This window comes from Colletotrichum gloeosporioides (genome assembly GCF_011800055.1).
Source record: "Colletotrichum gloeosporioides strain Lc1 chromosome Unknown consensus_3, whole genome shotgun sequence".
In the NCBI taxonomy this organism is placed as follows: domain Eukaryota; kingdom Fungi; phylum Ascomycota; class Sordariomycetes; order Glomerellales; family Glomerellaceae; genus Colletotrichum; species Colletotrichum gloeosporioides.
The window spans coordinates 4,333-147,854 of NW_025544648.1; the positions used below are offsets into that span (position 1 = coordinate 4,333).

General features: G+C 46.2%; 19 protein-coding genes and 1 pseudogene across 20 annotated transcripts; 12 read left to right on the forward strand and 8 right to left on the reverse strand.

Annotated features, from left to right (window-relative positions):
• Nucleotides 1-28,337: 28,337 nt before the first annotated feature.
• GCG54_00015567 (uncharacterized protein) lies at nt 28,338-30,151 on the reverse strand (the record flags this gene model as incomplete). The annotated part of the gene is made up of 2 exons (XM_045415349.1): nt 28,338-28,534; nt 28,591-30,151. The coding sequence occupies 2 exons, from the start codon at nt 30,149-30,151 to the stop codon at nt 28,338-28,340; spliced, it is 1,758 nt and encodes a 585-aa protein (XP_045271177.1).
• A 12,089-nt stretch (nt 30,152-42,240) lies between these two features.
• GCG54_00015568 (uncharacterized protein) lies at nt 42,241-42,381 on the forward strand (the record flags this gene model as incomplete). Its single annotated transcript, XM_045415350.1, has 1 exon — nt 42,241-42,381. A coding segment is annotated over one exon (141 nt), but the record flags the coding sequence as incomplete, so codon positions are not given.
• Nucleotides 42,382-47,568: 5,187 nt separating this feature from the next.
• On the forward strand, nt 47,569-47,835 carry GCG54_00015569 (uncharacterized protein; the record flags this gene model as incomplete). Its single annotated transcript, XM_045415351.1, has 1 exon — nt 47,569-47,835. One exon carries the CDS (start codon nt 47,569-47,571, stop codon nt 47,833-47,835), a length of 267 nt encoding a protein of 88 aa, XP_045271179.1.
• A 1,091-nt stretch (nt 47,836-48,926) lies between these two features.
• On the forward strand, nt 48,927-49,266 carry GCG54_00015570 (uncharacterized protein; the record flags this gene model as incomplete). Its single annotated transcript, XM_045415352.1, has 2 exons — nt 48,927-48,984; nt 49,028-49,266. The coding sequence occupies 2 exons, from the start codon at nt 48,927-48,929 to the stop codon at nt 49,264-49,266; spliced, it is 297 nt and encodes a 98-aa protein (XP_045271180.1).
• A 40-nt stretch (nt 49,267-49,306) lies between these two features.
• On the forward strand, nt 49,307-49,620 carry GCG54_00015571 (uncharacterized protein; the record flags this gene model as incomplete). Its single annotated transcript, XM_045415353.1, is given in 2 exon segments — nt 49,307-49,450; nt 49,468-49,620. 2 exon segments carry the CDS (start codon nt 49,307-49,309, stop codon nt 49,618-49,620), a joined length of 297 nt encoding a protein of 98 aa, XP_045271181.1.
• A 414-nt stretch (nt 49,621-50,034) lies between these two features.
• GCG54_00015572 lies at nt 50,035-50,785 on the forward strand (annotated as a pseudogene). The gene is given in 2 exon segments: nt 50,035-50,400; nt 50,419-50,785. Coding segments are annotated over 2 exon segments (733 nt in total).
• A 159-nt stretch (nt 50,786-50,944) lies between these two features.
• On the forward strand, nt 50,945-51,282 carry GCG54_00015573 (uncharacterized protein; the record flags this gene model as incomplete). Its single annotated transcript, XM_045415354.1, is given in 2 exon segments — nt 50,945-51,096; nt 51,114-51,282. 2 exon segments carry the CDS (start codon nt 50,945-50,947, stop codon nt 51,280-51,282), a joined length of 321 nt encoding a protein of 106 aa, XP_045271182.1.
• A 685-nt stretch (nt 51,283-51,967) lies between these two features.
• GCG54_00015574 (uncharacterized protein) lies at nt 51,968-52,362 on the forward strand (the record flags this gene model as incomplete). Its single annotated transcript, XM_045415355.1, has 2 exons — nt 51,968-52,033; nt 52,054-52,362. The coding sequence occupies 2 exons, from the start codon at nt 51,968-51,970 to the stop codon at nt 52,360-52,362; spliced, it is 375 nt and encodes a 124-aa protein (XP_045271183.1).
• A 352-nt stretch (nt 52,363-52,714) lies between these two features.
• Nucleotides 52,715-54,271, reverse strand: GCG54_00015575 (uncharacterized protein; the record flags this gene model as incomplete). The annotated part of the gene is made up of 1 exon (XM_045415356.1): nt 52,715-54,271. The coding sequence occupies one exon, from the start codon at nt 54,269-54,271 to the stop codon at nt 52,715-52,717; it is 1,557 nt and encodes a 518-aa protein (XP_045271184.1).
• A 727-nt stretch (nt 54,272-54,998) lies between these two features.
• Nucleotides 54,999-56,644, forward strand: GCG54_00015576 (uncharacterized protein; the record flags this gene model as incomplete). The annotated part of the gene is made up of 3 exons (XM_045415357.1): nt 54,999-55,855; nt 55,907-56,366; nt 56,426-56,644. 3 exons carry the CDS (start codon nt 54,999-55,001, stop codon nt 56,642-56,644), a joined length of 1,536 nt encoding a protein of 511 aa, XP_045271185.1.
• A 17,782-nt stretch (nt 56,645-74,426) lies between these two features.
• On the reverse strand, nt 74,427-75,865 carry GCG54_00015577 (L-pipecolate oxidase; the record flags this gene model as incomplete). Its single annotated transcript, XM_045415358.1, has 2 exons — nt 74,427-75,344; nt 75,407-75,865. Coding segments are annotated over 2 exons (1,377 nt in total), but the record flags the coding sequence as incomplete, so codon positions are not given.
• A 764-nt stretch (nt 75,866-76,629) lies between these two features.
• On the reverse strand, nt 76,630-78,502 carry GCG54_00015578 (uncharacterized protein; the record flags this gene model as incomplete). Its single annotated transcript, XM_045415359.1, has 3 exons — nt 76,630-77,852; nt 77,909-78,343; nt 78,403-78,502. 3 exons carry the CDS (start codon nt 78,500-78,502, stop codon nt 76,630-76,632), a joined length of 1,758 nt encoding a protein of 585 aa, XP_045271187.1.
• Nucleotides 78,503-79,036: 534 nt separating this feature from the next.
• On the reverse strand, nt 79,037-80,800 carry GCG54_00015579 (putative transporter; the record flags this gene model as incomplete). Its single annotated transcript, XM_045415360.1, has 5 exons — nt 79,037-79,276; nt 79,337-80,303; nt 80,360-80,462; nt 80,535-80,599; nt 80,649-80,800. 5 exons carry the CDS (start codon nt 80,798-80,800, stop codon nt 79,037-79,039), a joined length of 1,527 nt encoding a protein of 508 aa, XP_045271188.1.
• An 828-nt stretch (nt 80,801-81,628) lies between these two features.
• GCG54_00015580 (D-amino-acid oxidase) lies at nt 81,629-82,770 on the forward strand (the record flags this gene model as incomplete). Its single annotated transcript, XM_045415361.1, has 3 exons — nt 81,629-81,657; nt 81,719-82,436; nt 82,489-82,770. 3 exons carry the CDS (start codon nt 81,629-81,631, stop codon nt 82,768-82,770), a joined length of 1,029 nt encoding a protein of 342 aa, XP_045271189.1.
• Nucleotides 82,771-91,659: 8,889 nt separating this feature from the next.
• Nucleotides 91,660-92,011, forward strand: GCG54_00015581 (uncharacterized protein; the record flags this gene model as incomplete). The annotated part of the gene is made up of 2 exons (XM_045415362.1): nt 91,660-91,790; nt 91,840-92,011. 2 exons carry the CDS (start codon nt 91,660-91,662, stop codon nt 92,009-92,011), a joined length of 303 nt encoding a protein of 100 aa, XP_045271190.1.
• Nucleotides 92,012-107,092: 15,081 nt separating this feature from the next.
• On the reverse strand, nt 107,093-107,927 carry GCG54_00015582 (uncharacterized protein; the record flags this gene model as incomplete). Its single annotated transcript, XM_045415363.1, has 2 exons — nt 107,093-107,641; nt 107,694-107,927. 2 exons carry the CDS (start codon nt 107,925-107,927, stop codon nt 107,093-107,095), a joined length of 783 nt encoding a protein of 260 aa, XP_045271191.1.
• Nucleotides 107,928-111,964: 4,037 nt separating this feature from the next.
• On the forward strand, nt 111,965-113,140 carry GCG54_00015583 (uncharacterized protein; the record flags this gene model as incomplete). Its single annotated transcript, XM_045415364.1, has 1 exon — nt 111,965-113,140. One exon carries the CDS (start codon nt 111,965-111,967, stop codon nt 113,138-113,140), a length of 1,176 nt encoding a protein of 391 aa, XP_045271192.1.
• A 9,216-nt stretch (nt 113,141-122,356) lies between these two features.
• GCG54_00015584 (uncharacterized protein) lies at nt 122,357-125,504 on the forward strand (the record flags this gene model as incomplete). Its single annotated transcript, XM_045415365.1, has 4 exons — nt 122,357-122,536; nt 122,627-122,905; nt 122,959-124,831; nt 125,110-125,504. The coding sequence occupies 4 exons, from the start codon at nt 122,357-122,359 to the stop codon at nt 125,502-125,504; spliced, it is 2,727 nt and encodes a 908-aa protein (XP_045271193.1).
• Nucleotides 125,505-128,669: 3,165 nt separating this feature from the next.
• On the reverse strand, nt 128,670-129,216 carry GCG54_00015585 (uncharacterized protein; the record flags this gene model as incomplete). The annotated part of the gene is made up of 2 exons (XM_045415366.1): nt 128,670-129,018; nt 129,104-129,216. 2 exons carry the CDS (start codon nt 129,214-129,216, stop codon nt 128,670-128,672), a joined length of 462 nt encoding a protein of 153 aa, XP_045271194.1.
• Nucleotides 129,217-136,346: 7,130 nt separating this feature from the next.
• Nucleotides 136,347-137,252, reverse strand: GCG54_00015586 (uncharacterized protein; the record flags this gene model as incomplete). Its single annotated transcript, XM_045415367.1, has 1 exon — nt 136,347-137,252. One exon carries the CDS (start codon nt 137,250-137,252, stop codon nt 136,347-136,349), a length of 906 nt encoding a protein of 301 aa, XP_045271195.1.
• Nucleotides 137,253-143,522: the final 6,270 nt, after the last annotated feature.

The window sequence follows — 143,522 nt, forward strand, 5'->3', positions numbered from 1 at the left end:
CCTCCCTATAATTAGCTAGCTAACGCCTTCTACCTCAACCTTATCACCCTACCTTGCTATCTAAGCTAAGCTAATAGCAGTAAGCCCTGCTCTTATCTTAAGTCTAGTAATATCACCTATAAGTATTACTCCTTACTAACTTAGCAATCTGCTAAGCTAACTCTTAACGCTTAATATATATTAAAAGGCCTAAATAGGAGAATAGTAGTAAGCTAAATCACTAGTTAAAGGCCTATTAGCTTAATTAGTTAAGTACTTCTCTAGCTAAAGAGAAGATCTAAGTTTAAGTCCTAAGTAGGCCTCTTTTTTACACCTTTTATTACTTATCTATTTCTTCCCTATTATGCTGCTATAAAGGTATAATAGTGCAGTAGCTAGTTATAATATTAGTTTAAGATACACCTATAGGCTACTACTAGGCTAAGTAGGTTTAATTTATATATATACCTAAAATAACTATTATACATATAAGACTATAGCTATATATACCTTAAAGGCGTAAAATATCACAGAGATATTACTAATTAGAATAAGAAGCCTACTAGCTTAATTAGTAAAGCTCCCCTCTAGCTAAAGGGAAGGTCTAAGTTTAAGTCTTAGGCAGGTTATAACTTTTACAGCTTTTTTCTATATAACCTTTTGCCCTAATCTTAAATATCTAGTCCGTTTTATTATAAGCCTCTCTATTAGTAATAAATATCTTATTTAGGTTTTATTTCATTTATATTCTCAGTTCTAAGCTATCAGAGTGTAATATTTTATATATACTTATAAATATATTAATAAAATTCCCTCTCCTATAAGGTACTACTTAGCCTCATATTATATACTATATCTAGGTCTCTTATATCTTTAATCCCTATTTATACTCTCCTTCCTTAGAATAATAGTCTTATTAGTAAGGTATATAACCTTTTAACATAACAGTTAATATATCCCTTATGTGATAGCTTAATAAGAGAGGCTAATAGAGAAATATATCACCTAGCTCCTATTAGATTCACCTGCTAAAATTAGAAAAGAAAAACTAAAAGTATCTATATCTCCTACTTAATTCCTATTATCTCTATTCCCTTATTTACCTATTTATTATATTTATATAACCTTATTAATCCTTAATAATACTTATATAATGCTCCATCTAGATACTATCCTAGCTGTTAAAGACTATACTGATAAAGTTATCTAGTTATTTTATAGCTAACTATAGCTCTTAGAGTGTCTAGAGGAGGTCCCCTTAAGGCTATAGCTATAGATCTATATTTTAGAGGCTATTATAGTTACTTTTTAAGGTAACCTAACTTAGCTTATATAACATCTAGTTACTACACCCTTTATACTCTATAGCGCTATTAGCATTATAAGCCTTATACTATCCCTACGTTATACTATACTAATCTTCTTTATTATCTTAGCTATATTATAAGCTATCCTACTTAAACCCTTCTTCTAGGGGAATAAGGTAGAGTAGAGGAACTATATTATCCTTATAACTATAATAAGGGCTAACTAAGCTAAGTCCTTTCTCTTAGCTACAGTCCTAAATTTATATAACTTAAGCGTAACTTCTAGCGTTTCTAATAAGGAGCAAATAGTTAATATAATTATCAGTATTAGGTAATAGAGGGGGTTATTAATATTACTAGAGAGGATGTTTATTATAAGCTAGTAGTAGTCTAAAACCTATATATCACCCTTACTAAAGAAGGTCGCTTTAGCTTAGAGGAACCTATCTATAATAAAGCAGGGGATATTAGTAAAGGGGAAGCTATTACTAAAGTTAATAGCTCTACGCTTCTAGCAGAGCGCCTAGTTATATAGCGTATTCTTATACCTAATCTACACCTCTTATATAGTATACTTTAGTAAGCTAAATAGGCTTATAACTACTGCGCATATATATCTCCTATATAGGTAGATAATAGTTATAAACGATAGGCAGCTCTTAATAGTATTAAGTGCCTACTTAACACTAGTAGTATATAGTTAGCTTATAAGCATAATAACCTACTTATCTTAGCTAAGCTTACTGCTAGCTATAGCTACCTATAGCTAATCTAGCTAAGTAGAGTAAACTAAAGTAACTATAGCCTACCTCTTCCTAATAGTAATAGAGCAGACTAGCTTAGCAGTATAGTTATATTTAGTGTATAGCTTTAACTTAGCTATCTTTAAGCATAAGCTACTTAGTATAAGAGCTTAAGTTAGCTCCTATAGTACCTTATTTATAAAGGCCTCTAGTATAGCTTCTTATATAGTAATAGCAGACTTATATACTACTATCTAGTTAGAGGTAATTAGTATACTTATAAGCTTAGCTACCTCCTATAGCTTATGCTATAGCTAGCTTACTATAAACAGCTTTATCTAAAGGATCTATATCTCACATAAAAGCTCTACTATAAAGCTTATTATATCTAAGAGGCTCCTAAAAGCATCCTCACCTAGCTAATTAAACTAGATATCTATCTCACAGCTAGTTACTATACTATCACTATAGTAGTAGTAAAGCTTATTAATATATAGTAGTATAAGCCTACCTATCTTAGCTAAGCATAACTATAGCTATATATTCATAACAGTACTACTACTAGCTAGGCTATCTAAACCTAAAACTATAAGGTTAATATAAGGCTACACACTAAACTAAAGGCTGTCCAGTATACTAAGTAGCTAGAGCACTATTATTAGGAGGTAGCGCTTATAGCTTATAAATATATACCCTCTTAGCTAGTTAAGGATTATAACAGCCTCACTATAAGCTAAGTTAAGGCTACACTCCCCCCTAGCTATATAGCACCACTCTATCTCGCTAAGTACTAGCTTAAATATATAAGAGTATATATATATCACCTTAAGGAAGACCTAAGGTGGGATAAAGCAGAAGAGGTAGATATATAACTTATACTTAGCGCAAAAGAAATATATAAGCTAGAAGATAGGATAGATTATAGTAGTAAATATCTACTCTACGCAGTATATATAATAGATATTTAGTGAGATAACCTACTCTATTTAGTATATAAACTCCTCTTAATAAATAGCAGTTTCTAGTTTTTATCTCTCACATATAAACAACTTAAACTATTCTAAGCTCCTTAGCGTTAATTAGCTATAGATATACTATAGTATAGCCTCCTACTTATCTCTTATATATAATAAGGTAGATATATAGGATATTAGCGCTATCAGCATAGCTATTATATATCCCTTTATTATAAGGAGGGCGTTTAGGCTATAGTATATACTTCGCTTAATATTAAAGTAACCCTAAAAGTAGCTAAATAAGAGCATATCAGCGCTATTATTATAGTTGCTTATATTACCCCTTATAGCTATATATAAGGGGTCTAAGAATATAAGCAGCTAGCTAGCTAAGAAGTTACTATACTTAAGATAGAAAGCCTAAGGGTAGAATATATAGTTACAGCTACTAAGGAACATCCAGGCCACTATATTCCAGTCTACTAGGAGGCATTATATCTAGCCCCTATCTAACTAGCTATAGATATAGACAGTAAGTATATAGGAGATAGCAGTAGTATTATCTAAGCTAAACCTAAAGCTAAGCTTAATAACTAGCTTATAAAGCTTATTACTCTCCCTAAATATCTACTAATATATCTAGTTATTAGCGTTATAAGGGTAGCTATCCTCCTCTTATATTATAAAGCTTATACTGCTCTTATTATTACTATTATTAAGGATAAAGCTATTTAGGCTAGCCTAAATATTATTCTCTACTATTATATCCTTATCCTCCTCATCTTAGCTTATATCTACCTTACTATCTAACTCCCTAAAGGTATATATCTCTTACAGTAAGTTAAAGATCTCCTCCCTAACTTTAATCTCTAGGTTTACACTATAGTTATATATATAAAAAGCTAACTTATAACGTCACTAGTATAATTTAGCATCTTACTTATTAGAGACTTATACTACCTATCTATTTATAAACTATATCTAGAAGATATACTACTATATAAAGCTTATATGCTAGCTATCCTTACTATTAAGCTGTTAGTATATATTAATACCCTCACTAAGCAACTATAATAACTAGAAGATACTTATAATATAGGATATAAATTTATAAACTAGTTTAATTAGCATTCTACTATATAACAAACTCTACTACTATACCTCCTGCTAGCTATAGCTTACTAATATTATTAACTAAGTAGTATTACTTACTAATAGGTATATAATAATAAACTAAACCTCTTATATACTAGCCTGCATAATCCTAAATATATATCCTATTATATTAAATAAGATGCTACCTATATACTTTATACTATAAGGTGCGCTATACCTCTAGAATAAGATAATAATATTATTGAGGAGCAGTATATTAGGTCTTATAATTAGGTAGCTTAGCTTACCTATAATACTAAAGAAGTTAAAGAAGAACTATAGGATAAAGGTGTCTATAACTTTAGCCTATATTACCCCTACTAATTAAGCCCTAAAATTAATTATATACTTCACCTAAAGTATATTAAAAGCGTTAGCTAGCTTAAAAGTATCTAATAACACCTTAGAGATAAACTATATTACTGTTCCTAAGTTATATTAGCTTCCCTACTACCTATATATACTATATACACTAGGTAGTCTTAATACTCACTATAAAGCTAATAGTAACTAGTAGAATACTTAACTACCTATCTTTGCAGTCTATTACGCATACTAAGCATATTAACCTCATCTTCATAGTTATAACCCTTATCATCTATTACTTCATTAAAGCCTACTTTATAGTAATTATCCTCCTCAACAGCTAAGCTATCTCTCTGCAACTTATAAGTAGGAGGTACTATAAAGTTAGTGCTAATAGATATATTAATAAGAGAGGCAGCATATAAGTCTTACTATAATTCTAGTGGTCTAATTTAACTATTTTAAGTAGGATTAGTTATAATATAGTCCTTAGTAGATACTACAGACTACTAGGTCTCTACCTTTTATCTAAGCCTAAGCGTAAAGAAGGCTATACTACTTTATTCTCAGTAAGGATATCACCTAGCTAATAGAATATAAACATAATATTAAAACATTCTAATATATCTCCTTATAATACCTTATCTCTTAGGAGTAGAATTTTATTTAATTTGTTTTGCTATAGAGAGGAAAAGCATAATATACCCCTAGCCTGAGGAAAAAGCCTATCCTAAATACTTATTATCTAGCATAATATAATAACTAGGAAAGTATAAGATAGTAATAAGATATTATATAGAGGCTGCTCTAAGATCTTAGAATATAAGGTGTTATATAACCTATACCTAAGGAATAGAGATAGGTGTATAGATATATAAGATAAAAAAAGCCCTAAGAGGCTTATTTGCAGTAGCAGAATAAGCAGATATAAAGCTTTAATCCAAAGTATAAGGCTAAGTAATCTTAAAAAGGGAGATAGAGAGAAAAGCCCCTTAAAGCTTCTTTATAGTAGCAGAATAAGCAGACACAAAGCTTTAATCTAGAGTGAAGAGCTATAGAGTCTTATAAGAGGAGAAAGGTAGAAGCCCCTTAAGGCTTATTTGCAGTAGTAAAATAAGCAGATATAAGGCTTTAATCTAAAGTGAAGGGCTATAGAGTTTTATAAGAGGAGAAAAGTAGAAGCCCCTTAAGGCTTATTTATAATAGTAGAATAAGCAGATATAAGGCTTTAATCCAAAATAAAGGGCTAAGTAGTCTTAGAAAGGGAGATAGAGAGAGAAGCCCCTAGAGGCTTTTTCTTTATATAAGTATTCTTATAGAAAAGGGAATATAAGCCTCAGAGCGTAAGGTTGTATTATAACTAAGTATAATAAATATCCACTTTACTCTTAGGTATAAAAGTAAGAGATCATAATATATAGGTATATAATAGATAGGTATAGTTATATTATTTAGTAGGATAAAACAGGAGGTATAAGTATTAAAAATAAAACGCACTTATAATATTATAGCTTAAAGGTAAAGTTCTTTCTAAGCATCCTTTTAGACCACCCCCCTATACCCTATCGCCTTCTCTCTCCCCTAATCCCTAGGTAGCTAGCTAGCTAGAAGAACCCCCCCTAAGCCTAATAAAGCTACTAATCTATTGCTTTCCTATCTTAAGACCTAATTTCTAAGCTATTATTATTATTCTACTAGAGGGGGTAGTAGCTAGTAATAAGAGCCTTATAGCTAGCAAAATAGTCTTTAACCTCTTTTGCTAGCTATTAAACAGCTAATAGGGGGAGATTAATAAGGCCTACCTTTTTATATCTAATAGTATATAGAGCGCCTCAGTATAGCTAAGGCTAGCCCTACAGCCTATTAGCTCATAACTACCTATATCCTCCTATGCTAATAGAGGTAAGACGTTAGCTGTTAAGCTTAAGCGTTTTTAATAGCACTATAAACTAGAGCTAACACTCTTATTAGTGCTATAATTATCCTTATTATTAGTAGTTATATTCTTAGCTATTAAGGCTAAACTAAAGAGGGGAAGCCTTAGAAGATCTATAAAGGAGATAAAGATCTCCTTAATTTTATATTATAACTTAAGAAGTCTAAGGTTGCTATTCTTAATAAGCTAGTTACTTATCTTAAAGAGGGTAGTATAGAAGGTGTTTATAAGTATATAAGCTTACATTTAGTAGAGGTCTCTATTAATATTAGCTAATATCCCCTACTTAGGCCTAAATATATCTATTACTATATCACTAGTATCTATAATACCCTAAATAATATAGAGGATATATACCTAGCTAATATAGCTAAAGCAGGCATTATAGTTAGACTTATTAATAAAAGTGATATTTTCTATAGTTAAAGCTTACACCTCTTATACCTAAAAGGTATCTATATTATATATCGCAAGATTAAATACATACTACTAAAGCTATACAGCTATATTCTTAATATAAGCAGTAGAGCCCCTATATATACTAAGATTATTAAAGGCAGCCTAAATATACTTAAGCAGTAGGAGCTTATTCTTAGACTTAAGGTTTATATCTATAAGTTTAGCTGCACTTCTGCTGTTAATCTAACTAATAACTTAGTACAGTATATAGACTGCAGTCTCTATCTCTAGCCTCTTAGGATGTAAGAAGCGCTTAAGGTTAATAAAAGAGAGGTTAGGCGCTACTAATATAGCAGTATAAACCCTCTTATAGGCTTTATCGTTTAATATCTTAAGGAGCCCTACTATACGTTAAGAGGTGGTGTTAATATTATTATAGCTATTAGTAGGGAAAAAGGTAGCCTTAATAACATCCTAAGCACAAGCTTCCCTATTACTATTACTAGTAAGTAAGGCTATAGACAGCATATTCTAATTGCCTAGCCCTATATCTTATATCATATTAAGAGGGAGGGCGTTAAGTATATTAAGCACTATCTTAAATATTATAAACTAATAGCTATTAACATAGAGGCTAGCTATCTACTTAAAGGTTAATATATTAAAGGTCTCTAGGCCTAAGTGCGTTTAGCACTAGCAGGTAGCTATATCCTACTACTACTTATAGTTCCATAATATAATAAGCTAGTAGGTTAGGAAGCCTTTCTCACTACTAAGCTATAGTCCTATTATAAGCTTATAATTAATAGTGATATATATACTAAGCTTAGCAGCATCTAATACTACTAACATAAGCTATTTCTAGATCTATCTATAGTTATTAAGCAGGCTTAAGTCTTAGTAGTTAACGCATAGTCTTATATTAAGGTCTAGAGGTAGCTTATCTATTATTATAGGTTAAGCTAGTGCTACCTTTACTTCTTAACGTATATATAAGAGGGTTCTATAACTTACTTTTATTATATAGCTTATATATCCACTAAGCATCTAACTCTATAGCACTTATTGTTTTTATATATTCTTAGAGGGTGTAGAGATAGTACTAGCTAGCTATAACCTTAACTTTAATCCTATTTATATCAGCCTATTAGAGCAATAGGTATTCCCTAGCGTCTTCTTTACTACTATCCTAGTTATCTTACCTATTTTTAAGAGCTTAATAGATATCCTTAGCGCTATATAAGATAAATATATAGTTTTTAGGTATACTACGCTTAAAGCTAACCTTCATAAAGATATCCTAAAGTTTACATATATAAGAGGGTTTAATTTAATAGTTACTACCCCTACTTTATGTTATATCTATAATATCAACATATAATCTTATAGTAGCTAAGAGGTAAGGCTTTATAAGTTCCTATACTAACTTTTAATCCTAGAAGGGCTTATCAGACGCTTATTATTTATAGCTATAGTATACAGGAGTTATATCCTCAGCACTACGCTTATATTTCATTATAGTAATAGTACTACTAAGCATAATAAGGTTTATAAATATTCTGCAGCATAAATAGGTAATATATCTATATATAGGAGGTTTTAATATGCTAATAAATAAGAAGAGAGCGTTATAATATATTCTTATTAGGCTTATATCTCTAGGCTAGCTTATAGTTAGCTATATTAAGGTTAGGCAGACTATATCGTTCTGCTACGCTCTTCTTTTATGCTCCTTTATAAGTCTTATAATAGATATAGTATCTAAGTAGCCTTTAATTAGAATTTCTATATAGCTAGTACTAGCTACTTAGGAATATTATATACCTCTCCCTCTCTCCTTCCCCCTCCCTTCCTTTCTATCTACTTTCTTATGCGCATTTAGCTTATATTTTACTTTAGGAATATATAAGAGTATTATTTCTATTTAGGATTTACTTCTATCTTTAGTTTCTCTACCCTTATTATATTATTACAGCTAAAGCTAGGTAATAATTATATATAGTCTATAGGGGAAGGAGTAGAAGTAATCTAAAGCTTAGATGTTTAGATTTACTAGTCTAAGTAGCTATAAAAGAAAGCTCTTAAAGGCTTTAGGTGAGGGGGGTATTATAATATAGAATATCTTTTACTTCTTAGAAGATCCTATATATAGTGAATTTCGCGCAGATAAGGCTTAAGGGAAACTCTAGTAAATAGATATACTTATAAGACACTTAGATATAAGCCTACTAACTATATCTATTAATATTATTTATTCTCAGCTTAGCGTGAGAAGAAAATATTATTATATCTATTATCTACTTTTAACCCCTTAGTATTTTTACCTCTATCCCTATCTACGCTTAGGCTAACCTTAGTTATTATCTAATAATATATACTAAATATCCCTAGTAGCTTATAGGATAATTATACAGTATTTAAGGTATAAAACTATTTAATCTATAATTTAGTCTATAGTATATATACTAATAAGTATCTTAGTAGAAGCTAGAATAGAGGGCTATACCTACTATAATTACTATATACCTATTTATATTAATAAGCTTCAAACTATATATACCTATAACCTCTCCCCTTCTAATATACTACGCTCTTTTAAGACGTTCTTATAGTTAGTTAGTACTTATATAAGTTATAATAAAAGTCTACGCTCTTTATAAATAGGCTGCATAACTTATCCAATAAGCTATAAGTACGCATTTTTCATCTTTAGTAAGATATAGATAAGAGGCTAGAAATAGAATTAGAGATATAATAAATACTCTCTCTCTCTATAGCTAATATCTTTCGTTAAAGATATCTAATAGAGGTCTAATAACATTCTTACCTATACTATCCTATTAGTTACTATATAACGCTAATATATATATATATTAGACATAGTGGATAAAATATTATTCTAGTTAATTAATAATTTTCTCTAGCAAATCATAAGATTTATTATAAGCTATAGGAATAGAGAGGGTATAGCTCCTTAATAAACTAGCGTTATATAGGACTTAATAGGTTATTTTAACCTATATATAACCACACCTATATATTAGGGGTTAGAAGGCACTACTAATCAGTTAGAATATAGTTTTAATCTATTTAAATTTATATAGTATACTATATTTAATCTCAGCCTAATAGGGATAATATAGCTAGTAGAGTAGTAGTTATAATAAGTAGGTATATATTTATAAAGAATATAGAATAATAGTATAATAAAGAAATCATAAAAGTTTATAGAGGTAGTAAGTAAGCTTATTTAAAATTAGGATTACTTCTTCTTAATATATATAAACTATCTATATTATTTCCTCCTATATTAAGATACCCCTTATAGAGCTATTCACTATTCACTTTATCTAAGCTATAAGTTTAGTGAGGTAATTAAGTATAGTAGTTAATAATAGATAAGCTATTATATAATCAGCTGTAGTATATTAAGTAATTATAGATAGAGTTAGTAATACCCTCAGTACACTAAATCATTTATTTATCCCTTTCCTTACATTACTTAATCTATCTATATATCCCTATATACTTTATTTCTGCTTAAGTCTGCTGCGCAAGAAAATATCAGAGTTACTTACTATTACGTTTTGTAGTATTTAATACTATCTACTACTATTAACTAGTTAAATAACATAGTTTATAATATAAGTAGCCCTCCCTCCTATCTTTCTTCTAGATTCAGCTAGCATTAACGCATTAGTTTCTCCCTAACTAACATAATATAATATCTAAGCCTACTTCTAGCTAAGTATAGATATACGCTCTAATCACCCTCCCTTCTAGATATCTAAATAGCTATATCTATCTGCTCTTACTACTAAGCTGCTTCTATATCTTCTTTCCCTACTTTATAAATACTATATATATTAGCTATTCTCTTATCTCCCTATTAGAGCTATATATACTACCTATAATAATTCGCATTAAATCTAAACTATTATCTAGTTTCCTATTTATTTACTGCTATCTATATACCTTTTTTTTAATAGAGGGGAGATATAGGGGAGCACCTACTAATTATACTCACTATATATAATATATAGAGTGAAGTAAAATACCTTACAGTTTACTTTAACTATCTAATTAGCTATATTTAAAAGCAAGAAGCTCTATAGAAGCTATAAGATTAACTAGCTATATATAAACCTAAGGATCTACCTAAGGTTAAGTGAAAAGATAAGTAAGTATATATATAAGATTTAAAGCGTTTCCTCCCTTAAGTAATTATTAAGAGAGTATTATAAATAGGTAGATTTTACCTTATCTAGTTTCCACTTAGGTTATAAAAGCTGTTAGAAGCTTCTAGCTAAGTTAGTTAGGTTATCTAGCCTTAACAGTTAAGTCCTAAAAGCTCTTAGAGGCTTCTAGCTGATTAAGTTAGGTTATCTAAATTCTACTACTAAGTTCTAGAAGCCTTTAAAAACTTATAGCTAATTGTAGTAGAGTATCTAAGATCTATAGTTAAGTCTAACTTCTAAGAAGCCTTAAGAGGCTTCTTACTAAATAAGCTAAGTTATCTAGAGGATAACTACTATAGTTAAGTATAGTTAAGTACTAAAAGCCCTAAGGGGCTTCTAGCTAATTAGGTTAGGTTATCTAAATTCTATAATTAGGTCCCTTAAAGCTTCTAATAGCTTCTAGCTAAATAAGCTAGGTTATCTAAAAGCTATAGTTAAGTCTAAGAAGCCTTAGGGGGCTTCTCACTAAATAGGTTAAGCTATCTAGAGGACTACTATAGTCTAAGTCCTAGAAGCCCTAAGGGGCTTCTAGCTATATATAATAAGTTATCTAGATTCAAATAGTTAGGTCTAAAAAGCCCTTAGAGGCTTTCTTCTAGCTATATATATTATTTAAACTCCATAGTTAAAGTCCTAGAAGCCCTCCCTACTAGTAGACTTATAGATACCTATGACTAGTCTGTTCTGGACGTAGAATCTGATATATATCGTCATCTAATATACTTTCCCTTCGCTAGCCCCCCAGTGCCCCCCTTCCGCATCACTCGTTCGTTAGCCCTGAAGAGGCCTCTTTCCAGCCTGAATCCTAGCCCTAACCTGACCCGTATTAACCGGTAAAACGGCACTACTGCGGCACTGGCCTCCGACGAAAGCTGTTGGCTTTGGTGGGTGTCGGGGATGCTGGCGAAGGACATGGCGGCGGAGGCCATACTGGCAGAGGACATGTCGTCGGGAGAGGGCGATACGGCGGTGGTGCCTGAAATCCCGAAGGAGGTTAGGAGGAACCAGTTTTTGTGGCAGGTTGACAGGTGCTCGGGCATAACGCACCTGTGGAAGCCATGAAGGCGGTTGCTTTTTGTCGTTGGAGGTGGCGACGTGGGAGGTGGGAGGTGGTTTGGTGGTCTGAAGCGGATGCAGGTGCAGTTGGAGGTGGTGGCGGAGGGATGGATGTGCAGTGCAGTTGCGCCTTGAAGGGGTCGTCCCTCTTTGCTGCGGAGGAGGCCTGCGTCCCAGAGGTGGGGATGACTAAGAAAGCTTTTCGTGGGAAAATGATTTTAAAATTGTCGGACCGTGCCACACAATGCCTCGCCATGCAACGACAACCACTGCAGCCAGACGCGTCGGGTCGATGGTGCTGGGACTTAGCGACGACACCTCTTCGTCTAGTATAGATCTCGATTGTATCGGTCAATTGAGTCGGGGTCGCTGCAATTGACGGAAGCGGGTTTATCGCAACGGAGTCTCTCCGATCGGATTGATGGATGGACGTTGGGTGCGTGGTGGATGTGAGGCCATGGGTGAACGACGTGCAGTCGACCTTGGATGGCGAAGTCGAGGGGTGCCACATCCTGCGCTGCCTTCCAGGTTGGCTTCGTACCTTACCTTCCATTTTCCATGCTTTGGAGCAAGAGCCAACACACTTCAAACAATACAGGAGCAGTCGGTACTTGTGAGGCAGCACTTGCGCGTGACTGACACCACCTGCACTTCCTGAGGCACTCACCCACCCACCTTTGCGAACAGTGCCACGTCGACTCCAATTACCACAAGCGAGTGCGTGATGATCTCCAGAAGTAATTCAAGAAGCACGTGAGGCCAACTGTCAGACATTATGCTCAGAAAGAATCCAAATTGCTGGACTACCAATATTCAGTGCTCGGGAGGGCCTGCTAGCCCATCCTCAGTGGCAATAAAGGTGGTGACGATTGGTCCGTCACCACACCAGTCCCTGTTGCCTTATCTAGATGCCCCACCCGATGCCCCACACTCAGCCAGCACGTCCAACGATTCCCAAACCTTATCGCACCTTATCTCACCTTATCTGTGGATAATCAACGTCACCCGGATGTTTTTGAGGTGCAGGCGCATGCGCTTGGGAAGGCACATCTCAACTGCACCCACTCAACCCCACCTGCCTTCTTTGGTTCCCTCGCACATTCTGATTTGTTCAGGAACCTGCGCATCCCATTCTCACTCCCGCCCCGACCACCCGCCCTCACGAACCTGAACCTACACACACCCGTTCGCCTCCACGTCCAGCCTGCCCACCACCGCAAGTACTGCAACAATCGTGAATCCTGTTCCATCTTTTGCGACCGACGGCAGCTCCATCGCCATCGCGACAACTTCTGTTCGCTCCTACCCCACGATCAAGCGTCGTTTCTCATCAACAAGCCAACAAACTCTGCGTCGCCGCCTGACACACCTTCCGCCAGCTCCGCGCCAACGATGGAGTCTCTCCCGCCCGAACTGCGATGCCAAATTGCCGACTGTCTGGACATCGCCAGCCTAGGCAGGCTTATTCGTGTCAGCAAAGATTGGAACGAGCGCTTTTTGTCAACGCTGTTCATGAGCGACCGACACGTGGGAAGATCCGTCCTTTGGGCCCTTGCTGTCAACAACAGGAAGCTGTTCAGGACTGCGATTGACCATGGCGTCTCCACCACCACCACCTGGCCACCATCTTGGCGAGGGAAACATGACCTCCACGGCTACACTGCCCTCCAGATCTGCATCGTCCGCGGTTACCAAGACTTGGCCCGTGATCTGCTGACCGCCAATCCGCATTCAGCCAAGGTGCCTGCCATATGCCGCCGGTGCAAGTCAGCACCACCCACAGATCGGTTCAAGCAATCTGCAAGAGGTTGGAGCCTACGGGAGCCTCTGCTTCACTTGGCCATATGCTACTCGCAATGGCCAATGGCCAAATTCCTGCTCCAATACGCTGCCGACACAGAAGACATGCCCCTACCTTCAGACTGGATCGAGAACACCACTCAATTTGACCTCGACCAGTGCTCTTGTCTGTTCGAGATATGCAGAATTTCTGGGGGGAAAGCAGCCTATGAATTCACCGAATGGCTATTCTCGACAGGCATCGCGCCCAAAAACCTGCCCTCCTTCATTACGTCCTCATTACCCAACGAATTCTCTTCCAACACGATCGAGCTAGCTTGCAGGTTTGGTCAATACCGACTTGCCTTGTTCTTTGTTCAGCTCTGCGTCCAAGTTGTCCCACCACCATTCTCAACAATCCTTGCGGACTCGTTGATCATTCTGGCTTTACAAAGATGTTTCGCCGAAGGGTCTGAAGTCATACCACGACCACCGGCAAACGAGTACAGGGTGTTCCTGAGTGCTCAGCGCGGGGACTTTCGTCATCTTAGTCTTTTGATCAAGATGCTGCTTGAACATGGCGTACCAGTGGAAGAAGTTGATCACCGGACCGGCCGAACGGCACTACATCTCGCCGCAATGATTGGCGACCTCGGCGTTCTCGAACCGATACTCGAAAGGTCAAATGTTTCCATGCTCAACCAGTCGGATCGGGAGGGTCTGACGCCTCTCTGCCTCTCCAAATGCCAAGCCCGTCGGCTTCCAGCTTTTGCATGGCCCGCATTCACGTTGAAGACCCTCCCACCACCACCACAAGTTGGAGACCTGTTGGTGCCGCCTTGGATACGGCCGCTTCTACAAACGCTCGTGCAGTCAATGTCTTTTGATTGCGATGATCTCGAATATGACGACGGCGCGCCCTTGCGAATCCAAAAGCTGCAAACACCGGTTTGTCAAGACCAGAGCAGTGGACAATATTGGACCATTGCCTATCGCGACGAGTGCATCCAGTTCCTGCACAGCAGTGGCCATGAAGCTCTCAACCTCAGTGGCAGAGACCTTTGCTTCGTCTTCTAGACACCGACGAAGTTAACGGCTCTGGTGCATAACAGTGAGTATGATTCGGGTTTTCGCCGCATGGAAACATCCGTCACCTTCAGTGACAGATCCTCCTTCCATCGATTTTTGCGTCTCTGTCTGCAGAGAGCGGCCGTCGTCAGCGATTGTATGTATGGATCTCTTCGCATCCATGGAATTAGTTGCTGACAATGAATCTTCAGACGAGAGCAGTGAAACGTGGGTGTGGTACTGAGAGAACGGGCACAAGCCACGCAACTCGGCTGATCGGTTGAGCTGCGACCTTGTGTTATTGGCAGCTTCATATCTGTTTCGGAGGGCAGGGTGACGGCCAAGGATTTGAAGCAGTAACATGTGTAGGGCCCTGGCTGAGAATGGTTGCGACGCTGAAGTCATGGTTCAGGAAACGGTCCTCGTTAGCTACAAATTCGGTACTTCAGACTAGGAAAATGGTAAGAGTGAAAGGATGGACGATGGAGTGATGGGATCAGGAGATTTGGGCTGCTTGGCTGTGCACCAGCCGTTGTTGCTAATGCTACCTAGCTTATTTTTGCCACAAGTGCTCCGTTTTAATGCGCTCTTACCCACGTGTAACGTGACATTCAGCCCATGGAATATTGATCAGCGGGTGATATGCAGAGGCAAACACCTTCGATTGCGTGCGTTCTAGAGTGGCAGACAAGTCGACACATCGGAGCGTATGTACTCAACGATCGTGCAGGGCATCAGTAACATGTGAATGCCCAGTCAAACGGCAGTCAAAAGAGCCCCTTCCAGGTAGCAAACTGCGAAGGAACAAAGTGGCAAGGAAGAAGGTTTCAGGTGAATGCCAGCGAAACGCAAGCCCAAATTTCCACGCCTTCTACTGAAACAGGACGACCTGGCCTTTGTGCCGACTACAAACAGTGGGAAGCTTAGCTCGGATGCCGGAGAGGGTGTCTCCTGCGAATAGAATCCCAGGCTGAGCTCGATTAAGTTCTTGTCATCCCAGTACTCATCCATGAAGCAGTTGTTGTGGAGACCTCATGTCACAGCGGAGTCTTCCAAGATTTCAGGCTTTGGCTTATCCAGGCATAACCTCGACAGCTTGAGGCAGAATCTATTCCCAGCCGCCAAGTGAGAGGCCATCCGACGCCGTGACTTCCGTGACGGCCTACGCGAACTATTCCTTCGCATCGCAGGGGATACGCCGTTTTGATAACCTCAGCCTTACATCTATCCATCAGCAGAAGCCCAGCGTTATGTAGAACGTCCAAATAGTTAGATTCTCCGCGATTCGCCATCCAGGAAGACGATGAAGCGGTACCGACATTCTGGCAGAAATCATTCATGGGAAACGAATCTTCATTAACCGCATGCAGTATGACAGCCGTTGAAAGTATCTCAGAAGTCTTTCCGGGACAGCGTCATCGTCAGCGGCAGGAGTAAAATCCTTCAGTGATACAACCCGAGTCACGTGGACCAGATGGGACTCTCACATGCCACCGAGCATGCGCATTAGAACTAGAATCCATGAAGATCCAGCGCAGCTTTCTGTAGGTGCGCAGATAGTGCGCATGCATCAAGACGGGCGAGAACGAGTTCGGCTAGAGACAGCTGTACTTGGAAGGCTGTCCGTTGTATGCTGTCGTCCATACAACAAGAGGATTGCTCGTGGGCCTGCGTCAAGGGAGGTTGGTCTTATTATCGAGCGACAGCAGCAGCTCATGTCTATGAAGCCTCTTTAGTTTCGGCTAGCAACCTAGTTGGCACCCTTTATGAGCGATCCAAGTAGACACGCAGGGGCTTGTGGTTATTGTGGAGTAGACGCGTTGTTTGGAAAACTTGGTAGGACTACCGGCGGGGACGTGTTGATTTTGCTCATGATGGCATGCTTCCGACTGGTGTGTATGGTTTTGGGATAACATTTGCTCATATTCTTGTAGACTCACAAACACATTGCCTTGGAAGAAAGGGTTTGCGGTGACCGTGAAATTTGTGCCAGCTTCTGAGATGGAACATACTGTCCGCGCTGAAATATCTGGGCTTCAACCCTTCGTGTTATTTCGAGCAGCGCGTGGAGAGTATACCGAGATAATCACATCCACCTGGGCAGCATTGGGGGGCCTTCGCATCGTTCATTTTGTGAAAGGAACCGTTTCTTCTTGGGCCTTCGGTTCGACCACGCAAAGAACATGACGGCTTGATATGGATGATGTGATACATTCGGCATTCCAGACGAATCGAGTTCCATTACTGAATAATACCAATTTTAATGAATTGTTTCAAGGCGCCAGTAGGGACTGCAAAATGCTGACAGTACGTACACGTACAAGTGCCATACATATATAACTAAATATCTACCACTAACTACTCCAAGCGCTCATTTGCAGAGGGAATATCAAAGAGATAGCGAAGATTTGCATATAACAACCTAATTAATAATTCATAAAACAGCGGATAGGTAAGATAGTTGCTACGATCATCGGGTTGTGGGAGCTGATACTGCTGTTAAGACAGCAGATTTACAGGAAGTACCCGATTAACTATTTGTTCTAGAAGAGCGTGTTGCATCGATAATTAATTATGACATAGATACCGTGGCCCTAGTGGATGCGTATAGACTTATTATACATTTCCCGGTCTGAGTGACTAGGATAGCACAGCAGCGCTACTAACTAATTAATTAAGTTAAATCGAGAGGTCTGATTTAGCTATTTAGCCTAAAATTCACAGCAGATTTAGCTATTTAGTTTGTTTGAACTTAAATTAATAGATTTAATCTAAAATTACTTATTTAGGAAGTTAGTGAGGCTATCGTAAAATCTCTAGGGGTTAGATATATATATAATATAGTGTTTTAAGGTTATCTTAACACTATTAGCCTCTATAGAGGTAGAGGTAGTTACTAATAGTAATACTACTACTTTAAACCTAATTCTAAAAGTACTAAGTCTTTTTAAGTAGATTTAGTATTATTAATAGCCTCTATAATATTAGTATAAGCTTAGTAAGGCTAAATACCCTCTTATAGTTTATTACTATTACTAGGATAGTAAAGATATTAAGGGTAAGCTTACTAAGGGTTAGGAAGGTTTAGTAATATAAAATTTATTAAGTAATAAGGTTATTAATAGGTTAAGTAATTAATAGATAATAATAGCGATCTAGTTTAGAGGCCCTATTAATAATAGCACTTTAGGATCTACTATTTAACTATTAGCTATATTTAGAGTTTTTAAACTTAGTAGAGGTTAAGATAGATATAAAAAAGCCCTCTAGAAGTATTAGCAAAGTAATACTATTAGGTAAGTTAGTATACTATAGTTCCTAATACTTATAAAAACTTTACTTAGTATTAGGAAGCTATATATCTATCTTAAGTATATCCTAACGTTTTTTAAGTTATTATACACCTCACCTAAGGTATAATATTATAGCTATAGTATATAGAGGTAACTTAGTAAGTTTAGCGTAGTATTTATGAAGTATTAACTAGCTATTAATAATAGAGATATATAAATAACTCTTTAAGTTAAAGTTAACGCTATAGTTAAGCTAATAATCCTAAGAAGTATATTTAGCGTAAGTATATATAGGGATACTATTAATTAATAAGGTTTATAAAGATACTACTACTTAGCGAGAAGATTACTATAATAACCTTATATACTAACTTAACTATATTAACTAACTTTAAGCTAATTATATAGCTATAGTTTTAATCTCTTTATTTATAAGGATATTATATAGCTTTCACTAGTCCTCTAACTTATCTAAGAGATATTCTATACTTATAAGAACTTCTTAGAGTTAACTATACCTATTACCTTTACCCTAGCCCTTATAATACTTTATCTATAAATAGAGAGGCTTAAGAATATCTCTAAGCTTAGTAAGTATATATTAATCCTTATTAGTAAGGTTATCCTTATTAGGTAGGTAATACTCTAGCTTTAGAATAAACTTATTATTAAGGATAAAGCTATTAATCTAGCTATATTTAAGTAGGGCCCTCTGAATTATTATATATATTAAGTTCTATCTTATTATATTATTTAGTATTAGTTTAAGCTTTTAGGTTAACTCTTCTTATAGAGTAAATATACTAAAGTTATCTTAGAACTTATTACTAATTTCTAAAAACTTCTTAGTATATTATAGTAATAACCTAATATACTTAACGACGTTATAAAGTTTACTAACTAGCCCCCTTAATCTCTAAAGTACTAGATCCTCTTAGATATTACTAGTTTTAATATAACGATTAAACTCTTACTCTAAAGTTACTTAATTAACACTATAGATAATAGCTTAACCTACTAGATTGAGGATATAACTATAGTATTAAATATATTATTATTCTACGTCTTTTTTAGTAAAATATAGTAAGATAGATAGATAGAGAGCTTTTAGATAGGTATTATTATTACTAGCGTTATTATATACTATTACACTAACTTAGTTAAGTATCCTAAAGTCACTAATAACTATATATATTATTAGAGTAATATTCTCGCTAATATAGGTATTAAGTTAATAGTAGAAGGCTAAGAGGTATTATATTTACTTACCTAACTTATTAATAAAGTAGCTAAAGATAGTAATAATAGTATAATAGTTAGGTAATATCTATAAATTAAATAATAAGTAGATCTAGCTAAGAGTATTAAGTATCTCTTTCTTAATCTATTCCTTCTTAGATATATATATATAATTAAAATAAGCTTTTATACTATCTCTTAACTAATAAATTTAATTACTAATATTATAATTAAATAAGTTAAAGATATACTAAATATATTAGTTACTGAAAGTTAAAAAGAGGTTATTAGTATTAACTAGGAAACTTATAACTAGATCTTTAATCTAAGTAACTCTTAACTTAGGTATAGCGATAGGGGTAGAGTAGTAGTGCTTTAGAGGTAGACTTAGGTTATTAGGGTTATTAATAAGTATAAGATCAGCTTAGGTAATATAGTATAAAGTCTTAAGATAGTTAATAGTAGAGCTTATAGCTGAGGTATTAAAAGGTTTATTAATATTACTAGCTTTATTATAGTAGTAGTAGACTTAGTATATACTACTTATATAGCTTATTAGTATAAAAAAGAGTAGACTAGATAGGTATTATACTTAGAGTATTATTAGGTAAGATCTTATATATAAAGAAGCCCTTATTTCTAATCTAAGAGGTATAGCTTTAAGACCCCTTCTTTAAGATTAGTTTAGCGTTAATAAAGGACCTATTCTTTTATATAGCATAAGGTAGGGCCCTTAGTAAGTCTCTTACGTTAAGGTTAGTACTTAACGCATTACTAGCTATTAATATAGCGTGTAGTTAAGTAGTAATACTATGAGGTGATAGTAAGGGTATAAAGCTAATAAAGCGATTAAGATGTTAGCTAGCGTTCAGTAGAGGTATTATGAGGGTAGGCAAGCTATTAAAGAAAGTATTAAAAGAGCGTATAAATAGGTAGGGCTTTAAGGGATTATTAGTAGCAGTAGTAGCAGCAATAGTAGTAGTAGTAGCATTAGTAGTGATATTAAAAAAGGGTTATTTTTAAGGGCTAATATAAGGATTAAAAATAAGCTTTTTTTAACCCCTAGTAAAGGGGCTAAAAATATATTAATTAAGTAGTATAGTAAAAAGTATATTTCTAGTACTTTTAGTACTTCCTAGTAGTAGGGCTAGTACTACTAGGAAGTGCCTAGCCCTATTTTAGTACCTATTAGCCTAAGGGTATCACTAAACTAATATTTATAACTACTTACCCTTTTTTTTTTANGGTATCACTAAACTAATATTTATAACTACTTACCCTTTTTTTTTTAGAGATATATTATAATAGGACTTAATAAGCTAGTAGTAAGTCTACTATATAGGGAATTATAGAGATATTAGTTTAAAACTAGCTTAGGTTATTAACTTTAGTATAAAAATTATAAGGGTTATAACCTTAAGTAGCTAGAAAAGGTAATATTAGGTTAACTTTTTTGTTTTTTTTAATTAAAAAAATAAATCTTTTAAAAATTGTAATTAGTCTAGAGGCTGGATTTTATTTCTTTTAGTTAACCTCCGACTTAATTAAATCGTCTAAATCCACAGCGATAATAACTTAATTATTTGCTTTACTGAATAGCCTCAATTTGATTAGCTGATTGATTAATTTGTTTAATTCGACTTGGTTGGTTAGTAGCGCTGTGGCATGGCAAAATAGGTACACAAAACGGCCTCTCTCCAGTCTTAGATTTAGAGATTTTAAAGTTGATGAGACCTCTCTTCTATATACCTTCTGCGATGGTCCCTGTCGGGCGTGCCTCGCGTCACATTTCAGGCGTCCTAGAGCTTGAGGATCTAGTCACAGCCCCGCGATTCTAGACTCCAGACGCTCGGGTGGCTTAGAAGGAGATGCTTAGGTCTGGGAGGAATTTTTTCATAGTGAGCTTCACTTCCAACAGTTCGGTTTCGGTAGGCGTAGCCGTGGGGTGGCTAAAGAAGACTCCTGGAATCTGTAGTCGGACAGCTGAAGCAGCACGAGACGAGCAATTGAAATATGCATCCGTACATCTTTTGCACCCACCAAGAGCCTTTCCCAAGACGCTGCAGAAAATCGAAGGAAATTTGATACGGATTAGCCTGTCAAACACATTGTCTTGATTGGTGAGGGCGGTCGGCCCAGCCAACGAAGAAAGCAGAATTGGGGAGTAAAATTTACACACTAAGGAAAATGGAAATTGTACGATGAGTGGTGTTAGCAGATGATGGACCATGAATGATGAACGGCATGGCAATTGGCTTTATGGAAGAAGCTAGTGTGACAATCTGGTCATGCAAGAAAACGAGCATCCCAAGTTGTTTGCACAACGCTCGAGATTGGTTCGATGCACATGAGTTCGGGAGTGTTTGAAAGCAGCAACTGCGCCATGGGCGCTCTGATACCCGACGACTGTTCCAAAGAGTTCCTGATCGCAGGTCAAAGCAGGCTAGCATACATGAACCCCACGTTCGGTTCTAACGCAATGGAAAGCCGGCGGGGCGCTCGGGGGAAGATGCATGCAGGCGTACCTCAATACTGAGACTCAATTATACATAGAGAGAGATTACGCAGAGATTTGACAGGGGACAGCAAAGGTCAATAGAATGATTAGTAAAGTCTATGGCTAAGGTGCAAATGTGGCCTTGTCAACCTGCCCCTTGGACATTCAAGTTGTGGTTCGTACCGCTTCAAATCCATCCTGGGAAATCGGCTGCGTCGTACGCTCACAAGACCGGTGCAGTCATGACCTCTGTTATGCCAGCGTTATATCTGACCCCCTTCCTGGAGCAGAATATCGCCTTCTAGCAACTGCGACGGATCGTTTGCTGTTCTCTTCAGCGTCAACTGCAAGGTTACTAGACACAGAGCAGGTTCCTTGATTTCTGCTTCGATGCCTTACGGAACTGTCTCTGACGCGTCTTGGGCAGGCTGTATACAATTGAGAAGCACCGCTGATGCCGCCTAGTATGGGAAGATGGGGATTCCCGCTTCCACCCCTGAATCCTGGGGGCCATACCAAATCATCTCCAAATGCGTCACAGCAGGGACCCAAAGCCACCGAAACAGTACACGCCGTCTTGCAACACGACTTCCAACGTGCATACCCCTTTTCTTTCTTCGCTCGGAACTTTAGGAACACCAGCCACTCGAACTCAGGTGTGGCCTCCATACTTCCAGCTTTTTCGCTGGGTGGAGTGACAAGGACCTATACAACGACACCATTCCCAAGCTTGCCTCTGCTGAAGAAGTACTCTGCTAGGTGCTGAGACATACTTCGAGTGGACTTGCGGGGTGGTTCTCGGAAGACAAAGAAGGTCACATCGGAGGATACGATTGAGGTTGAGGCGTGGAAACAGTCATGTCGCCTGCGTGTTGGCTCAAATCATCAGGTAGTGTGAGACCAACCGACAGTTTTGTGCAGCCATCTTTTGTGGCAAAATTAATGAAGCATCATCTAAAGTCTTTCTTTCACACGGTCAAGCAGATTTGCAACATGAGGTGAGAGTTCGAAGGGGTGAGTGCACCTTGAGCGTTCGAGGCTAGGACCACTGTAGGACGTCCTCACCCGCCTGTTTTCCATAATAACAGAATGAAGATATCATGTGTCGCAGGCTGTTTTGGTCTCCTGATTCATACAAGAGTCTGCAAGCCCCAGGCTATTTGCTTTTCTCGCGAGCTGATAACGGCGGCCGAATGTCTCAGGCCTGAAATCAACATTCCTATCCTTGTCTGAAGCCACCGCAGGGCATTCGCTTGGCTATCTTTGCGGAGTAAGGTTTGACTAAAGAAGATAGTGTCGTAGTGTTCACTACACGAAGCCTTGGAACTGGTCATTGCTTTCGTCTTGCTATCCGACGGCGTGCATATGGCTGTCAGAGCCCAAACGGGAACCCTCGTAATTGCCTGCACATGAACTTTGAAGGCAGTGTTATTGCTTGCGACTTGTATCTCCGACAAGGCCGTTGATAACAAAAGCGTTCTTAACGACGATGGTGAAAAGACGAGGATGTAGATGGTGACGGAAACGACCTGTCCAGCTGGAAGCACGCAAATGGAGTTCATTCGGTGAACGCCTCGCCGCTCATGCCAGGGCTGTCAAACATTCCCAGGGGCCCAAAGTCGGTTTGCCGCTTGATGGATGTGCATTGACAGTCACGGAATCTTCGGCTGGGAGAGGAAGAACGCACGGGATACTTGATTGCTTACCCATTGTCGATGATACCTTTGAGGCGGATGCGTTAGCCCAAGGTGTTGACGGACTCTGCAACATGAACATCGAGTCGGACGTCCAGGTGGTGATCGTTTAGTCGTCACAACCTGTCCCAGTTGGGAACCAGCCAAGTCCGCCGCCCGCCGTGAATGCCCGGCTCATCAAGGCCACGCTTCACGTATTTCCTGGTCCATCATAGTTTTATCCAGGATGTGCATCGTATGCCCCTTTCAATTTTGCGACATTGGATGGACGTGTACTTATGATTCACCTCTGACGACCCATCCTCACGAGATGCGCCGCGAGAATGAATCGGCTGGGGTCACCCACAAACTTCAATCGGTTTGCTGGCACTATGGTTTCCTGCTCCCATGGTATAGGCTCCCTCGTGCACATTGTCGTATGACGCACTTCGGCAGAAATGGCAACGCAACGCCTCGTGTAGAAATCCACGAAGTCGCCTCCGCTTGGTCCGCTTGGTAACATTGGCAATTGTCCCATCCATTTGTGTGATTGGCTGCTCAATTGAGATGTGGGGTTTTGGGTCGGAAGTTCCACTACCAAAAGCTTGGACCACCCTGGGAGTACGTACTTAAGGCTGCCCGGGTACCTTGCCCGAGGTATGACCAACAGCTGTGATCACGGACATATTCAGGAAGTCAGGCTGCTCCCATTAACCCATTCGGCGCATGCGCTGCAGATTCGGCATCTGCCCCACGGATCACCTGCCGATTCTACCGCCAAGATCGGCAGGAGGCCCCTGAAGCAAATCGGCAGTTGGTCCCTAAGGGGGAGAAGTGGTGACGGTCTAGCGTCACCACCTCATGTCTCCCCGTCCACGTGAGCTGAAGTGCCTTGTCCCTTGTAGGTGCTGAAGCCTTTTCTCTTGGAGGCTTGCTGCTAACGGCACGGGCCGTCCCGCTTGCCCATGGGGGGGCGCCCTCGCCCTGTCCTCTCGCAAGCCACTGAACTCGGGGGCCTCTGTTATGGCTTTGAACTTAAATCGAACGCCTGGCATGCCGCCGGTGAGCAATGAATGCACCAGGCAAGCCAACTGGGATGCCATGCAACACGTTGTTCCTTTCTACCAGATTATGTTTGATTGCTCATGCTGTCTGCGCACGACGGTTGGATGGCGGCTACGGCGTTCTCCCACGCCTGGTCAACTTCGCTCGAGTAAAAAGGGTCAACAGCATTGCCACACACTGCCACGAGGCGGCACTCGCTTCATACATCAAATTAGAAGTGAAAGGTCTAATTTGTTGACAGCAAGTCAGCTGTAGTGCCGATTGTCGCAAATCATCCCCGTGTTGCAGCCCAAGGTTCACGATGCGATGCGGCGGGAATAGGCCGGTCGATTAACACCATTTCAACACACCGCCGCTGAAATGGGTTGACAGTCGCTAAATCTTGTGGAATCGATTTCGTAAGCTGTTTGCCGGCCATTGCTGCATCGCTGTGAGGAGATCCATGAAACCCAGAGCGTGCCTTCTAGGTGATGTCATTGCCTCAATCGTAGACAACGGGGTGCTGAGAAGTTCCCCCACTTCCCAAAAAACGACAATACGCTTTTAACAAAAGGGGGGAGGCGCAAGTTCTAATGAATGGGGGTGCAGGAAAGCCCTGGGGAAAACACCCGGAAGTCGGGCCGTACTGTGCGCGTGACGTTTGCTTCCAGCTCCTGCTTGCCCTGGAGCGCAGCAAGCCCCGCCTCGTCCACATTGAGGAAGGAACCAGACTTAGAAAGCCCGAGGTGACAGGTCGGGAGGTTCTTGATTCATTCATTACGACCTGCCTCAGTATGTCTCGCTGTCACAGTGCTCTTTCCATACGTTCCCGCCACTTTCTCCACCCTTTCTCTGATAACAAAGCCTCATCGTCGTTCCTACTCTACCTACAAGGCGCACCTCCAACGCAACTACTCATGGCAGCCGACCGGCACCTTCGTATCCTCGTTACCTTCCCACTTTATCCCGCAGGTGCCTGTTGAGGCGCGAACCCGCTGCCTTTGAAAACCCCCCGTGTCCCGCCCACCATTCCCAACTTCTCTTCTTCTTCTTCATCCACGCTACACCAAACACCGTCGACAGTCCTATCCCCAAGACCATCGCTGCCGGCAGACACAGAACATCTGTTTGCACCTTGCCCCTTGGCAATGGGAGGGGGTCTGACACATGTGAGGATTCCTGCACATGATCACGTATCCTCCGCCGGCATTGATGCAGGGTGCGGACTCGAGACGGTGGGCGTGGATCAAACCTCAATCTTCAATCGGTGGGCGTGGGATCTTTACTTCTTTCATCGACCGCAATGCCTATCGACCAAGGTATGTCTTTTGCTGTCGTTCCCCTCCACATCATCTGCTTGTTGCTGACTCTGCATTCGTCGACAGCCATTTCCGAAGCAATACATCCCAACAAACCGATTCAATACCCTCGACAACTCCTCCTCCCGATAGAATACTTCCGACAAACCCTTCGTGTCGAGCACGGGTTGAGACCCTTCTCCCCTTCAAGAACACCGACAAACCTCTCGATTCAATACCCTCGACAACTCCTCCTCTCGATTGAATACTTCCGACAATTCCTCCTCTTCTCGATTCAATACCCTCGACAACTCCTCCTCTCGATTGAATACTTCCGACAATTCCTCCTCCTCTCGATCGAATACTTCCGACAGCTCCTCCTCCTCTCGATCGAATATTTCCGACAACTCCCCTCTCTATTCGAGCACAGGTTGAGATCCGTCTCCCTTCTAAGAAACTCGACAGCCCGATGCAATACTCTCGAAAGCCTTTTGGCTGAATACCCATCGAAGCGCCTCCAAGTCGAGCACAGGTTGATGAGCGTCTCCCCTTCAAGATCTAACTCGATTCCATATTTTTGATAACGGATGCAATAACTCAACACCCCTTCACTCGAACGAGTCAGATCAAGAGCTGATCCCTCCCTACTTGGAGTTCTCGCCCGCCGTTGTAAGTCTGTTTGGTTTCTGTCTTCTCCCATCATGTTGTTGCATTTTACCTGCCGAGGCCGCGCTTGACCTCCCGGCAACATGGACACATCAGGTCCCGGAACCATGAAGCCATTGGTCAAGCACGGCCATTATCATTCCCGATCCTCAGCATTGTCCTTCATCCGCGTTGCTTTGTCTTTTTCTACTATACCACTCGCCCTTCCCTGTCCCCGCGACCGTCCTTCGTCAACATCCATGACAGCTTCTCCTCATGAGGATCTGTCGTCACAAACCCATATCGCCTTGCTTCTGTCATGTTCCTCCATCATCCACCACCCGTCTACCATCATCCTCATCCGCCATCAATCATTGTCGTCTTTGACCACTGGCCCTGGGAGCTTGTGCTCTTGAAAAGCACTCAACATTCTGTCAAACGCAAGTCGCTCGCTACTCTGTTCCCACAAACTTTCACTGAACACCTCCCAAGATCTTCATTACCCTCTTTCTGCCACCGAATTTGTCATTCTCCCCGGAGCAATCATACCTCCGCTCCACCTGCGTCCTTCTCAGGCAAGTCATTTCTGGCGGGCCGTTTGCTGCCGTCCAAGTTGTTGTCGAACGCAATGTCACGATCAAGTAGCCGACTTCCCGCTATGGTCATTCGGTATCACGAATGGGTTATACTCGTGGTGGCCTGTGTTGGTGCGCGCAGGCATGCCATTCTCTGGGAGACCCGCCGTCCCCGGCATGCATGGAGCCATGGCGTTTGCAAATGATGCAGTCCGGCAGACATCGACTGTGCACTTAGCAACCAGCTCTTCTAAGAGCGCGTCGATGGACTCGTGCATGACGACAGGCACTGCTCGGGCAAAACCACTTCTGGCTTGACACCGTCATTGTCATTGAGCATGGTTGGGCCGTGGCACGGCACGTCATCTACATCGCCCGAGACCAGGTCATAATGTCAGGTCTGCCACGCCACTATTTGCACCCAGACAAACGTTGCTGCAGCTGCACAAGCCGCACGCTTTCTTACAGACTATTACAGCGATCGTTTTCCGTTGCAGGATGTGTCGTGAGTCTCTGGGCTTCTCCACCCCACATGTTACAATTTACTAATTTCTCGCCATTTATCAGGATACCCGTGGTCTTTCTCCGGCTCATTTGACTGAGGGATCCGTCTTCGGTTGTTGGTTATTTCCCGTCCTTGCTCGACTGTCGTCCTGTCCTGCCGACTCCCACCCTCGCCGGACCGGCGCTGTCCATCTCTCTCGCAGGCCGCAGGCCTTTTGCTTATCTTTGCAAACTGGACAGGGCTGGACGCAGCCAGCCTCTTCTACTGGCTAGGGAGCATATGGGCAGCGGTGTCCTTGGGAATAAGTTGGAAGGGGTCGCCCTCGTCTTGCAGCAATTGTTGAACTGTGCGCAAATGGTAGGCTGTGTACGTAGTCATCCGGCGAAGTCAGCTTTCCTGGCTTGCCGAAAATTGTCATAGCATTCGTTTCTGGATAAAAGGTATGCTGCACCTTTTCCTTATTACACACTTCTCTTCCTCTAGGAGATAAGCATCATGAGCCTTGCGTGATCTTGGCTGGCAGCATCTATGCGCGAGAACGTCGCCATCTCATGCAGCATTGACTGAGGTCAAGAATTTAGCACTTATTCACCTGCCTGAAGGTTGCCCATCTTCCCTTGCCTGTCGGTCCAGCTTTCGTGTCATCTCATTCTCGCCTCCGTATCCTGACACGATACGGCTCCGCGACTGTCTTCACACCGACCGAGCTCATCGCCTTTGGCTTCGGCCAATCCGTGTCATTGTTGTCCGGCAGCAAGTCATATACAGATATGATGCAGACCACGTAGGCCAGTGCCTCTCTAACCGCAAAGTTTCGACCTGGGCATATCGTAGGACCACCACCTATTGAACAGCAAGTTTCAGCCAAATGTTCAAGCTATATGAATTAGATATCTTACCATAAGGTCTCATGTTGCCCAAGCGAGCAACTGGCACTTTCCCTTCATCTCCCCTGTCATCAAGCACGATATGTCGTTGAGGCTTCCACCGTGTCGGCTCCGGAAATAGACTGGGATCCATGGAGATCAACTCCTCAGCCAAGTATGTGTACGCGCCTTGCGGGATTCGAAACCGTTCGTCCACCGTGCCTTTGCTCTCCCGTGCTGTCACTATGAAGCTCGACTTCGCCTTTTTGAAGGTCCACATGCTTGAGTCGATCCGCAGCGATTCGATGTAGGTCGCTTTGAGAAGGGGGCATTGGGACATGAGGCCTTCAATGCTGATGCTGGTGCTTTCAAACTGGGCGGGGCCATGATCAGGGGTTTTCGTTGGGAGGTCCACAAACTTTGCGACTTCGCATCGTATCTCCGCTTGAAGTGATGGGTCGGATGCTATTCGATAAAGCATCCAGAAGATGAGCATGTTTCCATTAATGTTCATGGCCCAAATCAATCCCAACTCATTTGACGCTCTTGCATCAATCGACCAGCCGCGATTGAGATAGAGAGGCATTCTGGCTCGGATGAGTTCGCTCACGCCGCCATTGCCGTTTTCATCGCCCCCAAGCCGTGTCCATCGTGGTCCCGGGTCCACTCCATGGAAGTAGTTGTCCAACGCGACATGGAACTCTCTCACGCTTTGGAGCATTTCCGACTGCGCACGCATCGCACGCGCAAGCTTCGGCCATATGTAGCCTACCCACGGCGGCAGCCCGAGTACGAGAAGCTGCCAGGTCTCATTGAACTCCCAAAGCTGGTCCCAAAAGCGGGGGAAATTTTCTATGAAGTCCGCGCCGACGAGGCTTTCGTTGGCGGTGTGGCTGACGAATAGGCGAACCAGGTCAGACAGGGAGGTTGAGACTGTAGGCGGATGTGAGCTGGAGAGAAGCCGTGTTCTGGCTGTCTGCTCCCATGGCGATTGCTCTGCTTCATCTGCATGAAATGTCACAAATCGATTGATGTTGGCAGTGAGGTTCTTCGACGTGCGTGAGACGAGTTGGTCAAGGCCAGAGCCTGAAACCAGTTTTGCAAAAATATCGTGCCATTCCGATGCCACCTCCAGGTAGTCTGGAAGTTCGGCCTGGGGATATTCGAACGCCTTTGACAAGATGCGAAGGCGCAGCCACTCGCCGCCGGCAATCGAGTCCGGCTTCGACAGGAGAGAGGTACCTAGGCCGTGGCGGAAGATGAAGACGTGCTTGGTGCCGAGGATCTTGATTGTGACGGCGCCCGACGGATACTTGTCCCGTAGGGATGGGAGGAACTTGCTGCCGGAAAGTATGAAGTTGGGGATGTGGCCCAAGTATGGGATCCAGTAAGGGACTGGTTCTGGATGGCGAGCGCCATCGGATTCCACGCGGTGGATGGCTGTCCTGTGGCTGGTATGGCCAGTGATGAGTCGGGTCGTGATGAGAAGGAGGATAACGGAGGTCAGCAGAGTAACTTTGAGAGAGCCAAAGTATTCTGTTATGGATGGAGAAACTAAAAATGACGACGTGCGGTTGTTTACTAATGCCTCCATGTTTTCTGGTGGAAAGTCGTGTGGAAGAAGGATGATGCTTGGAAGGATTTAGAAACAGCCCCATCGTACGCAGTAACTTATTGCGGGTGCGGGGTAAGCATTCAACCTCGACTTGGATTCAGGGTGGCAAAATTAGTACGTAGTATTTAGTATTTTTTTAGTTAGTATTAGTTTAGTATACTAAAGTACGGTTTTTTGCATACTAATTTAGTATTAGTATACTTTAGTATGATTTTTTTTTTGCTTAGTATACTAAACTAATACTAATACTAATTAAAATACTAAAAATACTAAAACTATATATATAAATCTATATTAATTTATATAGCTATTATATAACTTAATAACCTATTCAGGGGTACTTAATAGGTTAATTTGAGGGTACTTATAATATCTTAAGTATATAAATATAGTTAAAGATATTTAAAAAGAATTAATAAATACTATAAAAGACTATATCTCGCTATCTATAAGAGGTAAAAAAAAATAGAAAATATACTTAAATCCACCTAATTTTTTAGATATAGAAAGTATATACTTAAGACGTATAGACCCTTATAGGTCTAAGTGTATAGATCTTAAAATAAACTAAAAGATTTAAACTTCTTTACTATATATCTCTATAACTAGCCACACTAGTGCAAAAAGCTTTGAAGTTTTTATAGTCTAAGCGCCGTTAGTTATATAATCTGAGCGTTTTAGTTGCATTTCGGGCCTAAATTACCCCCTAAGACCCCAAGAGATTTATTTATAAAAGAAGAGCTTTCCCTCCTAAATATCTCTCTTATTCTTAACCTTTTATATATATATATATATATTAATCGATATCTATTTTTACCCCTCTATAAGAATATTATATTTAAAATGCAGAAAACTAACAAAGTTAACTTCTAGTACTATATTGCTCCTCCTTTTACTTTATATTATAGTGGGGCCTTTTCTATCGATTTACCTACCTACCTTTCAGTTATTATAAGCTATGATATAGCTAAAAAAACCCCTATAGGGGCCCCTAAAATAAGTAATATTTTATAAGTAACTATATATTACTATAAAAATACTTTTAAAAGGGAATTATACTTAATAACCTATACTGAAATCGAAATAATATCAGTAATAAATATATAGTTATATTAATAAAAGCTTATACGATAAGCTATATTAGAACAGCCTAAAGTGGATTTATCTTTTATTAAGTAAAGGTTTAAAGCTGAAAATATAGAGATATACTTAAGAAATAAGTATAAAGATATAGAGGATTATATATTTTAAATACCTAATTTAAATAACTAGTTTAAACTACTTAGGTATTTAAAAAGAGTTCCTAAGCCTATAATAATACCTATAAAAAGAACTATAGCTTAGGTTATAGAGTCTTTATCTAATAAGGGGTTATAATTAGTATTAGTTTAGTTAATATATTAAATTAAATATATTATTTTTAAATAATATTATTATTTATTTTAAAAATAAAGTTAGAGTTAAGTATAAGCTAAAACTAATATAAAATAGCTTTAAAATAAACTTTAAATTAAAGTTGTTTTAAATAAACTTACTTATTAAAGCATTATTATATAAGACTTCTTTTCTCTCTTTCTTAATAATATAAAGGACTAGACACCTAGCTAGAGGGCCTAGGGACAGCTTAGCTAGTAGAGGTTGAATAGATAGGAAGGTCTATAGGTCTAAGGTATAGAACCCTCTATAGTAAGGACTTAGTAAGTACTTACTAAAAACTAAAAAAGAAAGAACTTAAAAGAAGTAAGTAAAAATAGTATAGTAATACTATACCTACCTTTTAGGTACTTCTTCTATTAGTTTAACCTAATTATAGCTTATAGCCCCTAAATACCTTTATAATTCTTTTACTTCTATTTTACTTTAGGAAAGTTAGTAATAATAATAGTACTATATATCTAAGTAATACCTACTAATTAGGTTAAAGAAGTTATACCTAGTATTTACTAAGTACTAAGTGAAATAGCTTATATAAGCTTATATAGGGAAGATAACCTTAGCGAACGATTAGAGGATAATATAAGTTAATAAGGGGAGGTAAGAAGTTATACTTTAAGTAAGGCTAAGGGCCTTAAAGAGGATAGGCTACCTATACTGAATACTTATTAACTAGGCGGTAAGTATATATAGGAGAATAGGGAATATAAGACCCCTCCCTATAGATTAGATAGGCTATAGAGCTAGACGTTTATAGCTATAGCTAATAGGTTAGCTTAAACTAGAGGGCTAAATAAAGTAACTAACTAAGTGCTAATATAATAGATTATAACTATAATAGCTAACTAGAATAAGCTAATTACTATTACGTTAAGTAACTAAGTACCTACTAAATAATTACTTAAGGTTTATGAGAAACCTTTAAACTATAATATAGCTTACTTTATTAGTAAATCTATTAGTATAGAAAGGGAAGATTAGCTTATTATAGTAGAGGAGGCTTATAGGTACTACTTTAGCTACTCTAATAGCTAGTATATCTAGTAGGCCTTAAGTATAATAGAGTATACTTTATAAATAGAATAGTAAACTTATTAGTAAATACTTATAGATATATTAGGGAAGTAAGTTAACTTTATATAGGATAACTTTAAGATCTTTATGAGAAAGTAGTATATAATACTTAAACTCTAAGAATAGAACTACTATAATACTTTAAGATAGTATTATTAGAAAGATAATAAGAAACCTATTATATATTAAGCTTATTAAGAGTCTATTAACTAAGCCTTTAGTAAGCTAAATATAGGTAATATAAAGGCTTATATGTTCTTTTAAGGCTTTATTAGGACCTTAAAGGATAAACTTTTTAAGTAAGATATTAATTATACTAATATATATATAATTACCCTATATATATAGAGATTATAGGAGATTATAGAAGGGAGGTGTATAGGAAGGCTTATTAGTTACTCTAAGTTATATAAGTAATTATACTTAAGCTCTTTAGACTGCTCTTATAAGAGCAGCTTATAACCTTCTTAATTAGTAGATCTAAAGGAGTGCTATCTAGAGACCTTATCCTAGAATAACTATCTAGTAAACCCCTATATAACGCCTAGTTCTAATAGTAGGCTACTTAACCTCTAGGGAACTTAATACTATAATTATAAGAAATATAAATATATTTCCTCTAATTATATTAAACCTTATATATAGCTTATAGGTAATAATTAGAACTTAAATTTAAGAAGGGGTGGGATTAATATTATTATAGTTTCTTATATAACTAATACTAAAGACTTAGGAAATAAGTAGGTATAGAGGTAACCCTAAGAAGTATTATACTAGAAATTACCTTAATCCCTATAAGCTAAACTATTAAAGGTTAAGTGATTACACTCTAAGTGTATAATAAGCTTAAGTTAGTAGTTAATATAGATACCTATACTATAGTTAACCTTATATAAGAAGACCTTATTAAGAAACTCTTATTAAAAGAAGCTATTAGTATTATAGCTTTAGAGCTAGTAGACTTCTAAAGGAGACCTATACCTACTAATAAGGTTTACTAGCTTATATTCTTCTTAATTAATAGCTAAGGCTACTTATAAAAGATTTACTAAGTATTTATAATTAGCCTATACTCTAAAGGGGTAAGAGATATCTTTTTATCTAATAACTTAATAAGTAGAGAGGGTATCTATATAGACATTTATACTTATACTTAGTTATATAACTATATCTTACTTACTAAGCTAAAAATAATAGTATAAGAAATCATTAAGAATAACTAGAAGGCCTATATAATATACCTAATAGGAGCTTTAGCTTTAGATAAGAAGGATATTAATACTTTAAGTGAATACTTACTAGAGAATAAGTATAAAAAGAAGATCCCTAAGGAACTTTAAATCTTTATAGACGTTTTTAATAAGGAGAACGTAAAGAAAGTCTCTAAACTAAAAGGAGTAGTATATTATATTAAACTTAAGCCTAGTAAAGAACCCCTATATAGGCTAATATACCTTATATTAGTAGAGTAACTATAAACTCTTACTAAGTATATTTAGGAAATAGAGGTAATTAGATATATCTACTATTTAACTAGCTCTATAGGAGCATTAGTCCTATTTATACTTAAGAAAGATAGTAGTTTATAATTATATATAGATTATAGAGGACTAAATAAAATTATAGTAAAGAACTAATACCTTCTACTACTAATTAGTAAACTTCTAGATAAGTTTATTAATATAAAATTTATCTTAAAGATTAATTTAAGTAAAGCTTATTATAGAATTATAATTAATAAAGTAGATAGATAGAAGATTACGTTTAGAACCTAATATAAGTATTTTAAGTATATAGTAATACTATTTAGGCTTATTAATATTTTAGTAATATTCTAGGCGTATATTCACTAAATATTTATTAATCTTTTAGATACTTACTGTGTTATATACTTAGATAATATCTTAATCTACTTAGATATTAGGGACTAGTATATAAAGGACCTATACTTAGTCCTATATCACTTAAGGGCTACTAAGCTCTTTATAAAACTAAAGAAATATAACTTCTACTAAATAGAAGTTAATTTCTTTAGGTTTTATATTACTTAAGATAGTATTAAGATAGACTTAGACTAAGTTTAAGTAGTTACTAAATAGCTAATACTAAAATCCTTCTAAGATATCTAAGTTTTCCTTAGTTTCTATAATTTCTACTATAAATTTATTATAAGATATTCCTATATTATAGCCTCTATAAATAGTGTACTTAAGGGAAGCTAAAATAGTATAAAGTTAGAAGCTTTTATCTAGATAGAGGAAATATAAGCTATATTTAAGATACTTTAGAGAGTATTTACTAAAGCCTTAATACTAAAATATTATAACTTAGTACTAGAAACTAAGGTTAAGACTAATATATCTACTTAAGTAGTATCTAGTATACTTTTATAGAAGTATAGTACTATTTAGTACTTAGTAGCCTTTTAGTTAAAGAAGCTTTTAGATATAGAAAGATATTAAGCTATAAAGTAATAAGAACTTCTTATAATTATAGAAAGCTTAGATTACTAGGTATAATACTTATAAAGGCTTCTTAAGAAATTTCTAGTACTTATTAACTATATAGTATTAAAGGGAGTATTTATTATACCTATATAGGATATTTATAGAAGGCTTACTTAATAGGTTTACTACCTATCTATATTTAACTTTAAAATTTAATATTAGTTAAAGGTTACTAACTTAATAAATAGGCTATTATAACGCCCTAACTATATAGTAGAGAACTCTAAGGTAGATAATATACTCCCTACTTTTAGAAAGAAGCTTAGACTTATTAGCTAGCTTTTAGTGATAAATTACTAATATATTACTAAGTTTAAAGGGACTATAGCTATTATAAGAACTTATATCTAAGCTATCTAGCGAAGTATATAAGAACCTTACTTAAAAGTTAGCTCTAAAGTTGAGGGATCCTTACCCTTAAATTAGTACTACTTTATAAAAGGTACTAATAAGTTACTATATTAAAGTATATATATTAGTACTATCACCTACTTAAAATTATATATAAGTATTATACTAACTATTCTATAAAAGAATAGTAATATACTAGAGGACTTAGGGGGAGCTAAAGTTACTATACTAAAGTAATATATTTTATATACTATAATAAGGGAGCTTATTTAGGATGAAATAGTATATATACTATAATTAGGTATAAATCTTAAATAGATAGTTAGAGGATTATAGGCTAAAGACTACTTCTATAGAGAACTTATAGCTAAGGTTTACTAAGATACTAGGGAATACTAAGGGTACTAACTTAATAAGAATAATATCCTTTAGTTTAAGAGAAGACTAGTTATCTTAGAAGAGGGATCCCTTTACTATAAAATCTTAAAAAACTACTATAATACGTTTAGATTAAGGTATATAGAGGTGAATAAAATAGTAGAGCTAATTCTATAAAAGTTTTATTAGCTATACTTAATAGAGGATATATAGTAATATATTATTAAGTGCTTATACTACTAAAAAGTATATATACTATAGTATAAACTATATAGGCTACTATAAATATTAGAACTACTAGTATACTTATTCTAATAGATTTCTTTAGATTTCCTAATTAGCTTACTAGAGAGTTACTAAGATAATAGAATTATATATAATATAATTTTAGTAGTTATATACTAAATAACTAAGGTAGCTTAATTCTTAGTAATAACTAAGTAACTAGACGTTATAGGCTTAGTGAGGATCTTATATTAAGAGATTAAATACTAGTATAGTATACCTAAAGCTATTATTAGTAACTAAAATAAATTAATTATTAGCTAGTTTTAATAAGATTAGACTAAGGCTTAAGATATAGAAAGGTATATCTCTACTATATAGTATCTATAGATAAATAGCTAGACTAAGAGAATATACTAAACTTTAACTATATACCTCTTAAAGTTTAGTAAAAACTTATATAACTAGTAGGTAATATAGCTAGTTAAAGCTAAATTCTTATATAATAATAGCAAATATATTACTATTAGCGTGTTACTATTTAAGGCTTTTATAAGTTACTACCTTTAAATAATTAATTACTACTTACTAAGTATTAAAATTAAAACCTAAGAGGTTACTAAAAGGCTTAAGAAGCTAATAGAGGTTTACTAAAGAATAGCTAAGAACTAGTAATATATAACAGAAGTATAAGCTAAAAATATAAATACTAAAAAGAAGGTATAAATATATAAAGTTAGAGATATTATAGGATTCTTAATAAAGAACTTCTACTTTATAAAGGGTTAATAAAAACTTATCCTATAGTTTATCTTTATACTAGTTATAAAAGTTATAAGCCTTAATACTTATAGAGTATAGCTCCTAGAAAAGTATAGTAAGGTATATAACGTTTTCTCAGTAGCCTTATTAGAGCTATAGTATAGCTAAAAGCTTACTAAAGGATAACTTTTAGACCTAAAAGAAGACCTTAAAGAATAAGAAGTTAAGGATATTATATTATAAAAGGATATACTAATAAGCCCCTTATATCTAGTTAAGTAGAAAGGCTAGCTAGTAGAGTATAACACTTAGGAGCCTAAAGAATACTTAGTAAATACTACTTAAATCCTCACTAGATTTAAAAAGTAGTAGTATAAGTTATATTATAAATAAGATAATAAGTAGTATAGCGTAATAAGAAAAGTTAATTAATTATAGAATAGCCTAGAACACTAGAGAAGCCCTCTAGACCTCTTAGTAAAAGTAACTAGAAATAATAAATATCTAACTTTATACTCCTATAGAAAACCTATTATATACTTACTAAACTTTAACTAATATTATTACTATTTATTACTATTACTATTACTATTACTATTACTATTACTATTACTATTACTACTATTATTATTGTTATTATTATTACTACTATTACTATCTTTCTCACTACCCTCACTATTACTCTTACTCTCTAAGCTCTTATTAGTAGTACTACTATTACTACTTTAACCCCTACTTCTAGGGGTACTATTAAAGTTACTATTACTATTTTTAGAAGATATATCTATATCCTTATTATTAACTTAGTATTAATAAGCTATCGCTAAATCCTTACTAACTTACTTATAAGCGTTAGGCTAAAGTATAGGATTATTACTAATAACCTTATAGATAAATATAAGAGCATAGTAATAGGTATCGTAAAATATATAATAACCTTAAACCTTTAAGGGATCTTATATAAGAAGCTTAGATATATAATTATTACTTTTTAAAAGATATATCATTAGGACTTTACTGAGGTGGTTAAAGAACTTAGCCTAGTTAAAGACGTAAGTCTTATTATATAAGTAGGCTAGAAGAATATTATTAATCTATAGTATAATCTCCTTAACTAATACCTTATCTTTAGTTTAGTAAGCTACTTATAAATAATATATTAGATAAGTAAAAAGAAAAAACTAACTATAAAGTAAAACTTATATTAAGTATAATTTATAAATATACCTAAGTATATAAAGTAATAGTCTCCTCTATATTTATAGTAAGTAGCTAGTTATTATAGTTCTTAGAACTAAGCTTAAAGCTAATAAGGTTTACTAACTACTTATAGAGATATTAGAGAAGCTTAATACTCTACTTTATAGCTATAAAGATATAAAAGATCTCATATTAGTAGTACTACTTAGTAGTAATAGTATAAGTATAATACTTAATTTAGTTCTAATAGAAATAAATAGTATTAATAAGATAAACTAAGATCTAGAAGAGAGAAGAGTTAGCTTATACCTTCCCTAAATAATTACTAAACTTACCTTATAGTATTTAATACTATAAAGATAGTATAATTTATATATATAGTTACTATCCTTTTAGTAAGTATAAATAACCTAGGTATTCTTAAGGAGCTATAGTATATAACTAATATAAAGCTTATTACTACCTACTTAGTTATACTAATAGTTATTATTACTAAGCTCTTTTTTATTAAGGCTATATTTTTTGAGGAGTTAGTAAATTAGACTTTTAGTACTTATAATATTAGTTATAAAAGTATTATAGGATAAGGGAAGGTTTAGTAGATATATTATAAAGGCTTAAGGAAGGACTTATAAAAATATAAAAGTTATTATAGATAGATATAATATACTAAAGAAGAAAAGAAACTAACCCTAAAAGTAAAAAAAAGCTATTACTTTATAGATAGCTAAGAAGCCTTATTAAATAATTATAGAGGTAGCTATAACTTTAGATAATAAAGGATAGTAGTTATTTATTATAGTAGGTATTATATATAAGGAGGTAGGAGTAATAAATTAATAGTAATAAATGCTATCTAACCTATTTAATAGCTTTATAATAAGCCTATTAAGAAGGGGGATAATAGGATAAAAAATAAAGTTATTATAAGGGTATTATATAGGAAAAAACTTACTAAATAAAGGGTGAGATACTTAGGATAAAACCTATAACTTAAGGATAGCTACCTTTCTTTAAAGAAATAATAAGATCCTTTTAAAGTATTTTTAAATAGGGAGTATAAAAGGGACTTAAAAGAAGAAAAGCTTTAATAGATAGAACTATAGTTTAGTTACTATAGTTATAGCCCTAAAAGCTTTATTATTTTCTAGTAAATATATAGTGAGTAAGTATCCTACTAAATAATAAAGATAATAGTATTAAGTCTAATAAATATTACCTAGATAAGAGGAAGGACTCTAATAGGAGGCTAGCTATAATACTTAAATATATAGTAGGGACTACTATATTTAAAAGGGGGATAATTATAAAGGACTAAATACCTAGCTAGAGGGCCTAAGGATAGCTTAGCTAGTAGAGGCTAAATAAATAAGAAGGTCTATAGGTCTAAAGTATAGAACCCTCTATAGCGAGGACTTAGTAAGTACTTACTAAAAACTAAAAAAAAAGGAACTTAGAAGAAGTAAGTAAAAGTAGTATAGTAATACTATACCTACCTTTTAGGTACTTCTTCTATTAGTTTAACCTAACTATAGCCTATAGCCCCTAAATACCTTTATAAATAATTTCTTCTTTCTTTCTTTAGAACTATTACTATAATAACTATTATAACTATTACTACTATTATAATAACTTACTTATACTTTATTTATTTATTTATATTATATATATAAATAATTACTTAAAATGGACCTTTTTACCTCTTTTACTACTATTTCTTCTAGAGATAACTCTCCTGCTGAGGATACTTAAGCTTCCTACTCTACTATATCTAATACCCCTACTCTTCCTACTATTAATATTAGTACTAAATATAAGGATTCTAAATATAATAAAGAATCCTATACTTTAGGCCTTAGTAATAATAGTAGGACTTATATATTTCAAAATAATCTTTTTACTTGCACTTTTTTACCTATTAATTATTCTTATGAGAGAAAAATGCTAGTTATTTATACTACGTAAGTTAATTATATATATATATATATATATATATATTTCTTAGTTACTAATACTATATAGGTGTGGAAAAGAATAGAAACCTAAAATTAAGAATTTTCAAAGCTCTAATTTCGTTAAACACTATTAAAAACACCACCCTACTATTACTTATAATAAAAAATCAGAAAAAACCCTTCAAAAAAGTAAAGTATTTTATTATATTATTTTTTATATTATATACTAATATAATATAGAATCTTTAACAACAAATACTATACAACAAGCTTTTATAGCTTCAGAAACTAGAAAACGACAACGTTCTAGTACTATAACTGATTTTATAGAAGAAGAAGCATATTTAAAAGTGCTAAATTTCCTAATAGAGAATAATCTCTCTTTTAGAGTTATTAATTCTCCTTCTTTTCAAGAACTACTATCTTATTATAATAAGTAAGTTATTATATATATATATATATATATATATATATATATAATATACTAATTATTATATAGATTGCATATTATAGTAAATCGACAAAAAATCTAAAACCTTCTTTCTAATACTTATAGTAGATTTATATTTACTATAAATTCAGAAATTAAAGCTAATATTAATACCTTAGGAAGATTTTCTCTTACCTTTGATATATAGACTTCTAAGCCTCAAGATGCCTACTTAGGCTGCATATTAAGCTATATAAATGCTGATTTTGAGTTAATTTTTAAGCTTATTAGTAAGTATATTATTATTATTATTATTATTTAATTAATTTATTAATATTTTAATAGGCTTTAAAGAACTACTAGACCCTCATACTGGGGTCTATATATATAAAGAGTTTAGAGATTCTATTATAGAGTTTCCAGACCTACAATTATCAACAATTCAAAGGTAAGTATATATATATATAATATTATTATTAATATATACTAATAATTTATTATAGTATTACTAGAGATAATGCTAGTAATAATAATACTTTTATTGAACAATTTTCTAGTAACTATTTATTAGCTGCTGGAGAAGAGTTTAGTAGAGATATTCGTTATATAGCACATATAATTAATATTATAGTAAACAATATACTATCTCAGTTTACTTTAACAACTAAAGAGGAGGAAAAGCTATTTAATTATACTAATAGTACTAAAAGTATTATTAGTAACTTAGTTATAGATAAAGAGGTTAAAGAAGAGCCTATAGAAGAGCCTACTTATCTTTTAAGTGGTAAGTATATTTTAATTATTATTTTATTTTATTTTATTTTATTTAATATATATTAATACTTATATTATATAGGGCTTTTAACGCGGATTCGAAAAATCTGCGTTATAGTTAAATATACTGGAGAAATAAAGAGGTTAATTTCAGACAGTATTGATTACTGTAAAAGAAATAACTATATACCCTCTAACTTTAATAAAAGAGTTATTCCCTTAAGTAAGTATATCTATCTAACTATAATAGTATTATAACTAATATATTATATAGATAATACTAATATTTAATAGGCTTAATATATATATATAGAATACATAAAAAGCTTTCTACTCTATACTCTAAGTTTAGTAACTTTAGAGTAGTTATTCCATAATTAGTAAGTATTAAATTTATAATTAAATATTATATTATATATTAATACTAATATAAAAAAGGCTGCTTACTATAAAATACTTACTAAAAGTATAGAAAAAAGCCTTAAAAAATTCTACATTTATTAGCCTAAAAGCCTTAACTATCTTAAACTTCCTAAGTTTAAAAACCATATATTAAGCCATATATTAGATCCTAGATTTAAATTACACCACTTTAATCGCAACGAAATTCTACACTACTACGATACTATAATAGAAGATATTAAAGAAATACTTAAAAACAAGTATAATAAGTAAGTTTTTATTTAATAAATAATATAATTACTTTATACTAATATATATATAGAGTTAAAAAGGAATATAATACCTATTTTCCTTTAGAAAATTAAGAAAATAATAATTCACCTACTAAAGTTAACTTAGAGGATAAGTTATATATTAATAAGGCTACTTCTTAAGAAGAGTAGATTACCTATTTAAACGAAGAACCAGTTATTAAATTCATAAGTTTTATTTTTAAAAAATATTATATTATATTATATTATACTAATATATTATATATAGGATAATACTTTATCTTATTAGAAGTATTATAAAACTAATTTTCCTATTTTATCTATATTAGCTAGAAGGTATCTAGCTATTCTTAGTACTTCTACTCTAGTAGAGAGGGTTTTCTCAGTTATAAGTAATATTATTAGTAAAAACCAGAATAGGCTTCAGCCTATTATAGTTAAATAGATAATATTATTAAAATACTGGGGTATTAACTTTCTAACTAAGTTAGAAAGTATATATCTTAGTAAGGAAAAAGTAGAAGAAGAAGAAGAAGAGTAGTTATTTTTATAGGATTCTTTAGTATATTTTTAGTATAATTTTTACTATTATTTTTAGTATTTATTTTAATATTTTTCTATTATTTTTCTATTATTACTATTATTTTTACTATTATAATTTAACCTAAAGTAAAAGCTAACTTTTAAGTACCCCTGAATGATTTTATTAATTAACGTAGTTAATAGGGTAATTAACGTTAATAACCTAAGTTAAAAGCTAACTTTTAAGTGCCCCTGAATGATTTTATTAATTAACGCAGTTAATAGGGTAGTTAACGTTAATAACCTAAGTTAAAAGCTAACTTTTAAGTACCCCCGAATGATTTTATTAATTAACGCAGTTAATAGAGTAGTTAACATTAATAACCTAAGTTAAAAGCTAACTTTTAAGTACCCCCGAATGATTTTATTAATTAACGCAGTTAATAGGGTAGTTAACATTAATAACCTAAGTTAAAAGCTAACTTTTAAGTACCCCCAAATAATTTTATTAATTAACGCAGTTAATAGAGTAGTTAACATTAATAACCTAAGTTAAAAGCTAACTTTTAAGTACCCCCGAATGATTTTATTAATTAACGCAGTTAATAGAGTAGTTAACATTAATAACCTAAGTTAATAGCTAAGTATTACTAACTATTTATACATAATATACTATATAATAATATTATTATAAAATTTCTTTAAACCTTAGTAAATATATATATATATATAATAATATTATATTATACTTCTATATATATAAGTTACTTAAAGTTTTAAAGAAATTTCTTATTATTTTTACTTATCTTTATTTATTTTTATTTTTTAATTTAGTATTTTGCCTATACTAAACTATACTAAACTAAACTAATAATTACTAAAAAAATTCTATACTAAACTAATACTAACTAAGCTGACCCTATACTAAACTAATACTAACTAACTGACCCCCATACTAAACTAAACTAAACTAATTTGCCACCCTGCTTGGATTCAACCTCGCAAGGGTTCTCTGGAAATCATGTTATCTCGACCTCGTTCATTCGTTCAGCTTGGCGACAGGCATCATGCTTGGCCGGATCTTGCGCCAATCACAAATGAAGGAAATGCAGGTCAGAGTGGGACGTCGGACATAGTTTGCCTATTCTGTATGATTCCGGGCCGGGATCCGTGGTGATTGGCGGTGCATCATGCACTGAGGCGGCGTTCGATTGTCAGTTGGTGCACGGATTCTTCCACCGGCGGCGCGGACCGCGCCCGGCCCCACCCAACGCACGGCGCCGAAAACTGGCGGGCCTGATATCGCCGCACACCAGGGAAAGTCGATTGTGCTAGCAGACCCTCTGCTGATTGGCTGCGGAACTGAAATGTGGGGTTCTGGTTCGGAAATTTCAGCACCAGATGCTTATGTCAGCCGCCCCATGGAAGCAGGAACGAATGTGACGATTTTCGGTGGGGAAACCGTCACATTTGATTTCTCTCGGCGCAGACGCACCCGCCCTCCTAGTCGTAATTTCAACACCTTCAGGACCTATAAAGCAGGCAGCTTCCATCACCAATTCTTGCAGTGACTGCAGTCGACCACTGAGTCTAATGGATGGACATGTTAAATCAATGCACTTTCCCTTTCTATCGCTGACACTTTGATTTCTCCTGCCTGAGGTCTCACACCTGACCTGCCGATTGAGTCCCAGCAGCAACAGCGCATGGAAACACCATCCATCTGCACCCGCCTCACTTGATGACTGCAGTCAAAACGCCCGTCCGGTCGTTTCAATTTTGCTTGTAGTGTGCCCGACGGAAGGCAAGGACTTCCTCGTCGCCTTTCCGGGTGCCATGTCATTATTGTCTCCTCCATCCACGTCCACCCCAGAAGTGCCCGTCTCTCCAAACCTCTCCTCTGAAAACCTTTGATTTTCAACGCCCATTGACAAGAACACCGCAGCACTTCAATTCTTTCTGGAGTCGGCCCTCTTAGTCGGTCTCGCGAGCATTTCTGGGTCCAACACTTCCGATAGCCCGCCCAAGAACCCCGCTCCTCCCAAGTTCGAGTTCGTATCGTTCCCGGCAGGACAAATTCATCCAGGACTCCAATACGTGTAGGCTCATCACCTCATGTACCTCTACCACGGGTGTCCTCGCGGACGAAGCGCAGTGGCATTTCAGTCGCCCAAATCAGAGATTGTCAGTCGAGACTGGTGAGCCCGCTTTCTATGGGAAGACCTCTGCCATTACTCACCGGCCAAAGTACTTCACCTACTGGATGACACTACTCTGGAGAGTTCTCATAAGCGCTGCGCCCCAAGACCAACCTCGACGACACTCCGAGCCACCCGAAGTCGATCCTCAAACAGCCTCCCAAGCCCAATTTGCTGGCCGCTGGTACACCCAGCCAGAAGTCGAGCCTCAAGCTGTCTTCGTCCAAGGCGAGCATCGACGATAAACTTCTCCTCTGCAAACATCTAATTTCCAATCTTTCAGCAAATCCAATCTTTCAGCAATAAGAACACCGCAGCCTGCCCCGGTCTGGCGTAGGACCGCCCTCTGCTCGACCCCGCCAACATCTCGGGACCCAAAGAAGCCTTCCAAGCCCAATCTGCTGGCCGTCGGTCCACCAAGCCAGAGGCCAAGCTTCAAGCGGCCCCCCTAAAAGGCAAACCTCGACGACACAAACTCCAACGATGCCAAGAAGACATCGGCTGATCTCGGACGTCCCACAACGCAAATCACCCCTCTGGATGTCCCAGTCCCTGAAAAGGCGGTCCAACTGGCTGAGCCTCAGTGCGAGTTATGCCCTCAGCACGCTTACTGCCTATGGAAACATTGAGTGTTGGTTTATGGAGGCGAGGCTTTCAGAGTCTGGTGGTCTGGTGACCGAGGCAGGCAGGCAGGGACCATTCGGTCGAGGGGAAGAAAATGTCACAGGATGCTGTCGCTTCGCCCACGGTGACTTTACGTCCTCCTTCAATTCATGGCAGTCTTGGGAAATGGCAAGTTCAACCAATTGAAGTTGCTTCATGTAGTCGGCTAGCTGTAGCGTCCCAAAACCCTCCGTTTCTCCAGCACCCAAACTTGGAAGACAATGCCTTGACGGATTGTGAATGATGGTGTATGGTCAACAGTTCGCAGACCTAGGTTTCAGTGGAACAATTCAACTGCTAGAACACTCTTTCAACTTGCTGGCAATGAATAAGGTGCAGGTGTCACATGCCAAGGAACAACAACCCCAGGCAGTGTGGATGGTAATCGCGGCTTTCCCTCGAATGTCGGTGGAGTCATCTGAGAATCATCCACCGAGAGTCCCACGCACCAAAAGCGGAATGCCCAAGCTCACGTGGAATCACTAGTTCTAGGTAATTCCAATGGGCGTGTGGATTGCCGAATGCACGTTTCGGTCGGACCGCAGACGTGGGGTTCATTGGCTGAATTCCAAGATTAATAGCAGCACTTGTAACCAAACCTTGATCGACACAACGTCCAGATTCCGGCAATTAAGTTGACCAAGCGGCTGTGATGCTATGCTTGTTTGATCAAAGGCGACTGAAGAAGCATGGTCATCTTCACGACACCGGTAGAAGATTCCGGCGATTCCAACTACTTGGAGAATTGTGCAGCCCATTGGCTGTGTAGCACTGTGCCATGTAGTGGGAATGACTTGGTCGCCACGCCGACGAGAACTCCGATGGAAGTGAGGGCGATGACGGCGGCTGCGAACGATGAAAAAAACACGAAATGGGATGCCAACTTGATCGGGACGTCCGTAGATCTTGTGATGGCAAAGCGATTCGATATTTTGGCCGCTTGCCGGTTCCAGCAGCTCGCCATGATGCCGTCGCCAGTGACGAACAGAAGAGCGGCGGCCAAGTAAGGTGGTCAAGATTAGGTGTGGCGGCTGCTCCAGGGGCCACCTGCCGATTTTAGCGCTGGAATCAGCAGGTGGCCCCTGGGCAAATTGGCAGTTGGTGGCCTAAAAGCTCCCCGCCCCACTGCAGACCGTGCGCCTGGCGGGTCCCGGAGTTTGCTCCGAACGTGAACTTTCAGGACACTGCAACACGCGACCTTCTTCTTTCCAGGTTCAGTACCCGGAGAGCTGATTCCTCTTCGCCAAGGTTCTTACGCAGGGTCACTTGCATTTGAGAAAGTCAAGTCACCGGCACATTCCCTTCCGGGTACCTGCCCTGTGACCTGTGGAGGAGAGTCCGAATTTTCGTCACCACCCCATTTCGCTGTTCCCAGAACCATCCACGCCCCGAGCCCGACTTCGCCCCAACCTCGTCGCTCCCAGCCAACAGACTGTCTAGCGCTAAACGCATCACCTGCCGAGGATACCAGTCAGATGATTTTCTCAGTCAAGGCGTGCGCATTCCTTTGGATGATCGCACCCGACCAGCAGCCATAATGCCTCGAGGCTGGCCCGACTTTCGAAACCATATGGCGGGGAGGGCCGGCCCCATCGAAGCCCTCAGCCTACCTGCCGAAGATCCTGCTCAGCACACGGCTGTCTCTCTTTGACCGCAGGGCCTCCACCTCGAATCTCATCAAATATCCCGCACACTTCTTCGAAGTCCTTGTCCCGACTGTCTGGGAGCCCAACCTTTGCCAACGCACGTGCCATCCTCCACGACACGTACAAGTGGAGGACGTCAAACGATTTCCAAGACCCTGCTGCCCTCTTCGATGTAGCCTTCAAATCTATCCAAACCGCCGAGGACTGTTCCTCCGAAAATCTCAACCATCGGGTTAACGGTTGAGCACGGTCTCTGACACCGTTAATACGCCCAGAAGGTAGGGTCGGTCACCTCTTAAATCTTTAATGCGGGGAGGATGAGAGAAGAACCTTCGGCACCGGTCAACTTGTCACACTTACTGGAGCTGCGGGCTCTGTCAACTTCACCGGGGAAGGCCATACAGGACCCGAGGGACCAGTTGAGGGCGTAGGAAGGAGGAGAAAGAAGTAAAAGTGGGCATTTGAATGGCTGAGAGTCTTACCAGACACGGCTCTCGTTCTATATGATCGAGGCCGGCGCAGGAGGTGCACATCAAGTCGAGACGAGGAGGCATCTCGAGAGCGCCAGAGGCTTGGAACTGGGCAAAGACGGAGGAGTTCGAGATGGAGAGTAGCAAGGCGAAGGAAGAAAGTTTGCCAAGAGCGAAGTCGAGGACTGGAACATGTGGTCGCTGCTCTTGGGGGAGGCTGATGTTGCTGCAAAGGACGATTTGGACGCTATGGACGTGGACGCGTCATGATTTATTCAGCTTATTTGAGTTGAACGCCAACCACGGATTCTCAAGTAGAGTCAGGCAACTTCAGTCAGAGAACAAGTCGCAGTGCGCATTCGACGTATCCCTTTGCCCGTTGTCTCAATCGTGTATTTAAGCAAAAGCGTCGACATACTCCAACGCTGTTTGTACCACGCAGCTGAGATATTTCAACGCAATCAAGTTGCGTGCATAGATCACGATAATTCGGTGATGGAATGAACAGCCTTTGGGGGACTCCATGAATGGGGTTGCAAGCGACAAGAAGCCGAACCAACGGCTGGCACAATTTGGTACACCACGAGGAGCTTGGACAAACGTTGTATTCTCTGGTGCAGGCTGGCGGCAATTAACCCTTTCAGGAGAACTGAGTAGGAAGTGACCATATTTCATCATCCCACGCAGCACGTACACGGCACAATATGTCCGTCTTCTCCTGCTTTCCCTTAGGCCGCAAAGACAGCTTCACTGCAAAGGAGAAGCAAGTTCATGTAGATCAAATTGGTGTTGGTGTCTCGGGGGTCCATTTGAAACAAATTCGAGAATCGCCTCATGCTGTACGTCATGACTATTCGCGAAAAGCGAAAGCCGAAGCCATCTAATCTCTATTCCTTGTTCCAATCAGCTAGCTGATCAACAAGAGCATATGTTCGTATCGCGAAAGCTCAAGTTCGGAATTGACACTCATACTTCCTCTCGAGCTACCCGCCATCGCCCAGGAGGTTTTGTTCTTTGTCCAACCGGCTCCCAGGCTGCGGGATTATCTGAAATTGAAGCTAACTCTCTGTCTACCCCAGCCCTGTCTATATTTGGCTCGACCTTTCCACTCGTCTAGTTGCGCATGCTGCTCTTTTTATTATGCCTGCGCTCGAATCAGGAGCCGATGCTGATAAAATTCCGATTCGTTTTGCCGGGTTTACTTACGTCTGAAAAGCCGCCATTTGCTCGGTCGGTCTCCCTCGTAATCTCAGCTAGGCCTTTGAGATTTCGTTCAGTGATATTGTTCCCCTCGCGCTGAACGTCTCTCGGGGCGATAGTTATTCGGTCTCAATGCACGAGCCATGGTCTCTACCCTGATAAGCTGGGGTCTCCTCCTATGTATATCGCCTTTTAGCTACATTACTCGGTCCAGATGCCTGAGCTCCGGCCGATGGGCCGATGTTAGAAACGGCGTCATGCCAGGGGCCCATTAGGCATGCCGGTTGACAGATGCAGACCGCGTCGTATTTCGGAAAGGAAACGAGACAGGGATTGTATGGTTACGCTGGTAAGTCGGTGGGACCATGCTGAACAAGTCAAGCAGATTTCAGTCCGCCCAGTCGAACGACAGAAAGTACCGAGACGCAAATCTCTTCCATCGTATGCTGCTTCAAGTCCGTATATTGTGGCACCGGACCTGACTTCGGCGGGTGGGTGTAAGCAACAGCTGGAAAACGCTGGCACGAAGATAATGTCATGTGGTTGGAAAAGAACTCACTCGATGTGGACTTTAGTTAGCACCGGATGTCTGAATACTTGCGACTTCAACGACGACTGCATTCCAGGATGAGACAGTTCCAAATGAATCAAGCCTGAGACTCCCCCTCTAAATGTCTACTCCAACAAGTCTGGGCTCTGTGGGACGAAGAAGGACCTGTGTGGTGATAAAACTGCAGAGGTCAGTTCATTTGATGTCCGCCAATGGCCTCTTGATAGGCATCCCGCGCCAATGCTTGAACAACTTACTGATAGCTGTTGATTTGTCTTGCAGTGGCCATCATGTAACATCGGCGATACTCCCATTGCTCCTACGAGGCTTGGTCGACAAAAAGCCGGCCCTATTACGGGTTGCTGCCTGAGGAAGACCCATTCCGACATCATCTCTTCCGTCGCCACAATCAACCCAAACACCTTTAAGACATAGGCCGGTGACTCAAACACAGCCCAGCTCGTGTACCGGATTGACGATATTCACGTTAATTGGCAAGTTGAAATTTACGAGCCGTCTCAGTCCCACTCCAATACCGCTTCTATTACCTACAACACTTTGATATAAAGAACTTCAGAAATCACATCAACTGGTTCGACATCATAAGCTACAACATTCACAGGTCCTAGGATGTCAAGAACAAGCAGACCAGCCCCTACGCCAACTCCTACACCAGCATAATGCAGCTCTAAGGCGCTGCTTTAACGCAATAGCATTCAGCCCGAAAAGGTCAACTCTAGACTATCCATCTGCAGCCAAAGTTCCACGCTCCAAACTCCAAGCGTCAGGTCTCCCAGCGGCGTCATAAAGTCCAGGGGAAATGCAAGCGAGTGCTCAGGCACGAATATTATGCTGTTACACCACGACATTGTGGGCATCATTAGCAAGTACAAACTTACATCCAAATCAAGCCATCCTAGGCCTCAAAGATTTCCCCATGAGAGTCATACGCCAGTAAAAAAGGTGCGCCTCCAGGCAGCAAACTGCAAAGAAGAAAAGTTAGAAGGGAAGAAAGACAAACTAGCATCCACACTTCATCGCAATGCCGTTATCAATTCCATAACATAGGGCGACCAGGAGACAACTTTCAACAACTTACCGACGTAGAGGCTCAAGGCGAACATCATCCGCAGCTAGTGCATCCAAGGAGTCATAATCTAAGCCATTACCCAGGTCAACAAGGACACAACCAACATCAAGTCCCTCACATCCACAGTTAGTCACAAACAATAGACCTGCCAATATTTATTCCCGCCCCACCCTCAACGCAACCAACGCCCAAGTTCTCTAAGCTATGCCAGTGGTCAGGCTGTTACCAAAACTTTCCGGTTAGCTTCAAGACGGTGCAGTATGAAGGCCAAAAGAGATCATGCTCAACAATCAGGATTGCCCCGCTAGCGATATGCATATGTTGTGCTGCTCTCAGCCGACCAGCCAATACCCACCCGTTATGAGTGCTCACGAAACCAGCGGCGTATACAAGCCTAAGTGCATTAATAGCGAGTTCAAAGTCGGCTCGTTGCGTGTTGGCTGCAATTTCTCGGCGTGCTGCACCAACGAAGCATCCGAATCCACCAACGGGCCGTATAAAGGGGTCTAGTAGGCACCGATTTGCGATAAGAATTGTTCCAGCGACTACCCAGACATGATATTTTCGTGAAAGCTGGTCGCTAGAGGCGAGCAGCCGTGCATATCTGGGTCGAATCACGATTGCTGACAGGACCCAAAGCCGGCGGCGTTTTCCAAGTGCGATTGACACATGAAAGGGAGTTCGCCCATTTTCGAACAGGACTTGATCCACGAGGACAGCTGTCTCAGCGACTCAACCATTCTGGCCACCGAGATTAGCGGTGTAAAAGCCGAGTACGATTGCTTTGGCGGTGCCAGGGCGTACTGTTGCGAGCCTCCCAAGTCCGCGTTCCCCTCAGTGACGATGATCCCTTTGTACCAAACCAGAACAAGAAGTTCCATTGCTCTTCGAGAATTACACAGAGAACCGACGTGCCCGCCACGATTTCGCGCCCAAAACTGAGCGACACGTTCACCTACATGAAACAATCTCTTGAGCTCGAGGCCTCCCACCCCCGGTCTTTGTAAGGGAGGGCTATGAACTGCGAAATGAATCGTTATGTGAGGATGAGTGAGTTGAGAGTCATTCTGCTCGCCAAGTCATCACACTTAATTGGGTCGTTTCCAGCTGCTTTTGATGAAATCTTTGCCGGAGTCTTGGATGAGTATATCACGATGGAAGAACTTGGGCGCACAAAACACACAATCCTGACCTCGAACTCAACGATTTCATGCGATACGCTTTCCTCAACCCACTGGCTGTCGGCCCGGGAATTTGACGTGTCGCGCAGGTGTCTGAGCTGTTTGCCTGGCTACCAACTATGAGAAGCCGCAATGGAGAGACGTTATCGGAGACCTCCCGCCATGTAAGTGAAGATTATTTGGTTGACTTTCCCTATGACTTTGTTTGCACTTGTCTAGCTGTATGTGTCATCATTTATCCTTCCGCCGTGGCTACATGTAAACGAAGTCTGGGTGTTGGTTGCGCAACGAAGAGCACGGCACCCTAACATCTCATCCATCGTGGGAGGCATGTGAATGGCGGCCTGAGCCTGGACTATGAGCGCTGGCAGAACCTCGCGCAGCCAAATGGCTCATGCTCGAGCTGGCATATTCGAAAGAACGACTTCCCGGGGTGACCGGCGGCAATGACACTTACATAGATTCCTATATGGCGAATTGCGGCCCTTAAGACCGCTGAGTCGTGTTCCACATGCACAATGACGAGTGGCTGAGGACTATTAATGGGCGCATCCACATCGGCATACGATCGGTTCAGGTCTTCCACGGCTACCGCAGAAATTCACGGTCCGGGGCGACACGGCATGGCGAGTAGAGAATGCGTGCAGTGACCGTAACAGCGAAGATAGTGTCACCTCTAAAGAAGACAAGGCCATGTGGCATCCCGGAGCCGAGGATGAGCTCCTTATTAGCACTGTGATTGAATCAGACGATGACTTCTACTGGCGAGCCAAACAATGGGGTGAGCGAATATTCAATAATGACTACATGACCTTGCGCGCACTGCAGCTTCTATTCAGTGTAAGCACCGATCTGAACTTGTCCGTTTACTATACTTGCGGCCGCGACCTTCCGCTCTTTCCGTGACTTTCGCTGACGCTGAGCTTCCAGAAGGCTTCCAAACACTTCCCAGCGGAGAAATCGACCCCGCTTTCCCGGGGAGAGTCCAGGTGATAGAAGTACCACATCTAGCATGGGGCCAGGAAATGTACGTCGTTGACTGAGATCAACAATTTGTGGTTTGGTGGCAGATGTTGGGTAACATTGCTACTTCAAGGCTTCTTCGGAGCAGCTATTGCTCTCATTCGGTGAACTCTCCGATGTACCTCAATGGTCTCAACTATATGCGGGAGTCTAGGCTTGAAGGTAGATTCGCTTTCGGTATGCTATGTGGCTTCTTTCACCAGGGTTTCGGTGTCACATTACTTTGACTCACTGACTAGCTGCCTCTATCATATGCGGTTGAGTCCAGATGCGCCCTGATTATCTCAAAGATATCCACCGCATTGCTTCGCATTGCCCACATTAGTGGTGTGGTATCGGTGCTCATACCCTCCAGGTCCTGCCTAGGTATGGCAAGATCCTCGACGAACTTCTGCATGCGGAATCCCCACATATCCTGTAGCCTGTTGGGGTCAAGCGATGGACTCTGGATAATTCTCGATTCGGCATCGACGGGCGCGCCGCGAGAGATGAGCTCTTGGACAAATGGCGCCGCGGCTTTCCTCACTTCTTGGTCCTGGGCTGAGAAAGGGGTGGGCCACGTTGCTAAAGCGTGGAGCGGGGTCCATCCTTCGGCCGTCACGACGTGGGCATTAGCACCCCGCTGAAGTAGGGTGTTTGCGAGGCGGTACGAACTCTTAACCCTCTTCGCATTCGTCGGGGATAGAGCGCACAGCAATGGCGTCCAGCCGTTGCTGGTGGCTGCATTGACGTCCAGACCACGAGTAAGCAGAAAGTCGACTACATCTTCTCGTCCTCCGGCAGCGGCGTAATGCAGAAGTGATTCGCCGTGCAAGGTTACCGACCGAATGGCGGTGTCTGGGTCGTCAGAGTACGAGACAAACAGATTTAACTGCTCAGTGGTTCCATTTTGTGCGACGCGGTGAAAAAGTGTCTCACCAGCTTCGCCAGTTGTGTCGATCGATGCGCCGTGCTGCAAAAGGATCCGTACCGCGTCAGTCGGTATGGGGTTTCTGCTCACTAGACACTGGAGGGCGCTCCGGCCACGTGCGTCTTGAGCATTAGCATTTCCTCCCTTCTCCAAAAGCCCTCTTACGGCGCCAATGCAGCCGACTGATAGTGAGGCCGTGTGGATTAGAGGCAGGTTGGATAGACGACCGTTTGCTGCGTGCGGGTTTGCTCCAGCATCGACGAGTCGATGAACTACGCGCTGTTGGTATACGTAGTCCTCGGCTCCAGGAGGTGGCTTCACGGGATCCTCAGGTAGGATGAACTTTCGTCTAACTGCCTCTTCAAGAGCACCTTGGATGATCTCTGGTGCATAGTCAACCTTGGCTAACAGCAAGGCCACAACATCATCACACCATGACGACGCAGCGCCAAACACCGCCCGTCGCTTCTCGTCGTCAGTCCAGCCGTTCCATACATCCAGGAAGTAGGCAACCAATTCCACGCGGCCATTTCGAGCAGCCACCTCAAGACAGCAGAGATGGGGGGTTTTGCTGGGGTAGAAGCGTCCGCCGGGACCGACCAGTGGCCAAAACAGACTGGCGATCTCGAGCCTGCCATACTGCGAAGCAGCCAAAAGCGGCGTAAAACCGGGATCATGCGTCTGTTGCACTTTTGGGTCCCCGCCAGCATCAAGTATCATCCGAACTGCAGTCTCGTCATTTCGGAATATGGCTTCGTGGAGAGCCTCACCGATGTGGTGTCTTGGGTCGATTGCGGGACTCCAGTGTTGTAAAACCTGCGCCAAGTAAACCCTGTCTCCGCTCCTGAGATAAGGTTCCACCACGTCGAAAAAGCGCGGCATTTGAGGTGTTGATACATTCATTGTGTTGCAGTAATAGGGGAGAGGAAATTTGTGGGATGGTGTTGGACTGGTGATTTCTGTTTAAGGTTGCGCAAGTCATAACCGACGTCAATAATCCACAGGTCATAACGGCGACGGTCATTACACACGGCTCCGCGTCATGGCACATGCCGGTGCATCGGTCTGGCACAGCACAAAATTCACCTCGCCTTTTATGCACTGACGGTTGGAATTATTATGTCCAGTGACATTTCTGACCCATAGTACATGTACGGCGACCGGTGGTAGTCGTAGTGGTGGTGGTGGTGCGAGGTTGTAGCTCAGCTTGGAGCAGGCCTGGCTACCACTTCAGGGCGGAGGGCCAGCACGTGATGAAGTAGCACGGGTCAAACTCCCGCTAGGCCGGCGACTCATTATATAAGCACCCGAGCCACAGCGCCACACCTGAGTGGGGTTCTGGTAGTGAGATTTCCAGACCAAAACCCCACATTTCAATTGAGCGGCCAATCACAGAAGCGCAGCTGGCTCGCAGCGTGATGTCTCCCCGCCAACGCACTCGGCGGCAGAATCCTGAGCTCGACTACGAATCGACATAATCACCAACGCGTCTTTCGAAATGCCCTCCAACACCATCACCATCGCACCCATCCAGATGTTCAGCCTTCACATCGTGCATCACCAGCACATATATCGGCGGACTTGAAGCACCAGTCATCCGCGACTTGCGATGCTCTGCTCATCCTCGAACCCGGGACGTCCTATCGACATCGCGGCCTGGCTTTCGCAGATCCCCGACGACATCTGCCCGGAACGCATTCACCAGGCTGATCTCGACAGCACCAACGCGAAATCACTGAACAAGCGAAAACGGCGACCGCTCCTTGTCTCCCCGCCGCCCTCCGATCCGACCCGTTCCTTCTCCTCCGACGGCGACGAGGCCCTGCGCGGCAACATGTCCGACACGCCCTCTGGGAAACGTCAAAAGCGGCATCACCAAGACGTGCCCAGCAGTCCGACCAACCAACCCCTATCACAGGATCCCGATGCCACACCCACGCAGGGCAGGCAGGTCACCGGCATCCACAAAGCCTCTCTCGGCACCCACACCCCTACTGCGAGCGACCAGGAGTCCGGTGTTTCCAATGTTTCCGGCCAATCATCCCCGACCAAGAGGCTTGCAGCCGTGAGCCTCGGCGATGCGCCGCTCGAAACAAAAGAGTTCGCCAAAGGTCTCCAGACACCTCCTGCCGGCCCGGCCTTAGACATGTTCGACAAGATGGAAGACTTGAATAACAACGAGGGGTTACTCCCAGAGGCAATGCGTCCTGTCTTCCTGGAGTACGCGAAAATTGGCAAAGTTCCTCGCATAGGCAATGCCGCCTTTGACAATTCTGGCCAGAGAGACAATCTGGGTTCTACGCCGTCCATCGATCACGTCCTTGACCTTCTCCAGGAGGCAATGCGGTGCCAGGAGCTGGTGCACACAGAACACGGCTGGAACTGCAGCGTCCACTTCCCCCTGCTTAAGCTGGCACTCCATGGCGCTGACGGCCGCAAGAGGCAGCTTGTCGACTTCGACTCTTGGTTGGTTTCTCACCAACGCTTGTTTAGCACTTGCTGACATCGCCTTCACAGTACGCATGCAAAGCCCCTTCTCGCCTACCGATCCCGGTCGGGGTATTCGCCAACACACATGGTCGATTTCTGCATCAACCTCTGCCCCCGACAGGCCGGACCCGATTATGCTCACGTCGTTAACGCGATTGACGTATTGCGAACCGAACTTATGGACAAATCCATCAATCACACCGGCCACAACCCCCTCCTACGAGATCCCATTTCCGTCAGTATCGAGACTAAGCGTCCGGATGAGGGCGGTCAGAAACAGGCACTGCAGATCGGTGTGTGGCAGACCGCACAATGGCGGCATCTGGAGAAGCTCGTTCAGATGCGTCTTGATGCTGATGGCGAGCCACCCCAGACTCGCCAAGAACGCTGTGACGAGGTCCTCGGCCAGCTTGACTATCTTCCCGCCATACTTGTGCGAGGTCACGACTGGTACTTCGCGGCGACAAGGAAGGAGGGCCGGAAAACGGTTCGTCCCCTCGCGCTTGACGTCCCCTAGTCTTCGCGGTCCATACTAATAGGTACCAGGTTCTTTGGCGAGAAGTCCCCATGGGAACGACTAGAAACGTCCTTGGCATCTATCGAATCATCTACGCCATCCAGCTTCTTGCGGAGCACTCGAGGGATTATTTCTGGCCGTGGTACCTTCGCGCGATCTTGAGTATTTCGACGGACAGTGATGCCGACATGACTGGCGCTACACACACCGCCGCCGATGCCAACGAAAGCACCAACGCCGACGGTTGAGATGTGGTCATCTTCTGCCTGCCGGTATCGTCTGATCTTCCTGAGAAATCATGGACGAGGTCTCCAAAGAGCACTATTTGACACAGAGCGACAGGGCATAAGCCGAAAAGCGACCTGTCGTGATGAGACTTTCTTCGCACAAAGCTTTCCCATCGCAGGAACCTTGAATGCCCATCCGAACCCGTTACCTCTCACAACCATGGTGCACCGGCCGACGCCATGCTATTGAGAGTGCGAGTCGAGGCCAACCATGGCTGAGCCTTCTGCCGTCCACCACCGCCGACGCCGTCCTGGTCTAGCGGGATCTGCAACAGGGGTCAACCTCGGCGACAATTAATGATTGAGGCCGTCTTGGCCGTGCTAGTGGCTATCATGTAGAAAGGCGCCGACGGCGAGGGCTGCGGTCGTCTTGGGCGGCCAGGTCGCCGGGTTCGCCGCCGCGATGAAGGACGTATGGGTTTCGTCGAACAAGAGATACGAGGAGGAGACGCAGTCCGCAAGCAACCAGCAAACACGCGAGGATGCGGCTCTCTCACTGCCGATTCAGCGACACTCGCACCTTTCGTAGCCGGAGCTCTGCTCCTCGCACCCTCGCGTTGTTAATCCTGATTGTCGCGGTGCTAAGATTACGTAGGGGACTCAACTCCCGAATACTACTTTTAGACAAGCAGAAACCAGTACCGGGTCTTGTCTTGCTAGAAATATAGTACTAGAGACGGTGTTACCGCTCTGTTCATCGATTTCATTATGCTTCCATCTTCCCTTACACAAGTTCACATCCAAATCTACTGCTGTCATGATCCCGCAACAGGTGTCAGGAATCGACGCAAGCATGAATACTAGTTTCTTGTATTTACGCGCCTAGTCCCCTGGAGGGTTTTTGGTCCATGCTGTCAACAATGTTCGTCCTCCCTTGCCCCGACTTTTCGATTCAGCCCCGCAGCCGATGCACAGCATGATCGTTGAGGACATCGGCATCGTACAGCTTACGGCTTTCGCGCCCAGCACAGTCCGACTGAGCATACTTCGAGAAGTCTGGTTGACAAGGAGCGAGTCTTGCCACTATCGCGCTCCTTGGAAATCCGATGCACAAGTCTGCGTAAGCTCGACATGGTGGCGCCGCTGAGCGTCTCCCAAGACAGGCTGGAATGTCGTCAATAGCAACAGAAGAGGCCTGATAGTAACGCAGTCTTCAGTACTTGAACCTTTTCCAGGCAGGCAAGCTACTAAGGTGTGGATGCTAGGGGCCATTATGATTATGGATGGGCCCACCATCTTCAAATGAGATTTACAAGTATCTAAGAATACATTGAGGGTATTCCACCGTCCGCATGAACTCCACGCCTTTTTAGTGGCTTGTTGCGGGTGTCCCACGCGCGATTCCGGCAGCCTTGCTTGTTTTTTCCCCCGATAGTGAGGCGACAATAATCTTCCGCCTCTCAGTGGAAAAGCTTGCTGACGTTGCGAACACAGGCTGAGAATGAAATTTGGGGAGGCTGGTTGCACTCTGGGGCGGGCGGCTCTTTGGTATGTAAAATTCGAAGTTGAGGCAGAACCGTATGGCTGTCTGTGTTTTTCGCATACCAAGTCCTAGTTTCTGTCTCTGGCGTATGGGTTTGGGCCAGCTTGACGCTATTCCTGGACACATACTTCCTGCCTCTCCATGCTTGTTCTGCCTAAATGAGACTCATGTCTTTCCCCGCTGAATCTATAGCCGAGCCTTTTCAGTCATGACAGCAGCCTTCTCTGACCTAACGGGATCACCGCCTGCTATCATAGACCTTGTGGCCAAGCCAAGTACAGAGATTAGGATCATTTGGGTGCTGGGTGGTCGCCATCTCGTACCACACGCCTCTGGAAGATTGGACTGCTTGATGGTCGAGTTCTTAATTCCTTAGCCTAAACCGAATGGCAACTCACGAAACTCTAAGGCTAGACATCGTATGGTTCCTCTTCATCCTTTTCAAACTGCACGCTGGTCTGCCTATACCCATCACCGGATCGTGAACATATGAAGCCGGATTCAGTGCGCATACTCTGTGTATAAGTACGATTCAGGCCCTCAAATTATGCTTGAGCTTTGTGTACATATCTCACATATGCCGAATCACCCTTCTGCATGCGTCGAATAACATCGGCAGGTGGTAATTTTCGTTTCTGACGAATAATGCTCAGTGTGATGTTGGCGTATGATGCGGGATGCGGAGACCCTAAGGCACTCCAAGACAGACCAGTTGGATAGATTCTACCAGATATTGCCACAATGACTTTATCTACTCGTTTCAAGAAAGGGCCAACAAGGACCATGCCGAACATCATGAGAAAGCTCAGTCAAACTCTGCAAGAAAACTCGAGCGACTCGAAAGCAAGACTACGACGAACCGCAAGCTGCATTCTCTGCTCTGGCGAGAGGATCATGTAATTCTGAACTTGAAACGAAATTACATTGTGTGATTTGATTGAATGATGCGGCATCCGGATGTCAAAACAGAACCCGTCGGTGTCCTGCTCAGATGCAAAATCTTTGACGATAGGGTAAGGACGAGATTGACTATCATCAGATACAAACTGATAAAATTTAGCATTGTCTGGCGATGCACACAATGCTCCTCACTTCTCGGGCATCGGCCACTTTACTCTTTTTGCTAAATAGCAGCTTGGTTACCAGACGCAGAGCCCATATTTAACAACCCCTTTTCTGATATATGCAATCTCTGTAGAGTGGCCAGCATGGATAAAACGCACTTTCAGCGGACATCTAAGCCTTGAGAATTTTCGAGCCTGATGAACATTCCAATCCATCCCCAGGCCAAACCAAACAGTCTCCTGTTCTTTCAACTTTTCACTCGATAGAATACACGGCTGTAGAGAACAGTTCTGGGTAGCTATGACTACACGTCCAAAATGTGCGAAAACACGGTTTAATGCGTTTTTCTCCTCAAGCTGCCGCCGAGCTGAGCTCACCGACCTCTAGAAAATGCTGGCGGCTCCTCCCAAAACCGAAATTGCTTGCTAGGTTCACCTCAAATTGAAACAGTATCTAGCCCTCAGGGAATGACATGCATATCGAGTGAGTTCTTCGCTATTCATGCTCGTAGACGGGCGGAACCGAGTTCAGTGCTGTTGATTTGTTTTGAAATATTAATAAAACCATAATTCCGCGTTTGATGCCGTAGCACTGATGGTTCTCATGACAGATCTAAATATCTGCCCTGATAGATTCCTGACTTGTCACACGGTCGTATTCTGTGGTTACGGGTCTGCTTTCCTTTGCATATTGAGGCACTTTGCCCTCCAAGACTTCAACGCCACGAGAAGGCAACTTGGTGGTCCTCACCTACTGCTGAAATCGAGCGGCACACTCCAAGGCAGACAACCGAAGAAGGATACCGAAAGGAGGGCGAAGCACCCCCAAGCTTGAGACGTGGGTGTTGGCTCGCACACGAGGGGCTTGAGTAGTCGCACTCAAGCGAGTGCGAATCGCTCTCGCACTCCGCAGTGATACATTCCACGAGACGTACGTGCCTGAATACTACTCATCGTATTCTTGCATCTACGCCACACATTAGCGCCGGGATTTCATACTTGCGATCTTGCAAGATGAAGACAGCTTACACCACTGTCATTCGTAGCTCAATAACGGGTCGTACGTTGGAAAACACCGTGATTCGCCTGGAACTTTAGAGAATTATACTTCCATGGTCGACGGGGGCTCTTGATAACAGAATGACACGCGCATGGAAAGAAAACACGCGTACAAGATGGAAAGAAAACCATCGATTGCCAAAGGGTAAGTCTGAAAGTCATGAACATGTGCTGCATTCATCTATCTCATATCAGCACCTATCAGATGACTGTCTCAGCGTATCAGGGGGACTGAACATCCCACCCGATGTTCCAGCTGTCGACACAGTCTATCAAACCCCCTCCACCCATTCGACACGTCTGCAGTCATCTCCTTCAGCAACCGTCTGCCCGTGAAATTCTCTCCGCCAACGGCCCTGAGTTCAAGATGATGGTATCAATCAAATTGCACATCGCCTACAAGACGTACAAGTACCTGCTTCCGCTGCCTCTGGGTCTTGTTGACTACCTGCCCTTCGCAACAAGAGCCGACCTACGCACCGCAATAGTAATCTCGACGCTTGCCCTCCTAAAAGATGCCTGCACAGCGCTGGCCGCCCGCACCGTGAGAGTTGAACTTTTTTCGATTCCTATCTATCTCGAATTCAGCCCTTGCACATGAGGAAGACACTGATCGTGTAAAGAAGAAAGAGATCTGGAGGGCTACGGGCGCAGGCATGGATGGGCTACACAGGCGTCCGTGGCCACGCCGGCTGGCAACGCCGCAACGTCACTAGCTCAAGCTTTTTGGACATCTTCAAGATGAGGACTATTGGAACGTCTTCCATCAATTACGGAAATCGATCCTAGGAGTGTTGATACACACGCTGTGTCAGGCTAGCCAACCTCGCACTAGAACAAGTCGCAGCCGCCAATGATGGCAAATGAGATCACAGCATTCCCTCCTAAGGTATGATCATTTGCACCCGTCTCCTGCCAGAACAATTCGTTATCCAGCCTCTATTACCACGTTCCGGTCGAGCGTCTATCGCTACCTAAATTCTACAGGTTGTGCTCTTCCTCTCTAGCATCGTTGCATAACGCTCAGAGCTCCCGAAATTTGGTTTCCACATCTGGGTTGACGGCCTACGCAATGCTTCTTCTAGGTCTTCCCTCAACGGTCTGCGCGTCTGGAAGATGCTGTCTCGCAGACAGAACGTAATAATTCACGACCTCAGCCACTTGGAGTCGAATCGCCTTAGTCTACGGTCTGGTGATCTCGATTCCCGTCGCCGGCGTTTTCGGTCATCATGCTTGGATTCCATGCAAAATGCCCCTTCCTGGTCGATGATCTCGCAATCCGAGAAGGACTGCTGAGTCCTAGTTTTGGAACGACACCTAAATTTGCATTCGTATCGTTTCTTACGCCCGTCCATGAATCGCAGGTTTTCCATTGTGCCACTGAGATCTGACAGACTTCTCTAAGTCAACTGAAGACACGACTCAAAAGGCTGAGAAGCTAGTGAGGAGCCCATTGTTAGTTCGTACCGGCAAGAGACAACATAGGGAGACCTCGCGAGGATAGATAGCCAAAGTCGTTCGCTAGTCAGGCGGCCAGGGTCACCCACCAACGGTTAGCTTATGGTTGGGCTACAGGCCGAACAATGCCACATACGACCATACCCATTGGGAAACTCGGGATCCCGTCCGCTCTCCCATGGATAAGCCAATGAGGGCTGGAGTAGTAGTCGGGTCGGTGACGACCGGCGAATGCCCGGTGTTGTATGTTTTTGCTAGATCCGCTTTTTGCCTTGGGGTTGTTGTTTTCATGATATCCACTGACAACCTGTAGTGTTGAGGTAGGAGCGGAAGGGCGACGATTATCTGCCCATATGCTAACGAGCACTGAAGTCGCAAAGGCGCGTAGCTGTATGCGATAGTTAATATCTATCCCTAATCGCATCACAAACCACATTCGTCTGCACAAATTGGATGTTCAATGTCACTGACACTGATGTGATTGCAAGACCGTGCTGGTTCCACGACTTGAGGAATGATTCCATTTATGTTCAGGAGGCTGTTTCTGCTTTCAACCCCCATTTCGATGGATAAAGCTCAGTATATATGCGACAAACATGTTCCGCCATTAGGAAAAGCAAGCCTAAGGCGCTGTGCTGCAAATATGCGATCAGCCATAATCATCTTTAAAAGCACGACCAGCCGGGAGTATTTCCGTATACATAATTAACTTGACGGTAGACCTGCGATAATATGTGGAGGCCGCGCGAAAAGAGGCCATGGCAGCGGATTGCAACGCTTTGCCTGCCCATCACGTTAGATTTGAAAGCGCCTCTGACCTTGCTGAGTACAGACCTGCGAGTGTGCTTTTGACAGACATACTCCAAGACTTTGAATTGGAAATTTTTGGCGGATACCCTCTTGGACTTGTGTCATGGCTGTGAGCCCCCAGGAGAGTTTTTAACATAGCAGCATGACAAGCCAGCAATTTCCTGTCGCGCATGGCCCCCTGCTTGCCTCAACTGAATAAGCGTGAAATTTGAAAGCAAGACACTTACTGCTCGATATGATGGGCGAAACTTCAAGTCGCCCACCCGCTGTACCACATCTCAGCTACATTCAGTCCAGTTCTGTGATTCGGATCTGGTTGCTGTTGCAGACACGTGCGCTATTGATGGAAAGCCTCCGAGTTCCTGCTGAGTTCAAGTACATGATCTGAAAATAACCTGTGAGAAAGGAGAGATGCCCGCCTCACAACGGGATGATTAAATAGTTGAAGAAAATCTCCAAAGTTGGCATGGCAATCTCACTATAATTTGCGAGGTGTGGCAGAATACAGACTTATTCAAGCCAGGTGCCTGAAAAAGTAACGCCGTTATTAATGCGCTTGAATAACTCAAATGCCTCCTTACATAGATAATGATGCACATGAATGGGTCAACGAAATACCCGCTTACCATGGGAGGTTCATAGCATGCAATATTACGAAGAGCTATTCATCACGTGTGCCTACGAATTTCGACCGGGACCCAAACTAAATGTTTGCCGTCTTTTCTGTGCCATATCAAAATTCGGCCACAGCTTTCGCTGCTTCCTAAGATAAGAGACAAAGGGGTGAAGAAGTGGGACGACATCGACGTGATGAAGAGTCAACGGGAGGTTGATGAAATAATGTGCCAAGAAGCATGTGAGTTTCTAGATCCCAAGAGTGCTGGCTGGTTGTGAAGCTTGCGGATACACGCCTTCCAGATCGACTCCCTTACCCTCTGCGTTGCGGTTGTTGACGAGCCGGGTATACTGCGCAAGGATGCCATCAGTGGCACCATCAAATCGGAGAAGGTGGACCTACTCCGCGGAGTGCTTGAGGCACTTTATTTCAAGAACACTCAATCACTCTGCAGTCAAATCATCTGTGAAACGATTATATCTTCGGTCCGTGTACTGCAGCTTGCATAAGCCGAAATGTGGGCGAAAGCACGCCCGAGGTCCTTTCGTGAGTCTAGGTTAGCGAAAACGACGGGACGGAATTCCTCATGCAACGCCAATGCCTTTGCCTGCATCCACGCCTGCTCCCACGCCATGTAATAATCCGAGCCATAACGACACATCACTACCTGTTATCAACCCAATATCACGCGTAGTCATCTTCTCTCAAGCCTATGTCGTAACTTGTTCGCGTCTTGGCGCCGTTCGTTTCACTTCACCTGCCCTCAATTTACCCAACAGAACGATGGCACAGCAGAGGCAGACTGCTGTTATCCCCAGAGATATGAAATGAAACTGGATCCTGCGGCCCACTTGAAGAGGCCCTGAAGCTTGCCAGAAAGCTGTTCATGACGGCATCAATCATAATTTCCTGTGAATAAGTAGCCCTCTTTCCAATGCATCAGCGCTGCCAAGAGAGATCTCTTGATCTTATGTTAGTACCAGCCTTGATCGTCATCAGTATGGAAATCTTCATGGGGACTACTTTTGGTTTCAATAGGATTGACATGTTCTTAAGCATTCCCCTTGCGGTTATGCCCCAATTCCCAGTCGTATTGCAATCCATGCTCTACCATTCATTCTGCCGAGTCGCATGCCTCAGGGGTGTAATCCTAGAGCGGCACGTTCCTTTTGTCTTTGAAGTTCCTGACCACAATAAGGTGCATCATAGGCTTTGCTGTCAACAAATCCGTATTAAGAAACTCGTTTCTCGAATTACATAAATCCGCCCGACAAAGCGGCAGATCGAATTGGCTGAACGAATGCTCCAATAAAGTCACCAAAAGTCATGAACAGTTACGAAAGAACCAGTTAAACAAATAACTGTGTGCTTCGTCATCTCCGAGATGCTGTCCCGGAAGCCGAGAACAGCCTTGCCATTGACCGCGAGAAGACACCTCGAAGACTGTGATCAATGCTGCCTCCAGTGTAATACTGGGGCGTCAAACTAGTGTAATGCAGTATGTTGCCAGAATAAATCAGCATATTTCAATACATTACAACACCCACCGGGCTCATTCGCTCCTCACCATTCGTTTGCTGTTGGTAACTAGTGATCTATGCCTGGTTTCAGATGTTGAAGATCTATTAACCTTCATTCTTATTCCCGTCCTCTCATGATCGATCATAGGGTTCTTGCCTTAGCCTTGATTCCACTGCGATATGAAACATGTGTTGAATCTGGCGGGCCTTCCGCTTTTGCAGAATTGAGGACATTCCACGCAAAGCAGCTGACCGGCCTTCGCTGGAAAGGAATGCCTCTAAATACCGACTCTCTGCCCAAATGTCGACTAACTTTCAGAAGTCAGACTCTGCTGCATGTGAGCTGTATTTCACTCTTCACTCATGCTACCAATACGACAACAAATGGATTCTGACATGTGAAGTCGATTCGGGCACTAGTGCCATTAAAGCTTGCCCGCATGCTTGATGAGAAACTGACTGAGTTGAATCTGAGAGAAAGTGCAATTCTGTTTTTTTCTTCCACTTGTCGAAATTGAAATCCTGCTGCGGACCTATTTTGTATCAATCGCCTCCCTAGTTTCCTGCGTTCAACTTCTGACTTTGCTGTGACGACAATGCACTTCGTTGCTGTGGACGATTGATCATTAGTGATAGATCTGAATGAAATGTTAGGGGGTACTGTGAGGAAAATATGGTTAACCTGCCAAGATATAGCAGCCGTCGGTCCTGTCGGTCGGCATATATGAAAAGGGGGCGCTTGTGGTGATGGGGGCAATGGCACCCTTTCCCCCGTACGTACGTTACACCGAACATTCGACGAACAAGTACCACGAGCGCCATGCCTGGCACATCTTCATTTCGGGCGAAACTATATGATGTTCCATTCATTCACGTGGCAAGTCTATTGGAACAATTCGCCTTGAGGTCACGATGTGCGTGGTTGATATGGCAGGGAGGGGATGTATGGCAGAGATTCCGGTCGTTCAACATTCAACGGCTGACATAGCCTCCGGCATTGATACCAGCACCTGCTAGAGGCCTGTTGTCTGACATTGCTAATTATAGACGTTGAATTACTAGGCCATCTCTAAGTCATTAAATCGAATTATCATTATGACAAAAACGAAAGGATGCCAGCTCAGAAACATGTTGCAGCAGACCCTGTAATCATATGTCTCACATTCTGAAGGTATTGTCATTGCTACAACAGATGCGAGCCATGATTTGGTTGAGGTCGGAGTCCTTCAAATCTTTGCAATGTAGCTTCTGACTTTTAGGATTTCGGCAGTTCAAGCAAGACGTTCAGGGGAATCGTCGCATTCTGGGTATGATCCCCCTCTAATACCTGGACATGCTCATCGCTGCAACGCGTACGATGAAATGTATCCTAGGTCTGATGATTATTTGAATAGTTTGATATGGTGGTCATGAGAGCCCAGAGGCCGTGGATAATTCGGGTCTCCATGACTTGGGCGCCTGCAGAATGGCCGCGCGAATTTAATGTTTGTCTCAGCTCAGTAGAGACTTTTCCGGACGAGCGAAAGCGTTAGGACAGCACTGAGCCTTGACAGCCGACTCGGACACGTTTCTTACGCGTTTCTCCAAAAACCCAACACATCCTAGGGCAGATTGAGGTTACTTGGGGCATCAGAGAGTAGTAAATATGGTGCGAGATGTACGTCAGACAGTATTTTAACTGAAAACTTCGGGTGTTGCAAACAGACTTGGGAGTTTTCTTGAGTAAATCTCTAAGTCGTCAGCTAAGGATATCAAACAGGAGGTTGTCAAAATGGTAGGCAGAGATGGGACGGAAGTTTTGAGGAGCTCGTCGAAGGCCTGACACTGAGGTTTCCAGAAGGGGTTGTAAGAGAAGGTAACCAAGCCGTGAGAAGCCTCAGCACGGAAGGCATTGCCTCAATAGAAATAGGTAGCAATACATCATGTCAGGGGTTTTCTCACTGATTTTTCCCCTTTTCGCAACTCCTATGTCAGTCGTTCAAAGTGGATGGGGTGAGGTGGTGACGTCTGGTTGGCACCACATCTCCTCGTCAGAGACCCACTGCCGATTTTCTTCAGGGGCCTCCTGCCGATTCTAGCGCTAAAATCGGCAGTTGCTCCCTGAAGCAGCCGCCCATTACCCCCATAGTCCCCAGGTAGGCACACCGTTCCTTGCCCTGACCCTCCATCCCACTGCAGCAGGTCACCGCCTCGCTTCAATTGGTGGCCCTGAATCCCGTTTCTGAACGGATCCCGCTCCTCGCTGTTTTCTCTTGAACAAACAACTCTTCACAAACCCGCCCGCCGTTTTCGTCCTCCATCGTACTATTATCATTGAATATCGTGAAAACAGAGGGATAAACTGGAGGATTCTCTGGAACACCAACCCCTTTGAACTTTCACTACAGACCGGCTGACAGCTTCAATTCCCACCTCAAGAGGCACCACTTCCAGCCCTCCGCCGCCGAGGAATACGACGGTGACAGTGCTAACCCAATGACCACTGCAGATACATTTTCAAATTCACAAGTCATTTCAACCTCGTGCCTAAAGCTTATACAGCATGCAAATCCCCCGCTTGGGCTCGCTTGCGTCTCTCCGATCGTCAGCGATCGCAACAGTAACAATGGACATGTATGCATCCATCACATGATCGCCTGCCCAACAGACGGAGTACGAATCCCTTTGGCAAACTGAACAAGCTTTCGTACACTATTGACTACATCATTCGAGTCACAATGCACACGATCTCCCACCCTTTCTGTGAACTCCATAAACGGCATACCCTCACCTTCTACCATCCTCAAGTCCTCAACCCCGTCTAAAATGCCCTGTTCCCCGCCAGCATCAAGTCAGATACCCTCTGCATCGAGTGCTATCCTAGCAAGAAATTATGCTGTCCAAGACTTCCGACTTCCCGATTCAATCCGATTTCAGGGCCCACATCGACAGTCTGCCCTGTGAATCGATCAAATCCAATGACAACGTCCCATACCTAGCGAACAACCGCCATACTGACATCAAATTAGCGGGGCGGCTACTGTAGGAGAAGAAGCCTGGTCGGCGAAAAGGATATGGTCAATCAAAGCCCGGCGAAACAAACACAATATCTACAGGCGCCTTATTGTCAACGTCGATTGCTTTCAAGGCGAACAATATGTCGCTGACAGATGCAAGGAGCCTATTGACGGAAGCCACTCACTGTCTTGGGGGTACCGTCATTGCAATGAAATTCTTCTGTCCCGTGATCTACACGCCTCTAGGCGGTGCCTAGAAACAGGTTCGATCATGAGCTGTACTGGGCTCCTCTGATGATGACAGATGCCCACCTCACTTTTTCCCCTTTCGACCTGGGCTGCGATGAAAACCCCGCTCAATACCTCAGGCAGGCTGGCATAGTATTGACCCTGGGCTTCAGGTGGCTGACTGCGATTGCGCGCAGAACCCGCGCGCCGATTTGATTCGCCTGTTCAACATCTTCGAACAACTCCGGAGCTGAATCAACGCCTCGCTCGTTTTTCATCATGTGACTATTATTCAACGTTCTGTCGGAGGTGGTTCACGGGGATAAGCAAAAATATGGGAGGAAGCAGAAGACCCAGAAGAGCAAGAGCAGTAAGCTCGCAGAGAAGCCAAAAGCGTATACCGAGAGTAATCGTTAGGCCCAGTATTCTTCTAAAACCAAGCTGAACTAAGGCGTTTGATGTATTCCAGGGTCCAATCGCAGACCCGGTCATGACGCTGAGCCACTGCACAGCGTACCCCAACACGAATATGTATTTTGCCGGGCTACTCGGCCTGCAAGGATGTCAAGAATGTGGTGGAAGTGCTGTAAGATACACAGAGATAGATTAAGCCGTGAGGGGCTTCTAATATTCCAACGTAGAGTTTAACATAGATGATCTTGGAGCTTGGGAATCGTGCTTTAGCTTATCTTATGTATAGATTAGGTATGGTTATAGACTGGATTGCAACCTGAGCAACAGTCTAGTCTAAGACTTATGTGCATGCTTGTCCCTTCAGTGCAAGGAGATGGCTAGCTTTGGTGAACAAGAAAACCGTGCGGGATGGAGATGGTCTCTGCTATGTTGCCGGAACTTATGGTGGTGTGTACTAGTTAGTAGTTATTAAGACTCGTTGGGATAGCTGCTACCTACTGGCAAGATCATGGGAATGCCCAAGGATATCATGAGCATCACTTTGTCCATTAGCTGTAAGAAGCGCCACAGAAGCAAGGGGACTGTTTGAACTACTCGTCGCGCGAAGCAAGTGTAAAGAAAGCAATGTAAATGCAGCCAGCCACGCCTGAGCACCTTCAAAACGCTCACCAACGTTGATGAACGGCGCCTATAACATGAACTCTTCGGAAAACAAATCGTGCTTCTTGAGACTAGTGCTGTAGCTTTCAAGAAACTTGACGAGATAACAGGGGCGTGTTTACGTTTCACATTGACTGTTGCTTCTCTACGTTATTCTCAGCCATCATATACAGCTCAATATTGATGAAAGTCCCTAGCTACACAGAGCGGGATGATTGGGTCGCCCTCAACAGCGGATCCATCCAGTCCGGCCATCCCAAGTCCCCGCATGCTGGTTTTCCCCGGGTTTTGTTTCGGGCAATGTCTTTGTCGTCCTTCAGCGGCTATGCTCGAACAATATTCCCAACAATCTCATTTTGTCATGAAATTCGCAAAGAGCTTCACCCTCCTCCCGTTAATCTAAACACAGTAGTGGCCCAACATTGGAAGTGGAATCCGACACAGAGGAGCGATTCGTTCGGACCCCCGCAGCCTGGCACACCGACAAACAGAAAAAGTGGATGAGGCTCGCATCGGAGTTTTATAGCATTGACACCGGGGATGTCCTGATGTCGGAAAAGGACAAGCGTTTGTCGCTGTCATATCTCGCGGGACAAGGCCTCCCGTCCGCAAAAGGCGCCATTGCCAGTAACGAAGGGTTTTTGATAGCGTTTTGTGAGACCAAAGGATAAGGCCGGCGTTCACACGGGGATGGGTACATGTATGATAAGCCGTCAAGACGATGAGTTGATGGTATGGCCAGACGAATACATCGCAGGAAGCCCTGACGGAGAGCCCGAAAACGCGATCGAGTTGGTTGATAACCACCATGTGCTGGGGCCAACTAGGGTCAGCCAGCCAATAAAAGGCTATCCCATCCGATAAAGATGGTACGGGGGACTGCTTGGCTTAGGTAGGTAGTCAGAAGTCATTCCTGGTGAATTGCATTTTCCCGTCACGGAGCTGGGGTTCGGAGTGTTCGTTGACGTCCGTCACACGTAGGTGGTGCGGGTCTGTAAGGTAGGTGGCCTGCTCGCTGGAGCTACAGCGGCCAACTACCGAAATGTGCCTTAGCGATTGAATGGGCAGGTGCAGTCTGCCTATGCATGGCGTGGCCGCCACCACAGCGCCCAGACCGCTGTAGCTACAGTAGCTCTGTGCCGATTCACCCCGCTAAAAATCGGCACGGAGCTCAAGTCAGTCGCAACACTGTCAATACGACACATTCTTGCACCTCCACCAGTCCAACCCATCCACGGATTGCATCAATGCACAACATCATCCGCCGGGACACTAACATTACTCATACTGACCGAGCCGCTCAAAGCCCCGAGAACGTTCAAACGTGCATGGAACGTATCGACGGTGAAGAGCCACCCAGTACCATCCAGCTCAAGGTGGTACGGGTGCCTCTGCAGCCTCAGTAGGAAACGATCACTGCCTCGCTACCTACCTCAAATGGAGAGCGACAGACGCATTCATTCAGCCTTCCCTTTCAGCATTGCCTCCCATAATCAGACGCCTGGGACATTCCTATTTCCTCCATCTATTTCTTTTCTGCCCCTATCAGATGGTTTGTGGCATGCTTGCAAGTTTTGCAATTCCAGTGGCTAATCATACGTCGCGGCCTCCTTGACTGCCACTCGTCCAAGACGACATCAATCAGAAAAACCTTGACCACAAGCCGGCCTCCCTTGGGGTCGAAGCGAACCCCAAACGCGAATTTTTGGACACTCCAATCTAAGCGGCTGTTCCTGTCATCGAGAGCACTGTTTCAAGTCCGGCTGCTGCTGTGTCGCCCGTCCTCAACAATCTAGGGAGAAGGTGGATGTCGTTATCCGCTATTTCCAAGGTAAGGAAACTCGCAGCAACACTGCCACGAGAAGAACCGGAGTCGGTACTTTGGACAGTCTTTGACGATGAAGTTGCCACTTATTCCAGCCGTTGCATCCAATTGAACACTCGAGACAACTCGCGCCACTCAGTACCATCCCAAACCACAGAGCATTGGCTACGAGACACAGGCTCACCCTTATCACGGGATACACCCAGGTCACTGTCAACATGCATAACTCCTAAGGTTTGCTGAGGCCTTCATAACGAGTCGCTTTGAGGACTCAGCGACATGCGCCTGTCGACTATGTCCATCGGAGGCCCGGCTAAAAGTTAGCGTTCCGACTGATGGTATACTTGAGCCTCGAGAACATGAAGCATCTCCATTGTGTGTTGCATATTACTGGCAATGTCGTATGTTCACTCCATCTTGGGCCACGAGACAAAGTGTTGAAAGAGTGCTCCTGATGTCTAGGTAGCGTCCAATCGCTCGAACATGCCGGATGGCATGGGTGACAAAGGCAACGAAAGTGCCACGCTCCTTGTGGCACAGATACGGCCGCTCTGGAGGCCTCAAGACGTCTTCCACTTCCGTCGGCAGTTGACCTCCTCAATCGTGTAAGTGAACATTTGGAACGCGGAGGCTTCTGGTGCTAAGGGGGTTATTGCGCATGCGACGAAGCCGTCTCTGAAGTTGCATGAAGTCCTCTGCGACCCAAGTTACAAGTACGTCCGAACAATAGCACATGGTTGACGAACTGTACAGAATGGGACGGAGACATTCTAGGACTCGAGTTCCTTCACCGACACCTAGCTGGACCAGGATGCATTGAAAGGTCTCTATGATGGCGTGGCCTCTGGTCCTGCATTTTCCCACAACCTGCTACGCCTGAATGGCGTACCTGAAGCCAAATAGAAGAAGGCGGAACGAGCACTTATGAAGGACTTGCGACTAGTTCCATTCCGCACGCAGGCTTCTGGGGTCATTCTTCTCCTTGGCTGCATATGTGTCTGTGATTAGAGGCGCAGGATATGGGTCGATTGGTCCTTCCCTCTGAGTACGAACTGTTTCCTGCAAAAGCGCTATGAGATTGAACCAGACACCGATGACCGCGTAGAAATCCATATAGTTCTAAACAGCTTGTAGATGATTTCAGTAAGTGGCAGGGATAATCGAAAAACAGTGTGGTTTTACATAGGCGTGCGTCTGCGTGTTTATGTCAGGTGAGGTTGGCAGCAAGGTATCCAAGTGTCTCACCCGTCCTGGCCAATTGCCTCTTTGACCGCGCCCATCTGGCAAGCAGTCCGCTTACGTGCGATAACTTTGGGGAATAGTCAAAGCCTCGCATCATTCCCGAGGAGCGCGGTGATACGGATGGTCCAGAGATGTTGGTGGTCTTGATTTGGCTGCCTGCGAGGAAGGTTGGACCGGTGAAGCAACCGAAATGGGACATTGCTGGAAAGGAAAGCAATCAAGCCAAGAAGACGAGTGAACATTCGCCACCAAGCGGGCAGATGATGCATTTCACGAGTGAGGGTTAGTGATTCAGCCAGAAACAGATACGCAACATCCAAAAACAAAAACTACAACATATGCCAAGTCAAAGATGACAAGAGTCATGTTGCCAGGACGGAGAAGTACCGAAAGCTCAACGTGGGTAGTCCACCCATGCAATATAGGTATCCTCCGTTCCATTGTTGAGCACATACGACCATACCCACTGGAGAACTCGGGATCCCGTCCGCTCTCCCATAGATAAGCCAGTGAGGGCTGGAGTAGTAGTCGGGTCGGTGACGACCGGCGAATGCCCGGTGTTGTATGTGCTTTTTGCTGTTAGCAATCGAGATCGTAGCATTTCTTTTGTCTGCACCACCCACCCGTCTCACAGAGTGATCGGCACGACTCTGAATAAGCACGGTACAAAGTGTCTAACACAGAACACTTACCCCGCGAAATTGACGTGGACGAGGACATCGACATCGACGCCGAGTACGACAATAACATTGTTCGCACTGATCCCTGCAGGGAGTGGATTCAGCCCTCCTTGCGGCGTTTGCGAGGTCTCTGACTCGTGACAATGTGCCGAGTCTCTAGAAGATCCCCACGCATCCGTGGTGATACCCCCTTAGACGACAAACAAATGCAGGATTATGGTCTCCAGCAAAGATTGCAAGAATTGAATGCTCGCGTTGGACAAGCCTCGCTTTAGGTGCAGGTTATTCACCTTGTTGTTTACGAATCACAGCTTGATGTCATCTTGGAGCGGGTGCAGCGTGTCCAAAAGCCCTGGCAGCTGCCGCTCCTCTGCGCCATTCAGCTGTTGGACCAATGTGTCGACTTCTCAGCGAGTGTGGGCAATTCATGTTGAAATATGCGGTCGAGGCCCGTCTTCACCACGCGGCCATTTGTTGGCAGGTTGAAACCTTTCCTAACGGCGTGCCGCGAAATACTTGGAAACCCTACACTCCCAAGACGACAGCAGTGTTCTAAGCAAAGGCAATCTGCATCCAGTACCAGATATGTCCCTGCTGCCGCTTGGGAGACATGGTAGATTTTCTTTTGCAGCTATTTTTACTTGCTTTCTTTTTAATATGGCGTTCGCTGACTGAATGTTTTTCAGTCCCACGGTCCTTTGTCATAAAAGCTGTTGAATTTGCTCCTATGACAGGAGGACCACTATGACGCTACTATCGAAGCCCTAGCTGGTCATCACGACGCTTCTTCCACATTTCCTCTGCCTGAAAAAACGGAGAGATTAGCTGAGGAGTGGCCTAAGCCACGCTGATATCTTCATCGTGGAACGGGGCCGTTTCCTTCTCAAAAACATTTCGGGCTGAGTGAGGGAAAATTCCAAGTGATAAATGGGGTCCGCTGGGGCAGTGGTAGAAAGCAGAAAGGTATATGTCAATTCACAGCATTGGTTCCTCCCAATACAATGTTCCCGCTCGCCAAAGATTGATCCGATGCTGCTGATTGCGCAGTAACAGCAGTCTACATACCCGAGAAGCTAAATATCCTGCCACGACTTCTTCGCCGTATCACCGTACACTGTCCGCTTGTACTTGTGACGCGATGACTTCTTGGTGCCTTGGCTGAGGGTGCCAAGCAAGCCACATCACAAATCATTCTGACGCTTCTAGCGGCTGTGAGTCTCCTCGCCGAACAATCAGTATTTCTTCTCCTAAGGCTGCCGTGAAGAACCTGTGATTTTGCCTTTGATAGGATTGCTTGGCCACCGATTCAGCCTGAACCGAAAGGAGTGCATCTGCTATTGTTATGTAGCTAGAGACAGGCTCATTTGACATTGCCCGTGTAACGTCCCAACCGATCCGGTACTCGCCGACTACAATTGCTGCCCATTACGAGGTTGCACAATTGATTCAATTTGCCAGAGTGTCGACCACCTGCTTCCACATTCCGTTGATGGTTTGGGGCAGGGAAGACTCTGGCATTTATGTCACTAAGTCCTTGAACGTATTTGGTATATGAATCAAGCTGTGTTGCATTTTGTAGCGGTTAGGCCGCCCCTATTTGTGTCGCTGTTGGCGATGTTGTCGAATGCGGTCTGCTTTGGTTCTGATCCTTGAGCTGTCGCTGCTTCTTTCTATAATCTGCAACGAACCATGTCGTTAATCTGCCCGGGTGTCTGAGCTCTCAAATGATGCGTAACATTCAAAACAGGTCGCCCTTGCAGCACAACCTTCCGATCCTTGACATCCATGTTTGAAGGCCGGCCCCAACGCCACTTGCTCCTCATCTCTTCAAGCTTGGGCCCAGCAGTCCGACTACTCTCACCGAGGCCAAGAGTTTGGCTGATGAAGCTCCCAACGACAGGGAGAAACTTGAAACCGTGGCCCGATCCTCCGGTCGCAACACTGAGACCCTGGATATCTGGGTGATGATCAATCAACCAGCTTCCATCGGATGTCATGGCGTCCCAGCATATTTTCATGTCAAAGAACTTCTTCGTGGCCAGGGTTGGCGCCCATCTGTTCAGGATCCAACGGATGCCCTCTTCTGCGATGGACGGGATCTTTCCGGCCTCGTTGGTGCCGACAAGATCGCTATTCCGAAGAGCAATGCCGACGTCGGATTGGTCCTCCCAGCTTGATCGAGGATTCTCGTCATGCGTGAACCCCACGATTCCCAACCCAAGCTTCATGAGACCGGTGGCGGGGTCTGGAGGAAAGAAATAGCCGTTATGGTAGATGTCTACGGCAGGATAACCTTCCCAAGCTCTCAGCTCTCCTGGGTCATCCAGTTTCCAGTGCGCAATGGCAAAACCAGTGGGATGTATCTGGGTGCCAAGACCGGGGAGAAGTTCCTTGTTGGAGGTTGAGAATGCTCCTGTGGCGTAGATGACATGCTCGGCAAAGTGTGACTGCCCGTCGGCGGTCTGGACTCCGCGGATCTGATTACCAGAGAGGATGTTGGCGACAACACGTCCAGACTGTGGATCGCTGATTTGTTTGCCCCCGAGAGATTCAAAGTCGTTCATGGCTGAGATGACAGCTTCCTTAGGGTTCGCCCACCCAGCGTGCTAGATTAAATTTAGTACATACCATGAGCCGAGAGGGAGAGGTGGAGGAAAGAAAGTCTCACGTTGACGTAGTAGAAGTCCCATCCCTGAAGCTTATCTTTATTTCCCAGGAGAGGAAACTTGCTGTGAAGAGCTGACACCTTGTCTGCCTCTCCAAAGTCCTCCACGTCTACCTCGTTGGCCCGTAGGACATGCTTGCACTTTTCGACATTCGTGTGCCCAGGAGGCTGAGCTCCGATACGTCCAGAGAGATGGAAATGCTGCAAGAACACGGGGTCGGTTTGCCAGGCCTCGATGGCTTCTTTGGCAAGCTTGGCGTAGAAGGGATCAGCATAGTCCATTCGTATGGCGCGAGATGTGTCGTTTCCAGAGGCAGAGTCGATTGAGGGAAATGATGCAGAGTCAAGCAGCAGCACGTCCACATCATCTCGGTGATGCCGTTGGAGATGCAGAGCGGTCGACAGGCCGAATGCGCCGGCACCAATGATGATGACCTTCTTTTTGGGGACAGACGATGTCATTGTATCAAAGGACATAGAGTTAAAGTGCGAACAGTTGTGTCAATTGCAGTCTGTCCCTCGAGAATATTGTTCCAGTTGGCAACTGCAGACAATATCATCGATCATCGTAGTGCAGGGGACCAAGTTGCGACACACCTAGGGCCTTCACTCTAAACTCAAATGGGTATGAAATTGACGAGGTCTAAAGTGATGGGGTCGGCATGCCAGTCACATGCAGTATATGCAGACTGGACCAACGTAGCATAGCAAGATAAGAACTCTTTGCGCTTTACTGCTTTTGGTCTGTTTCAAACGAGCTGGATGAGGGTTGTGGGTCCATCCTCTGTCTCCCCGCTCGGCTTGCAGATGTGGCCGAGAAGATGAGAATGCCGCCAAGGGACGCTGGGGCCTGTTGCCAGGTTGTTCCCTTTCATGAGCGAGGCAGAAGTCATCGGCCTAGCCAATCAATGCAATTTTACCTTGGCTTGGCAGCCAGCTCCTCCACCGGCGAAATGAACCGGATGATGCGAGCCACTGGGCGTCTTGAGGTTGCATGATTGGGTATGCCATGAGTCTGACGAGCGATCTGGAATCCTTATGAGTTATTTCCCTCTCTTCTTCCCCTTTAAGCTCAGAGGAGTCGTGATACACACTTGGGTCAAGGTTCAGAGGCGCCAAAGATAGTGTATTTGGCCGTAAGGGCAGCAAGCGTGGCATCGACTAGTTCCTCAATATCAAACCTATCACGTAATAAAGTGCCAACATAATCGCATTGTGCATTCCCATCACACCCATTCAAGCACTTGGTGTCTGTTCAACTTGGCGCTCTTCCACAAGAAGCTATTCCTGTCGGTGCATATTGCAGCCCTGTGGCCAACCGGGAGGGACCACACCTCCTCGAGCACGCAAAGAATCTGACCCGACGCTGTGTCACTAGGCCAATTTTGTGAAAACAGCGGCCTGATCCGCCGTGATAGTGAAGCTTTCTGATCCAGGGTTTGCAAGTGGCATCCCGCGACAAAATACGGCCAAAGGTAGCTGGAAGCCCCAAGTGCGCCGTGTTGGGGGACTGCAACGCCAGAGCTTAAAATCTCACCTAGCCGATCCAGACACCTTTCAGTTTGCTCGTGAGCTGTGATATCTATCTGAGGATACAAACTCCCCAGCAGTACCACAGCGGCCAAACGGAAGGCTTCGGACGTCTTTCCTAGAATAGTTGTCGGCGTCGGATCCGCGTGCCGGCTTGGCAATTCCGCGCTTGCAACGCCGTCTATGCGGTCAGCGGGTGGAAGTTGGTCCATGGCGAAAAGGCGCTTTGCCATCATGCCGGCCCAAGTCTGTTGTAGACTTGATAGTAGTTGCGACCGCGATTGTGCAACTTGTCTCATTCGCGATGTAATGACCAAAATCGATTTGAGCAGTTCATTGGAGCATCCAGCAAACGGATTGATCTCCTCGGGTGGCCTGTCAGCCAGGTCCAGCCAGAAATGAGCATGGTCAAAAATCTCGATCTGATCCTCTAATGGCGACAAGGATGTAAAGGCGAGGACGCTGTGCGAAGCAAAATACTGGCTGAGAAAAGAGACGACAGCTTTCTCGTAGTGAGAGTCATGGGACTCTAGCGGGCCCAACTCCAACAACCTGCGGACGCCCGCTGCATGCGTCATCCAAGGTCTTGTGGGCAAGCCATGCGGGTCTTTAGGCGTTTGTCGTGGATTGTAAATCTCAAAGAAACATAGCATGAGGATCGTGCTGAGTATTTCCAGTCTTGAGAAGGATGTCCGCTTCTTGTTGTTGAGTGACTGTTGCAAGCCTTGTAGCACTGCTGCCCGGTGACGAAGGGCAATAGTCTGGAAGCGTTCATCTAGCAGTTTGATGCGGTTAGCCGTGAAGGCCAAAATGGCTCTCAGTAGGATGTTGGAGTTGTTGACCAGCGGGAGAATGACCTGGCGATAACTTTTGTTGTAACCATTCCTGACGATGCATTGAGGACACATTTCGGCAACATCTAGATGTCATCACCAATTAGTGTTAGACAACATATGCGTCCTATGTAGGTCTTACAATAGTGAAAAAGCATGCTGTCCTCGCGTTCCATGTTCGGAAGCTGATATGGGTCGCCAAGCGATGAGATGGACAGAGAGAATGTGTCAGATGGTATCAACACGAGTGATGAATTACTGTCTGTCGACAAATGATTCATTCCAAGATCCATCCAGGGTACAAAGTCGTGGTTGTCGTCGGGTCCGCTGGTGCACGAAGCTGCGGACACGAACATTGCATGAATGGGCTCCTCGAGCCGGTCTACCGAGAAAGTCTCCAACCTCGTTTCCTTGCTCAAGGGGGAACAAGCCATTTGAGTTGACGCATCGACCCGTGCTCGGTGCCGTCGGGAGCGGTTGTTGCCCATCCTTGCACCTTGTCGTGGCCATTTCAGCTGAGGCTTGTAGGAGCAGTCGATGGCCGCACGCTGGCATCTTTGGCAAGACGGCTTTACCTCTGAGGATTATCATTATCAATCTCGTTATCGATCCTCGTTTGAGGTGTTCACGACGTACCGTCACACTTTATACGTCGCCGTCGACAAGTTTGGCAGCCTGTAGTTGTGCGTGTTGTTGGTCTGCGCGACCTAGAGTTTGGGATATTTGTTTGCATCATGTTCGCTAATGATGAAAGACGCAAGGGAGACACGCCTAAGCTAGATCAATTGATTTTCGAGAATCAAACCGCATCAGCAAAGGGGATGAAGGATGCTTATCATGCAGAATAAGGGGACGAATATGCTTATCAGCGGGGACTGATCGGGAGCTGATAAGCGGCCCCGGGAGACCAGGCTTGGCAAGATCGCGGGGTAAGCAACTGAGCGAATTCCAATCTGGCTTATGAATGTTTGCGTCCAAAGTAATATTTTGCTTGATTAACTGGTTCTGGACTAAGATTTGACGGCTTCCTGACTGGGCGGTCGATTATTCTGACAGGTTCCATCCTTCAAAAGCAAGCTTCATATCCTTTCAAGCATGACGTACTGGTACTTCGGGCCTGCTTCTTCACACCTGACGGGATATCTTGATGGAACACCGACAATCAAAAGGTAGACCTATACAGACAAGTATGAACTGAGGATAGTAATTCCTGGGCAAAAGCGACATTTGAGTGCGCGTACAACCCGCCAGAAACGCCTCAGCTACATAGCTAAAGAGCATAGCGAAAGAGAGGACTCTCGTCGCCCATGTCGGTCAATTGCTCCGGCGTATACTTTGCCATTACCTCCTCGGTCGAAAAGGCTGCCCTTCTGGAGTTGATCCTCTTCAGGATCAGGTAGTAGATGCCGGGCCAGATGACGCCGAACGCTGTCAACATGGCAATGCACATTCCGAATCCAGTAGGGTACACGGGTGCTTCATCGGGCAGAAAAATGTTAGATCCCACAATCTAAGGGTCTTAGAGTCAGCAAAGCGTTTTACGTGGTCAGGGGTCCGGGTCAGAACGTACGCCCCCGAGCTGGGCCAAGGACATCATTAGTCCAAGCCCAGCCGCACGTTTCATGGAACCAGCCATGTTCAGAGCCACCCAAGCCATGACGGCAGGTGAGATGGGATACAAACCGCCAGCCATTAGAAAAATGCCAAAGTATGTTACTCCGGGAATCTGATGGTAGCGGATTGTGATTGTAATGATGATGAATCCAATGACAGCCATTGCGTTTGGAAGCATGATTGACAGTGCCCGCTGGCGGTAGCGATCGGCTGCCAGGCCAGAGATGACGGTGACAACGCAGGCGAAGATGTATGGCGGAGCAGTCATTGCCTGAGCCTTGACGTTCGAATAGCCCAGGCTCTGAACGATGCTGGGCAGGACGAAGCTGATTCCGTACACAACAACAGCCACAGTGAACTCCGTTAACGCCACAGAATAGGTGTGAATGGAGCGGAACGCCTTCTTAACGTCGGCCATGTTGAAATCCTCTCGCTCCTTGACACCGCTCTCTCCACCTGCGGCGAATCGGTTTCGGAGCACGAGATACTCGCGTTCCTCGTCTGTTAACCAGCTTGTAACCTTTCCCGGCACAGGCTCAATCAGCCAGAAGCACGCAACGCCCACAATGACACTGAAGGCTCCCTCCAAGACGTAGATCCAGCGCCAGCCCCGGTAGCCCCAGGTGCTGTCCAGGCGGCCAATGGCAAAAGCAAGAAGTCCAGAGAAAGCGCCTGCAATGGAAGCAGCCGAGTAAAAGAAAGTCATTCTCGAATGCAGTTCTTCGGGGCTATACCACGAGGTGAGAATGAAAGAGCAACCGGGGTATATGCCGGCTTCGATAATGCCGAGGATCAATCTGAAAGCTATCCATCCAGCATGCGTGCTTTGAACGCCAGAACAGACAATGGTCGATCCGCATCCGATGAGCAGTGAGGGGAGCCAGAAACGTGGGCCGATACGCTTGAGTATAATGTTTGACGGACTAGCTCCAGGTCAGCAACTGACAGTGTGAAGACCGCTGCACAGCTCAATACTTACACGCCACCGGCCGCGTATGTGATGAAGAAGACGGCCAGAGACACGTTCCATTGCTCTCCACTTAGGCCGAGGTCTTCCAAAGCACCAAATAATTTGGCATTGCCTGCAAAGAAATTTGGTCAGCCAGTCACATAAGGGGATATGAGTTTGCACTGTAAGGTATGCTGTATCATACCTGCATTAGAGCGGTCGATGTAAGCCAGTAGATATACCAGCACTAGAGGAGGCAGGATGCGGAAACTAGAACGAGTAAATGAACAGTGACGTTGCCACTTTGACGAACACTTACTCAACTTTTCGAATAAGCGAGGTCTGCTTTTCCTCAGTGAATGACTCACGCAGACGACAAAAGCGTTTGTACTCGGACGAGACCATGCCCTCGGCAGAAGAGTGGCCGTGGAGCGACCCATCTTCGGATGCGATGGCTGTTTTTGTATTCATGCTCGTCGAGGCTGTTGCAATATTGATTCTATCGTTCAAAAAGGAATAAAGGTCGATTGCGCTGTAGGTGGAACGATTGCCCGTCCAAGAAACGAAATGGCAAACTTATATCGAATCCATTCCCAAATCACAACAAGCCATGAGGCAAGGTCACCGAAGAGCCGGCCCAGCTCTCCCTGCACGAAGAGATAGACTGAGAGATAGAAAAGAAGATAACGCAGAACTTGAGTCTTATTTTTGGCTCCTATTCTTAATCGGATAATGCATCTCGTGCGCGGCCCAATCGTGCGCGGAGTTTGAGGCATCGCTAGTTTGTTCCAGCTTCCCAATCACTTCGATGCACACGATTCTGAACCTAGTACATCTCCCCGCATCAGCCATTGTAGATCTTCATTCTGATAAGCGTTGGTACAAGTACCCCTGTCGCCCTAGATGAACTGTCGTCAGCAAATGTATGATTTCTTTTGATTGGGCTATTCTTTCTTAGCACCAATTACAGATTCCCTGGAGCGGTGACAGCCTAACCGCTTCAAGGATGAAATAGACGAGCAGCAATCCACAATTCATGCCGCTCATCTCAGTTCCCCACTACAAAGGCTAACCTCAATTGAGTACATCGCAAACGAGTTCTATCGATAGGTATCGGCTAACGAGGCCGGCGTCTATCCGGGGTCCGCCCGATTTCCGGAAAATGGGTGAGAAATTGACTTGCAGACTATATATTGGCACAAGAGTGCGAACTGAACATGATAAGCTGGGATGATTGCCACTGTGAGAGACAAACGACTCAATCTTTAAGCTTAAGGTAGTCTTCAGCCTAAAACAAAAATGCCAAACATAACCATTCTAGGTGCCGGGTAGGATTTCACCCCTTTGCGCGACAGCACTTCGATCACGGGTTGACGAGTAAAACCACAGAATCACCGGCCTCACAATCGCGAGTCAGCTACCCAGGGGTTACGACGTGACGATTGTTGCCCGCAACCTTCCCAATGACCCGGAATCGCAGGAGTGGGCCAGCCCTTGGGCAGGCGCTGTGTTCATGGGCATGATTCCCTCCACACCGCGGGAACAAAAGATGCAGCTGGATGCCTTCTGGACATGGTGGAAGCTGGCTCTGGAGCATCCAGAGTCCAGTGTCCGAAGAGTTGACATGTATGACGTCGTCGATGGTTCATCTGAAGACCAAGTTTGGTACGCCAACCAGCTGCCTGACTACAGAGTCTTGTCGAAAGATGAGCTGCCCAGCGGTGCCTCATTTGGCATGGCGTACAAATCCATCATTATCACGCCGTCAATCTATCTTGCATGGGCCAGAAAGCGCTTAGAAGCGACGGGTGTCAACTTTCAGCGCCTTAACGTCAACTCGCTTTCTGATCTCCGCGGAATGGGTCACGATCTCTTAATCAACTGCACGGGTGTGGGAGCCCGATATCTCACAGACGTGGCAGATATCGACATGCAAGAAGTTCGAGGCCAGACAATACTCGTCAAGTCGGACTTCAATAAGATCTGGATCCGTCGAGGCAAAGATTATACATATGCGCTGGGAAGACCTGACGGCACTGCCATATTGGGAGGCTTGAAAACCTTCGACAGCGTTAACACCAAGGTCGACGACGCTCTGCGCACAAACGTGAGTAGAGGAAAGAACTCTGTGGTTAGCAAGGCTCGCTAACAAGTTGTAGATTCTACAGAGAGTACATGAAAACTTGCCCAAGGACTTCCCTCCTCCAGAACGTGCCAGAGCCAGCATTTTGCGAGATATTGTTGGCATCCGCCCTCAGAGAAAGACCGGCACCAGGGTCGAGCAAGCAGTCGTCAGAGGTCAACAGGTGGTGCATGCATACGGCCCTCAAGGTGGTGGCTATATCTTTAGCTTCGGGCTTGCAAACGAGGTGGTCAACCTTGTTGAGCGTTACGTATCAGGCGAGCACACCCCTGCGACTCAGTTGAGGGCAAATCTGTAGATATATTGAGCTTCGTCAGTTGTTGTAAGGCTACTTCGGACATGAGCATGTTGTCGGGGTATGGGCAACGGGTGTGACCTGTGGAATTGCCACTTTCGCCTAGATAGAACCCTCGACATCCTTGAGCTTTGCAACGGCCCTGATCTCCTTATTCATAAAGAGACCATTACACAACATAAAAATCCAATAAAGATCCAATAATAGTAGGCGAAACGCCACATGTTCGCCCAACGTTCATGCGGGTTTGTGAATTACAGTAAGAGCCAGTTGGAGGCCATTGCGGACCATAATTTTCATCCCATGCAGATAAAACCTGCTCCTTTGGGTCAAGACCTCCGCATGTCTTGAGTAGGGCCCGGTTCGGACGCTGTGCCGGTGGACCAAAGGGCATGTCCACAGTTACAATCACAGCCACAGACCCGGATTGGGTATCGTCGCGTTTGTCATGACGATGAATTGTTTTTATAACTAGCCGCCTCGCTGTCAACATTTATATCTTTGTCGATAGAATATTCTTTTTGGAATCTAAGGATGTCTGTTTGGATTTCGACCGGTCAGTGCTGGGACATTGTGAGAGTCGCTGAGCAGTTTTCCGACTATCATGAATGATTCTCCACGGAATCAATACATCAACACTGTTGCGGCGGCATTCAGCCACGTCGATCTATGTCCCTCATCTGTTCTAGGCTTCATGAAGCATTCAGACGCGACACTTAGGACTACAACAACGGTCAAACTATCAGACTGCAGTCCCTTGACTATGTATAGACTTCTCCCAGGCAGTTCTAAGAGGCCTATTGTCGAGCCGATCGAACAGGACTACCTGCAAGATATATCTCAGTCAATTATTCAGGAGATGTTTCACGAAGGCATTTCTCAGCTTTTACTGACACCATACGAGCGACGCACTGTGTGATCCCTTAAATCAGCATGGTGGAACGCTGTTTTCAAGCCAAGATGTGGAGATCAATAGATCCAAGAATTACTGATGATAGTAACTTCATTTTCTTCAGTGCAATAGTGAGGACCGACTTTCGTTTTGAGAGACATAGCGATTATGTTATTTTCAGCATTCAGTCGAATGGTTTCAGGCCCCTCTCCTGTTTCCATAAACGCATAGTACCACATGCTAGGAGCAAGAGGTAAATTGAATTCAAGCAGTAGATCCCGAAAACACTTGCTTAGCATATAAATTCAACCGAAGTGAGAGTTTTTGCGATGTTAAAAACGCCCTGCTTGCAGGCTTCAAATTAAGAGTGAGCATTTCCTATCTTACGAGTAGGAGCAGAATTGAGAAAGTCGAAGACATACTGACAACAGCTGGAGGAAAACAAATTAATTACCTACAAGTACTATTTCAGTTACTCTTGTTAGCTAAGGCTTACAGTATGGACGTGCACAAGGACAAGCAGAATAGGAAAAGGTTAGTACAAGCTCCTTCAACTTTATGAAGATATGTTCACAGGCCACGAGAAAGCGCATAAACACGCAGTTCAGCCTGGACTCCTTGCAATAAAATGCACTACACACTATGAAAGCGTGAATACCTGATTAATATCTTTCAAGACTCATATCTTGAACACCCTGGCAAGTTGGATTGGTCTATGTTCGTCCTGGCGTATGAAAGTGGCATTAGGAAGTGATCTTTTATCTGCTATCAAGATATCGGCTTGATTTCGATGCACACTGAGGAGAATGACAAGTAGATCCCTAGCAGGGTAACGAGCTTTGCACTCCCAGCCGGACTCAAAATCAATGACAAGGTCGACGTCATTGAAGCAGCGACCAGCAGCAGAGGAGAGCAAGCTGCAAATGGTCATGATGAAAGAGGGCCATTCCGAAAATCAAGGCATGTCAGCATAGCCTGATCTGGCCAATCCAACAGGAAGAATCGCCTCAAGCCCAAGAAAGCAGCGCAGCACTGAATATTGACTCGAGCACGATGGCATTTTATTAGCGTACAAAAGATAGCATTGATTGTTTGAAAGGCAGCGACAAGATTAGTTGTCTTCTTCTGTGGTCGCAAAGGTGACACGATCATTTTCAATATCTAATCAAGCGAGGAAAGCAGTGCGCAAAGCATGTCCGGGTTTTGTTTCATGTGCCAACAACCAACAAGGCTTGAGACGTCTTTCGAGCACGTACTTGATGGTTGAATTAGCACATACAATAACGGTACTTCCGGTGGTGCGCAGGTAGGGGATCTACCAATCATGAGACCACGACGTTTTCATATTCTAAAGCGCGAACATGAGAGTTTCCATACAACAGAGTGATTCGGTTTAGGTCAAAATTTGCCAAGATATGAGACATATTTTGAGGGCTCTGCGGCTGTCTACAGGACTTCGAAGATATCCTCCTCCCCAAAACCCAAACCATGTAACTCCGATGTTTCCCGTGAGCAGATCCTTCCCACGGATGTCGCACTCTGGCGCATCTTCCGACAATCGTTAACACCGGAGGCCTCTTGTGGAAGATATCGATACCCTGGATTCGGTCTTCCTCACACGACGAGAAATATGCCTTTAACGTAGGCCATAAATCACTCAAAACATTCTAGAACCAAACTTGTGAAACCCCAAGTACACAGCATCTTTGTACGGTTGTCTCTCCTCTTTTCTTGAGGGAACAAACCCTGCAACCACGATAACAGCCGCATCAACGAAACTCCACAGACACCATCACCTCGACCCATTCATATCATCTTCACGGAGAAACCATGCTGGAGACCGAAACAAGCAACTTTACCACGTGAGTACATGCGCCTATGCATCAAGAATGTCCTCTGACAAGACAGCACGCCGCAGGTGCAGCCTTTCCGAAACGGGAAGCCGACATCTCGATGTCGTCGAATCAATACTCCGAATCAGCCACGAAGGGCACTTTTCCGAAGACATCTATCCACAAAGCACCAGCCCCGAAACTTCTGGTCAAATATTTTGTGTGTCCCACGATGTTATGTTATAGGAAGTGTTTTTTGCCTACTGGAATCGAAGTACCGGACCGACACAGAGACCGAAAGCCGTTGAAGACGATGGTGCGGATGACCTGGCAAGAGGGTCATTAACAGTTCTATTTATGCTTCAACATCAAACAGCTTTTAACCAACGGGCATCTCTGAACTCGTGCATGGAGTGAGATGCCTTCTCGTTTCCTTGATTCGCAAAGCTCGCAACGCCGAAGTGTCAACCTGCCATGGCCTTCCAAGTAATGAGATCTGGCTGTCCTCGAGATGGCTTCAGTGCTTACAAAATGTGCCGGACGGATTAATTGCAGTTGAGTCAAGCTGACTTTCACAGGCAATGACTCTGGGCTTCCCCTCCTCGGGAGAGGCAGGTGAAGACTCTGGTGCGCGTGGCTCCGGCGATTATCAATTGCCGGCTTCTATGGCTAGATTCTCACACGTATGTCACCTGTGATCACAAGCAATAGAGCCTCCTTCACAGCATCCAGCCAGTTGTTCCCTCTCGCAGACAACTTTCCATCTGGAAACCCCCGTCCTCCTCCTGCATCGTCTGTCACTGCGCTCGCGCCAGCCGCTCTTCGCCCCCACGCCGAACTTCTTTACACTCCCAATGCCCACAGTCCTCTTCCCAAGGCCCATTGGGAGGTGATTTCCTACGTCGCTTCTTTGCCCTTCCTTCATGTCACAACAAGACGTAGACACCTTTGAGCCCTTTGAGCGTCGGCTCCAGAGGTGGACTAATCCGGGTCAAATTACTTCGTAACTCATTCCTAAGAACAAAGACGATGCTGCTGTGATGCTGAAAGCAATTCCTCTTCTGAAAGTTCGCTTACAAAGGCTTTCAGTTTGGCCCCGTCACCCCATGGCGGGAAGGTGGGCAAGGGGCAGGTCTTTATGAAACCCTTGGCAACGGTCGGTGACATCTTGAGCCCACAGGTAACCTTGGTGTACGCTGGCAGTATATATTGGACTTCGCCCGCCTAGCTGCCATTCTAGACGGATGTTGTCTCACGCAGCCTCTGAAGAGGTGAGGACTCCTGATAGAGCTCGTACATCGCAAGGTTGAGCTGCCTGCCATGTGGAATTCGAAAACCCTAAAAAGGTCGAGCACCGTGCTACGATCACGGCACAGTAGAATGAATAGCCGAACTACAAGGCTCGATTCTGCTAGGATGCCACGTAGACTTGGTGAACGGCATGGCTCGTCATACAATTCTCAGCTTACGTATCTTCCCCACCAGATACGATTGGAAACATGCACACCGGCAAAATCGGGAGGCTGAGAGAAACAAAGTCGGGAGAAGTTCGTCGCCTCTAAACTAACATGGTTAAACGAAATCCGATCCTATGTTTGACAGCGGGCGGCGTTTGACAGGCCGAGAACGAGGAGATGGAACACTGGGTAACATTAAACGGAGGGGCATGTTCCGTGGGTAAGAGTCTTCTGGTGTAATTTCTATAACTCAACAGCAGAGAAGCTTCCAAATCCTGTCCATTCCATTCAATTTGATCAAGTCCACCCACTTGTTGTGTAATAGTAACTCCTTCACAAATGCTTCGCGCGTCAACAAGTTGATCTCACTATCACCTTCCAGGCTGGAAACGTGTCTTCGCGTGACAAAGCCTGTCGGCTGAAATTCATCAGACGCTGTTGGTGGTTGCGGTCAGCAGGAGGTTGGGCAGGTGCGACAAAGACCGACTTACGCGACGGGGCAAATGTGTCCGTCATTCATGTGTCCCTCGTTGCAGTGAAAAAGTCGTCGGATCGTAGAAATGCATTCGGTATGGTCAAGATCGACTGGGGGAGATGATGAAAAAAAGAGTGATGTGCTAGTGTAGACCTAAATCATGACGAAAGGTGACGGGCGGAGATCCCAAAGATTGCAGAGACGAGAACGAGAATGAAGGCCACGGCAGGAGGAATGGTTCCCGCACGCAGTTCCTTCACCGGTGTACTGGTCGTATGGGACGAAAGCCACTTGTTGGCGGACGGATGACCAGTAACCTTGGGAATAGTTCCATCCTCATATATGCTATCGGAAAATCGGACGACGGTTTTCGTGCGACCGGCAGTGTTGTTGGTGTGCCTCCCGGTATCCTCGAGGTGTCGGTGCGTGATGGCTTTGGTTCGGACGTCAGCCGGGCGGATGGTTCTCTGCGTATGACGGCTTGCTCGTTGCCGAGCGATGACGCCATGGATAGGACAATCGATCTCCTGAGAGACGCAGTAAGTTAGCCTGAACTGCAGCGGTAGCTGGCGGATCCTAGTGTGGGCTTACAGAGCGAGCGATGAAGACGTCCTCAACAGCTAAGATGGCGCTGGACGACTGGTACCCTCTGGAAGCGAGATACCTAGATAGGCCGGAGCGGTCCGTCGAAAGAGCGTGCAAGCGCTGGCCGGTTAGTCGAAAGGGGGCTGTGCCGACAGTCGCGAGGTTGTGAAACTCGACAACCTGATTAAACCAGGCCTCGACGATTTGGAAATCTGCTGTCATGGATGGAAAAGAAGTCGCAAGTCGGAGAAGATAGACCGCATGCGCCTCAGCGACGCGCTGCTTGTGGAGGGGAATTGGTATGCCGTATGCATGGTGACAGGACTGCCCGACCTACGGGCTGTGGCCATGCGGAGCGGCATTCCAGGAGATGGCGCAGCGACTCATGATGTTCGTCGTTGAGATGGACCGCATCAATCGTGCAGGCAGACGGATGGCAGTCGCAGGTTGCCTAACACACCGACGTAGTGATTCGAGAGATGAACAGAAGGAGCAACTTGCTGGCGGGTGGTGATTGAGCGAAGGCGGAGATGGACGTGTGGGTGCCGCCGGTGATGTTGTCGGCAAGAGTGACTTGATCTGGTTGTCCCTGCCTACTTCACTCAACTAAATGTCCCTGACAGCACGATGCGAGGCAGGCACGACACGGCGGCTCCTTCCATCTTTTGCTGGCAGACTTCTGCAAGTTAGGCACGCCGCAGCTCCACTTGCTTAGTACCCGGCCTGGCTTTCAGGAGCACAGTCATAACTTTTGAGGTAGGAAGTTCGGACCAGACGACGGCTTCGAAGAGACCACGTGCTTGAAAAGTTGAAAGCACAAGCTATTTCGAAGGAGACACCTCCCGGCAGTCGCAGGTCGCGACTCTAGCCAAAAGGCTGACAAAGATGTGGCCCGGTGATCACCTCGCCGCCATGCAGTGCCGTTCCTCCCATCCCTACTTGAGCTGACAAGAGGCGGGAGGACAGCAAGTCAAAGTCGCACTTCTTACGACGACCGGTGCACTGTGTGTGCGGCGCGCGACGGATTCCAGGAGCTTGGATGATGGGGTATGTACTCGCGAGAAAGTACCAACTCGAAATGCTCGGGGCACGTAGGCACATGGGGGACAAGAGATGGCATGATTCAGGACGTTGATGAGATACTTGAGTGATGTTCCACTCCAGCTAGCACTTAGGTGCAGACCCTAGCTGCGGGCCGGCCCGACCCTCGAAATGCCGCTGGTGCCCTGTCCACTAGGTATTGTACAGTGGCCGGCGGCCGATTCCAGCACTGAAGTCAGCAGCACGTCCTTGAACCTCAGCTACTGTCAGTGCATACCACCGCGAAGCATGCTGCGTCTTCACGGGTGAGAAGCAGTACTTTCTTGTGCTCGCACACTTTGACTGCACTACGAACAAGATAATTGAGGCCAATGCCAAACACATAGCGGTATTGCAATTGACCACATAATTGCAAACGACCCAAAATCACGGGGCGGCGTGGTGTCCCGGGTTCCAAAGTGGGGGCGTCGCGACCGTCTCCATGGCGGGGTACAGCCAACACCACTGGGTGGGCAAGATGACAGGGACCGAGTGCCATATGATTCTCAACCAACCTCACAGCCATCCCGCCGAGTCTTCGGGGCGGGCGCATTTTGTTCTTGTTCCGGGGCATTTCCAACATTGCTTTCGATTCCGCCGTGGTGTTGGCATGTCGAGTTTGGCGTGTGACTGCAATCGTCACCGTTGAACTTTTGGGGGTCGTCCCACGTCGCCTTGGCTACGTACCTCGCTGGAGCCAAGCCCACGGCGCGTCACTGCCGCTGGAACTACCGTGAAACCGGCAGTCGGTCACCCTCGTCTTGGGTGACATCAGTGATTCCAAGCACTCCCCAGAAAACATCGCCAATCGGTCTCTGGCGGATTCGCTGGCTGGGGCAGCGCGGCGCTGTGGCGGGCGAGTCCTCAAATACCAACTGCGGCATAGCGCTGAAATCGGCAGCAGGTCACTACGCTGAGAACTTCCGCAGTCGATCCCGGGCTCCAATGTCTGACGAGCGAGGGTAGAGGTAAGGTACCTACGTACGATGGCAGGAAACTCTAAGAAGCTTTGTCACGGTCAACCTTGATTGATACTGTGGGTCCATACCATCCTTAGGAGATGGTATGCTGGAAAGCGCGGTTCTCCCATTGGCCGCAGCGTCTCAGTCACGATAAGACTCCTGCCGATTGAAACTCCTGCCGATTGGAACTCCTGCCGATTGAAACTCCTGCCGATAAAGACTGCTGCTGATACAGACAGGTCCTGCCGATGCAGACAGGTCCTGCCGATGCAGACAGGTCCTGCCGATACAGACAGGTCCTGCCGATGTAGAAAGGCCCTGCCAATGCCCTGCAGAAAGGTCCTGCGGATTAAACTTCCTGTCGATTAAAACTGCTGCCGATACAGAAAGGAGTGGGAGCTTTTGAGGAAGGGGAGCTACAGGCAGGAGGAGGAGGTTCTAGCAGGCAGGGGAAGCTCTCTCATTAGAATTATCGACGCTTTGATTTGACACCAGAAGTCAACGTCAAACTCCCAGACGAACGACGGGAGATGCACCTCAAATAGAGTCTCTCCTTCCACCCCCGATTCCAAGACAGCTCATAGAAGTGCGAACAGACTGATAATAAAGGTCGGGTACTCCCATGAGACAGCCAACCCTGTATAGTTCCCTTGGACCGGACGGTGGCCAGTGGACAACGACCATTAAATTCTGCGTGGAACGTGTGAAAGGTGAAGGTAATGGATCCTCTTTATGAACCCAGCTACAAACCTGTGGCTGGGGGGGTTCTGAAAACGTCCATCGGGATGATGTCCATCGGCAATATGCTCACCACGACATGGATATCAAACGGAAAGACGACGCTAGGTCAGCAGTGGAAGGAGCCTGACCTGACGTGCGGCCGATCTGGGGGCGGAAATGACAGATTAATGTGGATAATGTTGAAGTTGAAGCAACATGGTGTGTGCGCGACAAAAATGCAAGACATGTGGTACGAGAGTACGAGAGGTTGATCGGGAATGCAAAGGTTCAAGCCTTTCTGATCTTCAAGTATTCCCGACAGTGCATCGAACCTGAGGGCAGAGGGGAGGTCATTCCGTGCCCAGAGGAGGCAAAGGGTAGACGGATGAGCAAGAAAACACGACCGTTGATGCCAAGACGCGCATGGTTAAACATCAAGACGAAGACGATGAATGTCAAATCTTATCCCAAGGCGGTCCAAGATAAGTTTGCAGCGAGAAGCTCTGCCCTGTTGGCCTGCAGGTCGCCCGGGGCGTTTGGCGCTGCCGAGTGTGTGATGCTAAAGCCAGGAAACCCATTGATGATTCCAACCCAAGCTGACAACGGAGCGGGGCAAGGGATCGGGCGTGTATTTGCAGCAGGCGCGATGAGCAGGATATTTGGGTAGAACCTGCCGGGATTAAAATCATGAAGGGAGTTTCGTCTCTGTACCGTGCCTTCCACCTTTCTGGCCGCCGTCTTTTCATTGAGGCTTCTCGCATTCAGCTGCCCCTCTGATCTTTTCCTGCACAACCTGCATCGTGCTGGAATCGGCCCCGGACAGCATCACGAGCAAACCTGCATAGCAGCTTCACACTCACGCAATATAATACGCAGACAACCATCAACAATGTCTCGCCAAGCTTCCGCGTCCGACCGCGGCAAGATGACCAACCCGGAGGAGCGCCCGCCGGCTGATTCCGCGTACGCAAAGGCAATCCGCGACATACTGGCGACTCCCAAAGCGCAGAAACCACACTGGTACGCAACCTATCAATTCCAATCTGCTAACATGGTGTTACATGTCCAGTTTCGATGCCTGGGCATCTACAGCCATGGACGGGCAGGCCAAGACGGAGCAGAAATCGGTTCCCAACGCCCAGCCTGACCAGACGGCCAAGCAGGCAGGCAGGCGCGATGAAAAGGCCTTCGACCCTGATAAGACTCCTGCGCGATTCAAATTCGACAACACCATTCGCTGATCCGATATGCGTCTTGTGGTTCGCTGGTCGGCACAATTATTCCTCACGTACATCATGAACAGGTTGGCCTTCTGGTGGAGGGGAACAGCGGCCAAGCGCCAGCTCGGTGGACAGGATGATGGGAAGCACGACAAGATCGGCACGACCGAGGCTAGAAAGTCAAAACGGAAGCCGGTTCATGGGAAATTCTATAATTACATGAGAAATCCTTGCTGTCCGTCCTTCACAAATCATATTCTATACAAGTGGGAGTAGCACTTTGTTTCGGTTTGGCTGCAAACATGGAAATTCAACGACGTGGCAAAGCATCATGGCAAAAGAAGCGACACCGAGTGTAGCCAATGAATGGCTCCTCAAAGCGTGGTGATGATCAGAGTGATGACGCACCAATCCAAATGTCGGGCCGCATGCGCTTGTTTCTCGGATTGCCTTCAATGGAGCCGTGCTGAGCCAGCCCTGGGCAGAGGTCCTGCCTACAGCGAAGTGCTAAAATGTTTAAACCAACCTCCCCTCTTTCACCAGGACGCCGCGCGACTGGGGGGCCCCACTGCGCTGGAGGTTGCACGCTGACGCATCAGACCTCCACTATTCTTTCAGCGACCTGCTGCCGAATCTGGAGCTGAAATCAGCAGTTACCGGCCATTCACAGCGTCCAACAGCACTGTCACGCAACGCATCCTCATTCCACACCGCATCTCATTGTCTGTGAGGACGCATGCGTTCAGCTAATAAACCTTCAAACTCTAAAATGATTACATTCTGGTTGGGGTTGAATATAGTTTGTTCAGCCTTTGTGTCAGGTCCGTTGGACGACTTGTCATGGTACAAACGCCTGCACACCAGATGACGTGCCGAAAGGAACGAGCAGTACCTCACTTTGTCCCTGGCGAAGAAGGCCAGCCTCCTTCTCCGCCTGATTTCTTCGCGCACTGGCGCGATATTGACTCTGTATTACTAGGTATAGACGAATGTTTCTCTTGCGGCTAGCATCATACACTGGGTTTGGAACTCCTGCCGGAATGATAGCAAGCTGTGGGTGTTTTGCTAAATTCTTACAATGCCCCTGGCCATCGCAATACTCTGTTCATAAGCGTATGTATACAGTGCTAGCCTGTCGTTTGTCTGAACCTTCATCGTTTGCGGCTGCACCTAACTTCCCCTCCCATGCTTTGGCGACAGGCAAGCCTTCGGCAATACATCTACATCTGCCTGGCTCTTCGATTTCAAGGTTTGCCGGCGTAAGTTGATCCGTCTCCGCATATCTGAAAAAAAGTTCTTTTTCTAGGTGTGTGTTCTTCCGTACGTCAAGGTGACGAAGGATGATGTGCTGGCTTTGGTTCCCAAGAAAGGACGCTCGCAGGACTGTCGACTGCCCTTCATAATCATTTCCTTTCGCGTCTCCTAACACATACGACCATACCCATTGGAGAACTCGGGATCCCGTCCGCTCTCCCATAGATAAGCCAATGGGGGCTGGAGTAATAGTCGGGTCGGTGACGACCGGCGAATGCCCGGTGTTGTATGTCTTTTGCCAAATTCCTTTTGCAATCCAATCGCGTGACGACCACCACGGCAAGTCATCGCCCTGCAAGCCGAGCCGCTGCAGCTGATTAGTTTGACTCAAGACAATAAGCTGTGCAAAAGTGCGTTGATGGCGACTGATGAGTCACGGGCTCAGCTTAGATCGAGACATTTGTCGTCACAGCTAGCCTGTTCCCATGGGAGTGCTCAAATGAAAGCACCCGGACTGCTTGCATGTCTCCTTGAAGGCGTGGGTCTTTATCTCAGCCCCCACCTGTCAGAAATGGACTGGTGTCTTACCTACCTACCTTGCCTTGTCTGAAGGTGTGGTGGCGGCTTCAAGGCTCCTGCTGACTTTTTCACCAAGATCGGAAGAAGAGGGGGAGAAAACATCCCTAAACGGACCGGCCGGCCGTCCGGCGCCGCCGCAACGGATTGCTTGAGCGCACCATTATGACCCTCTGGCCAATCAAACTTGCATCCATTGGCCTGACTTGACTTACTGGAGAGGTAGCAGGTTTAACGGCCCCCGGCCGTGCTGCCTCCGAGTGGCGCAGTGTGCCTTCGCAGAGAATCGGCAGGTGGTCAAGAGTCGGCAGCACGCGCAGTACTTTGACCCTTGTGGGGTTTCAAGCCACCAGCGCGGCTGGCTGCACATTTTTGCGAGCTAGATGTTGTTGATCGCCGTCAACAGCGGGCCGAAAGCCGGTGTCCAACTTTTGGATGTCCGGCCTGACCAATCATGCCAAACAACTGTGCCCAAATGGGAATGTGCATGACTCGCGGGACGAATCCTTGCCATTTGCCGATTCTTATTTCAACTTCAGAGGTTTTCACCGAACGTCAGTCTAGTTGGCAAAAGACCAAGCCCGCAGGACAGAGTCCATCGCCATCTTGCACCCATTTTTCTCCATATGAACGCATTGCATTGAACGAACGTGGCCAACAACAGGCGGTGTGCGGATCATTCGTAGGGAAAACGAGGTTCCACCTCTGATACAAATGAAAGTGGCAGGCTAATGCACTTTGACTTTCACTCGCCTGCCATCTATTTCTCAAAGCCAAAAGCCCGTGGCACCTGTAGGAAGCTTCGTCACCAAACGTGATGTTTCTCCAGAATGGGCGACCAAAGCTTCAGTGCGGATGTTTTGAACTACTCATGCGGTCTCATTTATGTCAAATTAACTTCCTGCGCCTAGAAATCTCATTTCTTCTCGGCTCTCGAGCATGACCCTGATGAATTTCCATCAAAGTTGTATTATCAAACCGACCGACTACATATCATCATCTACCCTGCCAGGGACCGAAAAGATGAGCAAGTGGGCTATTCCATCAACTACCCCGATAGAACTTGGTCCTTCTACATTGTCTTCCCGATGTTCCTTCACACAAACTATCCAACATGGGCATGACCAAAGTTGAAGCGTGCTGTGAGCCTACGTGTCTCGACTTCGACTTCCAAAACATCCTTCAGGAAGACCCCTTCACGTCGGCAGACGTCCACGTCGTTCACGGAGCCTAGTCGCCCATGTCCAATAAGTCAGAAGGAGCTTACTACTATCATGTAGCGTTGGAATCTTCGAATCGTTCGACTGCTGTAGGGTCTCAGTTGATCTCAGCAATGATTTCACGCGTCACTGTCATTTACAAGATACTCGGATCCATTTTCGACCATTTCTGCAACTTTGTGAAGACGGTTGTGTCTGCCAGGTCATTATTGTTGTTTAATATCGCGCAGCATGGGCGATAAGCTCAAGTCCATCGGCGATACAATTAAAACCGTTGGGATCTACGGGTTGGCGAATGTAGCGGTGTCACTTTAATTGACAATCTCCGATGGATTGCCAACGACATCTGCACACTCGTCAAGTCACCAGCGATCGCTGGAGTTCTCGTGCCGTTGGGAGTCGCTCTGGCTTTCAAGAGTGTTACGAGTGTTGCTCCCAACTTCATGGGCGACTTCGTTGGATCACTTCCTGGCACGAGACACCAACCTCTCAAACCAACTCGAACGACGTAAGGCCAGCTGAAGCCGTCCCATATGGATTCAAGCAAGCTTTGGCGCACTCTGAGATAGGATAAGTGGATCGCACGCCCAAAAATGCAGCAGGTGCTAGCTAAGATTTTGTTTTGGAAGGCATACGAAGGCGCTTTGTTCTGGTCGTCAGGGGGTTCACATTTGAATCCAATTTGATTCATGCTTGCAGACAGATAGTTTTTCAGCAATCGTCATTCAACGAGTCAAAATTTGATAGATATCACATCATATCCAGCAGGATTGGTTCTCTGCGTCGAAAGCATGTGAGATTCACCCCGCTAATTGCGGGCGATTGGCACCCGACAGAATTGAACAAGTTGCGAAAGAATCAAGCCGCTGCATCAGCTAAGAATCATAAGAGCCTATGATTCAACGTTGAAGTACTGTGAAAAGAACTAGGCCGGGTCATTATATCCTATGGGAGGTGAGTGCGTCTGGAGATTGCAGCATCAGTCTATCTGTGTTCATTTGTCTTGCTTGGATGATTCCGAAGCCTAGCACCGCTGAGTCCTTTCGGGAGGCCCGCGAAAGTAAAATAGACCATTGCAACGACTGGATGATAAAATGGCCAGTTGCATCCGTCCAACTGCGCCAATAGATAGTTATTTGGTGGTGTCTCTTCTGCACTGGAAGTGAACTTCCCTTGATGGTAGCGACGACGACTCCAAGAGGCAGACCTACACGACTTGGTGAAACGTGCGTCAGGTCACACCAGTGGCCTCAATTAACACTCGCTCTTCTGAATCAGCGGTTATCATATTCCGCCGTACCAGTCCGATATTGTCAACAAGCAGTCATCATGATCACTTCAACTCCCCGCGCCCCACTGCAGACCTCAACGCCGCTGCCACTTACGCCGGCGCTGTCGTTGCCGCCGCCTTCACCGACCTTGATCCAGCGCCGAGGACAACTATCATCACCCTAAGTTTAATTATCATCCTAAGTCTGACTGAAATATTGACCCCGCCTTTCACCGAACAGGATCTCGAAAAATAATGGAGCCAGTCGATGAAATAAGACCGCTGCCACCATCAGCATAAACATATGCTTCACGATAGGTAATGTGGCGAAAACGTACCAAGTACTCGGCTCCCAGGCAGACGAAAGCTTTTCGGTCTGTTTGTTGCAAGCCCGCTGAAGACTTGGAGCCACCAAGTAAGACCGGTGAATGAGGGCATCTCTGGGAAGATACATCATTGTCGGTCCATGCGTACGGCCAGCCCATTGCCAAGTGGCCGTTCGTTCAACTTTTCTATTCTCTTTGTGCGACTGCTTGCATCACATATCAATAACTTTGACAACGGTAATGTTATCACAGAGCACACGCTTCCATTCCGACAATAGCCACCCACAGTTGCACCAGGATGGCCGACCCATCTTGGGGTCCCGTCAGGCCCAGGTTGCTCGGGGAAAATAGCGTAGTCTAGTGGATCATGTCCGCCTTTTTCTATCGAATATTACCAACCCTCCACCCCAACCCCCTATTAAGCCCAGATGAAAATGCCCGCCACTTTAAGCCACAAATCGGAGCCACATGGCGTAGTCTCAACTCATTACCTGGCCGTCGGCTGAGACAATTGACGCGAGAAAATTGAAGATGCTGCCGACCAATACAGGACCGGCGGTGGCGACAGTATTAGCGACGACAGTATCACCGACGATAATGATGATGACGACAAGATCAGTCAACGGCGATGGCGACGACGGGCCTCCAACCTCACCCTGACCCATGAACATGGGGCTCCAACTCCTCGATCGTCAAACCATCACACATCTCGGGAGTCCAACTTCTTCACCCTACCCGTAATACCTGCTCGAACCTATCATCGAGACCTCCCAGCTTGCTCTGTGCTTGCCCCAGACGCATTCATAACAAGCCCTGAGCACCAGTCGAGATCGGTTCCCCTTTGAAGAGTTGGGCTTGCCTCAAGCTCTGGTCGACAGCGAGGGCTCTCCGCCAAGAAGGGAAGCGGTTTATGGTTCGTGCCATTGCCCGGACTGTACGGAAACACCTCTCCAGCCAGGTCAGAACGATAGCTGCCAGACATCATCCCAGATATCTTCATCCCTGTCATTATTCTCATTGGCGACGCTGCACAAACAGTAGCCTGGGAAGCAAAGTGTTCTAGCCCGCCTGACTGCCACAGATATGGCCATGACTTTGGCATAGGCATCGCAAACGTGTTCAGCGTGCATGGGGCGGACGGTTGTGGGAGAAGCAGGGGATTACCAGCCATTTCAGGACCCAACACAACGCCAATGGCATCGCCTGAAACGGTCTCCATCAGCTTCAAGGTCCATGAGGGGTTTTGCCAAGATCTCAAGCCTGCAGCTTGAATGAGTAGAGATCGACAGGCCGATGTTCGAGGCAGGGCACGAGGGAACATTGATGCACACTGATATAGACGGCGGGAGCAGTGGCTTTGCTTGGCGTCTTCCCCGGCTAACGTTTTGGCAATCGAGGCTACAACAGCAGCAACAGGAGGTCAATAAGCAGCGGCCCTCCATTGTAATCGCCGATAGCGCTGGGTCAATTCGCTCAGCTAGTGCCACTCGGTTGCAAAACGTGCCCTAGCTCTCGCAGTTGACAATTTGGAAAACAGCCCTGATCTCATGCACAATCTGTGTTGAGCGCTGGCCTCCGAGGTGTTAACTCTACATGAGTGATGGAGCAACGACACCCAGCCTGGCGTCGCCTCGCGGGCGGGAACATTATTCGAGTCCAAGGTGTGGAGAGTGAAAACCCGATAGTCATTCCGATGGCGAAGGTGTGATGACATAAGCTTCAAAGTGGAAGTCCTCGGTTGGCTGAGATGAAGTATTGAGACGTTATTCGCAAGGATTGTTTCTGCTGAGAGGCTTCGAGTGCAGTCTGGTCAGCAACTAGAATGATGCTTCCTGGGTGTGAAGACTTCCCAGATCACTGGCCTCGATGCGGTCAATTTGGGCGAGGACGTTTTCCAGTGCAAACGCCGAGGCAGCATACCGCATAGGCTCAGGGATGGATCGGGACCAAATTCATTGTCGGCAACGCAAACATCCGATGACCTGAGCAGATTGTATGGTCTCGGCCTATTTGAATCGAAGCCTAGGGTCAAATCATCCAAGGCTCACGATGCCTCAGACAAATATCTGCATCAATAGCACAGGTTCATCGCGGGACACCCATTCAACTCACCAAGATGCTGAAATAAGCATTCGTTCCATGTGTCATTCTGTAGCTTCACTCTTCGCATCGGGTCGGAATGTCCTCACATAGTCCAAGCGGGCCAACTCCTACTTACCAAGGCTCAAAGAACGCGTATGAAATGTGCAGTAATGAACGTAGTATACCGCCTATATCGTAGCATTTGCCGAGATGCCCATGTCTCCCGCGGCGATGTTGCTGCTTGAAAAGCAGAATGTTAGATCGAGTTCTGGATGAGGGCAGTACATTCAGGAGTCAATTTCTTCAATTCTGGCCTTGTTGTGAACTTGGTCATTCGCCGAAAAAAGTGTCGATGAAATGGGACAACATGTGAAAGGTCGAGGATACCATGAACACCACTGAAAGCGTCAAACAGCCTTCTCGTCGATGGACGCAAATGCTGAGGCTGCCTGGCGGCTGAAAACGCCGCTCAAGCAGCGGGCAGGGCTGCGCTGCGGGCCGACACAAACAATCACTACACACATCTACATCCACGAAGCATGGCGGCGTGATGGGGGGCATCAACCACATCGAGTCAGAAGATCAGCTGGGTGGTGTGACTCTGCGGTCCCCCCCTCCCCATTTGCCGGTGAGATATCAGTCCATCCAACTGACACTGCCAGCACAAAGCATTTCCCCGACGAACTTACGCTCAACAGCCACATCAGCTGCCTACGTAGTCACTCTGGCGCAGCGGGGCGAAAGACAAACAGCTACAGCAAAGCCACCATCATTGCCAGAGTCCACCCAACCAGTTTCCAGAAGAACCAGCGCTCGCGGTCCTACCAAGAGCTTCAAGGAAATTCGGACCTGTTAGACGAGTACCAGCAATCACTTGTCTTCACCCACTCAAACGTCCCAGCCGACGCTTTCAAGCTGCGCAAGCCCATCAGCGAGACCAAATAAGGTTGCTATATCCTCCCAGTCGTCGTCGGAGACAAGGTCGCCAAACGTATAGAGGAGTGCGACTCCTGCAACACACTCATGGACGACGACATATATCACGGCGAAGATGATCTGTTCAGACAGGCTCTCTTTGACGATCTTTGGGTTCTTTCTAAGGCTGTCTGCGAGACGCAGTCGGCTGTGGACCGTAGTATTTTGACGACACGACGGCAAGCATATCCATTACCTGCATCTCACGATGTGCAAACGTTGCAAAGCTGGGATGCAAGACGGTGGATCATTGCAGCGTGTTGAATAGGCCGGTGGCGCAGGAATCAATCCGAGCCGCTATTATCGCCTAGGAGACCTGGGTGGCATCGAAATTCTGCGCCACGTCGCAAGATCGCAAACGTTGAAAAGGTATTGCGTCAACAGCCCAAACGGCGACATCACCGCCAACACAGGTGCAGTCTACCAACCACTCAAAAATCCGCCCTTACAGCTGGTGCCCATCGGTGTGAGCATCGCGACTAAGCAGCCTGATTGCTCGGGGGACCAGGTGCGGGCACAGCTATCAGTGTACGGTGTGTGTGAAGAACGCAGCAACCAGCTTATGGGACATCACGATAACGCGATTAGAAGCTTTAACATTTCTGCCCTGCTTGAAACTGTGAAAGACGCCCAAATGACAGCTCCGTGGCTGCCCACCGTCTGGGAAATACGCCACAGGCTTTTCCTCACCAAAGCTTTCGGGGCTTTAGCTAGCAAGCTTCCGCAACCATCGATTTGGTCAATAGCCAGCGGAGCTATGCATTCGACGTACCAACGCGACTATCCAGCAACAATCACAAAGTAAGTTGGCTCAGTAAAGTAAAATCGGCATGATTCAGCACGCGCTGCACCGGCACTTTGGCGTGTACCCTCAAGACTTTCAGGATCAAGCACCGAGGCTGTGTAAACATCTTTACTTCGAGCAACTTGCACCCCAGCTTGAGCAAAATAGGTTGTGCCAATGCCCCCAGCCACAGGCCTTTCCGCCCAGGTAGTTATCAAATGACGGTAAGTACATCAGACATCCTGGTGGCAGAGTTCGAGGCATCGGCGAATGCATAAAGTCTCACAACTATCAGACTCCAGCTGCTTACCATGAGGTCTATGCACAGTTTTATGGCCCATAGCTGGGGGTTTCAATCAAAATAAAAAGGCATAAACTTTGACATTGTTCGTTACAAGAGACGAACCATATTCAACCTAGACAATGAGTTCAGTGAGCTTTTTAAGCTGAATGAGGGGGGGAACATGGCAAACAGCAGGGCTCTGGTAAGCGTTTGCTCGGGAAGCTATGGTCAATTTGCCTTTGAAATCGGAACCATTTAGGGTGTTCTGGATGAAAGGCTTCAAAGTTCGCTTCACACTGATCGCCGCCAGAAACGGTCCAAAGTAGCAATCGAAATCATAGCTGTTTCCACCAAATCCCATCACTTGTTTGGTTTCTCGTCTTCTCACACGCACCAAATCACTCATCTCACCTACCCCACCAAGCCCAATGTATTCTTCCCCACTGAAACCTTCATCGCCTCGTAACCCTGCTGTTTGAGGAGTCACATTCCTGCGGCTCATTTTCGATCTCACTACCGACTTCGCCCGTCCCAGCGCCCTGGGCCTTTGGCGCAGCGTCCCCTCCAAAACCCCTCAAGTCCCCATTTCATCAGCAGGCTGAGCCTTCGCTGCGCGCGCATACACACGAACAAAGACTTAAGTTGACACACCCGAATCGCCCTCCATTTTCCAGCTTGTGGTGTTGCCCTTCCTGTCGAACTTCTCTCCTCCCCAAAGCAGAAGCGAAGATACGCAACCAAAAGGAAGGCGAACCAGGCGAGGTGCAAAAAGAAACGTACAACACCGGGCATTCGCCGGTCGTCACCGACCCGACTACTACTCCAGCCCTCACTGGCTTATCTATGGGAGAGCGGACGGGATCCCGAGTTCTCCAGTGGGTATGGTCGTACGTGTCCTTTTTGCTCCAGAATATTGCTTATATCGTATGTTGGTGCAAAGGATGAAGACAGAGGTTTGCTTCCTTAGCTGTAAAGGGTATCGACAAAGATCACGACAGGTAGTCTCTCACCTTGTGATCCCACAACCCCATTATTTAGTCACTGAAGTCAGAGAGGCGCATCACTGAGACAAGATTGCTAGCGTAATGAGATAAATGCGGGTTCACAAAGCGATTCGGGCGCTTCGTCAACTGTGATCTATTTCTAAGACTGAGTGGACAACAGTGCGTGTTGTTGCAGAATTATCACCGAGCTTATTACATCCTTGACCTCAAGCCTCGATATGCCGAAGCTTTTCTCCCGCAGCCCAACCGCCGGCGAAGTCATCCCACCTGAGTCAGATCCGTATAGAAGAAGGACTGTATCCTAAGTGACGCTTCTCGTTCTGCTCCCCGGCTGCCTATCTATTGGCCAATGACTGCGGACTAGGATCTCACGCAGTCCTTATTATTGAACGCAGGCAGACGATCCTTAGTTGTTACAAAGTGCTGGCGCTGCTTCGCGAGCTGCGAATCTGAACATTGGAAGTGTTTCAGCCGCGCTTTTTGCAAATACCAGAGAAAGTCTTATCGTAGTGAAAACAGTTGGCACAATGGCGTCGTGTTTGGTGATGACTATCGCGACTTTACTGGCTATGCAGCTGAGGTCAATAGGGCCAAGGTCACAAGGCAACACGAGAAGCGGGGGCATGGGCGACTTGGTTCGTTTTTGGATGCCTTTGATCATCCGCTCATCCGAATCGACCCCATCAGAAGCGGTAGCCGTCCGGGAAAATTCGTGCGGAGATGACTTCTCCCCGCCCAGAGGTTCTGCGAAACAGAAAGACGAGAGCCCAGGCGGCTCGCGCCAAACTTCAACTAAAACCCCACGTTTTCTTGTCTGTCGAACCTTGAGTGTTCTTTCGCACCGACTGAACACTGGTCGCCGTCGTACTCGGGTACCATCGAGCAGTACAAGCCCTGCGCAAGACAGCAAGCCGTCGCTTGAGGCGCTGATCCGAGCATCTGCTGTACACCCTTGAATCTGCAAGATGGACTGGGCAGCTCATCCATCTGCGTCCATGAACCCCGCAAACTCCAGGCCTCATGTATAACTCGCACAACTAGTCCGCCATCATTGATTTATATCTGCCGTGTCCGGCAATGTCTCCAGGGAAGAAATGGCCTCGCCGAGATTGCGCCTAAAGCCGAGTGACTGAAATCACCTTGACTGGTGTGGCTGGCACGACTAGAATAGCGCGGGCTGCCTTCGCAGAGGCAATGTCTTCGCCATAAGCTCCCCAGACTGCACTTTGGGGGAAGCGAACCGAAAACTCACATGCCGAGAGCTTCCACCATGTCCTCTCCTCAAAGGCCGTGGCGACCTCTCAAAACGCGAGAACTCAAAGTGCTGCGCAAGCTGAAGACGTTTACGGCAACTTCGTAACTGAATGACCAATCACCTCGAGAATCCCAAAGAACAGCCAGATGGCACTTGCCCAATATCTGTCTTCCCTTCTAAGTTTTCTTCTTCGCAGTTTGCCGCCTGGAGGCGCACCTTTACTTGCCCAATATAGAAACAACCCCTGCCCATTACTAGGACATCAACATGATCTACCGGGAAACGTGAAGGGAATGGGCCAGGGATTCTCCTCTTGTAAAACATGAAGGATCACAGATGTTAGTTCAGAGTCGCCACAGGTATTGCATTACTTCTCAAAAGGTAAATAGTATCAACGGAATGCGAAATAGATCTGGGCTGCCAACCTGGGAGTAATCTATCTGTGAATACATGCCTATGGATGCTGGTAGTAATATATTAAGCCGGTGTCATTCTTTGCAAGTGAACTTGAAAATGTGATTGCGCCGTCATTTGTGTCTTTCCATTGTCTTTGCAACGTGCTGAGGTTGGTGTAATGATTTGTTGAAGTCAGGCAGTGTAATATGATCTGGAATCCGGCCTCAATGAGTTCCTGACTTGCGGACCATCTCCGTACCTTTTTCCTCTACCTTGTGAATGGTCCAAAGGCAGGACGGATGCGAATTCTATGTCAACACAACAGTATTTATTGCGATAGAATGCCGCCGGAAAGTAAGCTTGTCATCTCTAGATGATCCGCCCAGCCGATGCGATGGACTACCTGACACGCACGATCGAGATGCAGTTGAATGAGTACGGCGCGAAACTTGCACGGTTCGGTTTCAATATCGCCAGTGGCAGTCACGTCAAACAAGGCGCTGAGTCGTCAGCCGAACCCATGCAATTCGACGCCAGCTCGCGAATCGTCTGGTAAAATCGAGAAAACACTTCTAACATGCAGCGCGCTCCTCGCGATCTTGACACCATACGTGGGTCTGACAAGAATAATCAGCTGTGCGAAGCACCGAAGCACGTTAAGCAGCTGTCTAAATACGGACGATGACAAACATTTTTGGAACAAACTTTAATTAGGGAGTTTCCTTTTCTTGTTGTCTAATTGAATTCCGCTGACGACCTATCTCATGAGATATGCAAGGAGACACGCCGAAGCTACCGTTGCGGTCAGTGCATAACCCAGAGCCAAAACCGATACCGAGAGACAGGAACCAGCTCAGGTATCTGTTACATTGTTCGTAATTTGCGAGCTTCTTCAGTTAAGCGTGACCCTCTTCGGGATCTATGCCAGGGCTAGGTGGCTCAGTATGGTGTGACTGCGGACAACGGCTGATAATGCATCTCTACTTCCGAGGTACTTCAGAAAAGCGTTTTGCGCTTCAACCTCGAGTCGATGATTTGGAAACTTTTGGTAGCAGGGCTGAGTCATGGGTTTCAAAGACGTGCTCCGAGGTCTTGATGTCCATCAACTCAAGTCGACCATGGCAATTTCCGGACTGCACTTGTCGCTAACGAAACTGTGGCTGTCGATTTGTCTATGTTGCACTGTCAGTCCACTTTCATTTAACCCTGAAGACTAGATATTCCGAGCAAGTGAGCAGTTGCTGCTGAAACCTGCTCAGTTGCTGCACTCCAGAAGCAAGGTGCTTCTCTCTATGGCTCCAGCTCTGTGCTGAGATCTTCGTCTTCAAGTCCATGCTGGTGACTGATTGGTGCAGTGAGGATGAGATAGAGGTAGTGTGAGTCTCCTTGGCTGAGATCCGCCAGCTTCGACGGGGAATCATTACAGGTGATCTAAAGTCACACTTCTGAAATATTTGTCTTGACACGAGTAACCAAGGAAAAAGAACTATCAAAGCTCTGCAGACGATGTATTTGATTTGAAAAGACAGAAAACGGTGATGCTCACCGAGGGTGCAGACGATAAAGCGACGATAACGATGAACATATTGCCGACGGAAAGGTTTTGGGGGCGGAGCTTGAGACACAGATGGAATTGTTGCCGGCCCTCGCCATTCCTCACACTTCAGGATGCGCGCCGCACATAGCTAGTAAGGCTATCATAATGTCCTCTAATAAGCAAGGCTTACAATATAGAAAGGCGTGGCTCTGAGACGAGCATGAATCAACGCATACCTAGCAAATGCGGCCACGCTGCATGCTTCCACAGAACTTCTGCTTGGAGAGGCGGTCGCCTATGTATGAGTTGTGAACCCCGGGAATCTCGTCTCAACAATGACCGTCCCCTTTCGTATATTCAACGCCACCGGGACCTCTTCAGATCAAACAAGTCCGCTAAATGGCGCTGGGGGCTACTAAATACCTCGGCCCTTTCAGGCTGAGACTCAAGCGATTTCATCCCATTTGTAGGGGGCTGGAAATGAGATGCAGCTTGGTATAAATAAGAGCGAGGCACACTTTACATTATACATAGTCTTAGAACTAGTTTTATCTGTAGGGAAGGGTAAGAAACTTGCAGGATCTTGACTGCAGTAGAAAGGTTACGCGTCAGTTGGAGGCGAATAATGCCCTGCACAAGTTTCTCTGCAGCATTGCTTTCTGTGGGAGCTTCCTGATGTCAAGTCTTCTGCCCAGACAGTGGTGTTACGAATGCTGTCATAGAGTGTGCAACTGAGAACTGTTTTCCCCATATTTACTGTCATGAGGGTTATGGTGCAGAGTTGTGCCAGTCACGGACCTGTCGAAGAACAGTACGACGAGAGCAAGCGACAACTGTTGATTTATGTAGATGTTTGGGAGCTTCTCTTGTAACTGTCTGCCTGATAGAACAAACAGAAATCAAGGAGCAGGATAGACGGTACTGTGCGGGATTGTAATGGCAAGGAGGGCCGTCGGGACTAGTGTCCTGGACGTCTTAATACGGTTGAATTTCACACAGAGGTGCTTCAGTACAGTAGTTATGTTCCAAACCCAGCCGAATACGAAAATGATTGCGCTTTCATTCACATGCATTCATGCCACCTGAAATGTTGTGAGGCGATTGAGCGGTCTTGATGCGTGCTGGTCACAATGTGCTCGATGGATGCGAGATTGGACGGTCATTGCCATCGCCGCCAAAATGAACGGCTTTGTGGCACATGAATGGTGATCCGATTGTAAAATGGAGTGAATTGGCTGAAATGAAATATTCGAGTGACCGCAACACTAGGTTCTGAGGTTAGCTCAGAGGATGAAAGTCCGGAGAAGTCCGACCGCTACATCGGATTCCGGCCCGACAAGTGGGGCAGACTCGGAGCCATCTGGCAAGCATCCACCTCAAACACCATGGTCGCCGGCGGCCTTGTTCCCGGTAAACATGCCGACCGAGATGTAGCGCCACCACTTGACATACCTTATGGGAGTACAAAGAGGTGCTGTGCTCACCAAGACACAGCCTTCTTATCTTGTGCAATTCTGAATTTCGCTCTGACGATGGTCTCAGACACGTGGCGTTCAGCCCCCTGCCTGATCCCATGCGGCAACCTGATGTAAGCAACGCTCCGCCTAGTATTGATTGCTTTCGCTCCGAGAATCCAACTTGACCACGGAAACTGGAATATGCGTGCAGTAACGTACATGGTACATTTGACCCTTGAAAAGAAAATACACCTTGCTGCTGGCGACTCGGCTCCCTGCACGGCTTCTGGGAACTACAAAGGCAGATTGACTGACAAGGCTCCATCCAGTACCAGCCATGAGGGGATGGGTAATTGGCCCGCCATACGTGGGGCGGTGGACTCTGACCCCCAACAAGCTCATTCGGCAAAAGCATTTCCTTCTTTCGGAAGCTTGAGTGGGTCTTCCCCTGACAATTGCATGGCCGCACGCTGGCTGCCCAGCCCCCCTCACCAAAGGCCGAAGTCACGGTCGCAGTCGCGAACTGACTAGGTTTCCTCTATCACCACTATTTGACTCCTCGGTCTAAGCAATGGAGTGACCGATGCCACTCATTGTGACGCAAGCCTCGTAGAAAACACAAATGAGTGCCAATTGAGCATGGGAAGGTGGAAATGGTACTTGAGATTCGCCTACGTGGGTGTCTATGATGTCCCGCCTTTCTGGCGCTTATCTGAGTTTTCACGTCGCACGCGTGGAGGGAACCTGACCCTCCTGTTTCCCTGTGAACTGATGGCTTGTTCCAGCTTCCGACGGGCGGACTCCAGCCTCGCGGGCATGTCCAACTCAACAATCGAGTTCAATCCGGCATCAATCTCGGTGGACAAACTTCTGTAACAGTCGCTGAGGGCTTTGGAGGCTTCCTTGACTAGCCCACGTAGCGCCCTGCGCTTCTGCCACTGCGTACGCCATGTTGTTAGGGCCTCTGAGTTGGCTTTGTCCATCATTGGGAAGTTATATCTATTTTCATCGGTCTGTCCCAAGGCAAAATTCAACTCTGCGCCCTCCGAGTGCACTCGCATGACGAGGCTCTCGTGAAGAGACAGTCGGGTAGTATCTGTGTGTTCGTTGGTAGTTCTCTGCTGCTCCGAGAGGATCCGGAAATCACGGATGATATCCTCGAGCTGATGTAAGCGTTCCCGAATATAGGGGTGCCACGCTTCCACATCTCCCGAATCAAGATCTAGAGCAGACTGTATGTTCCGTTAGTTTTAGGGTTGTCGCTCAGTCTGTAGATTGGCTTACTGGTGGTCTTAAACAACACTCAAAGTCGTCATCGCTGCCGGTTTCTCTCGGCACGGCCGCTTTTCTGGCCCGCGTGCCCGGCTCCGTGTCAATGTCAAAGAAGCGAAAGTCCGTATCATCCATTCCGTCGTCCATCTCGTGTTCTTCATCCGCGTAACATGCAATCTCTTCGTGATCTGGCGCTGAATCTGGCCGTTGGCGCTTTGCCACAGAAGCCGCACTGGAAGGTAACATCATGAGGTATAGGGCGACGGTGAGAATGATAGAGTTAAGAAGCCACGAGTATCTTCGCCCGGAAAGAAGTTTGATCCATTGATAGGAATTTAAATTGGCAGCATTGTGGAATTGACCCGTCCCTCTTCACCGGCACTCTTTGTTGAACTGATTTTCCCACGCGACCGCAGAGAGCGGGGCGGGGCTCCGCTTCTGGGCACCACGAATGATTGGTCTGTTGGTGCAAAGCGCAAGACACTACGCATCTCGCACCAACACACCAATCGGATGGAGTCTTTTTGATTCAAAGGCCCGCAGCACACGCGTTGAGACTGCTGCAGGCTTGGCAAGCTCAAACTGGCCAGCAACATCATCTTTCAGGCTGCGGGCCAAGACAATACTTGGAAAAATGACCACATCTGTGTGATCCATGCCACCTGACCTGGTTTCCCTTACATTTGTGCCCATTCTGTCAAGCTGCAGAGAGCAGCCTGGTCGAGTCTGGGATCAGGCCACCAATGGTGGTACTGCGAGGGTGATAGGCGGCCGTGGGCTGTATCGATGAGTTGAAGTCGGCAGCAGGACACTGACTTCGAACGATATGTAAGGCCGCAGGAAAGCGGGAGCAGCCTAAATTAATTCCAGAGCGGTCTCTGTGTGGCTATGCCCCAGAGGTCACTGGTTCTTAAGGAGAAATAAGGCAGGCTGTTGCCAGAGCTCCGAGTTTCGCTTACACTATTTAGGCGTTCTTCAGTTCCCCAAAACCAGCAACACATGCCTATGGACCATCCAGCCTTTTCTCCTGCTGCAGCAATCTATTCCAAGACAACTCAAGTGGCAACCCATCGCAGGCCAAAAGCTCCAGACAAAGTATCCAAAAAGTTACACATAGACAGCGTCAAGATCAAGATAAATGCCGCGGAATAAGTCATCGTCCTTCCATATCACCAATTCCACGATTCATGACCTAGCTGTACTAGACCTGATCCCAATCAGCACACCCACAGTCTACTAGGCTGGGTCGCTTTGTCAGTTTAGAAGCTGGGACGGAGAGAATTACAGAAAAAATAACTGTTTATTCCCTGCATAGTTATACAACATCTCAAAATCGCAAGCTGCTTTTTTGAAAGAATATCAGACTTGCCCATTCCCCGTCCATGCACTCTAGCACGAATGAAAGGAACCACCGTTTCCTCCTACATACTCCCAAATCTCCACCCAAGATTACTGTATCCAACCTAACAGAGTCAAGAAGCCGTGTGATGGTGAGCTGTTGTTCCATTCACGTCCTTGGAATGACTTTTCTCGAGCAGAAGGGTAACGCGACATTAATGTTGAGCATAATGAGGGGCATTGGGCATTGGAAGTTTGTCCTGGCAAAGAAGTTCGGGCAGAGCACGGTAAGGTGTGTTCCAAATAATTTTGTTGCTGCTCGTGCGGATGATGGTGCCGTTCTCACGGATTTCGCAAAGTGAAAGGCAGCAAGTAATGCTAGGAGACCGCCTGCGGCAACCAAGGGCTGTTCTGATTGCGCTGCATCAGCTGCAGAAGACTTATTTATGGCCGAGGGACTTGGCGACATGTCAAGGCAGTCTGGAAGTTATGCTGACATGCTGCCCCTTGACCCATTGTATAATGGGAGGCACACGTTTGGCATTTCTCACGGGGTACGTCTTGGTCGCTAAAAACATCATCTTCGCTCAAGAAGTAGCCATTGTCTTCCTCATCTTTGTAAGAGACGATCGGGCGAGCAAGTTGTATTCAGTGGCTCCCATTGCTGACAGTTTTGGCATGGCCTGTGTCCAAGTTTGAGCGGAGGTTCTGGTCTGGACCAAAGGTCAGCTGGAAAGGCCAAAAGGCTGGATCCAGACATCAGGGTAGTTAATGATAAGGACATACTTTGTCATCCTAGAAAGCTAGGTTTTGTGCGGAATTGCACTTGTTTCCAGTGAGAGCTTGCCGTCACCATTCTTTTTGCAGTCACGGAGGATTGTCGAGGAATCGGGGTTTTCACTATCAGCCAGAAACGGGGATTCCGATTGCCGCGGATACTGATTGCTGCTGCGCTTGCTCATCCCCCAGACGCGCGAAGTAATGAGAGTTATACATGGACGTGGATTTCTGTCGATTGAGTCGGCGGGGCGGTCTTCTGTTGCGTCATCGTCATACTCCCGCTTCAGAACAACCTCGCGCTTGATAACTCGCTCATACCATTTCGACGGGCCGGAGCGTTGAAGAGAGGCCTCATTGAGACAGCTCAAGTAATGGAGTATACGGCATTTTTATGCTCGACGGGCTTGGGGAAAGGCCAGCGGTAATCAGACCTCGACAAATTGGTTTGCCGAGGCTGGCGTTGGGACTTTCTGAAAGGTGCCGCAGCGGTTGAGATTTTGGCGTTCGTTGTCGGAAGGGGCCCACTAGTCATGAGAAGGGTAAGAGGAAGGCGTATGTGAGTAGACGTCGGAAGTGCAACGGCTAGAGCGACGGCACTTCCTTTCATATTTCAGGCAGCCCATCCAGTTTCCCGTGGTTGCCGCTGGATGGGGTCAACACCGGTTGCCTCTTGCCTTTGAAGCTTATTCACTACAGACTGGCTGACGCAGCGCTTGGTCACTTCTTTCTTTTTCGTTTGCCACATCATCGTCGTCGTCGCCTCGTCACCATCCCAATCGCAACTTGACAGCACGACTACATCACAGCAAGATCTCTATCGTCGCACCATCGACAATCCATCGCATTCTCACCTCTTTCAATTAAAGGATTGCACCACAGTCATCCCCACTTCATCACATTCACATTGCCTTCGATCACCGTCGAGGACGGTGGCGCTCCGTTTCACAGCCACGACTGGTTGGGGCGCTTAACATCCCTACGGCGCGTGTTTTCCGAGTGCGAGATCGAACCAAGCACACGGCCGAGCGTGTACAGTCAGCCAATGCCAGAAGTGGGCAGACCGTTGGCAAAAGTCCTGGCAAGGCGTGGCTGAATCCGCGGCCGGCGCGTCTCAGGAAGGTAGACATTCGTCACGACTTCTTCCTGCGAGAAGCACCGGGGGCACGGGGCGTGAGGTGCCTGCATCTCCAAGGTCCGCCTGAAATTCTGCAGCACAAGACGGTCAGGTGCTCTTGGTATCCAAGTTACCGCGAAACCTTCCAACCACAAGACTACGACAACAGCTCCTCCCACTTCAGAAGCTGAGAAGCGACACTGAAATCATCGGACGTGGGTTTTCTGTACTTTGCCAACAAAACCAGACAAGATGCCGACACCACCACCTTCCGTCGGCAGTGAGTCGGGCGAGATTGCGTATTTCAAATCGCTCAATCCTCACGGCCAGTACTGCTTTCTCGTGTCGAAGATGGAGCAGCTGCTTGCACTTCGACCACATATGAAAATGCAAGCCGACGACCTCAGCCGGAATCTAATCAACACCGTCATGGTCCAGGCTGAGAATGTCGTTCTGCATCGTGATTCGAAGATGCATGGAAAGGATGCGGCGAAGCCATGAGCGTTGGTCCCATGGATGGTTTACATGGTGCCTGGAGGTCCTTGGCTGCTTGGGTTGCGGAGATCGTGGAGAATTAATTTGAGGGTCATGGATCTGTCTTTCTGCCCAAGAACTGGGGAATTTGTGGTGCAGTAGATAGTGCTTCAAATCATAAGAAAAGAATCACATACATGGAACTCGCCTGTTGGGATGACACCGTGAATTGGTTGGAGAGCGCAAATGTGCAGCAATTGTCTCAGGGTTCGCAGGTATTTTGGACGGCAGTTGAGGCCTGGTATTGGTGCAGGTGAGAACGCCCAGCATTCTTTCTAAATGCAACTCCCTCCGTCACCAGCTACGAATGATGCCACGTCTGTTGCCCCCGAACTTCCATTCAGCTGTTCGTTGGACAGCCTCCCCATTTGAGAATCTGCTCTTTTCCTCGTGTTAGTTGTTCGTTCTTCAAAAAGTTCTCAAATTTCAGGAGCCTTCCTTTGCCATCGTGAAGTTCTCTACCATTGCCACCTGTGCTTAGAATTCACACCAAGCGCGTCACCATTGCTCCTCAACTATGTCTAGCAGCAGAAACCCCGTCATTGTAAGCATCCGCCGGGATGCTAAGGTAGACCAGTCTCTCCGCGAGCTCAATGAGACCTGGAACCAAGCTCAAGTCCCCGAGGCCGACCTCACTAGAGTCTGGAACCAGCTACATCAGGATTGGTGGACAGCTGCTCTCGCCGTGCATACATCCGGCCAGCACACCAGCGCCCGGCACCATGTCCTCGACTGGCCCGCCTTCATCCGCGAGCACCTCTCCGCCGCCGATCTTGTCACCTGCCTCGGCCGGATCTTTCGCATCGCCCATGACGCCGCCAAGCACAAGCCCGAGTCCGCCAGCCGCCTGCGGAACGCCGCCCTCGCCCTCGGCCTCACCGACAACATCGAGCTGCACCTTGAGCTCGACCAGGAGGTGTGCACCAGCACCGGCACCCTCAAGGCGCTCTCCTCTCTTCGTCGCTCCACCGCCCACGAGGCCGTCGACCCCGAGGACATCCGCACCGAGATCCGCGACCGCATGCTCGCGCGTGTGTTTGGCTCCCCCGGCCCCTATGTCGTCACGCCGATGCCAAGCCTACGCGACGTCAACCAGCCCATCACCGCCCTCCGCGCCAAGGCCGTTCCGAGAGCCGCCCCCATGTCCAAGAAGCGCAAGGCCGCATCAGATGACGCCGGCGACGACAGCATCGAAGTCTCTCGGAGGTCCAGCAAGCGTCTGCGAACGGAGGTTCTCGAGGACGACCTGGAGGAGATGGGCCAGTCCTTCCTGGAGAGCATCCGTGAAGATGGGCGCCCAAGCTTGCTTTCGCGTTTCCTCGACGAGGACATCATGACCAACGGCGAGATATTCGCCTACGCGCCGCCAGAGGCTTCAGCCCTGCCAGACTTAGAGCCCGATGCCACCGAGGACCAACTCCAAGCGCACGCAGCACAGGCAGACCGGGACAAGGAGGCGCAGGGTGACGCGGTCGTGAAGGAGCAGCTTGAGCTGTGCAGTCGACTCGTGCAGATGGGAACGCCTGGCGAAGGAGCTGCTGGTGATCCGTTAGTTCACGGTCTGCTGCAGGCTTTGAATATGTCGGCCAAGAATCTGCTTTGCGTTGCCCGGGACAAGCATACTACCGCACATCTTGAGTCACGCAAGAGGAAGAGGGAAGAGGAGGAGGAGGAGCTGGATCTGGACGACTAGAGTTGAGAGATTGCGGTCTGAGGTTTGGGGCTTGTGGGGTGATAAAGTATGTTAATGAGGCTGATTCAGTTTATGATCCAAAGAGAAGGAACCATCCGTTCGAGCGTCACACGCAATTTTCAGTCAGTAATAGTGAAATTATGTTGGCTGTGCTGTTTACAAAAGTAAAAGCGAAGATGGTAACCTACGATCCTCATATCTTGAAAACCGACAATATCTTCCTGGATACCTGGATAAACGCAATTGCATTGTCCCTTTCATGTTCTTCCTAACCGCAGTGTTACTGGCCGGGAATCAGAACCTTTCTATTAATCCCAACGTCATCTTTTGGCTTCGCAGAAATCCCATAGTCTCATTAAATCTCCTTTCCTTTAGCGCCGGCGTCGGTGGGCCGGTGGGGCCGGGCCTCCGGAATCCGCGCCGGTGCTGCAAGGTCTTGAGTGCCGGCGCGCTTGATCCGGAGATGGGCCTCTGCGGGAATTAGTGAGAACAACTCCCAGGCTCGGTGCACGCTTCGCGCGATGCAATCAACAGAATTGACCACCATCGATGCATCCACGTTGCAAATTACTTCGGCATGGGCGATGGCAGAAGTGAGTGCGACAAATGCACCAAATGCTTTTCTTTCGGAAATGCCAGCAGTCGGTGCATTAGCATTCGATGCGGTCGAGTGAAACTTCCGCTGCGAGCCCTCTTGATCGGTTTAATTGGCCACTCCATCGAATTATGGGCTTTTGTGTCCGAAATTCGCACTTACCAGCCTGGGAACCAAATGGAACCTGGGAATCGAGTAAAACAATGGATGGTACTGCAAATAGACCATATCAAACCCATCGTGGACACGGATGCCCGCACTTCTTGAGTGCTAATTGACGATGAAGCAGGCGTGCATCGGAAAGATTAGTATGGAAGCAGAGCCAGAAGCTAGAGCAGGCCATCTCGCAAGGTGCCTCGGCGATTATGAATTGCCGTTTTATTGAATACTTAGCCGTTGCTTGAATGGACTGCTGCCGTAAGAGCTCACGTTTGATTGTTCTTTCCGGTAAAGTCAGATGTAGCAGGGGAAAGTCGTCAACAGCAGACAAATCTTTCATTTTCCAGCTGACGTTACAAGCTGTCGTTGTGACGAACGAAGCAGTCGTCTGCCCAGTCCCAGTCGCTGCCTTCAGCATGGACTGAAGGTAACGGCACACCCTGCATCGGGATATAAAGCCGATTCGCGGTGGATCGTGGGCACATTAACATCGATAAAGACACCTGCTGGGATGGCTGTGCCGTCTCAAAGCGTCAGGTCGTAGTAGACGATGTGGGCGAATGTCATTTTGAACGAGGGAGTAACTGACAAGGCAAGGGAAAATTGATGCGCTGCGACTCGGTTATGAAACAGTCACGCTTTACAAGGTTGTGCAGGCTGGCATTGGAGAGCCTGACCTTTTCTCCAACCATGGATTTGACTTCGCTGCGCAGAGTCTTAATGTACTGTTACGAGTGACGTACGGCAATAGGTATCGTAAGCGTAGTGAAAGACGTATATAGATATCTATAGGAAAAAGGAGGGTAGTAGGGATTATAAGGGTAGGGGTTATATATACCCCTATAAAGATACCTACTATATATATCTTTATAATATACCCCCCTAGGAGCGATATATATTACTTCTAAAAAGTTTTTTAAAGTATATATATAAAACCGAAGTAAAAATAAAGCTATTTCTACCCCCCTATAGAATATAGTTAATATAGAAGGGTTATCCTATTTATTTATAGAATATATTTTATATAAATAGATATTTATTTATCCTTTAACCTTATAGATTATATTTAATATAAGTAGTAAACTATATTTAATATTAGAAAGCTCTTAAATATAATAGAGTTAAGATCTTAAGTAATAATATTAATTAGTATATTAGTAGTAATATTATTAAGTTACTTATATTAATAAAGATCCTCTATAAGATCTTTCTACTCTTAAAGTTAAAGGTAGATCTAAATATCCTCTATATTATTAGAAGATATCTAAATATTTAGTTAACTAAAATACTTATTATAAAGTACCTTTTTAAGTTAATAATACTTAATAAGGTACTACTTATATTAATACCTATAAAGGTAAAAATAGTAGTTATTATTATTACTAACTAAAGTTAGTTAAAAAGGGGTTTTAGAAGTAACTTTAATAACTTATATAGCTAATTAAGGTTCTAAATATCTATTAAGTATAATATATACCTTATTTAAATTATAATCTAAGTTAATATTTTAAGTATTTTAGATAATTATTATAAGAAGTTATTTATACTTTTTAAGTAATTTAGTTAACTAGCTATTCTCTTATATAGTTAAAAACTTAAATTAAGTATATTCTACCTAAATTAAGGTTAGATATATACTAATTATATTTAAGAAGGTCTATATACTAAGTACGTTCTAAATATTAAGAATATTATAAGCTTTTACTACTAGAAATATATAGTACTAGTTTTTATACTACTAAGAAGGATTAATATTACTATTTATATTATATAATATATATAAGTAGTCTTCTTAAATAAAATTATAAACTATAAGGTCTATAAAGTAAAGTTAGACTTAGAAGGCTTATATAAAAGCTTAAGCTATTTTAGATAACCTATTTAAAGTATTTATAAGTTTAAGTTATATAATAAAAAGAATTATAAAATTAATAGTATATTAGATCTATTACTATATGTACTAAAAACCCTTAAAAGCTTTAGTATATTTAGTAATAGCAATCTTATAATTATAGATCTAACTAAAATATTCTTTATATATATTAGTAATAATAATAAGTAATAGAAATATTAGCTTTAAATTATTAGATATATTAGGAGTAGTAGTCCTAATATATTAAGTTTAATACTAAGATATTTATATATTATAGTTAACTTTATATTATAGCCTAAAGCTTATTTAATATATCTATATAACCTTATTAAGTATAAGAAGTTATTAATACGTTTAAAGAGGTATATTAAGAGCACCTAATATAGGATTAATATATTCCTAAACTCTATAGTATTAAGTATATTATTATAGCTATAAAGCTTATATAGGCTAATCTTATAGTAATATAAATATTATAATTACTAATAAAGTATTTAAAGTTATTATTATATATATTACTTATATAGTAAAGGGGATTATAAAAATATTATTAAAGAACTAGGCTTATAACTATTATAAGTAATATATAGTAATAGGTATTATAAGTATAGTAAAAAATATATATAGATATCTATAGGAAAAAGGAGGGTAGTAGGGATCGTAAGGGCAGGGGTTATATATACCCCTACGAAGACCCCTGCCACGCATATCTTCGCGACATATACTCAGGATGATAACGCGACAGGCTACCTAGCCTTAATTTCCGCCACAAGCCATTACAGGGACACAAAAGTTAGCCAAGGAGCGAAATACGACCAGGAATTATTTAAGTCATTATGCTGCAAGCCTAGTGCCAGTAGTGAAGTTGATAGATATTGCGGTCGACTCAGCTTTGTGGCTCGATTCAATGCCGCCCAAAGTGCAGCTTAAGACGCACGAAATGATGTCGGTGAATATTTTCGCCATAAAAACCCATTCATCATCCTTTATTTATTTGGTCAAGTCATCTGATAGTTGGGCCTCATTCATGCGAGAGGAATAAAAAGAATGTGGGTTTCGCAGGCAGGCTCACGTTATCTACAAACATCTGTGAGGCAGAATCAATGTATAGAATGCTTAGCTTATTTCATCTTCAACCTCAAGCATATTCACAGATCAATTATCAAGATTAAGGGGAGCTCAACAAGGATTGCCATATGCCTTAACATTAATTTTCACTCGTGATTAAGAACCTGCCTGACCACGCCGGAATGAAGGGTTCCAATCGTGGTGTGACAGCCTTCAAATATCATCGCCCACACTTCCTTCAACTAATCGTGATAGGGCAACAGCTATATCATTTACTCAATCAAGTAAAGTCTCTCACATTGTCTGGAGCATTTCTTTCTCAATTCATCAGCGCACCCGGTCGATTACATTCATTATTCACCGCTCTGGGGAAGTGACCGCGTCTGAGGACTCCTTGAGCATCTGAGTCATCGCCCAATCTATCCATCTGTTCGACATGAGCATGTTAAAGATGTCACTGTATGTTGAGCTCAGGTTGATAGCGTCACCGCTCGCGACGTTGTTCTGCCGGTTCGGTAACTACGCTGGTGAGCCGTTCGGGAGGTGCAATCAGGCGGCTGTCATGCGCTCTATAATGATCGAAATGATCTTAGATAGAGGCCTTATTCACAGCTAGGCTTTACAACGGGCGACGGATGCTGTGTGCTGCGTAATCCGGACAGTTTGACAGATAGTGCCTCGAGGCTGGCCACAGGCGAGTTGTAGACAATGTGGGTAGCGCGTAAAGGTCTTCAAGCTTGCCGACTCTTCAACCGTTTAGCAGAGAAGGTTCACGCCCAGAACCATTACCCTAGCAATTGAAAGAAAGATCATAAGGTCTGATTATAGTGCCGGGACAGGAGAACCATCCTCGAGGACGACAGAGAGCTCAACAGCGTTAATACCTTAGTTGATAACGGCTTGAGGCGCTTAGATTGTACCATTCCGGACGGCACCAAGGGGGAAGGTTTTCATAGTGAAGTATATGATGATGATGAACTTATTTCAGCTACCCTTAAGGGCCCATCACAAGTCAGTGTCCTTCTGCTCGCCGGGCTCTACATAATAATTATTCGAGAAGACGACCTGGAGTGACACGACAATCTAAACATTCCAGACGATACGCAAGCTGAAGTAGTTGACACCACCGCCAGTCAGTAGACTATGGACATCGACAGGGCTAAAACGGCCGACAGGGACGGAGAGGCCTTGCGCAAAGCTTACTATAGACTTCAAGCCAGTACAGGACTAACCCAATAACGGTTACAGAAGTCGTAAGACAGAGACTTGGCGTTTAGACGCTTGGTAGGGATGATTAAACCGAGGTGGCAAGTGTTGGCACCTCAAGTGATGGGCATGTGCCCCTTCGATGCGCACGGCGGACTGAGTCTAGGTGGTTTGTACCAACTCGACGGTGTGCGTGACCTCTGCGTCAAGCTTGGGTCCCCAGACGCGGCCATGATTGAAGACGCACCTCCGAGAGTAGTTTACTGCGCATCTGTTGGTTTTCATCGATCGTGCTTGAGGTGTGCCGTTCAAGGGTGCGTCATGTAATGTTTGCAAACGGACTTGCTCGAATGTCCTCGCCAGCTTTAGAAAGCCAGCTGGGGTACGGTCTCTCCGAACTGGGCGAATCAATTCACGTTCCCGCTTTTGCCTACTTATTCAAGCCCATTCTCAATGATCTTCATAAATCAATACCGACACATATAACTCATAAAGTGCTATAACTTCGTAAGCATACTTGTGTCCCACTCGTCAGCTTACTGTGAGATCGTAACGCCGTCTTATCTAGCACAATAACTCTAGATATCGTCTCTATAGGGTCTGTCATATCATCCTGCCTGTGAAAATTTGATATCAGCAAGTTGAAGAGGAGATAAGGCTTGGCTGAAAATCCTCTCATGAAGAAGTTTCCAATGGACTGGGGACCGAAAATAAAATTCTGCGCTTCGAATGAGACAAGTCTGGGTTACGAATGTGGCGCATACATCCAATGATCTCAAGACAACAGCCAGCAGTTTCCATCCTAAGATGCGAAAAGCTGGCACCTGTGGACTGAAAAGCGACCGTATCAGAATGCCTCCCGCTTCCATTTCCTCCGACAACACATCATAAGTGGTCATTTGTACGCAGGATGCGCTGTCGTTTAATACTTCACAGTTGTGGAAGGATGTCCATCGGCTGCGCGAAGTTCAAGGAACCTTCAACGGAGGGAACTCCGGCGATGAGGTCCGCTTCATCATTAGCCAGGGGAACAGAAAGCGATAAGGACAAGCTCATGCCAGACGCCTTCTTTGGCAGATTCCCCAGGCAGCAGGAAAACAGATGCTGTTGAACAATTTATCGACCAGATGGGGAAACTTGGTCCAACACCCCCAAAGCCTAAAATGGCTGTTTGGATGCATCTTCATGACTTTTGACTTCCTTCGCGGGCTTTATTGCTGACCGTTCTACCAAGATATTTGCGTGTCAACATACACTGATGCGTCTATATCTTGACAGCTCTCGGTTAAACGTTCGTGCCAAGGATCATCAGGAGTCCATCCTCAATCTGATCCAAAAAGCCGCCTAAAGGACCCAACCCTCCTTTCTTTTGTTCATTTCCAACCCAAATTCATAACTAACTGTAATGGAGACATGGGCGACAGCGCGGACTTCAAAAGCTTACCCCTGGGTCAGAATGAGGCCGCTGGCATCTCTGATATTCTGCTGTCTTCCCACGCTTCCACGCTTCAGACTTTGTGTACGTCCTACCGCTCACTCGGATGCTCCCTCGCGCAGAGGATTCAACGACTACTTGGGATAATTGGATGGTCGACGTCTGGACTGAACGCCTCCAGGGCTGTGCCTTGAGGCGCTGCGGATTCTGCTACAGCTTTCGCTGGCTTTCACTTTGTGGTTTGCCCCGGGGGGCCAGCTGTTGTGAGCGGCAGCGACATTTGATGTCCAGCTTGACGTGATGATTTTGAAGAATTTGCTGATGTATCTCCGTGGGCCACTGTTGCGACCAATCTTTTTGCAGCCAGCGTTAATTCCCAGAACTATGACAACCCATAGAGGTCCAGCCCTGATGATCCATCCCAATGTCACCGACCGATGAGATGGCAATTACCCATCTTTTGTCTCCTGGAATGTGATCGTGCCCTGTGAAAGGGTGTGATGAGCCCCCGTCGCTATCCTTTGTGTGACACCCGGGAGACACTTGCCACACACAAACATGCCTGCCTGCAGATGCGACTGATAATCTCCAAGATGCTTTCCAAATATAATCAGATTAAAACAACAAACGACGTGGATAGACACCGCGATATGTAGATGCAGCTGTTGTAGAACAGGCGAGTGTTGATAGTTCAGCTCACTGGTGTTTGGTGAGAACAGGTCCGTCCTTCAGCCAGCAAATCAAAGCCGGACTCCGGACTTAATGAAGCTGCGCCTACAGCATTGCAATGCATTGTTAGACCAGAGATTCATGAGCAAGTCAAACATAAAACAGTCTGAGCCACTTAATTCAAGCATGGCAACATGATTTCTTCCCCCTGCCCCCCCTTTTCTTTTCCATTTGAGAAATATTCAGCCTTAAGCGATCAGTTTCATGAAAATCTGATTTATTTGAGACCCAGAAGGATGCTGCCGATTTCCGAGCCCAACATCATCCGCTGCGTGGAAATCGGCAGCAGTTATCCAAGTCCCTCAGCACTACTTGGCTAAACGCTTCGGTAGTACTTGTCCACACCGGCAACACGTTTGTGACGTTTCCACCTCCACGAGAAAGGTGACTCATGTCCAATAAGAGAATGGCAGGAGACTTGGATAACGCGACAAGGTATTGTTGTGTTGGCGATCGACGGCCGATTCCACCACGCGCCAAAATTAGCAGGACTTGATCGCAGAGCTGAGCAGCTATTGCAATGTCCCGCAACAATAAGACCATGCAGTGTCCCTGCCCTGGGCATTGCTGATCAATTGGTGTGTTGAGGCTCAGAAAAGTGTTGCCGAGAAATTGACATTAGTTCTCCCTCCCATCAGCATAAGAAACCTTGCATCGCCACAGTTAGAACCCAGGAATAAGTCAAACACTAAAATGAAAATACTCCAGAAGCAGCAACTCCCCATCCTCTACATCGTCTTCCCCCGACAGACGCGACCCAGACCATGCACCAATAAGCGCGCTTTGCGCAACACCCCCAGATCTCGCCGGGCAGCTTCCCAGATCCCATCCTTTGCCTTTCCATTTCAGTTCATCACACGGGTCCTGATTGGTTCCAGGCGCTAGTCCTACTGCTGCAGGCCCAGAGTCTTAAGGACCCGGCGGCTCCACGTGTCACGGTACCGCCCGATGCAGACCGGCACACTGGCAGGAGGAGAGCTGCATTTTGAGCCTTTGAAAATCGTGCAGGACTCAAAGACTTTCATTGAAATTCGAACATCGCAAGTAGGCACTTTGCTGTTCTGTGTTTCCCAACCTTAGCTGCTTCATCCGAAACCATGACCGACGCAACATGATCCCATCAATTCCTCCCCGCGACCAGCCGCCAAGTCCTGCCATTCAGTGCAAAAGTCTCCCGAGAATTGATTGCGACGGATGAGAAACATGCCCCAATGCCTGAAACTTCCGTCCGTTTCCGCTAAAGTTTGCTCCGGCTGATGGGAGCGGTGCATCGCGAGTCGCCTCTGCTCCGCGTGGTTGTCCTTGGACCAGGGCTGAGCAGGCACATGGCCAATTTCAATTTTGCCAATGCATCGCCTGCTTCATGTACAAATGTGCATGGCAGGCTTTGAAATAAAACTTGTGAAGCCCCTATTATCCAACACATCCCCAACAACAGTGAAAGCCATTATGTTTCCAAAGTTAACAGCACCAACCTCCGCCTCATGCCTACGACCGTCGACGTGCGCGGAGCTAGAAGGGTCACTCACACTGAGGTCCAGGGAATGTACAAATTCTTTTCCGGTCTGATGCGGGTCTGGGCTGATTTTCTGGTGTTGCTGATGGCCATCGGGCACGAAATCGGTGGGTGATGACGATCTGTGCGGGGCTTCGTTGGTGCCACTGCCGCGAGAACTTGAGGGGTGTCGGGTGGGTTCCTGCCAACACAATTACGTGACAGACGCAGTAGCGATGTCAATCAATCCTGCGTTGATACCTGCCAAGGTCATGACCCGGGTCGAGGCGGTGCCTTCCTTCCATTTGTGCTGTTGGACTAGTGCATCTGGCGAGGTCGGGCAGGTCCTGCCGATTTATCAGCAGCACCGAATCGACAGGACCACCAGACCCAACATGAGGCCCGGGCCCGGGCACCTACCCCTCCGAGACACGGCTTCCATGTCATGTGCACCGAACTCCCCCAATCGAGCAGGACCTCCTCCCGAACCAATTTCAGCTTGACGTCGAGACCTCGCTGTTCGGTAAGGCGAACCCATGTGCTCCTCCCTCTCTCCTTCTCTTCTCATCGGCACTTCGAATTGCCCTTGGTCGCCCACCTCGGCGTCTCGCCATCCCCCAACGTCACTCCATTCCTGAAGTTGCCGACGCATCAACATGATCACGCCTAAAGACGACGAACAATCTATCCTCTCCGCAATCGATCGTTTTGTCGCTTGCCTCGGCGAAGACAAGGCTTCCGTCGCAAATTGCGTTGAACAATACATCCATCTAGAATCCGACGCAGTCTCTCGCTTCAACATCGTCACTTTGCGTGCGCGACTCCCCGTCGACGCCGTGAGCATCATCGCCACCCACCATAAGCCTTCTTCATGGATTCCGTCCAAAACCTGCATTCCAAAACTGGCAAAAGCCTCTAAAATCTAGCAAATTCCTGGCCCAGCTTTGGTATTCTATCTGCACACTGTAACTGCAGGACGGTACTTTTACGCAGCACTTCACGACCTCGCCACTCGCTGTCCCGAATTTGCGGAAGCCAGGTCTTTATTACAAGCACAGGCCGGCATTCGAAGAGCCTCCATTTCCAAAACACAGGGAGTCGATAAGCATGCGCAAGGCATAATTCTGCACGACGTCAACACTGTTCTCAGCAGCCTGCGAACCCAAGTCCCACCCCCTTCTCCCGAACAAGGGCGGTCAGAAAAGGTTCGATAATCCCACCACCCAGTCAATCCCACCATTACTGACCACCTTCCCAGGCCAAACAAACCGTTAATGACGACGACCTCGACGATACAAATACTACGCTGCACCAACCCGTCCTCCAGCCTGCAGCCGACAGCTCGGAAGACAGCCAATCGCCCCAGAAAGTCCAGCAACAGTCCCCAATTGAGGCTGACCCCTTAGACTGGGACCCGTTCGAGGTTGACCTGCCTCAGCAACCCGATCGCACTGCGCCCCACAATCTGTCTTCATCCTCGGACGACAGCTTCGTCCACCAGACTCCCGACCAAACCTCCTCAGCCATCGAAGAACGTTTTAAACACTACGAGTCCCTTGACTACAACAACCTTCCTGCATACATCGACGTTCCTTCGCCGAACATCAACAGCTCTGGCCAAGACACACTCACAAGTGCGTTTGCCGATCCACCTACTGTGTTAGCCGACAGCAAAGGACCAAGCATCTGGTCACCAGCTCCAATCCAACCTCAGACTTTCACGATGGCTTCAGATCCCCATCACCCGCAACCAGAGTCACAGGTCATGCCGTCCGCCAAGAGACGAAGAATTACACTCCCCAACCCTCTTCGATCTCTCCTGCCAGGGGAAGAGATTCAAGCCTCTTTGGTTTCGGGAATTCTACAAAGCTTATGCGATCTTATTCCACATCGCGCAGTGTGTTTGGCACCCAGAGGTCCCGCTACAGACGCGACCGCCGTCTTATCCCAGACGCAGTCCAGGATGCATGGTGTTTTCGATCAGAACCCGAAAGAGGCGGTGATTCTCATGCCACTCCGAACAAACCATCATTGGGCTCTGGCCTTTGTGAAGGTCAATGCCCAAAAGCAAGTCGTCATCGAAACTTACAATGCGGCAAGCGACCAGGATCTTACCAAGGAGGCAGAGGGTCTGATGTGCAGCCTTTTTGATGTGGCACAGGACAACGACACTGCGCTGCCTAAGCTTTGCCCAAGAAGCTCGTGGAATTCCATCAGCCGACACAGTGTGTCGCAACTGAACCAGCAAGACTCCGGTGTGGGTGTCCTAATTCACAGCCTCTACGCTCTCGCAGCTACAAGCATTCCAAAGGAAGTCGACTGGCTTCTTTGGCGACGGGTTCTGGCTGCCTACAAGAGCGCCCGAGATTCGCCCTTGGCTGCGGGCGGCGGTTCCACACATCTGCCTCCGCCGAATGACTTATTGGCCCAACTTCGTCGGGAGCATGCAGACTCTCTTGGTACTGGCAGCGAGGTCCGTGTACCGGTACCAGCCGACTCGATCATACGTCGGGCTCTACTTGATGATGCCAACTGGCTGTCTGTGTCAAACGGTGAGGCTCGCGCCCTTGACGAAGCGCTCGCCGAACTGCGAGCAAAGCTTACATCTGTCCCCGACAAGCTCAAGGCCAAGGCGCATCTAGCCAGGCAGACCATGTATGACATCAACACTCTGGTAGCGGTTTTACTTGGACAAGCAGCGGCGCAACCAGGCCCGGCAAGCAACCATCTGGAGAATTGCCAGAAGGACATGGATAAGATCAAGTCACTCATACCCCTCATGCGCGGCGGAAAGATGGCCAAAGAGAAGATGCAGGCTGCTTTGGAGACCGCAGAAGGGGCAACCAGGCTCGCCGCAGCCCGCAAAGCAGAGGAGGAAAATAACCGCCAGCGCAGCATCCAAGGCCTCAAGGCCATGCAAGACGAGATCCAGAAGATTGAGCAAGAGCTTAATACTGCCGGCGAGGAGAACTCTGATGAGAATCAAAACGACGATAAGATTGACCACAGCGACTTGCCTGGCGAAGATGACGATGCTGACCTCAACGACTCGGCTGACGACGACAGCGACGTTGATGACGAACAACCTAGTCATGATGAGGAGCTGACTGATGACGAAGAACCAAGTGATGGTGAAGAGGAGAGGGACGATGCGTAGGCATATTTTGGGCGTTTTACCACGAGGCTATTGAAGCGGTGCATGTTTATGTCCGGCATTTGTACTTTGCGATCCGCAGTTTAGAACAAAAGACAGTCAGTTCAATTCATAACTTGGGGCTTCTCCCCCTTCCCTCCACCGTAAACCCGCAATCACCGCCAAGAGTGCTTTTGGCATCGGCTTTTGCCCATATCCTCGCTCCCAAGGATTGTGTTGTCCACATTCTCAACCTCAACCTAACCCACTAGCCAGACTTGAACATTGAGTGCTCTTTGGTAGATGTCGCTGCGTCTGGAACTATTCGTCATTTGAACTGCGATGTAACATCCCAGGCTAACCTGCGCGCCGTGCTTGATTCGTTCGCGCGCATTGACATGACTGGGGCGGATGCCGTCGTCTCTGGGGAATTTGAGAACTCCTACAACGTCTTCAACGTCCACAACAAGCTCACCAAGCCCGGTTGCGGCGTGCTAGATGCCAACCTTCACATTCTGCCCAATGTCAACAAGCTCGCTTCAAGCCCAGAGACTCAAGGGGAACCTGACCACTGCTACATCAGTCTTGCTACTGCATACTCAGGGACATCATCTGAGGCTGCACAGGCTTATATCAATTCAGGAGTGAATCAGGATTTATTCCATCTATGAAGTCATTGACAATGAGAGGGTATGTGGTGCGTTTTGAGGTCGATGACACAACTTCGTGCAATTTCTCCTGTCATCTTCAACACAGCTTGCAAGCCCAAGTTTGTATCAATGAGCTCCTCTTCCGGACACCATTAACAAACCTAAAGACCTGTGGAAATCGAAGAACTCAAGAACAGAATCCTTGCCAGAATACCGGTCAGCATCCCTTCAGGAGTAACGCCAGCTACAACCACCAGTGGCCCTCTCCAGCCAACACTCCATTGCACACATCATCAGTAATCTTTTCTCGCAAACCATCCAGCAGGAGTACGCTGAATTAGGTCTTTGAGACTCGCCATAGATTCCTCTCCGTCTTTCACCCTGCGCGACGAGTCCTTCAATATCTCAACCCTGAAGGCGCCCGTAACAATGTCAGCATTTTTCGCGCTTATGACGAGCGAGATGACGTGCACTCTGTCGGGCATGACTCAAGTCAAATCGTCTCGCTCGGAGTGTCACCGACGAGCTGGCCGGGTAGATTCCCATCTGCAGATTGTGGGGGTGGATAGAAATGGTCCACAGGTTGACGAGCCAGAGTGTGCGCCACGCGTGGAACGGCAAAGACATTATCGTCAAGGAGGCAGCCAGTCTCAAAACTAGGGGCAATGTTATGGGCGCTCAAGGCATCAATGGTGTAGTACAGCTTGCCACCCACGTTTACAGCGTTGGTGGTCAAATGGCCGGTAACATCGTGTCAGAGGAGAGTCACCTTGGGGAGGCTAACGAGACGATTTATATAAGCCAGCATACGAGGCGCGGCACCGGAGAGGGCCAGCTCGGAGCCGATGTCGCCGGCGCTGCACCTTGTCATGAGCATAGATTGGGTGATAGCGACAGAGGCCAGATTATGTTACTTCAACCTAGGGACGGCTGACACGTCTTTAAATAAGTGAACGAACGGTTGATTGGGTATTAATTTGCCAGCAGACTGTGAGTTCAGGGCAATATCCGCTATCTATATGAACTTACTCATCAAGGGCAATCCCGATTATAAGCCAAGGGTGTCAAACGATCTTCCATGCTGTGCCTCGCCTGAGTATCCAATACCTGCACAGGTGCGACAAACAGCCTTAGTCCTCGATGCCTTTCGGCTTTGCTCCTCTCGTTCTGGGTCGCTGGTCTTCCTGGCTGGCGCTTGGTTTAGAAGACGTCGAGGTGGGCTGTTCACCAGCGGAAATGGGCAGAACCAACCAGAACTGCAGCAAAGCAATCAAAGATGCAGCGTTGTGGAGAAACACGGTGACAGTACGATGTGGATGCGGTGCCGATTTGTATGTTCAGCCTCAACACATCTGTAAATGAGCCCGGTCTCCCGGAGTCAACGGCTGAACATACGGGTAAGACCTTCAAGGAAACGTATTGCGGACTCTGAAGTCGAGCACGATTTTCCCAGGCCGTCGACACAAAATGCCTGGGTATCTGCCGAAGTCAAATGTACATCTCATAAACCATAGCCCACAAGTTGTCAGACAGCTGTCTGCCTTCTCTGTGAAGCAAACTGCTTCCTGAGCGCTATCCTCATTGTCTCCGGTTTCTGTGTATACCTTACTCTACATGAACTTCTCTGCTATTGCTTTACTTTTCCAACCCTGCTCACGCTATCTCTCGCTTCGGGTCTCCTTCTGCGCTTATTAGGCACAAGCTGTGCCAGCGGACGACAAGGCCGCTCCAACAACAGCGCTCTATCAAAGTCCGTTAAAATGATTCCCTTGACCACCGCATTAAATAGCATATTCGGTGTTCGGACGTCTTTGCCGAGAATGGACTGCAGTGACCGCGTTGTCGCCCATTCAAGCTATGCCTGTCCAACATCTACCGTGTGGAGAGCTAGCCATCCCCACGACAGAAACATCGCGTGTAAAACGTAAACTCGGTGGTCGTAGCAATAGATCCGGTTCATTGACCTAACGTTGACTTACCCGAGCAACACCAGCACATACATGCCTTGAATAGGCTGCAAGTCTTCGTAGACAGCCGCCCCGTTCTAAGCGTCCTGGATGAATGCTTACACCGCCCCCTTGCTTGCTCAAAAATGTGTAGCCGGATTCAAGTAGAATTACCTTGAACAACACGCCGCATGTGCCACCCCTTCCTAGCCGCTTGATGCCCATTTCCACCGTCCGCTGGAGGCGCTTCGACTGAGGAATTCTGCCCGATCGATTGGGTGACAGGAAACTATACGGTTTGGGTTGCGATGGCCACGGTGGGCACCGCTGTGCCCGCCCAGTGTATGGACACGTTCGGTCACGTCGAATCGAGAGTACCTCTCCTCGCAAGTCCCAACAGGCACTTTTGGGTGCAGTGTGGCCTTTCTTGGTCACTACTTCCACCTTCTCCGCCCCCTGGCTGACGCGCTAGAACTCGTTGACTGCGTTAAGTTCCCTGGCCACCCTGAGTATGAGGGATTGCTCAGCGTGTCTCTTGTCCCCTGCTTAGGCGTATTTGGTACATCTCGTCTCGACTCATCGTTACATGACTTCTCTGGATCCCGCTGCTCGCCTCTGCGCGGCTCGTATCTTCCATGATCCCGCTTGCTCCGCCGTTTGCCCTGAAGCAAGTAGTGAGGTCTTCAAAACCCCTTGTACATCATTGGCCGGTATCCTCGCGAGCTGATTGTTGCCCGCTGCTCATCGTCCGAAATCGATTGCGGTGTCGTCTCGAAATCTTCCAACCATGTTCCTCGGCTTCTTCATAGTATTGTTCCGTTCGTCCTGTCTGTGTAGCTGTCACTCACCTGGCAGGCCTACAGCCATCAAATTGAAGGCCAAGTATCGGCCGACGGCTGTTGAACAGTGGGAATGGTTGCACGTCCGCGGCAAGTTCCGCCAGATGTTACAGCAGCGTCTATGGCTCTGCCAGATCGACCTGAGCAACACAATTGGCTCGCCCCTCGTCAAGAGGCCACACGTGTAGTGATAGGTTTGCGCGATGGTGGCCACGGTAAGCCTTTTGGCGTGATACTGAAATCGAACCTCCGAGTTAACAGATGTTAGGATCATCTTCCGATTAACACCTCTTCATACATGTTCATCGATCAGAGACCGAGACGTAGATGCGGGGCAGTCAATTTGTGAGACGGCTTGTACTCAGGAACGTAGCGCATGGTGCATTCCGTCATGCTCATGTTTATGGATCGGCAGATGCAATGGAGATGCAGGTCTGATCGGCTCGCAACTGCATCAGGTCGAGTGGGGTGTGGCGTGGTGTCGAGGGCGGTGTCGATGGGTTCCCGTGGCGGACTACGTCTTCGGTGGTGTCGCAGATCGCATGTGGGGGTTTCTCGAATATCATGCCGTCATCTAGACCGAACGCGCGTTTGACTTCTTCCACAATCTGTAGCTCACTCATGACAGTTCCAACCGGGTCCGCGCTATCATACAGAAGGTCCTCGAGGACTTTCTTATCGCTGATCTTGCGCTTCGGGAATCTGGTTCCTAGACCAGATAAGAAAGAGCAATTCTCAAACAAGTGGGTACTGACGGGAAAGTTTTCGTAGAGCATGCCGAATGTGAGCTCCTGTAAATACAGGAAATCGTCCCACGGGACGATTTGTGGGGCACCATTTGTCGCGCGGGGTGATGACAGGCCCCTCAAAGGCCAGGTTGCAGTCTGTTCCGACGTCGGGGCGACAGACGACAAGGGAATGACAGGCAGTAATGTACTTGTCGAGCATTGTGGGCTGCGTTTGTCGCTGTTCTTCGCCTCACTCCTTCTCTACCCCTTTCGCTCGTGCTTCCGCCTCCGCCAGTCGCTATATCAGCTCTTCGGTACTTCTTGACATATCGACCACGGCGCTGGTGGTTGGTGTGGAGAAGAGGCGTCGATTGACGTGACAGGTCTGCAATGTTGTGAAGATGTAGCGGCCCGCGTTAATTCGAATTATAACTCTGACAATTTCGTTAGGCGACGCTGTGTGGGGATGTCAATCAGCGCTCGGCTTACCTTACGCGAAAATATCGGCCCCACGCCGACGAGCCACGGGCCCGCACCCGTGCCGGACCCGGAGAAGCGTGCTCGTCGCCCGAAAGACGAAAATTGCAACTGGGGTAAATCGGAAAATCGTGTCTGGGGTAATTTATTTGAGATGGAACAGACGAGAGCTTGGCCCTTTTCAGCCATTTGGAGTGGACCAGAAATCTCTGGATTAGGGAAAACAACGGGAATTGGGTTGGGATTCCAACCCCAGGAGCGGGTCGATCTCGCAATCCCTTTGCAGACGGAGTATCGTCTTGCCAAATTCAGTTGTTTGAGGATGCATATTGCTTTCCTTGGGAGTTGTGAGTTTCAGGCGAATAGGAGTGGATAGATGGTTCAATCGGTGTCGCTAAGGACCCAATTTCCAATCACGTCGCAAACTGGAACATCGCCATTTCGACACATAAATTTTCCCGGCATCGTCGTAGCGCGGCAAAAGGTTATCGCCCGACGTGAAGCAGCTGTTTCTTTCGTCAAAGCACTGAGAAAGGGGAGACGCCGGGATGTAGAGATATGTTGAATTTAGGCTGTATTCAGTCTCTTTGATGGCAAATTATCCCGGTTTAATCATGCTCACTCTATGAAAACATCTGTTACATTCCCTTAGTATGCAATTCCCAGGTTGAGTTCCTCAGCCACTTAATGTGATTCCTTCGCATATGATGTCTAGACTCTTCAAGAGAATCCATTTCCTCAAGCTGTGGATCATCTCAAAAACGGTGATTACGCTAACTTACATCGCTGCGCCGCAAAGCTCTTTTCCCTCATAATGGCTCGAGGAATTGTCACTACTGACTGTGAGGCCGCGACACTAGAAAGCTGAACCTTTCATACCAGTTACCAATGATCCAATATAGCATTGATACAGCTGGAGGACGCAGAGAAAGAAGATGGATTCAGAATGCTGTTCCATGTCAGTTTAAATTCGACGTTTGATGTGAGTGTGATTCCATTTGACCGTCTTCAACGCCACTGACTTCCCATACTGACGTTTTGGAAAGTGTATCATCAGAGTTCGCGAATCTGTTGTCATGCTGGTCTTTCTTGCTCGAGGTCTCCATTGTCAAGCGTCGAATCTCGGCCCGCTTGTCCTAAATCCTTGCCTTGTTTAGAATGATGCCATCGTTCCTGCTTGTCCCGCTGGTGGACCAGCCATTGGCCTCTTTGATTCAGCGGCAAGCTATCCCAAATTTCGTGAGACGTTTCCTTTCTTCAATTTGAATCAACTGTGAGAATGATATAGGTTGGAAGTTCGTCAAACGCTTCTTCATATTTTCTTCGTGGAAAGAAATCTGTGGAGTGAATGAGTCTTTTCATCTAGATAAGCGCCGTGTAGACAAGGAATATGGTTTCCTGGCTTGTGGTTTGATCAATAACAAAGTAAGCGACATTTCTCACAGTCCAATCTGCCAGTACTCGGTATTAGGAGTGCTAGCTTATGTCAATTTACTGCTCACAATTGGTTGCACTCGCAAGTCCTCATTTCCGGGAAACACTTGGCTTCCACGCTTCCTCCAACTCGTTTCCAGGCTTTGCCATACAAGTAATCTCTCAACCTATAACGCTTCATGCCTTCGTTCTGAGACAAGCTTGTGCTGTATAACTTCGGAAAACCGGGACTATCAGCACTGGTTCCTCTTATCACATAGATTGTACTGGACCCAGGACCTTGAATGCAACGACTGCCCCACAACCCTCACGCTCACAGCCTGGGAAAACCTATCTCAAAGTGCGACGGCGACGGTCGCACTCACGGCGCACGACTCAAGTTCCTTTGCAGGCGTGACATGGAATCTAGTTCTCGACTTAATAAGCTTGTGTGAAGTTTCTGAAATCCGAGAGATCTCAAAAGAATCTTTCTTCCCTTCTAACTTTTTCTTCGCAGTTTGCCGCCTGGAGACGCACCTTGTTGACTGTAGGGGGGACCTCTCAAGTATCCCTAGTCATTCAAGTATTCACACAAGAATTCTTCATAAAATGGATCTCAAAAAAAATCACGGGTGTAATGAGACTTAGTACAGCCCACACGCGATGCACGCCGCAAATGCTCCTGGTCTAATTTCATCATCAGACCGCCTGTAGTGAAATACTTGACCGGCATGGCAGAAATGGCGCGCGAAAGCTGATAGACTGGGCGGTCTTTATACTGTTGCAGGGAGAACTGCGCTGTTTAGCGAAGAATAATAACGGGCGTTTCCGTCATCGTTGCTGCATCACCTATTCTGTAAATCGCTCCGCAAACTTTATCTTGGCATCTTGTCGCCAGGTCTAGCAATCAAGACGTCCGGATCCCAGACTCATGAGGAGAGCTTTGCTGGGCGAGCAGCTGGGGGAGGGGCACATAATACTTGATTCAAGGCGGCGGAACGAACCAGTTTCATGCTACATAGCAATCACGCGCTTTGCAACAGAAAACATTCGAACCAGACCGTGAAACATGAGGTGGCTCTCTATTCTGCGGAAGCGAGGCACTGCTTCTTACACCTCTCTTTGACGGCATGAAATAATCATGAAGAGCTGTGATTATTTGTTGATGGTGTTTCTAGCCCTTGCCTGTGGACTCTGTATATGAAACGAAGCCAGCTTGTGCCTGCAACGATTTACTTGCACTCGACTCCTATGACATGCTTGAACGTCAGCTTTGATTCGGCTTGTGAGGGCCCTGTTACGAAGACGAGTACACTTCTTCAAACACGATGGGCAAGGACAGCACTCTTGGGTGTATACAGGCTGTTCGAGCAGCCCACTAAAAGCGCTGAAGATCTTTTGCATTCACACCCACTGAGCCTGACACCTCGTCTCGAGCATTTACGCTGTTCTGCAATGCTCCCCTCGGTCAATGTGATCAAGGTGTAGGGAGCTTGGCAAATATGATGTTCCCGACTCACGGGACTTACTGTACTGCTTGGGGCTTTTAAATGCTTGAGGTGCTCGAATACATGGAGAGATCTTTCCCCGACAGGCATTGGATCTTGGACTTACTTTGAAAGGTTGATCATTGAACAGGGCCTCCATTCCTCCGAATTTTGCTTTTCAAACGAGCAGTTCTAGCTTGAAGTTCCATGCCAATCGAACCAATAGTGCTGCGCTCGTCGTTGCTCATTATGTTGCTTTCTCCAGATTACAAAGCTCAGAACTTTGGCGAGCCTCCACCAAGAAGAACCAAACTGACTTCATCATCAGTGTGTGAAGGTTGCAATGGGGGCGTCAAGAAGTCAGAGAGGTTTTATGCTGTTAGCAACCTCCCCGATCTTCCTGCGCAGCGCACCACGCATTATCATGAAAAACGCCATGGAGACTATTGCATTGTTGTCGGAGAGACGAAAGACACTTCGCATTACTTGCCTGACTCCTAGAGGTGTACTTAGTTGTTACAGAAAACTCCTCACGACGGCCGCGATTCGGGTTGACGTAGTGTGCCTTGGAAAGCAAGCACGAAAGGAATTCAACGCACCTGATATCAAGGTCAATAATCATCGTTTTCGCTATCCTATGCTCAGTTATTGCTGGTCATCCCTTCCTCATCGGAATACCAAATCAAATGGAAACTCTGCTTCATCTTTGCATGCCCGATAAATATGATTATGCGTTTGTGTTTGTACCAGAAACGTGAACTCTCCTTCGGAAGAAGCCTTGAATCTGGCACAAGACAGTAGAGGCACCCATGGCGGAGTATCATCAATCGGCAGGTGCAGGGTTCCCATTGGACACATGTCGTCGGCTGAAGAGAAGCCTCGGGGCCGGGATTCAGTACTTGAGGCGGGGCTTCGGCCGACCCTGGGTCAGCACTCCGGAAGCCACAGTCACAGTCACAGTCACAATCCGCAGCCAATAGCATCCACACAACCAGTGACAGATCGGCCTGACTGAATTAAATTGCTTGAATGCCGAATTTCCATCTGATTCTACAAGGCTGTTATAATTCCGGGTTAACCCTTGGTGCTTGTGCGTTTGTAATTACGCGTCGATCTGGGCAAAGACCACTACCACCCGACCCAGCATGATATTTTGCCTCGACTCGCAAAGACCCAGCTGGCGCTGAGAGAAACAGATTGTTCTACCAGTGTAAAACGCAATACTCTTTGCATCCTTCAGGCCGGGCTTGTGATCTTTCTATCAACGCACTCTCCTCCCAATTATTGATTCTAGTCCTCGGAGTGGAATTCATTCAAGGGCACGACGGCTGTTTCCCCACAATCATGACGCTCTTCGTCGGCAACTACGGCATGAATGCGGTGACAAGATCCGTCGTACGGTGACACTTGCGTTGCATTCTTCGTTTGGGAACGCAACATAGGCGAAACGGGGCAGCGACACCATTGCTGCCCACAGGGCTGCGCATGGTTGTTTGAAAGAAGTTTATGGGCCGTAGAATTCACTCGTACCTGAATGACCGCTTCCCGCCTGCGACTTGTTGAATGGTACTCTTATCTACGCAGCTTATGCCACATTCACAGACACGCGGCGGGCTACAACTCGGAACATGACCCATGAAGATCGAGTCGCCACATTGATTGCATGCCATGAAGGTCCTGATAAGGCAATGCTATAGTGCTTTTCTCTTCGAAATAAGCCATAGCAGGAGTATGTCGGCAGAAGATGAGAATACTTCCCAAGTCAGTTGGATCACAAGCGCAATGCAGCTGCATCTGCCAAACCCCCCGGTGCTACATCCGCATGCATGATCGCTTCCTCAAGTTCAGCATACACGACAGAATCGCTGCATGTTTGAGGCAAATGATTGTATTCAGCTCCGCGGAACAGAAGAAGCCACCAGCGTTGTCATCGACATCGTAGAGCCCCTCAGGATCAATAACGCCGCCAACGACACGACCTGCTCGACCAGCCCCGTCGAGACGGGACAGCCGAATCTATGTTACCATGCCGCTAATAGACTGGAAGGACACTGTGGAATAATTGATTTCCCAGCGCATGCCATAAAAACAACCTCAAGAGTCTTCAGGGCACAAGGACCAAATCTATGCATTTGAAACCCGATTTCACCGCATGAGCAGGACTGCGTCACACAGATCCCCGGAGACGGATTCCCATCCAGATTGTGAAGTGCTTTGTAGCCGAACCACACCATGCCCATATTCACATTTCTCAGTCGGCATGATGAAAACATTTTCTAGCTCCATTGCGTCCGCTGGAGTGAAACAGCCCATCGCTCCCGTGCCTTGGTCCGTAAATGTCTACTCACGCGTGCGCATGGCTAACCAGAATCTCGCCGGCTATTGATTCATCTGGTATACAGGCAAATACTTGCGGCGTCTGAAGATCAAATGAGCCTCATCACAGATCCGTTCCGAAAGAAATGAAGAGTCCAGCCTACTTCAGGTCAAACCGGCCATCCGGGCGCCGACGAGGTTTTCATGCCAATTCGTGGGCACAGACATACATTTATCAGTGCATTCTATATGGACGGGTGTACAGGCGTGTACAAAAGACGTGTTCAGGCAGGGGGAGGGATTGAATCAGTATCAGGTGATGGACATCATTGGCGGTGGCGACGGCTGTGTACACAGACGGCTTTTACCTTGACATCATAAAAGAGCAATGATATAAACCAGTTTCTATGCTTTCCCCAGCCATTCCGGTCCATCAGCTCCAGGCTGAAGTCCGTCATGAAGCAATTATTCGTAAGGGGCGTGATCTGATCATGGAAACGTCGCCAATCTCAGCTGAGATAATCTAATCTGCCAAATAGCAGGTCTTTGACTGATCAATGAATAAAAGACAATATGGTGCGTATTTACCAGCTCAATAATTAGCTATATCAGGCGGCCTTCATGCTCGAGAGTCAATTGACCAACACCAGAACAAAAGCTGCACCTCCACAAGCTGGAGGCAGCAGAGAGGAAGACACTATTTCTCACAACCATCACACGCGCCGCGGCGAGTGATTTATTCCAAACCCAAACAGCGTCTCTTGGAAGTGTTTAGCCACAACCTTCAGCCGTCATTACGTCCCACTCCGACCCCCATGAATGGATGATGCAATCCATCCGCACATTGTCCATTCATTCAACATGAGCCAAGGCATGTTTCCAAACTTCGATTGAACCTGGGCGGATTCCAAATGCGACCTCTTGGCACACTTTGGCTTATGCTCAACCGAGGGCCTGCTAAACGTCCATCATTAACCAGAACAAGACACATCCCGCTCGCAGCGTGGATGCTGACGTGAAAGGTTCCACTGCCAAAATATCTGTCCTAAACGTGGCGCTCGCCCTTCCAAAAGCCGTCAATAAGAAGGGAAATGAACTGAGCTTCCCAAAAATGGGCATCAGCCTCTTCTGGCAAGAGGGCTCAACTGTCTACGGACATCATGTGTGTTACGGCGAAGGAGAATGGTCATATTTCCTCCTGCCGGAGAGCTTTACTGAAATCGATTCTCTTTTCCAACGCGTTAGGATTATAGGCGGTAAATAGCAGAATGGGTGATGTTGGCTAGTCCAGAACTCTGCTTTACGATGAAGGTCAATAGTTACCCGGGCAATCTGAGCAGCAACTTCGGTGTGTACAAGCTTGCCACGATATCGGACGGGACTGCCCCAGAGCTTTGCACGGTATCTGAGGTGAAGTGGGGTATTGTCAACGAATGCATGTTTGGTTACCACAGGCTCCATATCTACCCATATTCCATCTTCGTTGAGCCCTAGCCCTTATTGCTGTGTTTCGTTCAAATAATGCGACCTGGCTCCATGCTCCCTTTCAATAAATACAGATATTCTCCGGCTTTTGCAGACATCCCTTCTTCCACTTCAGTGTAGACCAGATGCAGGTATTGACGCAAACCGGCAAGAACACCGGGCTGTAGCAGATCTATGCGTCGACAATTCCTTCATCGGTTTTCTCAATTGTGCCTATGACCTGGATTGTGGCGGCCGCTCTGGGGACTATGTTTGCTTCGAACAGTCGGACCAGATCAGCCTTGTTCTTGGCCTTGGTGTAGGCGACCTCGTGAGCGGCCAAAAGATTGCGCAACTTTGGAATCGTAAGGGAGGTTGGGTTGAAGCTTGGGTGTAGATACGAGATGTCGTCACTAGGGTTGGGTATGTTTGGGAGGGGCGTGTTGGTGTCGATCTCGGTCGAGGCGCCAGTGATGGGCCCGTCGGTTGAAGCGTCGATGGTGGAGTCGGCTATGGCCTGGTCTGCCTCGATGGAGAGGTGTGAAAGCTGGGCGGAGAGGGTAGTCATATCGCCAGCCTGGATGTCAGACGATCTGGCATGATGCTCCTTGGCAATCCCGAGCAACTGTGCTTTCCGTGCGCGAGAGGGTACGTGGATTGCATGGTCCTGCAAGTATGTACGCAGCTGGGCGATGGTCATTGCCTCCACATCTTGAGCCAAAGCGGCTGGAGCGTTCAGACTTGTGCTAGTGGGTTGGGATTTCTCCTCGTTCAGAGTGATTTCTTCGGCTGCAGTCGGGTCAGGCGTTGTCTCGAGACTGTCGGTGGAGAAATCAGGCTCGAATTTGACATCCAAAGTCTCCCTGCGATGCTCCGCAGCTAGTCGGACGAGCTCTGCTTTTCTCGCCCGGAACGGAAAGCGAATGGAGTGGGCTCGGAGGTGCTGTCGAAGCTTTGCGACGGTCATCACATCGAGATTTAGATCGATTGCGGGTGGGGCGTTCTGGTCCATGTTGTTTGGTGGATCGTTGTCCTCGCGCAGGGTGGCCGAGGCACTGGTCGTTGAGGTCGGCTTTGGGGGTCGGACTTGGCGCACCATCTTGGGGTCGAATGCAGGATTTCTTTGGTCAAGTTGATCTCTGGAAAGAAGCAAACGAGCCGAAAAGCGAGAACGTGCGTTTGATGGGGACAAGCGACCGGGGGAAATTGCATACGAGTGGAAGTCTGTGGTGGAGGAGATGTGGTGCAGTCGGACGGTGTGACGACGTTTGAATGGACTGCATGACGTGAGAATCAGCGGGAGGTGTGCTGCTACTTGATGGTGTTCTTGCCTCGTTTCACACAGAAGTCTAAGGTAGGCAACTGCCCGGGGAACCGAGTGTCTCAGCAGCTTCCTCATCGTCTTGGTAGTGTCTGTGCCTCCCCGGTTTCAACGTCGGGTGACGCATGTTTGGGCGCGGTTGCCCGACGTGAATGCATCCGCGTCAGTTGGTCATGCCAGTCGATTTAGCAGACGAACAGCGAGATATGTGTGGTTTGCATTCACTAAAGGTTCTGAGGCTGCAAGGCGGACAATCCGAAATAAAATGATCAGGGAAAGGCATTGAAGATGGTCATGTTGCAAGTATAACCGACAGACCACCACGCCGGCATCCAGCAAACCTCATTGGAAGGCGTAAGCATCTCTCCCGACGGCATGCCGAGAGGGCCGACTTTCTGCCTCCGAATTTGTACTTCTTTCTCGCAATTGGGCTGAGCTTTTTGAAAACCACTGGGCGGAACTTCGTTGCGAAGTGAGGAGTCTGCGGGTTGATAAACCATATGCAAACGCTGCGGAGCCAAGCCGGAGTCCGCAGATAGAGTCGGCATCAGATGCGCGACGGATTTGACACCTTCACCCGTCAATCCTCGAAGGCGTTGCTTGCTTTCAGCCGCCTCTGCTTGGCTCAACGGTGAGGATTGGCCTGGACGCATCTCCTTCGGACGCACCCAAACTCGCTGCGTCCGAAGAGCCAGGGAATGTGAAGGAGCTTGGGCGCAGGAAAGCAAGCCCCGAGGCTGTGTGACCCCTCAGCTACCTTGTCGATTACGAGTCTGCCGAGGCGGGAGTGTTCTTGCTGAAAATGTGAACAACGCGATATGCGGAAGGCGCATCAACTCTCCATTCCCATGAACCATCGCCTCCTTCAGCTTGCACCACAGGATATCGCGCAGCCTGGCGTCCCATGACCTGGGTCACCAGGCTTGGGTCGCTGTTGCCTCATGATGCATAGAGAAGGGCACCATCTCCATGGGTCGATTGATTCCGGGGCTTCACTCGCCAGGCTCAAGGCCGCGTTGACAAGGCCCTCGCATCAATGTACCCATCTCTTTGAAGCTTAATGTCGATGAATGTATGGACACGACGGTCATGCAGATGGCTCTGGTGCAAGGGAGACTTCCGCCAGTCAGCCTAACCTCCGTTCGTCTGTCGGCGCGATGATCGCTTGAGGATGAAAATTGTTGGTGGCCAGGGCAGAGGCTGACTTGTGCTTGGGGGAGGTGCTGACGATTTTTCGGCACCACCTCCCTAAAGGGCCCTGAAGGGAATGTACTCCCGTACTACCACCCCACCATGCACGTCGTCAGCCATTATCAAGCCCGAACGGAACGGGCCGTCCCGTTGCCATAATGCAGCCATCCATGACCCGGGCTCATTTAATCCAGAGATCCAGCACATGAGTCGAACTGTTTTGATCTTGAAGATTTCGCTTGCATGATAGGGAACTGTCTTTGCAGAGATGTGCTTTAATGCGCTCTCCGTGCAGAAATCGGGGTCCAAGGAGACATTCTCGTCGAACACTGGAGCTCATGTTCTTGAGACGCACCTGATTAGTCATATGTGCCTGGGTCTGGGCTGCGCCCGGGCACCTCTCTGGCTCTTTGAGCGCAGCTTCGGACGCAGCTAATTACGTCAGGATTGCCTACTTCTGTGGTTCTTTGGACGCAGTGTTTTGGCTGCGTCCAAAGAAGATGCGTCCGAAGCCCCCCCAACTGAGCGGCCTGCGATTCTGAAGCGTCGCGCCCCTTCATGTCTCGACAGCGTGCTCGCACGTATCCGCTGCGCAACCCCACAGTCAATTTTGAGGCGGCATCGCGGAGCCCGTCATGCTACAGCCGAACGGCAATGAGCCCCACGATCCAATCCGACACAGACCGAGAGAGGAGCGCATCCGTAGGCCCGTTGCACTGATTCTCTTATCGAGGTAGATCAATCGACCGAAATCGCTTCGGATGCCACGAGCAACAGTCAGGCTGGCCTCACGCATCGGCACAGCAGGCCGGGCCTCGGATCACTGATGCAGTTGTGGAACACGAGGGCTTCTCTTCACTAGATTTCGCAGGTCTAATTGTCCGAGACATGAGCATCCTTTCAGCTTGCTGCGATGGAGGGGCGGGGGCAACGGGGATCCGGGACGGGGATTCGGGACGGGGATAAGATGCAGCAGCATCAATGTACGCCGAAAACCAGAACACCACCGTGTCCGTCTTCAATGGACGACCTTTTGGATGCATACAAGACAATTCCTTTCGAAGCCAGTCTTGATTCATCCGCGGGTGAGCAGGTTATGCCAATTTTATCTGGGTGGCAGTAGAAATCGCCGCTATGTATGGTGATACCTGGTGGATAAAGTGGGTACACATCTGCAATGCCCTTCAGGGGAAGTGCTGACGACTTTTCGTCAGCACCTCCCCCGTCACCAGCCCACAGGTGCTACTGCACTTCAGAGCCATTACTTCAGGTCAGTCAACCCAGAATTTTCCTTCTGTTCCTTTTTCGTGGTCGAACCTACCCATACTTCGCACCTGCATCAACGTCGCACATCGAACATCATGACCCGCGTCTAGGAATCTCAAGTCGCATTCTTTTCCCGAGCAACGCGCTTCATCGCAACGACTGGAAACGGGCTCATGGCTCGGACATACTGCCGCTCTCTCGACCGTCAGCTTTGTCCGGTCCCCGGGCATGGCTGAGGCAGGCAATCATTTGGACGACCGGCCTTGAAAGCAGCAAATCATCGGCTAAACAAGTCGCATTTCGATCCTCCCTTCTTTTGTTCCCTCTCCAACTCTTCCGGAGTCTGCACATCTGCTCATGGGATAATTGTTTGCACTGCGGCGTCCAAGCAAGGTTAGGAGGTCTCCCGCCCCCTTGCAATGTTGTTTTGTCTGACTTTCTCCTTGGCAGGGTTTTTGACATCTTCACCACCGCAATGGCATCCTGCCCCTCTGTCTTCCCGACCGCGAGACCGAAAGAGCGATTGAGTCCAACAAAATGACAAACAACATTCCTACCGCCGACCGAGTCCAAACCATGCAGTACGAAAGCTTCATTGATGCCCGGCATCGATACCGGCGCGATCATCTTTGCCGCCTCTCCCGTCCCCGCCAAACTCGTCGACCTTTCACTCGCGCAGCCTTGCTGTGCCGAAGCCGTTCGAAACTCACCATCAGAGACCTCGACCTGCATTGCTCGAGACATCAGCCACGCGCCCATACCCGCCATGCACGTTGATCAATGTGGGAGCTTGAGGCACCTACTGGTGGCTTGCTCCAAAGGTAAGGTGGCTATGGGTAGTATCATTCAAGCTGAGGCGCAGCAGGGCCTTTGCGGCAGCGGACGGGTCGGTAGCATGCCCTCCAAGTCGAAGGTTCAAAGGCAGCAGCAATGCGATTCAAAGCGTCATCTACTCTGATGATTCACGACTTACCTTGGATGCAATGGGGAGGCAAGTTGTATGCAGTCAGCCGAACTGCTTTCGGCTCAGGATCTTCCGAATCCCACGTATCATCTGTCAAGTGGCTCGCGAGATGTCCTACGTCGTCGCATGTGCCGTCGTGTGTTGCTCCTCCAATATCTGGTCTCATCGTGTTCTTGCTCCCAGGATTCTCCCGGCAAGGATGCGCCTGTCGCTATTTCGATTTCGCGAATCGGCTTTCCCATTCTCCCTCTTCTTCCGCCTGGTCGTCCATCTGGCCTCTTGCTCGCTCTGTGCCCTTCCGTATCTATTTGGTTTTTTTTTTTTTTTTGCGAAAAGCGACCATGCATATGCGAACTACCTTATCTTGGGTTGATTGGTGTCTCTGCTGTACCTACGGCGGCATTCATTATCAAAATAAAGGCCACGGACAAGGTGACTTCACAAGGACCAACCACTTCGTACTGGATGCCTACATTAAGCAGTTTGCACGCATAAAAAAATATTCTTTTACTGCCCAGACCAGCAACAGTCCCGTCCACCTGAATTGAAGATTTTCCCCCAGGATGCTCCCAAGATACGAAGACACTTGAACTGACGCAATGCTTGTTTTCCCCTTTGTTCCTCGCAAAGTACAGTTTCTTTTCCGTTTGATTGTGGCGTGATTTCGAAGTAGGCGATTATCGAGTTGCGGAGACCCGTCATTTGCTCCAGTTCTTTGGACGCATCAATTTTGGGTGCGTCTGAATGGTGCGTCCGAGTGGTGCCGAAGGGTGTGTCCGAAATCCAGGGGTCCAAGCTTCGGACGCAGCAAGAATGGCTGCGTCCGGACCGTAAATCAACCAAAATTTGGGTTGGTCTTTGCGACCCAGAATCTGACACTTTGGGGTTCAGGGCGCCGTCAGGGTGCCAACGCTGTCCTTGGGGAAGGTGATGACGATTTTTCGTCCGCACTTCTGGCACCAGCACCCACCCATACCCTGTGAGGTTTTTCAGCACCAAAACCCCACATCTGTCTGGGACAGCCAATCAGCGCACCTTCACCATTCTCCTGGCCTGGTGCCGCCCACTCAAGCAAAGCCCCCTCATCTTCTGTGATACCAATAGCTGGACGCAATTCCAGCAAAGAAGAGTCTGAGTTTGCGGCCGGCCACGTTAGCTAAGGTAGATAGCTGTAGACGCAGCATGCGCCATGAACGCCGATGCCTAAGCCGAAGATTACTGTCAGCTGGAACAAATCAGAGTATTTGCTTTCTTGTCCCGACACGCTGCGCAGCATCAAATTCGCTGCAGCCGACGATTCTTGCCAAACCCAACGGCCCGGGCACCTGAGCTTTGGGTGCATCCCCAGCCACTGGGTTCAGATCCAAGATCTTACAATCCCCAAGCAAACCTCGAACGCAGGATTGGGGCTCGCAGAGTGGAAGTCGAAATTAACTTAGAAGCCTGCCCCGTTAGCCCGCATTTTCAGATGATCTGCACTAGGGGAGGCCTGCGTCCGATCGCGCTAAACTGAGAACGGCCAGGCGCCCACAAGTCTTCAAGCCGTTGTGCACGCCAGCGATTGGGACCCTGCATTTATTTCACATGCTGAAGGGCCGCGATCAATGTATGCTTCTTGCAGTGATTGAAAAGGAGTGGCGTGGCTGGTTTGTCGGAGATGAGTCAGTTTTGATTGCTAGATGCTGCGACTGTGACCTGCAAACCCCCTCGGAGGTTCTGACGATTTTCCGGCAGCACCTCCTCGTCTGCCACCATACGTAAGCATCTTGAAATTTCCGAACCAGAACCCCACATCTTCAGTCAGCAGCCAATCAGCAAAGGCGTTTCCCATGCACAACCTCAAGGTGAGATGCTGCGGCCACCGCGATGACTGGCAGCCAGTCAGCACGCGACACATACAGCCCATACAAGCCTTCATGGAACAAACACGTTCTCCGCCATGGCTCTGAATATGATTTAATGTCGTCCAGACTGGGCGTGCGGTGGCAAAAAGGCATTGCACCAAACTCCTAGAACCTTTTGCGTGGGCGCGAGGTTGGCTCGTTAATAAACATCACCCCGTTGCCCGTCAATAAAAAGGACGCACCATCAGCCAACAACGTCAGTTTCTGTGGCCGCAGTCCGGATGGACACATTTTGGTCCGGATGGATTGGACGTACACCGCTCTCAATGGTGCATTCAAAGGGTGCGTCCGGTCAGGGGCATCGAAAGGAGGTTTCGGGAGAAGCCAGTGCAGCATTTGCGAATCAGACGACATCACACTTGCATGTATGCATGTATGCCGAAGCATTCTTGGACGAACGCTATCATGAGGGTGTGCCGGAAGAAGACGATGTTGACGACAGATTTGACATCGGGGGTTCGTCCCGTTGTTGCTGGCTTCCCCCCGGTGATGGCTGACGGCGGAGTCGCTTACATTGCCTAGCAGGCGGCACGTCACGCGGTACGTTCCCTTCAGGGCCCTTCGGGGGAGGTGCTGACGAAAGATCGTCAGCACTTCTCCAAAATCGTCAGCACCTCCCCCGAACCACAGGTGTCAAAAGCCCCTGCGAGAAATAGGACGCATCACGGGAGACCCCAAAGTCGATATGTTAAACATCGGAAGCACGACGCGTTCTAACCGTAG